The sequence below is a fragment of the Sander vitreus genome, chromosome 4, assembly GCF_031162955.1.
Source record: "Sander vitreus isolate 19-12246 chromosome 4, sanVit1, whole genome shotgun sequence".
NCBI lineage: Eukaryota > Metazoa > Chordata > Actinopteri > Perciformes > Percidae > Sander > Sander vitreus.
In genome coordinates, this window is record NC_135858.1 from 4366993 (window position 1) to 4511171 (window position 144179).

General features: G+C 41.3%; 2 protein-coding genes across 5 annotated transcripts; one reads left to right on the top strand and one right to left on the bottom strand.

Moving 5' to 3' along the window:
* Positions 1–5921: 5921 nt before the first annotated feature.
* Positions 5922–65052, top strand: LOC144516467 (semaphorin-3F-like). Of its 4 annotated transcripts, none has more exons than XM_078247785.1 (19): positions 5922–6323; positions 8252–8414; positions 41704–41864; positions 42227–42289; positions 42729–42848; positions 44199–44288; positions 46018–46111; positions 48847–48966; positions 49216–49355; positions 50524–50638; positions 56448–56517; positions 56657–56801; positions 57048–57270; positions 58372–58460; positions 58614–58655; positions 59636–59793; positions 60165–60232; positions 60521–60654; positions 62246–65052. In XM_078247785.1, the coding sequence occupies exons 2-19, from the start codon at positions 8297–8299 to the stop codon at positions 62726–62728; spliced, it is 2433 nt and encodes an 810-aa protein (XP_078103911.1). In that variant the 5' UTR covers positions 5922–6323; positions 8252–8296; the 3' UTR covers positions 62729–65052. The 4 variants fall into 4 exon arrangements, with proteins under 4 accessions (XP_078103911.1, XP_078103910.1, XP_078103913.1 ...); XM_078247784.1 differs by having other exon boundaries at positions 59636–59792; positions 60149–60232; XM_078247787.1 differs by lacking the exon at positions 44199–44288.
* A 9724-nt stretch (positions 65053–74776) lies between these two features.
* Positions 74777–89844, bottom strand: camkvb (CaM kinase-like vesicle-associated b). Its single transcript, XM_078247367.1, has 10 exons — positions 89741–89844; positions 89487–89618; positions 81031–81105; positions 80027–80165; positions 78079–78199; positions 77882–77957; positions 77520–77656; positions 77281–77359; positions 75262–75349; positions 74777–75154 (listed from the first exon to the last, which is right to left on the bottom strand). The coding sequence occupies exons 1-10, from the start codon at positions 89833–89835 to the stop codon at positions 74777–74779; spliced, it is 1320 nt and encodes a 439-aa protein (XP_078103493.1). The 5' UTR covers positions 89836–89844.
* Positions 89845–144179: the final 54335 nt, after the last annotated feature.

Genomic DNA, 144179 nt, shown 5'->3' on the forward strand with positions numbered 1-144179 from the left:
ATACGTGTGTGTTTGTGCGTGAGAGAGAGAGTGTGTTAGCTGTAGACATAATACTTTCAGGAATCAGAATTATGTTGAGATGTCTGGCAATGAGGTAGTCGTAGCCAGTGTGAAACAAAGAGCACGTTGTGTTTTGAATTTACTTGAGTCTTGAAACAGCACCTCAGGTTGTGATCGGAAAAGCATTAGCCTACTTAGTAATGCTGCAAAATGTGATTGGCTTTTTTTCAGCGACAAGGATTACAATTCTAAATTCAGTTATTACATTACTCATCCCAGTAGCAATCCTTTACTTCGACAGTTTGGGGCTTGATTTGTTTGCTGTCTTACCAGAGGTTTGATGGACGGTTGATAGAACAGACTGCTGCCAGACATGTTAGCTTGGTGCAGAGGTTAAAGGTGTGGAAATACTTAGCCAAAAAAGGAACTAAAAGTTTGCCGCTGGAAATTCCGCCGTACTTTCCTCTTTCTTTCTGTTGGAATTTTAAACTCCGGTGGATTTGTGAGGACTATGGTTAACTGCTCCTCAGATCTCTGCAGGGTAAATCCAGACAGCTAGCTAGACTATCTGTCCAATCGGAGCGCGACTTAAAGCAACTTTTGAACATACACATGTTCCATCAAAACAAATTCCTTCCCGAGGCTATTTTGCAGAGGCACCGTGGCTTAGCTCCCCAATGACGATTGTGATTGGTTTAAAGAAATGCCAATAAACCAGAGCATGTGTTTTTCTCCCATCCCGGAATGCTGTATGGACTAGCCAGACCCTCCTCCGCAGCGCTGTGGAGGAAGGTCTGGCAAAGCGCGACTATTTATACGGTGACCAGACGCCCCAGTTTGTCCGAGATTGTCCCGGTTTCAAGCAGGGTGTCCCGAGTCCCGACAAATATCTGTAAAACACTCAAATGTCCCGGTTTCACCACAATTAAAATAATAATAATAATAATAATACATGTGGAGATAGGTCTGGCAATGCGAAACTACAAGTAATGTAGCTAATTACTTTTCAATGACTAATATGTAATGAGTAATTGAATAAAAAAAATTCAACACTGGTTGATATTTTCAGGTTTAACAGAAGTACGTAGGAAGGCTGATCAGAAAGTTGTAAAGAAGACAAAACAGAGCAACAGCAACAGAAGAATCTCGTCACCACATTTTCACCTCAACAGCCTGAGATTGAATCTGAAACCTACATGGTTCAACACAATACGAAAACACAAAGCAGCCTCTACAGAGTGTCACATCTCTCCACACATATTGAAACTGGGATTGTGATACGAATGATCTTTTGAGCCGTGTAAGAATCACAAATGCTGATATAACACCTGGTATCTGTTAATGCCCTGCAGGCAGAGTCCCACAGAAAGCACTGTTCACACCTCAGCTGGAATGCAGGCTCTGCTGCAGAACATGAAAACAACTTCATACACCACTTAGATCGATGTCAACAGCAGCTTGGAATCATGCACTGGCAAGATTCCTTTATCACAAATATTACAGTTAAGGCCCACTTAGGAGCAAGAAGTCCTTCTGGGTAATGTACACAACTCACCCTTGATTCCCATCAAGCAGAAAAGATCGACTAGAAGCAATAAGGGCTGACAGCTGATTTGTTTTTTTCTTTCAGAAAACTCCAGATGAGCTTGGAGAAGCTGAAGGCCCCGCTTCTCACAAAATCTGCCGTGTCCTTACTGAATAGATAAGTTGTCCTGAAGAGGAGGACGTCTCATCAAACTGATCCTTTTCTATTTTAGCTCTGCCAAGTCACTTTAAAAAAGAACCTTTATGTTGGGCCAGACTGCAGAAAAAAAAAAGCGACAGTGCCAGCGTCATGGCTTCATATGGAAGAACATTTGAGCTTGACAGCTTCTTTTGACCTCACTGAGCCAAAAGCTGAACACCTTACAAACTTTCTCTCTAATCCCAGACGAGTTTCATGGTGAATCGAGTACATGCAATTTAAAGCTCCAGATTGAATGAGGGACAGATAATGCAGGTGTGAAAGGACACTGAATGGAATATGATTAAAAATGGGAAAATGTTTAAATTTCTCAATGAGCTTTAGAAAATCTTTACAGGTGGTAACTCGGTGGCTTTGAAGCGTCCAATCAGTGTTTAAATAGACGAGCAAATTAAGCATTTTAATCGACTTTTCCGTGTACCATCAAATGAATTACATAACCAAGATAAGACTTTTAATTTCTGATAAGTTGGACCCGGCAATCATTACATTGTCTGTGCTCTAAGTGGCTAAAATGGACCTGGGAGGTCAAATATTCAACGGAATAAAATGAATGTAACGCAAACTTGTATAATGAAACTTTTACCCTGGGAATGGTAAAGTTAATCAAAGTTATTGTATCTTTATAAACTTTTAAAAGTATAACTCCGGTAAGTAAAGATGAACATGTGAGCATGTAAAAAGGATTTATTTTTAGGCCACTCACTTGTTGATTGAGAGAAAAAGAACACTGAAGGCATCCTATAAGCCAAATCCTTTCCCTCCACACCTCATGTGTGGGTGGCAGATGGTAGCTCGCTGGTTGTCACAGCGATAGAAGATAGAAATACAGGCGACTGATTCAAAGCAAGCAAACACCCCCTTTGTGAAAGACACTCTGCCATACTAGTATACTACCTATACATTCACACAGGAGCTGATGTTTTTTTTTTCTGTTATCACTTTGAATCAAAGCACAAGTTGTTAATGTCCTGATAATTGATGGATACACATAACAACAGCAGTGGCATACAAACTACATTACTTCATGCTTCTTTTTAATAGCCTATATGTTTTCCTGCTAACTGTTGGTGATACTGCTACTAAATATTTCTGTCATCATCTCTCCGCCATACGAGCTGTATTTCTTTAGCCAGACTAGCCATCAACAGATCCAAAATGCTGGATTTATAAAATAATAATGTGTTTCTTCCTCCTCTAAACAGTTTACAACTGGTGTTGTTGAAGTTGAAGTTGAAATGTCTTTAATGTCCCCAAGGGGCAATTTGATTCACAACAGGTAGCCAACTCATACACATTTGCACAAAAACACACAAAAAAAATGAGATATAGATAAGAGCATAAATACACATATACACTATACTTAAATAAATGAAAAAATATGTGCTGTGACATGGACAGGGATGGCAGATGACCTGTAGTTTGTTGAGAAACCCAACAGCTGATGGTACAAATGATCTCAGGTATCTATTAGACCTGGCATGTTTTCGGGAAGGTATACCTCCTTCCTGAACATTTTTGTTTGTTATGTGACATATGGATTGTGGTAACGTGTTCATGTTCTTCTCATTGCTTCTGTAGCTTGTAGCATAACACATTCAGCCATTGAAGCTGCAATAATCTATATTTTCTATATCACAATTGATCAAATGATTATGTGTTATGTGAAAGGTGTGGCTTGGAGTGGGGAGTTTACTCCCCGGAGTCCTTATGTTTTTTTTTCGCCCAGCATATTTCCTTGGATTAGGATGGCACCAAGATCTTGGTTGCAGATGTCGCCGTGGTCCTGCTGCACTCCCTGTTACACCCTGCTATGCTCTGCAGTGTCCTGCTGTGTCCTGCTGCATCCTACTGCGTCCTGCCACGTCCTGCTATGCTCTGTGGTGCCCTGCTGCGTCCTGCCACGTCCTGCTATGCTCTGCTGTGCCACGCTACATCCTGTAACGGCCTTCAGTGCCCTGCTATGCCATGAACTACTACAACTACCATTTGTAGTCACTGTTCCATTATCTTTATTATGACTATTATTCATATTATTCATTCATAGCCACTGTTCATCATACCCCCAACCGGCACCGTCAGACACCGCCTACCAAGAGCCTGGGTCTGGCCGAGGTTTCTTCCTAAAAGAGAGTTTTTCCTCGCCACTGTCACACTAAATGCTTGCCCTTGGGGGAATTACTAGAATTGTTGGGGCTTTGTAAACTATAGTGTGGTCTAGACCTACTCTATCTGTAAAGTGTCTCGAGATAACTCCTGTTATGATTTGATACTATAAATAAAATTGAATTGAATTGGAGTGACAAACCCAGAGATAATTATCACCCAACTGCAGTTCCCCTCAGGTCCACCGAGTGTTTCAGCATCTTTCAGCTCATTGTCTTGACTTTCCGACCGACAGACATCAGTGTTTTCAGACTTCACAGACACCTACTGTAGGAGTCCAATCAGTGAAAATAATCATCATAAAAGTAGTCCAATTATTTTATTTCCATTTAGGAAAGGGATTTTGTAAAGTACACTTCTGTTATGTTCTGTTTTATTAGCATAAATTAGGTGAACCCAAATCACGGTTACAATAATTTTTGGATAACATTAGATAACATTATGGCCAGAAAGACTTACAATGAATGTGTTTACAGCTTATTTCCGTGGCCCTAAAATGAGGTTTAAATGTCTGCTACTTCATCACCTCCATAAACCAGTAATATACTTGGATCTGATCAGGGGATTTTATATAGATTTTGAAGATTTTAAAATGTGCTCATATGGGTAACATTTTGTCAGATTTGACATATTTTAGTTTTTAATTACCACTCTAATAATAATCTGATTCCTTTACATATCAGTTATAAATTAAGACATTAATAAGAACAACTTTTGGGATGTCATGATATGAAAACTCCCTTATTTCACTTATTTTAGAAAAAGGGCTGCAGAAAGTCTTGATGATTTGAGTAGGCCTGTAACCATTTTATTTATTTTTTACATAATCACGGTTTCTTTGTTTAACCGCAATTAATTGCTAACATTAGCTAAGGTCCTAAGGTATGACTGTTGATGGAAATTGTTGATTTTTGTTTATATATGCCAAATTGTAATTATATAAGTGATTATTGGTCAGACTGTTGAGCTAAAGCTATGCTTACGTATGACGCTACACACGTTCATAGCAACAAAAATGAAAAGGGGGATACAAAATGTTTTATGACAATAAAGAGGCGTTGTTTACTTTATAGGCCGTGTACCTATCTTATTATATTATCTGGGTCACATAACAGCGATACATAACCAAAAGATGTATTCTGGAATTCATTCAAAACTTTAATATGTTTTAAAAAGTTATAAATAAATACATGTTTTTAAAATTTGACTGAAAGAGACTATTATATTGTTAATCAAAATTATTTCTGAGACAAGTAATTGTTCAGCAAAGCAAAGCAAAGCTCTAGATTTGAGTCCTTTATTAATTTGCTCTTACATTTCTGCAAGTTCTGTGTAAAAAAACATGGGCATATCACATTTATAATTGAATTATTACCAATTAAAAAGGAGAAACCAATGAGGTTTTTCACAACCTGGCAACCTAAAAATGTTTTCCTTTAAAATAGTCTTAAAACTGATATATGCAGCACACTGATTATAAACTATTGATTAGTTACACCCTTAAAGGTAGCCTTAGTAGAAAGTGGTAGGCTACCACGATTTTCCAACGTTTTGCACTTTGTGTAATAATAAAGATCATTTCGTACATAAAATCATCATGATACTATTAATACTTCAGTATTGGTGGCCGGGCTAGTCAGTGGGTAGAGCTGGCGCACATACACTCAGAAGTTGATCGACGCAGAGGTCCAGGGTTCGAATCCGACCTGTGACGATTTCCTGCACGTCTTCCCCCTCTCTCTCTCCCCTTTCTCACCTTGCTGTCCTGTCAAATAAAGGCGGAAAAAGCCCCCCCCAACCCCAAAAAAAACAAACAAAACAAACTTCAGTATTGAATGTGGATGAGTAGTATCCATTTCCCCCCCTCTCTTCCGTGACAGCATACAGTGGTATACGACGGTAGTAAATCACGTCTCCTGATGGGCGGCTCGGCTCAGAGCTGCCCGCCCTGTGGGTGTGTTTAAGACAAATAGGCCTGTGCATCCACCTGCTAGCGCCCTGCCTCCCTCCAGTCAGCAGCGCCCAACTTTCCTGAGGAGCACACGCTGCGTGCCTGGACCTCTCTACACCACAGGGACTTTGTTACCTACTGCTTTTTCCCACGAGATGTCGATTGTGCTCGTGCGACAATATCTCCTCGCCTCGCGGTCTCGCAGAAGATTGAACTAAAATAAAAAATAAAACATTTTCTCCCTTTTTTTTTTAAACTGCCTTTTTCTTATTGTGCACTGACAACTCCGGGGCCAATAACCACGCAGGTACAGACTGCCCTCCTGAGCAGGGACTGTACCGGGATTTTCTATTATTATTGATTTCAACTTGGAAACGAAAGTGACCATTCTGTTGGAATTGGTTTGTTCAATGACTTGCAAGGTTGGACCTGAAGTTCCATTCGGAAAGCTGTAACAATAAGGTAAGCCTTCTTGTGCTGTTGCTTTTATGCTTATTATTTTGTAATTAACCTGCTTTATTATTAATGGTTAAAAAAAAAAAAAAGCTTACCTGTCTGCAGCTGCGCGCTTTTTTTTATTTATTTGCAGCATGCCTCTAATGACCTAATCATAATTCTAATTTCCGACAAATCACAGCCTTAATTCTTACATGAATTATTACTAATATTTATTTATTTTACCATGCGCTCTAATACCACACCAGACTGTTTACAGTTCTGTCTGCCATGTGTAGCCAAGGCTACCTTTTTGCATACATTTTGTATTCTTCATTGCTGAAGAATTTAGTGATGGCAATCAGTTAATAAAGTTTGATATAGTTTCCATTGTCATATTTTCGGAAAGAGGCTTTTTATTTTTATATATTATTATTGTTGGGAAATGTGACACATCAGCAGGGTTTTTGTCGTTTTTTTCATTTTCCTCTGAATAAACCAGCAGGATTCATGAAAAGGGTTATGTTGCCACTGACAACTTGTTATTAGCTGTTGTCTTTGACTACATGTAGGAGTTTAAAGGTTGCATTACATTTGTCCAACGTGCCAGTTAATAACTTGCAGACACAAACAATGAAAAAGCTGAGAGCATCAGTGGATGTGATATCTTCTGTAGTGTGATGATAACGTTTCCATAAAAGGTCATTTTGCAAACTTCAGCTCATGTCTGTATTTTGTGACACAAAATGACTGAAGTAGAGCAGATATATTTATCTTTACAGCATAGTGTGAGTGGACTGTGTCTCTCAGTCTCCACAGTGTCATTTGGGAGCCTTGTTTGATTTCATCTGCATGTGTGAGGGACTCGGCCTCTGTCTCAGAATAAACAGCTGGATGGTTAACAAATTGTCAGTAAATAGCAGAGGTTTAAACAGCTGTGTTATGTCAATAAATCCACTTCAGCCAGTCAGTCTGAGGTCTCTTTGGCTCTGCTGACGTCTCCAAAGGTGTGTTTGGGATGGAGACCTGCTCCGAAGTGTTCCGTGTTTGTAGTCCAAACAATGGAGGGGAGAAGAGTTTTGTGTCCAACCACTGAGGTCAGGTTGTTTTGGGAATAGAGTGTGTTGCAAAAAGTTTCATCCGTCCATTTAAAAATACAGACAAGTGGCAACATGGTAGAGATGATTAAATGATCTATTGATGGAGAATGTCCAAGGGCAAGAGGTGGCCTGTTAGACAAGTCTCTGAAGATTTGTGACAGATGTGTGGATCATTGTGGTTGCTCCCAGGTGTCTATCATTCATTAACTGGAGACTTTATTGATGACCACCACTGCATTGTTTGGAAGACTTGCTTAACTGTTCCAGTTAGCGTTTGAGCCCGTCATCATTTGTAACCCCTTTAGCAAGAAGTTAATATTTTATTTTAGATTGCCCCAATCGCAACTTTTTTTTCGTCTCTTTCTCTAGTAAGCGTGGGGACGTGGTATAACCCGCTATTAGGTGAAGCTATAATTACAGAGCAGCACACACACACGTATGGTGTCATGAGTCATGGTGTCAGGAATGTGTTTTGGGTGCGTGGAAACGAGCAGAAGAAGAAGAAGAGCTTCTCTCGCTCGAGTCAGCGTGATCTTCCCATTTGTCACCAAGGCACACACTCCGAAAAACAAACATAATTCTTCCCAAATGGAAGTGTGTACACATCTCAAAAAGCTTGGCGCATCTCCATCAGGACTAATCAGTTTTGTGAAGCTCCCAGAGATCTGGGCGTAATCTCCACGCCTCAGCGCTGCATCGCCCAAGACTCGCAGGGACGGGGCCCTTGGGAGCCGTTGATTTGACATGTCACATAAATGAATAAATGAAAACAGACTTATTGTGGCAGATATTTTTTTGCAGCGCAGAGTTGAGAACGCATTTTCTCGTCTCACGTGTTTGTTTTTGTCCCTGCAGAGATTTGTTTAAAACACTCTTTGTGCTGCTGGAGGTTGGTCGACCATGCAGCTGGACGGTCTGTGGACGGTCCACGCCCTCCTGGCACTGTCCAGCTTCGCTCTCGGGAACCCAGTGAGCAATGAGCCATTGGCTGCACCCCGCGTCTTCATCTCCTTCAAAGGTAAGAACCTGAACCTCATGCTTCACTCTTTTATTCCCACCTGCCTCTCATTCCTGGTTTGCAACTGGTGTTCTGACTCTTCTAATTCTGTGCCGGTTTATTAAACTCTGCCATGTGTTTACTCATTGTATGACTGATGACTTGACAGTTGTGTAATTGAAGGGATTGTGGCTTTGATAAGTGCTCTGGCTTTTTGCAGAGGAAGAACTTACAGCATCACCAGACTCTCATGTTACACCGCAGAGCAAACCGCAAAGAAATCATGCAATTCTTATGGGCTGCCCCATCCTCAGACCTCCAGGCAATGTAATAACCACCAGATGCTTCTACTAGCTTATATTGTACAAACAATTAAAAACGCAAACAAAGGCGGAGCATATGCACATATTGAAGATATAGTGTGTGTGTGTGTGTGTGTGTGTGTGTGTGTGTGTGTGTGTGTGTCTTGTTCGTACTCCTTTGGAAACAATATACATGATTATTGTTTTAGTTAATCAAATGCAGCGTCTTTATCTTCAATCATCTTCATTATGGAATCCCTAAATTGGAGCCACAAAAGAGAGACGGGATAATAAGGAGCATGTAATAACTCCATGGCCATTATGTGATTATTCCTTGGTGAGGCAGTACTTTAGAGGTCTGTGTTTGTGCGTTCCAGCGGCCGTACAGATTAGGTGAGATGGGTTGCCGGGTTTTTGAGGGGTGCAGAGCGAGAGAGGGTATTATCAAGAGCAAATTGCCAGGATCAGCCAAGCAGAGCGACGTCCCCGAGGCCTGTCCTGCTCGGAGATCAAGCCTTTGATTAGCATCCAGAGAAAAGCTGAGGGAGCGAGCAGCAGTGCCCCTGTTTGCTTTGCTTTCCATTTCCCAGCGCTCCCTAGTACAAGTTGACTTAATTAAGTGAACTGGCACAGTTCATTGTTGAAGGCGTTTTCCTGCTTTAATCAAGTAGGATTTACCACATCAGTGAACACACATCCAGAGCTCAGCAGATGCTGTTTTCTTTCATTTTCCAAATATCATTTTAGTCAGTTCTTTACACAAACGCTGGGTTGTTTTAGAGAACTAAATTGTTTTTTATGCTATAGGATATTCTGTGAGCAGTCTCATTGGCTGCTTTTGTGTAGGTGCATCTTTGGATGGCTGAACTCAATAGAAATATATTTGAAAGCAGCAGACTACAGGCACTGTTCTTTGGCTGACAAGCAAAGTGGAAAGAGCTCGGCTCTCCTGCTTACCTGTGTGTGTTTGCCTCTCCAGTCAATATGAATTTCACAGTCTACTGCCGCTGCCTCTCTCAAAGGAATGCACCCCCCCTCTCCGTTCAATATTATGACTCTCTCTCCCTTAATTGCTTTTTGAGAGGCCCATGTAGTCCTTACCTTGGCAAGCAGGCTGCGCTTCCCCTGATGCATCGTGTTGTGTTAAGTTTTGCTTGAGCTGTTTGGGATTGCAGTTTGCCTCTGAGCAGCAACTTTAATGGAACACAGTTTGACGACAAATGTGGACAAAATGCAGTTTTTTTTGATGAGACTGAGGAAAAGAATGTGCTAATTATCAGTCCCCTGTTTATTATTATTGATCATTATGGCAGCGTGTCACACTGTGAAGTAAAACTTAAATTGCAGCTATAAAGCTGAATGTTTCTCTCAGCATTGAACTACACACAGGTTCCAAACTGATTAACTCGGTAGCTGAGGAGCGAGGTTCAGAACCATGACCTCCATCTGGGAGGCCCTCACTTCCCTATTAAAGCAGGTAGAGTAAATCATGGGACCTAATTGCTATGTTTTGGCTTCAAGTAGTGCGCACAGCTTTTATGACAGGGAAAACACCGTCTGTGGTATTTCTCAAACTATTCAGAAGATATAAGGTGAAGAAAATGCATCTACTTATACACATTTCAATAAGATTAGAGTTTGTAGAGTCTGAGGGATAAACCTTGGAAGTAGACTTTGTTCAGGCTTATCACATTTTCTGTGCTAGTAAGCTGAGTTAGCAAAAAGAAAGATGTCTGCCTCAGTTCAAACAGCAAATGAATGTAATCAACGTCAGATGAGAACTGAATGTTTTGTAGAATGAGGGAGTGAGCAAAGAAAGTCCTCCATAGATAATCAGTAGACATTAGTTGACACAAGACCGTTGTCGCCAGAAACCCCCAAGAGAGGAATCATATCCAATAGTCGACCAGGAACTGCTGAGCCTCTGCTAGTTTGAGGTAAGACTCACCCAAAGTGACTCATTGCATGACATGTAAGAATACTGTCATTTAGATTAGTGTGTTTAATGTAGGGCTGCAACTATTGATTATTTTCATTACTGATTAATCTATCAATTATTCCTTTTGATTAATTGATTAACTGTTTTTGCCTATGAGAAGTCAGAAAACAGTGAGATAGGTCTGTTATTACATCCCACATAAGTCCAAAACCCCAAATCATCATCACATGTATGACAAACATTTGAGAAGCTAGAGCCAGCTTATGTTTGGCAATTTTGCCTGTAAAATTACTAAAGTGGTTAATCGATCATCAAAATACTTTTCTGTCGTTGACTAATTGACTAATAGACTAGTCGTTTTTTTTTTTTACAAAGAGGCAGCATTTTGTTATGAAACCACTCATTTTGTCAGTGAAATAAACACAATCTGATGCATTTGAAACTTTAATCAGTTCTGTACTTTCTCGAGAGCCATGTAGGTGTTTAAAGTAGTGACCTTGATTTTTCTTTGTGTACAGGAGTGGAGGTGTATGGTAAAGCCGCTCAAATTGCCGCCAAATCAGCCCATTTTTAAAGCTGTCCATCACTGAAGTGGAATTTACATGTGAAAGGATTGGGTGAGAGCATTGCCTCTCCCTGAGACTCCTAAGTCATGCAAGTGCCTTTGTAGCGTACATCCATTAAGACGTCGACTGATTTATATGTGCAGTTTCTTTTATTCTTGCTTTTGTATTCCACTGTGAGGTACAGGAAACACCACAATTTTTAATGGACGAAACACTTTCGAGGGAGGTTTTGCAAAGAGTGGAACATTAGTGCTCTTGGCCCCGATGCCTTCTATGACATATTGGAGTTCATGCAGAAGAGAAGATCCAAATCTAAATCTCACTTATGGCTCTGCTATTTCTGGCCGTACTGTATACCACACTCACTCTTTCTCATCTGGACTGCCACAACTTTCACTCCCAAAATATCATTTTACTACAGTCCATACAAAGTCAAAGTAAATCCATGCTTCATATGCAATTGTTTACATGGAAGGGGTAACTGGCAACTAAAAGCCTTTAGTGACATTCTAGAGATCTTTAAACAAGGGCTTTTCTCAGTCTGCTCAGATAAACAGACAGCAGGTAAACATTGGTTCAGAATAAACAGAGGCACAGGGCCAAGAATCCCTACGATAGTACATTTTCACTTTGAAAAGCCATGCCATGACATAATCTACAGCTGAGGGAGGAGCCATGACTTGCGCCACAAAGACCATGTGAGAATTTCAGTAACATCTCACCTTTTCTCAACGGCTGCTTTGACAACTGCAGCAATGGAATTATGGTATGTCAGCACAAAGGAAAAGTTATTTAAATACCATAACATCATAACGATTACACCATGCTCCCCCCTCCTCCTACTGAGTACATACAAGGCCAAATCCACACAGACAACACCTAAATGGGGGCCAACTTTGCCACAATACACAAGCTCACCGCTGCCAGGGCAGGTGGCAGTAAAAGGAAGCAGCTCTGGTTCGTCATTATTCCAGATATTTATCATCTGCACGCCCTCCTGTGAAGGGCTAACAGCAGGCTCCTATTTTTACTCCTCAGCAAAGTCTTTAGTCTATATCGGGTGTGTGTGTGTGTGTCTGTGGGTGTGTGTGTGTGTGTGTGTGTGTGTGTGTGTGTGTGTGGGTGGCTTGGGTGGGTGGTGTGGCTAAGTTCATTTGTGTGTGTGGGTGGCAGCATAGAGGGTAAGAAACTCCCCTTTGGGGTTAAATGCCAAGCATTCCCATTTTGGCCCTGGTTATGCAGTAGTTATGTTTTTTGTCATGTAATGGCCATGAATAACAGATGAGGATTAAATCTGACAATGTGAGCTAAAAAGCAGTTTAGGAGTGTATTCATACAGTGAGGTAGCTGTTTTGTCAGTCAACAGTTTGCTATCAGTACATCTCTGGGTTTGCCCAATTACTGCCGTCCTGTCACTTATACTAGTAAATGTTTAAACTGTTATTACTGTTGTTCACACAATACAGTCCAGTGGTCACCTTCTTCTTTGCGCTCCAGAGGTACACATTAGTGGTCAGAATTATTTTACGCTGTGTATCAGTACTGACCTGATTGTCAAAAAGCTGGAAAAGAGTGTTTGAATGAACAACTATAATGTGGTTTCTATGGGAAATTTGCATCCAGGCCCCTTTTTACTGCTTTATAAAATAAATGCAATGCCACTTGTATATTTGCTCAAGGTGATCATCACTAGTAACTTCCTGTTTAGCCGCAGTCTAATTTGCAGGATACCTCAAGCATATTGGCACACGTTTGCCCTAACTGTAATATCGCAGTATTGTCGAACCACAGGCAGAAGCCATCAAAACCACTACCCCAGTAGTCTGGCACCACTGCTGTGATCTCTATTTACCGTTTGTGAGGTCTTATTTCATATATCCCCACAGCAGCAAAGTAATGACTGACAAAGCATTGACAACCACTATTACCTTGGCCATATCCCAGACCTCAGCTTCTCTCCACAGCAGCTAAGCTAGGTTATATTTAGTGTAAAACTCTCTTCTCCCTCAGCAGGCCAACAGCAGTCATTTGTAGCACCGTGGTTAACCATTGAACACAGTCGGCAGGGTGGTGACGGTGGTTTAAGTGCAAACGCAGCTTGGTCCGGCAAAACTTACACTCTGCTGTGATCCAGCTGTCGAGAGTGTCACTTTATTGTTAGGTACTGGTTGGCTTGAAGCCATCCTTAACTGTGTAAAATATTTGAAATGTGATTGAGTGGGTGCAAAGAAGAAGTGCGTGTTGAAGCAAAAGGAGACTGTAGTGTGGGGTCTAGTCTGAGCCCAGTGTTCAAGAAGCAGTGGTAATCCTTCACTGTGGTGCACATAACTTAATAATTGCCATCCCTATTGCCTAATGTGTGAGCTCTCTAACCTTTGGAGTGGAATTTGTGTTACATTTACATGTGGAACAATAAAAATAAAATGAATGGCACAGATGCCTTTACTTGTTTAGTAGTTCAGGGATTAAATCCTAAATTCATGTCTGAAATGAATGTGTTTTTCCTTGACAAAGCTAAAGTCTGAGCATATAGCTGTATATCTCGAACTTTCATGGTTCATCATCATTGCTTTTCAATCAAAATCATGCAACAATCGGGAAAAAATGAAATGTGATTGCTGACCAGCTGCAGTAGTCGTCCAAACTCGGGGCATGGATGATCATCTAGTCAGAGGTAATCATTAAACGACTATGTCCAATAGTCTCAGGTTGACAGGACAGGAATGAGGGATCGATTATCTATCTGCCTGTGAGCTCCTGTTACATAAACTATGTCTCCTATTTGGTGGATGACTGATAGGACCAAGATTGCATTTTCTTTCCGGACCAATTGGTACATTGTTTGCATTGGAATGCAATGAAGATGATAGTGACAGCTGAGGGAAAAAAAACATCAGTGCACTTTGGTGATTGGTCACATTTAATGCGTGATATCAGTGACATTCTATAAATGTATTTGTATTTCAATGTGAGCTTCAAACAGTTTTGACACAAATTCTGCAGTTGGCATGTTTTACACAAGATAGTTTAAAGTAATGACACACAATGTTGTGTGTGCAATGCATGATTGCATTTCAATATGGCACAAATTTGTCTCCATAAAGCTCTGCAGTTAACCTAAACTATTAAATCTGTCAGTCCTATAGAAGGCAGCACTGCTGCTTTTCTCACCCCTCTCCATGTCAGGTGTATGTGTGGGACAGACGTGTTATATTCCACAAAAAAGATGAGTATGTTAGCACCTTTCAGCACATTGAACCTGAATCCACCAGTAATTCCGTGTACGTCTCTGATGGTGCTAGCTTCCCTCTGCAAATAAAATTGCGGTCACAGTTTCATCTCATAGCTGTGTCAGCCAACCATTAGCGCTGTCTGCGCCTCCCACCCAGCGCTGATGGAATATCTGTTTTATTCTCTCCTTCCCATGGTTGTTAAATGCACACAACCCTTTCTTTATGACGGCCGATGAATCGAGTCATTGTACTTGAGTGTTATAGAATATAGCCACTTGGCACCTTGCTCTACTTGATTCTTATGCCATATGGTCGCAAGGTTGTAAAGTGTATCGCAGGCAGTTTGGGTGGTCCTAATGTTTGATAAAAGAGGAAACAGTATTAGTGCTTGTCTCTTGATTCCCCAAAATCTGGCCAATGGGTGCTGGATATATTGTATGTGTGCAGGTGCAGAAGTGTAAGCAGGTAACAAGGCTCTTATACATCTCCAGGGGATTATTGTGGGCATGGGACTCTGAAGGTGACAGAGTGCCGACTAAATATAGTCTAACTCATCTTTGAACGCTCGGTTTCCTGCTGCAGTTCTGTCTGTCTTCCCTCTCCTACTCATTTCTCTTCCTCTGACATGGGAACGGCAGTAAATGCACAGGGCCCAGGGTGTTTGGGATTCCTAGCATGAAAGCACTACTCTCTTTTAGCATCTGCAGAAAGAGGGATATGTTGCGTTGTGAGCATTTTGGTCAGTGTGGCTCTTTGGTCAGGGTTTCACCTGTGGAACAGACTCCTGAGTCAGGTTACTGGCTCTGTCAGTGCCTCGCCTCCAGTGAAACCAAGGTCGTCTTTCGAAAAGACTGAAGACCCAGTGTTGTCTGTCCGTCTTGTCTTTCACGGGCATGTTGTTGCATCTGTTGCTGCCCCCCTTCAAAAAAAAAAGAAAAACTCTCCACACCAGACGAGAAAATACCAACCAAATTGTCCAGATACTGTGAATCACTTTCTCCCCACTAGTGCAGCATCTCCTTCCATATGTTTTTTTTTATGTAACTACAATTGTACTTTTTTCCATCTTTACTATAATTGGCCAAAACTACAGAATTAGAACATGTATGTCTTTTATGTCTATGCAGAATGTAGGCAAACATGTTGGAGCTGTAAATGATTCCACATGGCCAAACGAAGGAATAGGAAAAGTTATTCCCTGTAATCACAAAAAAACTGCCAGGGCAAGGTTTTGCTCTCACTATGGTAGCTGGAGACCATGCCAGTCACATCATGGGAGCCCTATCGGGTGTGATTAAACTTTATGAATCTTTTCAGTGATGTGGAGAAAACTGTCATTCACCGTCTTTTGTTATTATACTAACCCATTGTACAGGAAACTGTTAACTGCGACTTGGTATCTAGTACACCTGCCAAGCTTCAAGGTTGGTCCTTTTTCTAGGTGGCATAATTAAGACTTCCTGTGGGATTTTGTTTCTTTTCTCACCTGTGAAAACAGGGCATTAGTGGAGACTGGATAAACAGGTTGAGGACTCAGACTGGCTTTGTCTGCTGGGGCTGAACACTGTATATTCTTAGCGCTAGTGTTTCTCTTGTGGCAGATTAAGGTGTCAGGTAGAATAATGGTCCAGGCGGATTAGATGCGTTCGTGGATCCAGCTCAAACCTGCGCCCCGGGTTTACACTTTAGAATGTGATCTACTGTGTTTATTTCCTAAAAGTGTTACTTAAGAAAAACATAGTGAAGAATATGAAAGGGAAAAAGGAATTCAGTGGCCACATAGGTAAACGACTCTCAATTGAGCCCCTATACTCGGAAGTGCTGGACACAGGGGTGACTTGACTGCCATTGTCCACTATTTAGCTACTCACAGAGAAATGATGTTGTCTTAGATCAGCAGACAAGGAAATGCACTTAATATTTAGTAGAAAATGCAGATGGTATTCAAGTTTTAGTCATTTCTGTTCCTGTCAGGACTTCAGCAGGTCCTTCATAGCCACCCTGTCCAAGTACTCCCTTCAGCCCCTGTACAACTCATCCAGAACAAGGCAAACTGCCTGGTCCTCCACCCCTGCAGATTCTCCCAGTATCACCTCCCTCCCTCCACTCGCTCCACTGGCTGAACGTACTTTGCTCGTATCATATTCAAAGCCCGGCGCTGGCATACCAGCCTTTGAAGGGATCTGCACCCCCGTACTTCCAGGCCTGTGGCTCCAGCCCTAGACAACACACCGCCCACTCCCTGCTCTGTGTTAAGGTACAAGAAGGTGCATGGTTCGCTCTTTGCTACAAAAAGCCAAGTCATCACTTGTTCACTCTTGTTTCTTCCTTCCGGCTCCCGAATGGTTAGCACTCTGGTCTGAACAGCAAAGTCACTCCCTTTCTGCAGTTGTAGGCTTAGAAGTCATCCCCTCAAGAAGTACTTCATATCACCCTTGTTTATCTGAATCATATCTGTGCTAGTTGCTCTGAAAATACTTAGTGTTACTCTGTTCTTAGGTCTGATTTTATTCATTCATTATCACGCATCACAATTTTTTCTTACACAGCGTGTGTGTGTGTGGGGGGGAGGGGGACTACAGAGGTCAAGGCCACTACCCCCCCCTCTGATCTACAACCTCAACATCATTTCTCACCATCTGTCAGTGGGGGATTGAGTTTCAGATGTGTTTCGCTGCATCAGAGGCAGGCCCACTAATGTGACCTCTCTTCTTTGAGGTCTACAGTAAATACACCGTGACTGAGTTAGTGAACTGTAGCTTAACCTCAGACTAAGGCAGCAAATAATATTGTGTTAATTTACAGGTCACACACAAATGATAGTGATGGCAATGCATTTAGCAAGTCCAGCTAAATGTGGTCCAGGACAATCAGTTTGTCCTGCACTTTGAAATATTGCATATACATGGACTTTACATTAGCCCCTGCAAACCTGAAGTAGTCACAATGGGTTTGTTTCCAGTTTCCAACAATTGAACGTTTTCTTCACTTGAAATAAGAAGTCTTATTATTCAGTCATCTTGGTGGAATGGGATGATTTGGTGTTCATAATTATACATGTAATATTTACAATATGATACTATGTAACATGTAAACTCCAGCTGAAGGGTTTAAAAAGAAAGACGCATATGTTTGGATCAGCTGCAGTATTAAAAGATTTTTTAGGGAACCAAATCAATAAAATAGCTAATAAGTTATGTTATTTCTCTGGCACTTAATCTTTATTTTATGGTAATGTTAACAAAGGTTGTAAAAATACTGATTACCAAAGTTATGTAAGCATGCCAATCATGGTGATGCAATTTGATAATGTGTATTAAGTAAGAATTAAAACAGCAGAGTATGTTAAAAAAAAAAAAAAAAAAAAGGATGCAAGAATAGAAGCCATGCATCTCCAACATGTTCTGCATGTATGATGTGTCAGTATTATACAAATCAGTAGTTAACCTGTGCCGTTTGAGGCATTGATTAGGTTGGGTTATGTATCAGATCAAAAGGTGAAACGGAGACTTATCGGAGCCAGGCTTGGCTACAAGTCTATAGTTCAGATCATTTAAATCTATAAAATGCAGACCCAGTGCATCATTTTGACCTTTTCTACTCAGTATATCAGACCAACAATGGTTTGTTAAACACAGCAACTGGATGCTATACTGATCATTATCTTAGCGTTCACTGAAACATCAACAGCATTTCACTCAATCCTCCAATCCTTTCAGCATGTTTGTCCCTTTTTCTCACCTTCTCATCTGGTCAATGATGAGGTCATATACTATTCCACTTTTGTAAGGGGAAATAAGGCTGTTTGGAAGACACACTGAAGAGTTTAGCCCATAAGAGCACTCAGGCATATAACAATGGATGCACTTTGATGCCTTTGTAGTGGCGTGGTTTTGAAATGCTGATTTGGAGATTTCCCTATTGCTGCCTCCTGCCTGTTGGTGAAGTAGGTGTTAATTGCAATGTGTGGGGATGGACTCTCATTTACATGCATTCAGGCCAGGCCGGGGCCAGCGGTGAACCCCCCCAAAGGCGTTTTTTGTCAACGACCCATCCTTTCAGGCCCCCTCCTGCGGCGGTGCCTCCTCTTGATTGGTGGAGTGAAAAAGAGGAACCCTGGCTTGCAATTCCCCTTGTTGTTGTTGTTGTTTGGCGTCGCCCACACACTCTTCCCCCTGTGAAGGTCCTATAGCTGCAGGGGTGGTTGTGTAGGTTTGCCTCTTGTTCACAGAAGTCCGTTCACATTCCGGGAGACCTAGGCGTGGGCGTCAAACTGGCATCAGGCCTTTTTTGTCAATGAATGCGGCGCACAGCATCCCGCTGGCCTTTCTCTGTGCTGCCTATAGATTTCTCAGTCCAGGTCCAAGGAGTACCACTGTGGAGCTGCAAAGGGAGAACAACGGTTTAGAATGGAGGTGAAAAATGAGGTCCTCGGATGGAGGGAAAATGAAAGTCAAGAGGAGCAGAGGGGATTATTTACATCTTCCTCTCCAGCCTGGCATGCTGCCAAACCAGTAGTGGGTGATGTGTTGCAATATGAAAGCACAAGGATTACGAGTATTAGGGGTAATGTTTGTGAAACTATTTGGTAATGCCCCAATGTTGCTCACTTTGTTCAGTCACTCACCCCCCGTCTGTGATTCTCTGATCTCCCTGCTTGTCTACGTGGGATGTACATGCTCTTGAGCTCTGCAAATTCTCTCATTGTTTTGTAAATCTTAAGATGAGAACGGGTGGTGTTACTATGTGCGCTAAGTCCCTGTTTGACTTATTAACTCAGTTGCTTGTTTTGCTTAGGCCTTCAATAGAGGGTTAATGAACACTGTATTGCCACTTTACTGTGTGGATCTTAGTGGAGGTATTTAATTTCCCCCCAGGGACGTCCCGTGGCGTTTCCCAGAGTTTCGGAGCAGCCTACTTTGCATTTCCTTTCTGTGAGAAGACAAACGGGCCAAGAGTCCAAGATGAACTGCTCTGAGAGAGGGAGGGTGAGAGAGAGAAAATGGGACAGACAGAGGAAGAGAAGCAGGCAGAGCGCAGGCTAGGATTTCACTCCTACTTCTTTCCCTCCAAGCTCTGAATCAGTCCAAAGTCTCTCTCATGGGCTGCAGTGTGGATCGGGTTTTACCTCCTCTCCCACCTTCCCAGTTTTGACATGCTTATGTTTTATCATCCCTTTTGGAAATAGAAGACAGGCAGCTGAGGAATGGAGTTGCAGAAAGTGTAGAAGAAGTTTTTTTTTAACAGGGTAAAAAGTCCTGTCAGTAATTGTACACTGTTGGACGCGTCCATATTCTGTCAATTAACTGGAGTTCAGCTCCACCGGTGTGTAATCAGGCAGCCATCCATACATTTGTCACCATTGTGGTTGTATTCCTGCCGCCTTCAATCCTCTTCACGTCAGGTAATGACTGATATCATCAACCACCTTTGCAGTGTTTCCCTTTTTCTGCTCATAACTTTGTCAGATGGAGCTCAGTATGCAGCTCAACTGTGACGAGTGTTTACTATTTTTAAAGCCTGTAATTAAGCCAGTTAAACTTCCCTTTTCCCGTCATAGTGCACAACCAGACTGGGGTTCCAGGGGGTCCCATTGCCCACCTTTGTCACATGTTGGACCCAGTGGTGAACGATGGCTTTTTAATGGAGGTCTCCCTGCAGAAAAAAGGCAATAGCTAGTGAAACCAACCTGAGGGAATATTTAAAATACTGGCAAAAGAGCAGTAATAAATGAGCAGCTCTTCCTGTTTTCTTAAACGTGGAAGCAGCATTGAGTAAAGGTAATTGATCGTAACTAATTAGCGGTGGAGAGATAAATGATGGTTAGGTGAGATGCAGCCCTTTTAATGACACGCTGTGGGGATGGAATGCACTGTGGAGTTGACTCTTCTGTGAGTCTGTTGAGGCTGCGTGCCCACGGTAAAGCTCAGTCATGTGTTTGTGTTTGTGAGTTAATCTCCAAGGCACCTTAGGCCTTGTTGGCTGCACTGGAGCATGTGGAAATAAATCAAGTGAATTTTCCGACATGACTTTTGAGCTGTTTTTGAGCAACGATTAGTTTCCGAAATAAAGTATCGCATTCGAAATAAGAATTACTGCTGGAGTGTCTGTTTTGCTTGTAGGGACACGGCAGGTGCTTACAGTTTCAAATTCGGACACTTGTTGCATGTGACAGTGTATAATCTTGCTGCCGGTCGTCAGCTTTGACACAGGAACAATATGCTACTCTGGTGCAAGTTGTCCTATACCTCTCCATGGCCTCTCACCAGCAAGACGTTTTATTTCAACTTTATGATGACTCCATTTATCATGATATGCATGGTTGGAAGGAAAAACAGGAGTGTCTTCTTGCTGGAGCAAAAGCACAAGAAAGCTCACTGAAATTAAATCAGCAAGGGAGCATAAACCGGGTTTTTTTATGAGTTTTACCTTGTCAAAACACGGCAGGAAGAAAACCTCTTCAAGATCCAAGTTGTGTCAAGTTCTAAAATAACTCGCAGACACCAGAATCGCTGATAGATGCAGCGATGATGACTCTTCTCGCAGCTGTGGCCCACCTCTGCCTGTTCATTTTTCCTAGATTAACACATCCTCAGTTCTCTCTCTTAGCAACATGCTTCCGCTGCTTGGCAATGGTTGTCTCTTGAGATGTCAAGAAAATTCACTTTCATGCATTAACCAGAAGGGGAAGCTCTGAAAAGAGCTGTCATTACCCAGGACAATCACTGACACACCTGATAGTTTACCTGTCAAAGGGTTTCCTCTCCTTTTTAATTCTCCTTTTAATTTAATGTGATTGCTGCTTTCATGTGATATTCAGTGTGTGTTGATAAGCCTGCGGACATTATCGTTCTTTGTCAGTGGTTTGTGTGTCTCACGTAAGGTGAAACATCTCCTACATAGCAATCCCATCTGATTAAATGCTATTTCCACAGGAGATGACAGATACAACACCATGCCAGTATACCATTAGGTCTTTAGTCTCTCTAATGTGGCACACAATTCATTTAATCAGACATTAGGATTGGCAAGAGATGAATGTTATGAAGGGTAGTGCTACTGTTAAATGCTCCATTTCAGTGGAACTTGAAGCTGCAGCCTCGGTTCAGACTTCATCCTTCAAATGCTTGTTAGGACATAAAAAGGCCTTGAGGTTGATTGTGATAAATATCATCTGAAAAACGAGTCCTTGCCGGCAATGCATCATTGTTAACCTCACTGGGCTCTGGAGTGAGCAGATATTTATGACTTCTCTCTCCTTCATGTCAGAAAAACTACTTTGAAAAACTGCTATCAAAGCTTTATGTATTATCTTATGATGTAGAGTAATAATGGGCACAGCATGTAGAAATATATTTTGAATTCATTGTCTACATAATAATATAAAAAAAGAGAGATCTTTGCTTTTTACGGTGCAGAGCAGCTCAACCACATTATATTGCTGCCAAACCATCCATTCATCCAACCACTTTACTGCTGACCACAGGCCAAACTATAATGCAGAATTTATAATGTGTTTGTCATGCTGTACCTGTCAGACATTTACCAACATCAGTGTGGTTAGAGAGTTAATTGAGTTAGTTGGCAGTTGAGAGTTAGGAACTTACTTCTGAATAGCAACCTTTTTAGCATCTGTCAGATTCACATCTCAAAGTCTGTTTGCATATATTTTGTCCAGAAGTTGGAGGTTTTATAAAAATAAAACTGAGCGTTATCTTAACTGTCATTTTTTTTCAGCAAGTCTCAAGACTGTGCTAAATATATTTTCATACAGAAATGAACGAAAAAGCTGCTCGGAAGTAGACAAAATGATGATCTAAAAAAAGGAAAATCTAATAATCTGTTGTGTGTTTTGGGGGGGGGAAAAAGGTTGTCACTTATCTAACACATACATAATTGGTAGTAAACGGGCTAAAATATACAAGAGCACTGGCATGACCAAGTGGTGATACACACCAATTATTCTCCCACTGTTCCCAGTGGTGATTATAAAGCAGATAATCAGACATTATTGCCAAATATTTTCTCTGCAGTGAACTCTCTCTGGCTGAGATACAAGCCATATTTCTCTGAGGAATAGTCAATGTTCTCGAGATAAACTTGCCCGGGGAAGCAGATTACGCTCTCCTCACACAGAGGTTCCAGAAGAACTCTGTTTTGACTTGTCTCACTTAATTGCTGTGTCAATTAAAATGTTTTTCAGAAACATCATGTGGGCAGGGCAGGGGCCAGGAGGATCGCGAGAGGCTCTGTCTTGTTCACAGCTGTGGATTGCCTGCAGTGTTGATGCAGAGAGAGAGAGAGAGAGAGAGAGTGAGAGAAAGTGAGGTTGGGCTGCTGGGGTGCGCAGCCAAACACAAGCTTTAGGTGTGTTTTCCTGTCCAAATCAGATTAACATATTCTGACATAGCAGTAACTGAGAGGCACCTTTATCAAGATGTAAATGACAGTGAGATAAAGCTTAGCTGAAAGTGCTGTTGATTTTCGGGAGTGTAGATCTACTGTTAAGAGATGATGGACTTTTTTTGGAAAATGTCGGAGATGGAGACATTTTTAGCAAATTGATAATGAAATGAAATGATGAAGTCACTTAAACACTGTCACCTCTACAATCTTACTTTAAGCATGCTTTATTCAAAATGATGGGAAATTATGTGAAAGCTATGCATCAATGGGGCCAATGATAACATGCCATATTAACTGCTTACACATTGGAGCTGAGTTTTGTTCTGTTTGGCAAAGTGTAAAACATCTATCAGTGTTGTCTTTTGGGACAAGAAGGACTCGACCCACGATGGGTTTCATACCAAATTGAGGGTTAATTGCCGAGTGCTGCAGGGCCAGAAAACCCAGTGTGAGAACGAGGCAGTTCCCTTCACAGTGAGGTTTGCTGGATCTTTGGTACTTAATAGAGCCTACAGCTGGATCTAGATGTGTTTGTAAGGTAGCTGTAGCCATCACCATTCTCTTTCACAATGCATGAAACAGCATAATATGCTCATATCGTCGCTGTCGGGTGAAAACCTTGTATGTGCAAAACTGTTGTTTTTCAGTAAATGATAAAAAAGGCTAATTTGAAAACATTTTATTGAGCTATTTATCTCAGACGAAGTCAGACGAAATCACTGTTTAAATATTTGTAAAACCTACAGACAGACATAAAGGGTGACCAATAGCATTGATTTATGAAAAAAAATTAAAACATCGAAATATGGAGATACGAGGTTTCTGTCCAACAGCGATGATATTCGTTAATGAAACAAGGCCCACCATCACTTGTATCAAAAAGTGAATGAAAGAATGCAAAAACAGTTTGAGGAATATAATTAAAGCATGATACAGTAGAGGTGCAGGGTCGTCCACCAGAAAAGTTGAACCCGGCTCACCTTTGCCGCAACACATTGCACCATCATCCAGCTACACACTGCGTTGGCATGTTAAATACGTATAAGAACACATTCCTGGAATATTCTACCATTAACCTCATGATAGCTAAGAAGCAGGATAATATCAACGCCACAGTGGTGGATAACTTCCCACAGAGATTCTTCTAGTAATATAAACCACTGTGTCGGTAAAGCAGGCGGTACTTTTAAAACGGTACCAGTGCCTTAACGGTGCCTGAACTGATACTTTTTAAGAAAGTAAAAAAAAAAGAAGGGTACTAAACAGTTGGTGACATTAAAGAATGGCTTGTTTATTGCTAAGGCCATATCGTCAAATTTAAATGTTTAATAATAATGTAATCACTATAACAATAACTTATTTCACTAGCAAATAGCTGTTGAATGACAAAAACAACCACCAGATGGGAAAAAGGCATTTAACAACAACTTTGACTTTGAAAATTTGAAAACTTTGAAATATATATATATTTATTTATTTAACCAGACTCATTGAGATTAAAAATCTCTTTTCCAAGAGTGTCCTGGCCAAGACAGGCAGCAGTACAACCACACACACACACACACACACACACACACACACACACACACACACAAAATACACAAAAACTTAAAAAACATATTTATTCTTCTCCAAACCTGTAGTAACACGCCCTCACCAACACAGACCCTTGTGTTTTTTTTAACACCATGCTATTATTGGTCTAAACACCCACTAAGGTCTTAGCTCCAAAGACGAGCCCTCAAGGTCCGTCCAAAGCACAACTTTGCCTCAAACTGGAGACTAAACTAGAGATAACTGCAATTATCTCAGTTACACTTTTCTCTCACTGAAAAAAACTTTTTCTGGGATGCCTCCCTCCCTGCTTGTTTCTTGTCTTTACCATCTAGGAATTCACCCTGAACAAAAGCTGTATTTTAGCCACTTTGCAATCTATACTTCCGACCTCTCCCGTAGCTCATTACTTGCTGCCAGAACTGCTCAAGAGGAGGGCTGCAGGGTCACAGAGTAGGATATCCTGCCTGTCAGTCAATGTCAGGGCTGTCAGGTGTACCTCGCTGTTGCAGATTTAAACCCAAGTGGGGGGGGGGGGAAAGAACTAGTCATTAAAATCTCGCAGGGAGGCCGAGTTTTGATTTTTGCCAAAGCTCAGTATATTTCCACAGCTGTCAAGCTGTCTTTATGTCTGCTGCCATGTGTGGATGTCACCGCAGGCACGACTGAGTCGAGAGAGACAGCTTTCCTCTGAGTTAACGAGGAAGAGGGATGAGGATGGGGGGGACAAAGATGAGGAGTTGTGGATGAGATGTGATCTGTTTTCTTTATGCAGACCCAGTGCTGCCCCTGGGTCATATGGGATTAATATTGTGACCAGTGGATGGCTATAGATAAATTTGATTAAATTAAGGTTTTTTTGCACACACGGAACATGCACCACAGGATTTAAAGTGTTTTTTCAGTGCAGTGACCCTAAAGGAATATGGTATTGAAAATGGAAGAATTAAGTAAATGGACAGTTATTTGGGTGGCATTTAACAGCCTGAGTGAAACACACCCATCATATAGTCTACAGTGTAGTTATGGTTCTGTGACTAAAATATGTTCTACCTGTAATCTCAGTCACACGGGCCAATATGGAACGCAGACAGGGACATGTAGTACAGGGAACCCTTTTGAGGTTCTTTTTAAGACTTTTCATCTACTATTCTCCTCCCGTCTACCCTCTCCTCCCCTCCCACTTACTGTGTTCTGCTGTCATGCCAGCCTCAAAGGTTATAAATGACTATGGATTTGGGAGCCTTTCATGGGTTTTTGTAGAGGAGTCCCTTTGTAAATTTCAAATGTTTGGGGTCAAAGCAAGGCTATACACCCAGAAGAATTATGGATGTGTGAAGTGTGAATTTGTTATTGGAATGATAAAAGGAAGTCTTAGAGGAATAGTATATCATACCACTCCAAAAAAACAACAGAATGGTTGTTAGAGGGAGTGTGTATCCGTCAAATGTGGAAGGCAAGTGTTCAAAAAAGATTCATACAGGTTTTTTTTCCACCTGGTTGTAGTGCAACACTACTGGAAAGCGGGAGCGCTGACCTCTAAGTGCACTCAGTCTCTCGGAGAGATTGCAACCTGTGACAGACCATGATGCCGCCCCATTAGCTGAGATAAGGCAGGCAGGGATTGAGAAGCTCAGATCAATGAGTCATTATGGGGAGTGCAGAGCTGTGGCCACAAACGCTGCCAGAGCAGGATGCTTATAGTTGTGGCTTAGCGGCAACGCAGCCAAGCAATTCCTTTAGCCGCTTCCCACCAGCCTGTAGTGAGGCCATCCTGGAAGAAAAACCCAGCAGGATTTTCTCCGGATTAACGGTTGATTCCATGTCGAATGTGCTATCCAGGAATGATGAGACAGGGCATCAACCTTTTCAACTGACACATTTCAGATTGCCAGAGCAGCCATTATGTTTTTCACCTTGACATGGTTTACTTTAATTCTCATTTATGGATTCTGCTTTTCTGTGGAATGCAGTACATGTAAGGCTTGGCTCTTTTCTTTGTGCCGTTCTTTCCTGTGAAAAAATGATTTAGCTTATTGAAAAGAAAACTGAATGACAAAAGAGACTTAAAAACTGTTTCTTTTAGCTGCATTTCCAGCATTATTATGGTATCTTAACCTATAAAAACAATGGCCAAACTACAGAAATAATAAATGGTTGTAATAAATGCGTGATCCTTTACTATGTATACAGTTCCTTTATCAAGCTCTTCCTCTGGTGCAATCTGTGGTAGTGACAAGCTTTTCATAACAGGTAGGGCACTGCTGACCTCTCATAATGGCTCTGACAATTTGTTTAGTGCTCATAATGAATAGAAAATGTAGGATGCACTCTTAACAGAGACGCACCCAAGAGAGTGGACAATGGCCACTTGTTGGCGGTCATCATGTGTGACCAACATTATCCTTACACGCTGGTCTGTTGTATCCCTGCATTGGCTGGCGACAGCAAGATAGATGCAGGAAACACATCAAGTGTGTGTCTTTATTTTAAAAATGTGTTTGGTGCAATTGAATGGGTTGTGTACTGAGACCCTTCCCTTATCCCATCCTCATGCATAGGCTGCCCATTTAAAATCTTCCCTGAGGCTTAGTGCTCCCTTAATAGCCACTCCTCTGTGTTACTATCTGACTACATTTTGGCTGATATTGATCAAACTTGAAAGAGGAGCCCTTAAGTGAATGTGTAAAAAGTCCTGGTAATCAATGATTGACAGTTGATGTTTCGCTCATCAAGGTCACTTTGCCAATTTCAGCCCGTAGAAGAGCTGCAGGGCAATCAAGTGACAAGTGAGAACGAGGGTTTGTTTTGTCTCTTCAGATTTTGCTGTACCAGAGGGAGGTCAAACTGAGAGAATGACTTTCAATCACAGTAGTACTTCAGCTCCAAGAGCAGGACAGAGCACAGCTGAAAGGAGAAACAGGGAAAATCGATCTTCGTGCCACTAGCATATTTGCACCCGGCTAGATATAACGCTGCTAGGATAATGCTTTTTCAGTCCGCCATTACAGCTACAGTTTATTGAACTGATAACCACTGTGCTGTTTTTGTGCATTTAAGAATGAGTAAATCACATTTTGGAGTGTGTTATTCTTAGCCATTTGATTCCTGTAATATATACACATTGTTGAAAAGAAGATGTATAGCTCTGTAGTTAGAGCTCAGTGAAGGCAACCTGTGGAGTGGCATTTCACCCCAAAAAGTTAGTACACATTTCTGTTTAATCTGGTTGCACCTCAAGTCAATTAAATACATTTTGACAAGCACATTTCCTCTTAATGTGTTTAAAGATCCCACCTACTGTATTCAGATTAGTTTTGTTTGACTGAGAATGTGAGAAAACAGGAGAAGCCTCCCCTGATTTAGAAAGCATATTGCCTGTGTTGAAGCAATGAAGTGTTTATGGTGGAGTTTAAAGAGGCTGTACTGAGGGGGTTTAAAGGAAGAGAACGAGGATGCTTTGGCTGTGTGTCTTTTTTTTTTCTCTCTGAGGGCTGAGGTTTTGGTCAACATTGCCAAAGCAAACACCTCCGTATTCCACCACAGACGAACCAATACGAGCCTTTCACACGCTTCTTGCCTTCTGTACCTTCCATCAGGATTTACCTCATTTCTGCTTAGTTTGCTTGCTGATTTTGCATGTGTAGATGATCTGGACACTTTCAACTTGTATCCATTACTTCACTGTTGCATCTCATGCTTACATTGCATCTCCAGCTGCCGCCTGTCCAAACAATCACGAGTCACACTTGTTGTGTGCGAGGTGCTTAGCTTACCCGTGTGCATGCTATGCATATTATCTGTACGTGTGTGTGAGAGAGACCGAGGGATGAGGTCCACACACACATCTCTCTCTCACCCACTCTGTCTGCTTCTCTCTCTATCCATCTCCCGCAGTTATCGGGCTGATTGTATCACCGTTAGCTGCAGGGAGATTACCAGTGACAAACTGGGAAAGCTAAATCGGCTTGGTAAACTCACTGACCCTGCAAATACCCCCCCCCCCACACACACACACACACTTGCCCCAGTATCTCCTTAACGCAACCTTACATGGACATAGAGACTGGACAAAAAATCCGGCTGATGTAATGCACTTATATCGTGCAAATTACTTTGTTGAATAGAGGAAATGAAAAGGACTTTTTCAAAAACTATTGTCACAAATTATGGTTAGGGTTGTGAACAACAGGCAGGTAATAATAAAGGTAAATGTTCCTTAACTCTGGATTATACTTTTAACTTTTTTATATCAACCATAATAGAAGCACGAAAAAGACCCAGAAACATAAATTGGTCAAGTGATGATAACCTCTACCAGCAGATTGATTCCTCACGTCTTAAGGGAGCCTATTATCTCGTTCTGACTCTGAAAGAGGATAAGCGTGCAGAGCCTTGGAAGGCCCTTTAAAACGACCGTGGTTTACGAACAGCAGGCTTACAGCAGAGAGATGGAATCAGTGACTTTTGCTCTTCACTCTGTTGTAACCTCTGAAAGGGTCTCGGCTGCAGAACCGTGCTGGTTCAGAAGCGGTGAGGGAAGGATTATGTCTCAACAGAGCTAGTTTGCACGATGTGTCGGAAATCAAATGTGTTTATAGCTGTTCCAAACGGCCACACTGGAGGCTGGAGTCATAGACGGAGGGAGACAGTCTGTCCTGGAAGTAGTGTTGTGTTAGAGATGCAGACCATGTAGGGCTTCTCCTGGCTGACAGACCCAGCGAGGCAGCGACAGCCGAAACACAAAGCTGTTTATTAAAGGCTAATCGCCTTAATTTCAGATGAGCGCCCTTTGAACAGAGAAAGTAATTGATGAGACAAAATGCAATGACGCTGCTGACATACGCGTGGAAAAATGGGATTTGTCTTCTAATCCCACTTCCTGTCTCCAAAGCCTGGGAATCAGGGGCACATCGGAACTCAACTGATCGCCTGCCTCTGTTCAAAGAAGGGATGAACAAGAGGGATGTCCCGTGAGCTTCCTGCTTCCGTCAACATCATCTGCCTCTTGTAGAGTATGAATGATGCCAGACCAGAGAAACTCTATATGGCAAATAAAAAGGTAAAGAATTCCATGGACAGACACACAACTTCTCCTTTACCCCCCAAGGAACAGGAAGAAAAGTGCTGAGGTAGCACCACATGCACTTACACAGGACTGAAGGAGTGGTGGGAGCCTGGTGGGAGGAAGAGACCTGGAGCAGAGCCACAATGGCTGCTGTCACAATCTGTCCGGCCTTCCTGTCATTCTCAGGAAGGGGCTAGAACAACTGGCCTCCCACACTGTGACCCCACACTGCTCCAACAAATAAGGCATTCATTACTACAGGGCATGATAGTGGGCCACTGGTGTCAAATACATTAGGTTGCTATATCCTGTGTCTTTTCAATTGTAGATCTCCCACTGGCCTGTCAGGATGCACCTGAGAGATAAAGAAATGTATTGTCGCATTGAGACAGTTTTCAGCGCTGCCTGCCATAGTTTTCTCACTGGTGGATTCAAGCTGCCAAGAAAGATTTTTTTTAAATCCACTGTTTTTACGAGAATATGTTGCTCCATTGTTACGAATCAAACCTTATTTGTAAGGAAACTATTTGGACAGCAGAGGATGCAGATATAACTTTATAGGAGCACAGCGTGGAAATAAGGTCGACGTTGAGTTAATAACAAAAAAGAAAATTTAAAACCTCCGCTGGAAGTCAGCCTGTGGCAACTTAAGCCTGGCTTTTTGATGTCTTTTGATACAATTTGTTGTGTCTGGCAGTTGACATTAACATAATATATTCTCTGTCATACCAGGTATATCACAAAGATGAAACAGTGTCATTCATGATGAAAAGTATATATTATTCCATGGAAAGCCCTGAGCAGACTCCTCCAAAAAAGACAGATTCAGCTATTAAAACAAATCACTTTGTTGCTGAAATTTGACAAGAGCTTTCATAAGTTTGGATACAACTAAACTTAGAGGCTGAATTTGTGTTATTAAGAGCTGTGAGAAGTGGATTTATTCAACTCTAATAGGCTACTCTCCTTAAACAATCTTCCAGTCTTTCTCCTATGTCTAGTCTAGTTCTGTGTTTGGTACAGCATAGCAGGGTTTCAGTATTTGAATTTTCTTCCCACATTCCCATAGAGTTTAAGATCTGTCCATTTTCACGAGCTTTAACATTTTACAGAGAAAAGGATACTGAGAGAGAGAGAGAGAGAGAGATCCATCTTCATTACAACAAGGCTGTTCTGGACTCATAGCTGAGTGTTCCTTCCAGCTGCGCACTTCCTCTGGAACCAGACAGCAGAACCAGAGGCGGTGTGTCTCTGCCCCTGAGTGTGTCCACTATGTTGGGATTATAGTCTGACATGATACTGAGAAATGCAAGGTTACAATAAGGAAGGCTAAAAGTAACAGAGCTCTTTCAGTCAGGGCTTTATGTTTTGTCTTTGTGGCTGCTCCCTCATCGTTCTTCTGCTAATTTTGCAGTGCTATTCTTTTGTTCTTCTGATACAAACACTTGAGTGCATGCTTGCCTGCTGCCTCCTCTGGCTTCTGCACCAAATCAGCATTAAAATGGATTTACCATGCTTAATGTACTCAGGAAACCAGAAGGTATGCGCATACTGTAACTGTGGCTGGACAGATACCATATACCAGTGATTCATTGGTTCACGGGGTGTAGTAATTCACATGTGGATCTCCACTGAGCTGGAACTCAGGGCTGGGAAGTGTTAGAGTGATGGCAGAGAGGTTGCAACCCTGAGCCCAGTGAGTCATGCTCAACATACACTTTCTCTTTCCTTTACCCCTGTTGAACACAGGCTCATTGCGATTCTGGACAGGCCATCCAGTATTGCCACTTTACCTAAGGCAATCCCTGTTTCTTGATTCAACCCAGGCTGAGAAGAGATAACACTGACCCTGAGCTAATCCCAGATTAAACCAGAATATACAGCGCTGCCGCTGCTGCCCAGCGACCTCTGACCTTTTCATGTCTCCTGGCCGAGGCTGCAGAATCCATGCTGACCATGCGCTTGCAAAAAGCAGGTTTTGTCAAAGCTCAGGTTAGGGCATTTGTGCCATTTAAAATCAGATTGCTTAAAATGGAGGCAGCCACCAGTAACTTTTCAGTAGAGTCCCCTGTGACTGAAAAATTGAATACACAACAACAGTCTGTAATTAGAGGGTGAAGAAGGATTGACATGTGGGATGGGATGGGAACTAAGGCAAGATGTGTCACTGCTGAGCTGGAGACTGTTAATAAAACACGTCAGTTAAAACAGAGCCTTGTTTGTGCAGATGTGTGCGATTAGATCTAGACTCTCATGGGAGGATCTCCTTCCCTACTAGTTCTCCACATTTCGCATCCTCCTCAGCTGGATCTCCACCTTTATTCATTTTTGCTAGATTGAGGGAGAAAGGTGTTCATTTGTTTGGAGAGAGCACTCAGGTCCAACTGTGAATATTATTAGCTTTATAAGATTTAAAAGAAGAGATAGCAATGGCATGTGTGACTTACGTTTTGGTCATTTGATTCTTCATCGCCTCTTGTGCAACCTATTCTGTACCATCACAACGGTCTGCTGTTACAAGAGTTTACATGAAAATTGAGACAAATGTATACCTCCTCCCCACACCCACACCCGCCCCTGCCCCTCTCTGCCTGTCCATCAGCACGCTGGGCTTTGCAGGCAGAAGGAGAGGGGCTTAGATGATGGGAGCCAGAGGCCCTGTGATAAGGCCATTTCTCCGCATGAGAGCTCATCAGAGCTGACAGTGAATACAAATTGGTGCCATTAGCGAATGGGGGTGGGTTGTACAGAGGAGGGGCGGGGCACTACAGTAGCTCCTAATTATAGAGTTGGTGAGCCCCCCAGGGCGGCAGGGGAGTGGCAGGGTGCGGGGGTGCGGGGGGTAACGAGGTGGCGACAGTGGTAAACAGTAAAGTGTCACATCGCACAGAGCATCATGGTGCAACTTCTGGATAATGTGAGGTCAGAAGTGATGGTTAATGATGTGTGATATGGGAGCGCTTTTAGTGCCATTTAGTATCCATTATGACGGATCACATTCAACATGTGTTGAGACAAGACAGGGTCACACCTTATCCCTAGCGAGGGGGCTCACAGCAACAGAATACAAACAACATGCCATGCATAGCGAAGTAGCTCCACTTTATTGTGATTTATAACAGCTGGCGAATCCCAGCAGGGAGTCAAATCACTGATCGTGTATTATCATAATCCTGTTTTTGGCATTCATTTCACACTGTATGTGGGCTTTGAAAAGCACCTCCCCCAACACCTTACCGACATTTCAAATGGGGCTTTGTCTAAAAATGTTGATAACTTTCCCAAACTGAAATTTTGACATACACACCCACTTAATGCAGCAATTGACCACGTGTGCGAAGGTGATACAGTGTGCAGGATGGTGCTGTCACTGACAAAGGTATATATTTTCCATTCAGAATATACAGTACAATAAAATAATTTAACATTCCTTAAAGAGCAAATTAACACCCCATTTCAGCTTGAACACCACCTACCCACTATTCACAATAAAAAAATTAAAAAAACAGTCTGAACCCTGACACCCCTCAAGGGCCTAGAGCAGTTGTTCCCAAAGTGGGGTCAGGGGTTTCAAGGGGTCCCCAGCAAAAAGAGGAATCATTTATTTTCTCTATAATTCCATCCATATGTAACACTGACAATTACATGACTATTTGGTCATGGGTTTCATACACTTTCTGTAATAAAACATCTAAAAGCAAGAATCCTATTAGATGGGGGACCCTGGGCCACAGTCTTCAAATGGGCGGGAGCGGGGGGTTTGTGGTCTAATTTGTGTCAGTTTAGTGGTCCTTAAAGTGAAAAGGTTTGGGATTAAAGGACAAAAGGTTTTCTGTGGAAAGGATACATAACACTATAAAAAAGTTAAGATAGATATAGATAGTGTGATGCATTTTTTTAGTCTAAGAAGTGGATTTAGTGTTATAGTGCGTAGTTTCTGTCACCCCCATGAGGAATTCTAAGTAATGACAACAACACTGTCGGCGCATCCACATGATACAAGCCTTTGGTGATCGCGCACGCGCCCCCACCCCTCCCCCACGCAGTTGCTAGTAGCCAAGGAGGACACAGAGGATTAACAGATATGATGGACTCTTCAGAAGAGGTAATTATCTTCACTCAAGCTTCTGCGCGGGAAAGTCACCGTACAACACAATCTTCTGAACACAGCCATACTGAGAAATCCAGAGAGAGTTGTGTGGAGCTGATAGTCTTAATTAGCTTTATAGCAACTCATTTGGCAATGGCTTGAATGTAACGGACGTTCATTAATATCAAAAAGTTACACACTAAAGCTTTAAATTTCTCTTTAAACTGAGAAAGTACTATGATGATCACAGTGTTTTCAGTTTTGCAATAACTGAGTGGACTGTTGTAATACCATTCATGTTGTCATGTTGTCATGTCTTGCTAATTTCACAAAGTTTAAAGAAAGATGATAGTGAGTAGAGGTGCTTGTGTTGATGCTTTGCACTGTATGGGGCAGGTGTTTGCACAGGTATGCTGTTTTGTCTGTGTTTTCTCTCCTAGCAGCAAGCTGCAGAGCCTGTCTCTCCACCAAGATGCAGACAAACACACACACACACACACACACACACACACACACACACAGAATTCAGCGAAGCTTGACCACTCTGCTGAGAGCACATCACAAAACATTACCATTCCTTGTCCCTGGCTCTTTTGCATTACCAGTGGGTCAGATCATATCTCCAGATCCTGTGCCTTTGCATTTTTGTTATCTGCTGAATGACGTGTCCTATCTGATGTGACACAGTGGCCGAGCCTTTGACCGCTTTTATTATCCTCCGTCCCACAGAGTATCTAAGTCGAGGCGAGCAGCTGCTGTGTTCACATGCTGTTATCGTTCCTTTTCATTTAGCAGCACAGCTAACCTCATACCCACTCTCCAGTAATCACACAGGCATTCTTGAACAACTGTGTCACTTCTCTACTGGCATTGAAGCGTGCAGCTTATACAAACCCAAATAACTCATGTAAATGTTTGACACAAAGACAAGTTGTGTTGAAAGGAGCTGTTGAAGAAGAGTGAAGAAGGCAATGTGGGCCCGGAGAGTCGCTGATTAGAAGTGACTCTGCTAACTAGATCATCAGTGCAGGTGCCAGTTCAGCAGCCACACACTTGTCCATATGCAGAAGAGGGTCCTTTAATCTCCATCTTCATGTTTGTGAGCTCAGTGATTGCCCCTATATTAGGCACTTTCTTATCTTGCAGATACAGGAAATCACTGTGAGAAAGTTTTGCTAGATTAAGATAAGAGAGAGAACCACAGCCGCTCTCATATACAGGCGTCTGGATATAAGCCAACTCCACTCTTACTGTGTGATCTCAGTAATAACCTCAGACTTTTATGAAAAAACAAACTGAACTCGTTTGGCTCGTGAACGTTTTGTCACATTTTGTAAAACGTACACAGAAAACTTTTATGTGCTTTTTACAGTTGTGCAGGACATTTTGTATGAAGGTGCAAATTCATTTCGACCCAACAGTAAAATACCACACAAAGTAAATAGTCAAACATTCAAGTTATCATTATTCATTTGCTTTAACTTAGTAGTCGATTCCCCAACTTATTCAAATCAGACTAACGCATCACTCACAGATTATTCTCTGACTAAGAGCGATTGGCATGTTTGCTGTAGCTAAGTAACAGAAATCTGATGAAGTGACATTGGAAGGAAAGTAGTAGGATGATGACAGATTGACACAGTCCTCCCTGATCACAGCAGATAGCAGCCACCAATGCGCCCAATCTTACCCTTTTTCTCAAATTCACATGATCAGCCTTAACTGTGCTCAAGAGAACAAATGCATCATTATACAGGTACATGGGCAGCAGACACTTTTTAAATATTTCACTCTCTAAGACTCATACAAATTAATGAGAAAGTCTGAAACTTCCATAAGGTAATGCATGCCATTTCCAGCAAGTCTCTTAAACCTGTGGCACTGTCACCTGTGGCGTCTTAACTCATTACTGCTCCTTGTTAAAAGTTGACCCGACTGCCAACTAGGCAACATTGCAATTTTCCAATAAAAGCATTGCGTCTTTTGTGCAGAGCTCCATAATTGCTATTGAAATGAAGTGTGCCTTCTGAAGAGTAATACAACTTATTACTGTTACTCTGGAGTTTTCCTCCTCTGCATTGACAGCATTCAAATGTTTTGGCCAGGATTCCTGACAAGTGCTGCCTTTGATGTGAGAGAGCATGCCACCTCTCCCGCCCCCTCTTAAACACCCTAATTATCACTCCTGTCACTTCGGTGCATGTGAACGAACACACCTCTTTCTGACAGGTTGGAAACTGCCTCAGGACACTGCTCAGGTAGCACAGCTTGTTTATGATGCGCCAGGGGCTAACGGGGTATTTATGTCGCTTTGTTACACAACTTCAGAAGACAGAAGCAAAACCTATTCAACACAAGATTTTTCAGTTTAGTGTTATTTCAGTATCATAGCTCATGTGTTCCAGTTTTAGTGGTTCACTGTGATCTTTGGACAGAAGGACTCCTGGTGCAGTGGCTGCAGTTTCTAATTATCGACCACACGTTCCTCAAGGGAAAACCACAGATCCGTGAATCAAGCAGGTGATTGCTACACACTTCGCTCAACATTGCTCATCGCTCCCTTCCTGTTCTGTGTCAAAGCAACAGACCGCAAACTTTGTCTCTTCCCATTACCATCCCCCATCTTTACAGGGAGTAGCACAGGTTTCAAGCAGCAACATGCTCTGCACTGTCATTGGCAGTGGCCTGCAATTTTAATTTACCCAATTTGAAACCAGAGAAATATGCAGTGGGGTGGAACACCCATATCAGTGTCATGTAGTGAGTGTACGCTGCGCTGTCAAGTGCCAGGATGTGTATTTACTCCCTCTGAATTCTCTCTCTTTCTCTCTTCTGTTTTGTTAAAACACAAAGTCTGGAGTTTTCCATGATCCAATCACTTCCCCGACGCTTCTTGTGAATTTGCCAGGAAAGTTATGAGCGGGGTAGGCTGTGTACTGTTAAGTCACGCTAGATGCAGTAATTGTTTCTTAATGAGAGGAAGTTCTGATGTTACCGGTGGAGTAGGATGCATTAACAGCTGAATATGATACATACAATCCAGTCTTCTCTTTCCCTTGTGTGACAGCATGGTGGGAAATCATGTCATTTAAGAAGGCATTAGCCAGTGGGCTTTCTTATTTCTGGAGATGTGATCTTGAGAGTGCACCGCATGCCAGTGAACCTTTCCTGTCCAAACATATTTCCAAAGTAAACTCGGGCCGTTGGCTATTAATTTAAGATAGAGAGATATGCTATAACATGCAGGCCTGCAGCCCCGAAGATCACCGTCAGCAGCCAAGTATTCTCTCAGGAGGAGGAGGGCTGGCTCAGTCCGACAGTGAGGCATGTCTCTTCTCTATGTTTCTATACCTCATTTAACCAGGCAAGCTGACAAAAATACAAGTGTTATTTATAATTGTCTAAAGAAGGGGCTGCAATTGGATGGTGCGGCACATCCAGTACTTCCCAGTACAAGCACTGTGTTGTACCACTGGCCGCTGACCAGCTCCATTGCTGCAGGGGAGGGTTTCTAAAAAACACGCTCGCACAAGTCTACAAACATGCATGCAGGGAGACAGTGTTGCATTTACCAATGTATTTACAGTGAATGAAGAACTCACAGTAACCTGTTTTCAATTTTAGAAAATAAATCTAATGAATGCAATAAAAAATACATTGGCCAATAAATGAAATAAACCATCCGTGTTCTTTTTGCTATTTGGCTCATGTTTTAGTGTTGGCCCAGCTTCAGTGCTACTAGAAAGACTTCCCTGCTCAACAATATTTTAGCGGTTGAGGTGGCCCACGTAGTGATGGTGTGTGTGAGACGTTTTGGGCATGATGTGTGTAAGGATACAAAGCTTTTTAAAAGGTTTAAGTGCGTAAAAAGTCTCATGAGTATTCAGTGGATGCATCTGTACATGCCAAAGGCCTTGAAAAGACCCCAAACCATTAGAATTAAAGTTGCTGCAGAGAATACATGTTTCCAACATTGGACAATGAGTTAGTTGTGGGCCAGTGAATTTGACTTTGACATTGAATATGCTGGGATCTCCCATGATGCTGCAAGGGATAAGCGGGTGAAAATAATGGACAGATACAGCCTATCATTAATGGCCAAAACTCAATAACCATCACTTTTTTTTCTTGCTTATCAATAGTACAAATGCACTTGGTGCAATAGACCTATACCCCCATGTTGTTGCTTTTGCCTAAATTCCACTTCAATCTTCTAACCAGCAGCAGATTTGATTTAGGTATTTTATTTTCTACAGGAAAGGTCAAGCTGCTTATTCGGGGTGGCAAACAAACAAAAATGAGTGGCGTCAAATGTTTTTCCAGCAGTGATTGTTGTATCAAGCACATTAGAAGAGCTATGCACCTACCTTACCAGAAGCACCGTGGTAGTGTCTTGATCTGTCCCTCAACGTGTATGACCTGTAGCTCTGTAGAGTTGGCTCTGATGCTGACATTAAAGTAGAATGTGGTCAGGACTCATCTTACTCAGCTCCCTGTTCTAAAACACCGGCAAAAACCTTTCTCATTGCCAGAGAAGAGTGTTGAGTTGTGGGAACCGGCAGTGGGCTGTGTTACCCAGCAGCACCTTGAGATGCTGGGAGAGAGGAGAGGATTGTCTGTGTTCAGCAGACTGAAGAGAGTCACCCAGATTGCCTCTCACATGTGGAATGAGAGCTCGCTCCTGTGTAACCACTTAACTTTCTGTGTACTACTATACCTTTGTCTATAAAAGATTGAAAATGAGAAAAAAATGAGAGCGGTCTCATAAATGACTTCTTAGTTGCGTGCAAGATCATGCATACTAATGTGAAAAAAGGTAAAGGGAGAGACATTGAGTGCTGGGATCAGATTCCCTCACCGGCTTACTTTCACCTCTAATAGAGCCATTGCCATTTCCCAGGGGGAAGTGGTGCGTTCCCGAAACAAAGCCTTCGCTGTGTGTGCGCAGACCCCCCAGAGTGAACCTAAACCATACAAGCAGTAATGGGCTACTTTAAGAGTTTATCTGGCTCTAATAGACACACTTGTACACTGCTTCCAGGCTCTAAATCTCAAGGATAAGTCTGTGTGTACGGCCAATGCTGTCATGCCCTAATGTGGCTGACAAAGAGCATAGTAGTTCAGCCACTCTAAGCCTTTCCTGTTCAAAATTGTAATCTCATACTTAGAGTATGTAGTTGTGTGTTGCAGGAGGAACAGTGGGTTTTATTTCATTTTTAAAAACAAATTATTTAACCTTTATTTAATCAGGCAAGTCATTATGAACAAATTCTTATTTACAATGAGGCTTGGCCTGGCAAAAGGCAAAGCCTGTTGAGGGAGGGGGCTAGGGGCTAAAAGAGAAATGTCAAAAGTTAAAAAGTCAGCAGCACACATCCAAACATTTCCAACACGTCCACTACTTATATATATACATATACTGTACATGTACAATCATAACAAGCATTACATGTGACAACAAACATTACATAAATGACATACAGTCTAGCACACAAGCATCGAGCAATACAACTATAGAATAAGTGTAGCATACACAAGCAGTAAGACAAACAAAATCCAAATTGGAAACCAAATACAAGCACCACCAGGCAGGCCCTTAGATAAAAAAACCCAAGGCACAAGTAAGAGAGGCAGGCCCAAGGATTGAGTGTGCTGTCCAGTGTATCTGTGACTGGTTGAATAGATCAGGGATCTTTTTGCAAATGTAGGGTTAGCACCTAGCAGCACAGTATCTCTGCATGCCTTTCCAAGCTGGTTGTGACTGGCTGTTTGCCTGGCACCAGTTTCAGTCCAGAGACCTGCTGGTCTTGTTTTCACAGGCGGCCTGACCCTCAGGGCAGTGTAGCAGCCGAGCTCAGTCCACTGCCATAATCCGTCTTCGATCAACATTTCATAGGAACACAATGCCATGTGCCCCTGCCTGAGGCGAAGGTTGACTTTGGGACTGAGCTGAGAAAGGCTAACCGAATAGGGAAGGATGTCTAATAGCTAGAATGACTTCACACTTTTTGTACCCAGATTCCAGACTCCTTACTTCTTTCTTTGTTTTTTAAACTCATGGTGAAAGGTTTCAACAGCTTCATTCTTATGGCATCAGAAGACCCAATGGCATTTAGCCTTTAGCATGAGCTCCATATGTAAAACCTGTGCAGCTTTACTCAGCTCTGATTCATTCTCTCATAATGAAACACCACAGTTTTCTGCAGGGTTTCATTTCAACAACACCATAATCTGATAGGCATATAACTCTGTGATGTAATCTCCATTACAATTAGATACAGAGGATATGCTGTGAGGAAAGATATTTAATTACGGTGTTGAGTTTTTGCTGTGATGCAAAATGTGGACATGCTGTGAAGTACATTCAGACCCGACTATCTCTGTGTTATTGTATGATTATGAGATTAGATTACATAGGTTTGTTTCTTAATGTGCGGCTCTCTATAGGGTGTGTTGTTGCTATGCACTGTCCACATTCCCTCTTCGGCTGACAGATGGTCCCATCCAGCTACTCTCTGACAACAAACACACACTGAGAAGTTGTTGACAACCTGCTTCAGGAAGGGCTTCGACTGGCCCTCGAAATGTGTGTGTGTGTGTGTGTGTGTGTGTGTGTGTGTGTGTACTATGTGTACTTATCCTATGTTTCACTCTATCCGCACACACACATAAACACAGCAAGAGTGTATGGGGAGTCATCATTCAACTTAAGTCTCCAACACAAATAATCACAGGGACCGACCACATGTTGCATCTCCTCTGCTGTGGGCTCTGACAGCTGTCAATCACTCTGCTGATCTGTAAACATTCCTTTGGTGGGCACAGTTATTAAATCAAACTGTACAAATATAGCAAATCTAATGCTATTAATCTTTGCTTATTGACGTAACGCGGTGTTAAATTTAGATCTGGCAGGAAAGACTGGTACTATCAGATTCCATTGGGAGTCTGTTTGAAAAGGTCTCTCTATGGTGTTTATTTTAAGGCCCAATGGTGGACATGTTGATGGCTTTGCATGCTTTGGTGTCCAGACCTTGCAGGAATGTTTCTCAGTCACTTCAAACATACTGAACATGACTGTGCATACAGAGCTTGCAAAAATAAGTGGTTATTCATCAACTGCCCGAAACATTTTCATTGTTGACAATGAAACTTGAAATGATTCTTATTTTTACAAGTCTTGGGTGTTGCTTTTAAGATCTGACACCCCACGTTGACTACATTTCACACTTCCTTCTTTTTACTATACACTGGCACAGCTCTGTTCTGATATATCATGTGTAAACAGTGAAACAAAGCTAACTGTATTTGACAGTTTATCCTCTGGTTTCCCTTCACCGCATTTTTGGCTGCTAAATCGAGACAAAATAACTAACCTCAAAGTGTGGTTCCCTGTTTCAGCTTTCTGTGGTCTGTTGGTTGTAGAATAAAGCTAAACAGTGAAATGGGACTTTCCTGCTGTTTGAGTAAAACCTCTGTGTTTGTCCAACAATATGTGAGGGCCACCCTCTAATGCCTCTCCCCTACAGATTGTGGAGGAGTGTGTTTGTCTATGGTGTGGCATGGGGCCTTTGCTGTCTTAGCAGTGGCCTCTGTGCACTGCCTGTACGTGGTTGCTGAACCAAGAAGAACATATCAAACAAACACTCCCAACACAGAGCTATAGGAAGATTGGGTTACTCTCAACATGAGAGGACTAGTCGACTGCATTGTATTACCAAAGGCACCCACCCCTCTGCACTTTAGAGAGTGGTGTCCAACAAGGGATGGATCAGTTTAAACTCATTATATCCACCTTACCATAATTTATAATTTGTAGTAAACATCATATTTATCTGTCAAACTACCATGTCTGTCTTTTTTGACTTCCGACTGGTAGTCACAGACAGCCATTGATGACTTTCTAGAGCCTCTGATCCACTCAGGCGGTATTAAGCCATCAACACAGTGTGACAGACACTCAGTAGCACTTGTCTCTAATGTGCGGTGTTAAGTTACACAGTTAACAGTGTTGGTGGAAAACCATGAGATAACTCCACACGGGTATGCAGGAGTGGCATGAAGAATGTGTCAGTTGTGCATGCATGTGTGTGTGAAAATGTGCATGTGCACCACAGCTGTCATTAATGGGTATGTTTCTGTCTCCATACAGAGCTAAGATCCACCGGTACTGCTCATCACTTTGCCTACCTCCTCAACACGTCCGACTACCGGATCCTGCGTATGGATGAGGACCATGACCGCATGTACGTTGGCAGCAAGGACCACATCCTGTCCCTGGACCTCCATGACATCAACAAGGACCCACATATTGTAAGACCATTCCCATGTTCTGCCTCCCCCAAACTCTGGCCTCTCAAATTGGCTGTTACACTGTGATGAAGCAAGCGCCTTTACCTCAGAGCTACAACAGCTGCCCCCAGGGCAAAATGTTCTGTTCTATTGCCCCAGCAGCAGGCATTTTGGTTAGCTCACATCTAGTTTTTGCTGGAGTGCACTTTTTCTGGTGTCGGGTCATTAAAACACTGTAATTGGGTTATAACAATCCCAACAGGACTAATATTAGCCTGGGTGGATATCCCTTTTGCAGTTTTAGCCCAAAAATCTCATAAAAGCCAGTGATGTATAGCGGGTTGGACTGTAACTATAAAATGTCTTCTGTTCCCCCATCGCAGATCCACTGGCCGGTGTCCGAACGAAGAAGGATGGAGTGCCTTGTGAGTGGGAAGGACGCCAATGTAAGTACGCCTGTTGACAGCAATCTTAAGCTCAGCAGGGTCGTGATAGGCTAAAAAAAATGTTGTTTTTCAAATGCATGGTCTGAGAAGCATAAAGCTCTCATCATTGTGCACAATGGTTTTAATGTGAAGAACCTGTAAAAATCACCTGTGAGGTTCGTAATTGGCCCAGTAAAGACACTGGTTCCCTTCTGTCTCGCCAAAGAGACGGGATAAGCCCAGTCTGCCATCCTCCTCTCTGCCAGGCCAGGGTGGGCAGCACTGACAGATAGTTTGATATATTGTCCAAATATATAGAGAGTACAGTATTACTGGTTTATTTCGAGACACCCAGACTTGAGTAAATCTGCAGGAGATGCACCAGTAAAATATGGCTATGAATGGCTATTCATTTAGATGTTTATTGCAGTTTAATTGACTCTGGTCTTTGTGTCTCCAGGAGGAATGTGCAAACTTCATCCGTCTGGTCGAGCCATGGAACCGGACTCAGCTGTACGTCTGTGGAACAGGAGCTTACAATCCAGTCTGTACCTTTGTCAACCGCGGACGCAAACCTCAGGTTAGAATTAAAGTCTTGAGGAATGCACAAGCCTGGACGGTCATCTCTCGGTACATCAACTCAGCAAACATAAACAGCTTTCTCCATCTGCATCATGTATGGCATAGCTTGACCTCTCCTTTTTTTTTCTTTTCTCTTACCCAAGTTCTTACTCTCCATCCACCTTACGCTAGGTTCCCTTTACGCTTTTCCTCCATCATTAAGCCTGCTCGAGGTACCATGTCTCCACGTCTGGCAAAGCAGCCAGCACAGCTTCACCAGCACACAGCTGTCATCCCCAGTGAGCTGTTAAAGCTACTCTGTTTAGTCTCAGCCTTTAATGGGACCTCTTGAATTTCCTAAACCAGGCCAGGCATCGCTACCTCGCGTTACTCCCCTTTAACACCTTACTCTTCCTTAAATATCACGCTTGGTCCCTAATGATGACCAGGGGACTTTTTAAAAGGGTATAAATAAAAAGTAAATTTCCCATTAGGTTCTCCCTTGAGATATACAGTACGGTGCAGAGAAGTTGCAACGGCAAGTGCGGCTTGTATATGTCCCTTGTTGCATACGGTTCCTACATGACCCTTTACTAATGAAGGGTTTCCATCCATCCACTCACCTATCCAGCCACCCCTTCATGCATCTAGGCCACCCGCCAGCCTCTACCATGTGAGACGTTGGGTAATTGGAAGTGGGAGCTCCCATTATGGGGTGCCAGTGGAATGTTCCAGTTCTAGTTCATTAATGAGAGGGCTGTTTTTTCTCCGTCACATTGAACAGACAGGTCTGAGTCGTCGTCCTGTGTCCACCTTTCTTAGCTGGGCTGGCCAGTCACCTGTGATTGAAAAAACATGAAATGATACTCTCTACACAGATGCATGCACACACATATCCTGACACACATAAGGAAACTTTTTTGTCATTATTAATTCAACATTCAGATAGATTGTTGTCATTTAAGTGCACCACTGCAGGGTATAGTTGTAAGTTCCCCAGTGCTTAAAGAAGGAGCCTTGTAGCTTTTGTAAACGGTAACAGCTAAATGTTTGGCTTTGGCAGCAGCTTTGAGGGGAATGTACTGTATGTAGCATACTGTGAGAGCCTTTATTGACTCAACCACAGGATAGGCAACCATCTGGTCAAATAAAGCTACACACATTCCCTGCACAATCTTGCACACATACAGTATATCTTTTCCTCATGCACTTGCATTTTAGTAATTTCAGTAGTATTGGTTTGGGGAGTTTCTCACTATGTCTTGAAGTCAGCACAGATTCAAGAGATGCAAGCGGAGGTCAGGGCGGTCCTTGATCGTTCCACATCAGTGGCGTAACATCCAGACTGTGTTGCTGTCTCCTGTTTTAGACGTCCATGTATCTGCAGATGGCCCAGGCCAGAGGAAGGGCTAGCCGCGCAGCTGAACCCAGCGCGGTGCACGAGACACTTGGACTAAAGGTGCGATGTGGGCCTTGTCTGCACCGCAGCCCTGCACACTGCCTGGGCTTGTGGTCACCAGCAGCATGCTCCCTCTCTTTGTGTCTGAGCACATTTTGTCATCACCATCTTTAACCTGGCCATCACTTGTTTATCTCCGTTACATTTGGCATGTATCTTTTCCAGTCCGTGCACAATCTTAAAGTTTTGTGTAATGTGGAATTGCATTTAATGTCATCTCATTTTGTTTGTCCCGTGTTTCCCTCATACTTTCTTTGTGAAAGCCTAATTGTCTGAGCACCCTTTTGTATCCGTCATTGTCCATTTGTGCTTTGCATTTGTGCTAAATGTCATATTTTGCATGAGAGCTGGGTTATCAAGTGGAAATGGCTTCTCAAGCTGCTAAAAAATTCTGTTGACTTTTATTCGGCTCAAATTTAATTAAAAAGGCTTTCACTGCTGTTCAATGCATGGCATATTCATTTTTATTTAGCATATATTTAGCAGCGCCCATGAACAACAGATAACCGAATCATTCATCCTGCTTATCTGAGATAAGATGTCCCACCCATCAGTCCTTCACCGCACCAAGCCCTCCACCTTCTGTAGGAATGTGGTGCAGTCTTTCCCACAAAGGCAGCAGGACTAGTCAGCATCTGACCCACTCCCACAGCAGGCTCTGTTAGCCCAGAGCAAACACCAGCCATCTGTAGCCAACTAGCTGCGCAGCAAAGGAAATAAAAGAGCCACATACTTGAACATGTCTCTACTGTTTGAGCTCTCTAAGCACTTTGAAACACACAGAGAGACTCTTACAGGACATAAAGGCTTTAGGTGAAGTGGGACGCTTTGAAAATGTTGCAAGTTTTTTCTAGTCAGATTTAATTAGAAATATGTTGCAACTTTTTGTGAAGGGTCATATTTTACAGCAAGGTTGTAAAAACATGTTCAGGGCACAGGTTCCCTCTGGTACACATAAATGTTTGTGACCTTTTTTTACACGTCAACATCTGGCATGGCTGGGAGTGAGCTGCCATCACCTCCTTATTCGCACAAGTGGTGATTTTAATCAAAGATGAGTAGGGAATTGCACAAGGGTGCGTGCATGATCCAATGATGTAAGTTTGGCACGGTGCCATATTCTCTCCCCTGCTTTGGTGCTGATGGACAATGACAGAGATGTCTCCATCTCTGTACCCGTTGGGAGTGAAAAATGGGGATTGGACATGCTCTGGTCTGTGAAGCGGGGCTACAGGACATGTCATTGCATGCCACTGATTCATTTTACCCCACTCTCATACGCAAATTCCTGCCAATCACCTCTCAGTGCATGTGTGCAGGGATGCCAAGGGCAGTGAGCATCAGTCATCCAGCCTCCATCCTGGGTTTTTTTTTTTTCACTGTGCTGGATTACAGGTGTCAGCAGTAGGCCTGTACAGCCATAGGCACCAGGAGAGAGATATTTGGCATGCAGTTTATTATGCTGAGAGAAGCAGCCCACGACACATTGTTTTTCACAGTAGAGTGGCATAGAGATGGATTAGAAATTCCTTGCTTTCCCAGCATGTATTTTTCTGTATGAACGAGCGCTCATTATTCTAATACTTCATCTCCCATAAGGCCGTATAGGTCCCACAGGAGTCAGAGGAAGCACATTCCCTGCCTCATTTTCCCTGCACAGGGGGAATCACAGTGACAAGATGAAGAGTACTGAATTTATTGCCGTCTCCATATGATTTTTCCATTTCAGGAAGAAATCTTCCATTTGGAGCCAGGCAAAGTGGAATCTGGGAAGGGAAAGTGCTCCTACGACCCGAATCTCAACAGCGTGTCAGCTTTGATCAGTGAGTATAATCTTGGTTTGGTCACATGAGGGCGTGGGCATGGGTACAGTCAGGCCCAGCAGTCTCATCCCATTTGGATTGTTCATCTTTTATCTCCTGTTTCTTTACATGGCCTTCTTTCTGCTCACAATTTATATTTTTAGCAAACTTTGTTAACAGAAGATATTTATTGTATGCCATTGTACAAGAGGTCAAGAAGGGTAGGCCAAGGTTCCTTTCCATTCTGTAACTATTTCCCACACTGAGCTGCTTAGTCCAATCGCCTAATCATTATATCCTAAGGAATATGTCCTTGTTAGGGTTGAGATGGGCACAATAATATGTGCCTATTAATATGTGAACCCCTCACTGGGGAATTAGTGGCTTCCAATCAAAATACTTGCTTTTCAGTGCTTTCATCACTATTTTAAGAATAAAATGATCTGTATTCCCAAATTTACTAGGGATTACTTTCCACGAAGCCTGAATTATTTGCACATGCTTTAATAGTTCATACAATCATATACTTACATACCATTATATTTGTAATGTAATGTAATTTAACTGAATAAATGAGTGGAGAAACATAATGAATGCAGACTCAGTAAATGGTTTGATGGGTATGAAAATAATGTGGAAGAATCATTCAATGAGAAAATATGTTTTTTAAGGATGATGTTCATTCCTTCCAGGTGGAGCATCAATGCCAATGAGCATCAAAGCTGTTCTGGAGGCTTATGATGGCCTAAAGACACTTATGTTAGGTTCATAACGTGGGTCTAATGTTGGAGAATATTCAGTGAACCAAAATATTGAAAATAACTGCAATAATCTACTTTACTTCCGTGAGGAAGTGTATTCCCACTTATATTCCCTATCTATCCATCCTGTTATATTACATTTACATGTATAACGGCTCAGTTTAGCTCATCATCTGTTGTAGCATTCATGAAGGCAGTGTCCTCTGTCCCTTCACACAGGGTCACTTAGTCAGATCCAGAACACACAGTTGCCACCAGTGAAAGGCAATCTTCTCTCTGTGGGGTGAGACAGCGGGTGTAAATCACTGGCACTGCTTTCCCACATTAGCACAGTGCCAGCTGACCAGTATGGAACCAGTACTGTCATCCGAGATGGATTTATCTCCCACTTCCACCAGTTAGCATCATTGAAGGAACACTGTAGTTAGTGCTGATAAGGATTAAGAACCCTGTACCACAACAATAGATTTAGCACTGACCGCTGACTGCTCAGCTCTCCACCACATTAGACAATCCATCGTCCGTGGACATTTTAATGATATTTCATCAATCTTCATACAGCGCTGATGAGGACCATGACATTGACTATAATGGTGGTAGGACAGTGTGTTTTGTTTCCTCTGCTCTACCTCCTGCTGTCTGCTTACTCCATCACTGAGAGCTTTGACAGTCACACCTGCTCTTCAGTGGGGCCCTAACAGCAGCTGGAGGACCAGCACCTTTCCTTCCTGTGGCTTAACAAGACTGTTGTATACATTTGTCAGTCTGCACACATGGATGTGCTCATATTTTATGTCTTTATGGAGTGCATGCGAAGGCTGTTTCAGGAAGTTTGAGCACTGTTTTTGGTAATGCTTTATTTTACCGCTAAATTCCTAGTGGTTTCGTCGGATGTTTCCTGGAAAGAACAATATAAGTTGATACTAATAACAAGAAAATATCGTAAACATCCATATATTTATTTTAGCTTTTAAGAGCCAGAAAATGTTACAGTGCTTTAATTGTTGGGAGGGGTTTACAACTGGTTGATTTCCACAGGACGTTCCTTGAAAGAAAACATCTTAATAACAAAAGTAAATAATTAAGATCCATTTTAACCCAAGCAGATTTATTATTGGAAACTTAATTGTCTTAATTGTCTTTCTTAATTGACTGTTCAAATAACATTTCAATCACAATTTTGTTCAAAATCCTGTACTATACCACTAGGTGTAACTAGATCTACCCTGCAATACATAGACAATGATGTCATGACATGGAAATGTTTTGCACATGTAGCTTTAGCATGTCTTCAGTCATTTAGCATTAGCTCTGTTACATACAGTATGTAGCCATCTTGCACATATTTAGGACTTTTTTACTGACTTCTCGTTTGAAATGAATTAAATGGAAACTGGAGATGGACTTTTCAACCAAATTCTGTGTTTTTTTGCATTAGCTCACACTAGCGCATAATTAAATCTACTGATGACATCACATGACATGTCATCATTTCAACTGACAGAATCCACGGTAGTCGGCTTTTGTTAAAGTCTGTGTGAAATCGATGAATAGTAGTGCCTGTAATGACTGTGAATATCTAGTGGTAAATTTGCCTCGTAACTAATGTGGACAGGACTTGGCAAATAATCAGTAAACAATGTTTGCATTTTAAACAAATTACACAGTCCTTTCCAGAAACATCCTACCAAATTACAATTGCATTATCCGTTCTTTTAATTTCGAGGATTGACCACTTGCATCTTGAGTGAGGGATAGTATGAACCTATCAACCTTACCACGTTGTGTCTAAATGAGATAAATGTGTAGATCATTACTTTGTTACGCTGAGCTTCTGTATTGTGGAATAAAGAGTCCTGAGATGTTTGGTTTTTAATATACATTTTGAAATAAAACCCTTGGTGACTAAACTGAACTGTTTTCTCTCTCTCTCTCTCTCTCTCTCTCTCTCTCTCTCTCTCTCTCTCTCTCTCTCTCTCTCTCTCTTTCTCTCAGATGGTGAACTGTATGCTGGGGTCTATGTTGACTTTATGGGAACAGACTCTGCCATTTTCCGTACTTTGGGGACAAAGACTGCCATGCGAACAGATCAGTACAACTCCAGATGGTTAAATGGTAAATGTCCTATTTAGCCTATAAATGATACACCCGCTTTCACCCAGTGTGTGAAGCCTTCCTGACTGCCTTTTCAATATACAAACAGGGTTTCAAATGTATAGCTGAAATGAAAAGTGGTGTGTGCATATATGTTTAGAATCCCTCAACAAGTGATAAACAGGAAATGCTGACAGTTTATAAAAGGTTTCAGCCAGATGTTTTCCCAAATTTATCCTCCGCCTGACTCACCACCTCTTCTCCCCATAGACCCCACTTTCATCCACGTACAACTCATCCCCGACAGTGCAGAGAGAAATGACGACAAGCTGTATTTCTTCTTCCGGGAGAAGTCCTCTGAGATGGGCCATAGTCCTGTGACCCAGTCTCGCATAGGACGCATCTGCCTGGTGTGTACACAGTGAGACGCATGTTTGTTTTAGGGTATAAACATAATGAAAAGAAAACCTGCATCAATATGAAAAACAGGCTGGAGACTCCCGAGGCAAACTAGTTATTTGGCCAACGCTGACGTGCTGGAATCCACATGTGTTTTTAACCCTCCTGTCTACAATGCATCCCTCTGTCTGGGAGGTTGCCCTCTGACCTCTGACCCTGCGATCTTCTGACCTTGTCTCCCTGGTAGTCCTAAAACACTTGAGCTTTTTATTGTACATAGCAGCGAATTACTCACTGCCTTTCTCTTTTAGAGTCCTTCTCAGTTAAACTGGACTTCCTCCACAAAAGCCGATATAAAAAATGCAAATATAAAGTGAGCTGAGCAACAAAAACAAATAACAACAAATGGCTCTTGGAAAGCTCACGGTGGCATCGTATAGTATTTATATGGTGAGTGTGAGTGTATGCATTCCCTTATGGATTTGCGTGCATATGTGAGTGTTACAGCGGGTGTATGAGCATGGGTATGAGTGAGAAAATGTGTCGTACGTGTGTTCATTGCCTCAGCTGTTCACCGTTGTAATAATTTGAAGGGGTCAGGTGCTGACCCGGCACACAAACACTCATCACCATCACAGTGGGCTCTGCCACAGCCTCCGGAGACCCGGTCCTGTCATTCTTACCTCACCACACATCTGGATACTCTTACTGCCACTATCTGCACCCTGCACATCACCAAAAATACACTCAGCCGTATACTGGAATTACACTGGAATTTATGAAAACATTTCAACTCCCAAAATGGGATTCATCAGAAGTGCATGAAGAATGTGAAGCCTACGACCACCATTTCAAATGAAATATCAAAACATACAGTACAGTACATGCTTTCTCCAAATATGCTGATTATGGAGGAGGACTTTAAAGCACATACTGGTCTCAGTTTTTTTTTACTGGGATAGATTCTGGCCTTGCTCCACCACAGATGGAAGAGTCTAAATAGGAGGAGACAGTGTTTACCATCCCCCCCCTTCCTTTTAGTTTCCTGGCTTTGCAAACCAACATGTACTGTATAGTGTGTGTGGGTGGCTCCACCTGTTTTTTCATTGACAGAGGAGGATGTGAGTTTGAGCGAAATGATGGAGAAACTGTTCTGTGTCACCGCCCTCTCAAATACAGAATGATGACGGAGGCCACTGCTGTCTGGTTAACAAGTGGAGCACCTTCCTGAAGGCCAGGCTCATCTGCTCTGTGCCAGGGGCCGACGGCATGGAGACGCACTTTGATGAGCTCCGTGAGTACAAAGACCTTAACGCCTGCAAACTGAGATTATGCTGTGGTTCTCGTCCCTATTTTCAGTTGAAGTGGTGATCTGTAGGTCACTTAGTGTGGGTGGGGGTGTTGTATAGACTTTGTTGTCAATCAAACGGGCTGTCAGCCCTGTGATGTCTTTTCCTCCTGCTTCACTGCTCTTTCGCCAGATTGCATCCTACATATCTAGCCCTGCAACTAATTATTGTTATTATTGATTAATCTGCACATTATTTTCTCTGTTGATTGTGTGATCATTTTGTCTATTATTATATTAATGTCAAATTGCTTGCTTTATTGCTTGCACATTATTACATAAAATTCTCTTATTAAAACATTGTGTCAATCTGTAACATGGAATAGCGAAATTCATCTTAAAATATAAATTCAGCTTTTTGCCAGAAAGATAAGTCTTTTGTTACACCCTATTTTTTTTGCTGCCCTTTGCTGCGTGTCATCCCCCATCTCTCTCCCCCTTTCATGTCTATCCACTTTCAAAAAATTATCTTAAAAAAAAAGAAACCATACCCTTTCTTTGTGCAGTTAATCATTTTGACAGTAGGTATCAAATAGCAAGGGAAAAAGGCATAAATGACACGACTGGATTTATTTGAGACATATTCATTTTCAGGTTCCTGTCATGTATGATCAAATCTGAAATATTAGGTAGAGAATAGTCTACTGCAGGGTCTGTTTCTACTGCAGCACCTGCCAAGAGTGTGCTTGCGCAAACACACGCACACCAGAGCTCAGTCCCTGGCCCCTATGGCAGGCCACTCCATCCCATCACATGGCCCATGCAGCGTACTGGATGAGAATGACACACATAATCCCACCACTGTAGTTGTGTTCTGCTTTCAAGATGTCTTAAATAAAAGTGTGTGTGTGTGTGTGTGTGTGTGTGTGTGTGTGTGTGTGTGTGTGTGTGTGTGTGTGTGTGATGGTGAGCAGATCAGATCACCAAGCAGGAATGTCTGTGAGTGTGAGACTATAAGCCTCTCCAGGGGAAGCTCTTTCCCTTTCTGTCTCACTGGTTTAAAATAGAGCCAAATAGTGATAGGGGACTGATGCGTGAGGCAACTGTTGCTCTTGAACTAATCTCAAGAATGAAAAGTGCCATGCCTGTTGAATTTGATGATAGTTTTTTGTCTCTTTATCTTTCTGACACATTCCTTGCTTTTATCTCAACTTGCCTGCAGTTCTAAAAAGCACTTCTTTGTTTTTACAGATGACATATATTTTATCCTGCTTTGAACAATTGAAAAAGTGACACACACTTAAAATCTTTGTGGCCTTTTTGTGTGTGCAGCCACTTCACCTAAATGTAAGATGTGAGAGTGGTTCTGAGTGCACGTGAGCTCACTCTGTCTATACAAATGAGGGTTCTGTCTTTACTGGTCAGGTCAGTGATGACATGGCGTGCTGCGCAGAGTGGTTCTGTGAGAGAGTTGAATAGTCGTCAGTGTTTGGCGCTGGCGATGGTTTTATGGATATTGCTTGAATAAGGCTGTAAATGTGTAGTGGAGCAGGCTTGTGAATGACCATGACAGGGTACTGTAAACATGCCCAAAGAGAAGACTGCACATGTCAGTTTGCAGAGCAGTCGTCCCTGCCAAGGACTCCTAGAGGGGACAGTAAATTGGGTATGATTGAGTTTCATGCTAATAGCTTCACATTGATGGAGTGATTTTGTTTACAAAGGGAAATGGAGATTTTAGGATTTCTCAAGGGCAAATTGGTCTTGAGCTATTGCACATTGAAGGCACATTAAATGTAGGAAGGACTAGTTGGACATTTCGAGAATTAAAGTTATTTGCTTTCTTGCTGAGAGTTAGACAAGAAGATTGATACCACTCTCATGACTGTGTGTTCAGTATGAAGATACAGCCAGTAGACGGTTAGATTAGCTTAGCTTAGTTTACCATAAAGACTACTTCGTCTGGGTTTATGGTATATTCTTGGATTTTCTGCGCTCAAATATTTGGCGGTCCAATCAGTGAACAGAGGGAGTGGCTGAGAACGATGACGTTGAGGACGTGCACTAGAAAGATGGAAAGCCGTTCGGTCCGTTGTGGCAGCAACGCTTCCGAATATCCAGAAGTTAAAGCCCGAGCAAGAACAATCTTTGCTGAGTTGTGTTGCTGGCCATGATGTTGCTTGGCTCTGTGTGTGCAATAATTAATCCTATGCATTGTCTGGATAAACTATAATGAAACAGCCTAGGCCAAAGGTATTCACAATGTGGGCCGGGAGGTTGTGCAGTAAAAATAAAAGGAAAGAAAAAACTAAAAATATTACAAATTATTATGGGTATTGTTATAAAAGTATTATGGGTAGGCCTATTATAAAGTGGGTATCTTTCTAAAAATATAAAACTGTCAGAGTAGCCCTGCAGCCGATTCAACATGTAGCTATACCTAATAATAATAATAATAATAATAATAATAATAATAAAAGCTACCCAGTGTTTCCTCTATGTTGACTTCTGCTACCACAGTATCAGAAATAGGGCAGACGCACAACAGGGTTTCCGCTATGTACATGTAGTATGTAAAGTCATAATTACACGACTCTACAGAGCCGTGTGCTCTACAGAACTCAAACGAACTGTCATCCGCTCTCTCTCCCCTCAACTGGAACAGTGACAGGACGTCATCACTCACGAAGTCATAGCAACCAAATAAACAACAGAGCGAGTACTAATTGTCACTCAATCTTAGGCAAAGTCACAAACAGCGACGAAAGCCGCAACTTTAAATCCGCACTCTGGTGCGTGGCAGGGCGTTCTGAACTCTATGGGGCACTCACTTGATTCCTCTACCTGTTCCACTGTTTAAAAAATAGCAGCGCAAATTGGTGGGCGTTATCCTGGTAATTTATCTGCGTGAGAAATACAAGGTGTGGCGTGTCTCACGCCCAATGCGTGTCGGTGATTGGCTGGAGTGGTTTGTTGTATTTTGGTGCATAGCCTGTGCCTCTAGTGTTTGTTTGACGTTTACGACCCCTGTGTTGTCTCCCGAGACCGGGCTTTTTCACAGTGTGTTCAGGGGGCAGGCAGCTAGCGGATCAAGGAGAGATGCCTACGATTTGAGACAAAAATGAAATCGCGCTGAAACCATACAGGAACTCATAGTGCACCTTTAAGAGTCTACATACGGCATGTAGTAAGGAGGCACTGTAGATGCATCACACTGCACAGCTGAAGATTGTTTCAAGCCAGGACAAGTTCAAAAAGATCAGTTAGCCATGCTTCTCTGAGATTCTTAAACTTCCCCCTTTCTTTAAGAGTTTTAATAAAACAACTCTACAAGTCATTACTGAGAAATGTGTTGAAATATCCAGACCAGCTGTATTCCTGGTGTGGTAGTCTTATGTAGAAATGCATTATGGCAAAGCACGCCTGAGACCTGGGGAGTTTTTACAGTTGGTATATGTAGCACGTATTGGCTCTACCTGAATACTTGTGCAAATGACCCACAATGATTTAAGACACAGTCTTAAATTAATTTTTTATTCACTAACTTATAAGAGAACAAAAAAGGGGGTGCTGCATTTTAGATGTGGAACGCTTCAAAACAAGTCTATAATCAATAGCTAGAGCGATTATAAGGCAGAGAGCAAGATAAAAGAGACAAATTGAGAAAGGAGAGACACTTAGAGGCACAGACAGCAGATTTAGAAAAAGAAGAAAAAAAAACACAAAGGCTGATAAAGTAGAAAATGAAATCTTTTTAAAGGAAATGGAATGTATGGCAGCTGAGATTTTATTGCCATACAAACATAGGAAAAAGTGTTGGATCTTTTCCAAACAGAACATCCCCTGGAGCTAAGTCATCACTGCTCTGTCAGGATAGCTTTTATTGCAAATCACATCGTTTTTTCCATGTTTTCTGAAGGCTTGATCTGTTTTTAGCGACTGTATACCTTCCATGACAGTAGCTTTATCTTGGCGGTATACAATAAGAGGTCTCTTGTCTGCATATACGCACATTTACGTGTTCTGGCGTGCATATTGCTCATTTCTGCAGAACAACAGCTGTATGTCATGACAAGGATCATCTGTTGTGTGACACCCATGGTCGTGCTACGTCCATGCTACCCCATGACCGTTTCACTGCTCCGGATGTGGCTGCTGTGGAGGACGGCATGTTGGTGTATGTGTATGGGTGTGACTTTGGGGAATTTGGTAGCTACGGAGAAATAAGGACAATGTGTGCCTGCTATCTCTGAGCTTTATACTTTTCTCTAGGAATGAGCTAAAGGCTGTAGACAGTCCCCAGAGGAAGGCCAGACTGTACAGATTCACTAATGTGGACAGGAGCAGAACACAGCAGTTCAATTCAAAGACAATGCTTACTTCCTCCATATATCATTCTATCTGCATAGCAGCATGACAACTAATTTCTCATGCTGGTCTTTACAGAACTGCAAGTGCATACATCTGAATGGGTATACATTTTTTGGATGCATAGATCAGTTCTCCTTCTGTTTCCACACTTCACACAAGCTCTAATAGTCATATTTTTTAGCTTCATCCCTCTGTCTTTCGCATGTTGACTCTCTCACCAATCACATCTTTACTCCGTTATTTCCCTGCGCAACTAGGTTGGGAGCGCATTCTCCGTTTCATACCGAAGACCCTTGTCCTATTGTAGGCAGTCAATGTGCCTCCTGGGACTTGTATATAGGTCAGGTACCGAACAGGAGAGAGACTTATCACCCGTACATGTTTAGCTCCTCTATTTGTTGCTGTGGACATTTCCTTAGTATCAACGAAAGGATAATCAAAATGTCCAATGTCAGAGCTCTGAGGACAGAGTGTGTGAGCGATCAGGATTTAGAAACCTCCAGAATTGGCCTCGGAGTATATGATGTAGTTCTCTTTTGGGATAGAAGATATATTTCCTTCCCATCGAAGTGGAAGACATGAACTATGAACGCAGGAAGAAGAGTTTAAATTTTCTCACTCCTCAGGAGCAGTCTCAAGTGGTTCAGCAATCACGTTGTTCCAGTCTAGACTGTAGAGAACCAGACTGTTTGATACTCTGTGTCTGATTCCTGGATTGGAATGCTTTGTTGAGGTTAGATGATAAAACCTCTCAAGACTGAGTTGTGATGTGGTATCTTGTCAATGAAACCTTCACATTTCCTGAATGCATTGTTCAGTTTCCTGTTGCACAAAGTCGATTGCTGTGGTTTTATACTTACTGTTTCCGTCTGCAGCATATGAGAATGGCAGGAGGGCTGTCTGGATAGAAGAGACTCACTTTATTTATTTTTTTACTCTTTTCCTATTAAGTTGTTAGTTTCTATTCACTTTTTGCCATCAACAGTATCAACATTTTAATATGTCCAATACTTTGATTTGGGACCAAATACCTCCTAAATTAATGTGATTCCCATCAGTCTCTGCTGTATGTTGTGGTTTGTGCTAATTAGCAAATGTTAGCACGCTAACACACTAAATTAAGATGTTTAACATGGTAAACATTACACCTTCCAAGAAGCATATTAGCATTGCCATTATGGGCGGGTTAACATGCTGACATTAGCATTTAGCAGGATTTAGCAACAGAGCAGGCAGTAGACTCTTAGTCTTGTTATGAACTATTGTGGCCAAGCTGAAGGCAATAAGTCACATTTACACATTGGCATTTAATAAGCAGCACACAAATTCTCACATGAACTCCTGACCTTTACTCTTTTGATGCAATTATGGATTTCAGGGACCCAGTATATAAGTTTTATATAATTTGTTTGCACTGACGTGATTTCTCTCTATTCTGTTACAGGAGATGTTTACATACAACCAACACAGGACACAAAAAATCCTGTGATATATGGCGTCTTCTCTGTCTCTGGGTAAGTATACTAAAATGCATACTGTATATGCACAACACCTGTAATAAACTCTGTTTGAATATAGATTTCCCAAGTTGATTTTTTTCATGGTCAAGATACATTTTCCTGACCTTTTTCTTCCTTTACTGTCTTTTCACAGCTCTGTCTTCAAAGGCTCAGCAGTTTGTGTCTACTCCATGGCTGACATCCGCATGGTCTTCAATGGACCCTTTGCCCACAAAGAGGGTCCCAATTACCAGTGGGTGGCCTACACTGGGAAGATCCCCTACCCTCGACCCGGCACGGTGAGTTTTAAATCCACAATGATCCCACACATGAATCCAACAGCAAGCAGGCATAACAGCAGCTTCTCACTGACTCAGACCTCAAATAGAAACCATCTGAACAAGATGCAGGCATCAGTATTACTACAAACTCAGAATAATACTGTAAGACAGGCTCTCAAATATGCTTTTTAAGTGATTATGTCAATTATTTTTCATGGCTTACGACCTAAGCTCAGAATGTTAACGCTTCTAATTCTCTTACAGTGCCCTGGAGGTACGTTCACCCCCAACATGAAGTCCACTAAGGACTATCCAGATGAAGTGATTAACTTCATGAGGAATCACCCTGCCATGTACAATGCCGTGTACCCGATACACAAGCGCCCCCTGGTGGTTCGAACCAATGTGGACTACGAGTTTACCACCATCACTGTGGACCAGGTGACAGCTGCAGATGGCAACTATGAAGTGCTCTTTCTAGGAACTGGTGAGTGTTTTGTAATACATTTGATATTGTATGATAGTAATGAGGAAAGGAGCCAAATCTCTGCTTATAATAATCGTCACAGCTTTGTAAGGGTTCTTTTTTTACGTGCCAGTCTGAACCCATGAACCCTTTGATCAGAGTCAGAATGTTGAATGACAGTGTCAGTGAGAAGCTGAAAAATGGAGAAAAAAAATCCCCCCATGGAAATAAATCCCATGTAAGTGGAGGGCTTGTCTCCCCTGCAATCATTCATCATTAAGAGAAAAGCATTCTTGCCTTTTGTGCTTGAGTGGAAATTTAACCAATCAAAGGGTTTGTACCTCGCTCTATTCACATGAAGTAAACAACAGGAGATTTGTACCTGGAGGGCAGGGGTGGATCAACAGCGGGAGGGAGAGAAAAGAAACAGGGGGCTAAGAAGAAGAGAAGGAGGACATCCATCACCTTAATCTTGCCCACTGGTGTAAGAGAGATTATCTGTCTGTCTGCATGCCTTGAACCTTTAATAAGGCCCCAGTATGACAGCAGCAGCCACCACACAGGATGCAGCCCTCACATATTGCATATGACGCCTCTTCTTTGTTCATCTGTGCATTACGGGGAGGAGACTAATGGGTTTGTGTGCGATGGCGGGCCACTGTGGAGGAATGTGTGTCCTTTCAGCTGCTGTCAGAGGCAGCCATTCAGTCTACATTGAGGCTGAATGCAGAAGTCATAATACATCTCAGGTATCCTGCTCACAGGAATGTCTAACTCTTTACAGAAATCAAACATGCCAGGGAAGGCCAGGGGATGTTTTATGGTATCCAGGTGATTAGTTCAAGGCAAGAAGGGAGCTGAGGATTATAAAATAAGTTTGTCATGGTGGCGGCAGTGAGAAGTGCACTAAGTGGAACAGAGCTTCATGTCATTGAGTAAAGGTTAAAGCGAGGATAGCCACGTAACAGAGGTGAAGAGTACAGTGGAGCCTGTTGATATGAGGATTATCCCTTGTTGGAGGCTGCTGAGAGAATGAAATGGAAATCCAAGGGGCTGTTGACAGGCAGAGGGGTGTGAGATTGCAGGTATGTATCTGACAGGTGTGTGTGTTGTCCTCCACAGACAAGGGAACAGTTCAGAAAGTCATCGTTCTGCCCAGAGATGACCTGCAGACTGAGGAGCTGGTCCTTGAGGAGGTAGAGGTTTTCAAGGTGAGCTTTTATTTCCCCCTTTTCTCTCTTCTTCTACTTTTTTACTTTTTCTTACCTTCTTTGCACTTCCATCTATGTTCTCACACCCACAACTTGCACATTTTGTCATACGTTCCTTGTCCTTAATCACACTGTATTCTTTTCTCTATCAAGGTCCCTACTCCAATTACAACCATGAAGATCTCATCCAAAAGAGTAAGCATGTCTGTGCAAGTGATTTTCTTAACCTTTGCTAACATAAAGAGAAAAGAAACCATCTTCCAAAGACAGGGAATCAGATTTATGCATTTTGGAAAGGTCACATACCACATAGATAAGGATGTGCTTAACTATTGCTTCCCTTTATAATTGATACAAAAGCTGTAAGTCTGAGGGAGAAAATGAAGAGAGAAATGTGGGAAAGACACTTAGGATTTTGCATTGTCTTTCAGTGTGATTAAAATACTTGGCCTCTTCTACATGCTATGACATCATTTCACAGAAAGAGAGTTTGTGTTACACACAGCCTGCCAGATAAATTTCAAACAGCTGATTATAAAAATATGACGGCAACCTGATAGATATGAGCTCAATATTCTCCCAGATGCTGTTACAGCACAGTGCAGGATAAGAGTTTACACTTAACTCTTATTACATTCATCTGGGTTTGTGAAGTGTTTATATGGAAGCAAATAATAGTCAAAAAGATTTGACTCACATAAGCCATTGAAAAATATATTTTTATTAGGGTTCACAAACTCAGATAGAACTTTCAAGTACCCAGGCTTGATTGCTCATCCCTGGTATCCCAGATGTCTAGGACTAAAACTCATATATTAAAGAATATTAGTGTCTGAATTTGATCAAGCCAGTTTGAGCAACCAGATTTTGACTTGACTTGCATTTTGAGATCCCAATTGAGCTTCTTGAATTGTAGCGATTTGTTTATTAATTTAGTTTTTTAATACTGGGCACTTGAATTTGTTAACCCTTATATATACAATATGTATACTGAAAATTGACTATTGAAAGTTTCAACTATGGCCATTAATTGCCTCCATTTGGCTCTGCTCAGTGCATCTGTCCTAAATAAAACTCAGGATGTTTTCTCTTTCCCTTATTTCAATTTCAATATTGATGTGTACTGTAGCGTTGTGTATAACACCATGTTCCGTCCTCTCTCTCTCTCTCAACAGCAACAGCTGTACGTGTCATCTGTGTTAGGGCTGACCCAGCTGGCTCTTCACCGGTGTGATGTGTACGGCGAGGCCTGTGCTGACTGCTGTCTGGCCAGAGACCCTTACTGTGCCTGGGATGGCAAGTCCTGCTCCCGCTACTCCGCCTCGCAGAAGAGGTGAGCACCCAAAGCAGTTTTAGCATGAGCTACACTAACATTATAACTAACTGACTGACTCAATTGGTGTGTTAAATGACGATGTTCAAATTAGACTGCCTGGATGGCTGATTGGCTGTATTAATGTGTTTTGTAAACTGTGGTTCACGCTCAAATAATAAATAATATACTTGTCATATTAAAAGTCTATCCAGTAAATGATGTAAATTCACATACCTCTAATAACGTAATGGGATGGTGGTTTGTGGTTGGAGCCATTTAAATTTGATACTTTAATGGCTTTATGTATTGTGGAATGGCTTTGAATGGCTTGCGGTTGCTTTATGTTTTTTTTCTCTCCTTATTCGGCAACACTGGTCTGACCCCTTTAGACGTAGCCGGAGGCAGGACGTCAAGTACGGCAACCCCATCCGCCAATGCCGAGGCTTTAACTCTAATGGTAAGAAGTCTGTTCTTCAACCTCCTGAGTTTTCTTTCTGTTGCTTCTACAGTATTGGTTCATTAATGAACTCAGAAGGTTGAATTGAATGACACATCCCATTATTGCTGCTCCTAACAGTTCACGGTTTCATTGTTATGTGACTGTATTCTGGCAGCTTTATGGTAATCTGTGAAATCCGTATTGTTTTAAAGACTTTTATTTGGGAAGAATTTGGTTGTAAAGGAGTTTATGGTAATGAGTGTTTTGGTTGCCATGGAAATCCCCCTCTCTCTTTCTGCCCTGCAGCCAATAAGAACACTCTGGAGATGGTGCAGTATGGGGTGGAGGGAAGTAGTACCTTCCTGGAGTGTCAGGCACGCTCTCCACATGCTGTCATCAAATGGCATCTGCAGAGAGATAACAGTGACCGCAGGAAAGAGGTGAGCCGCCACATTATGTATTTCTCAACAATTCTGGTTATATAAGCATATTGTATTAGTGGGCATTTTACTCACATTCATATTTATCTAATATAACACACAATATAAACCTCCCGAAAGTAAGGAATTGGCTTGAACTTTACTGACATGGGTTAGCGGCAGGTGAGCATTTCACCAGATGAACATGAAAAATTTATTTTGGACATATCCATATGTGGTAGGGGCCAGTATTTATTTCTCAGTTATTACTCTGTTGTCATGGAGAGAAGGAGAATTATATACAGTATGGCACATTTGAAAAATGACTCCAGTGTAATTCTTTTCCGATTCTCTGTTAACACCATTAAGTGATTCAGGCTCTGATTGAATGATGCCTGATTTCTCACACAGACCCCTGACTGTCCTCAGACCCAAGGGAAGGACACATAAAGGGGAGCTGTGAAAAAGCCCTCTGCTATGAAATATATAACCCTGAGGCAGTAGTTAATGTTTTATTGTAAAGCAATGTAGTGTTGCTGCCTCTCTTTTATTGACTATTCTGTTGGATGGTCTCTATTCCCACAGGCAGAGCCGACTTTGCTTCTGTCTCGCACTTCTGATTCTGAGCTAAAAAGCTGTCATCACCTAATCAGATTCCTGGGTTTGGACGTACAGATAGAGATGGATTAATAGAGTTATACGTAGAGTAATTGTTTGATAAGATTTGAATTGAATTTTTTTATGGTGATTAATTCACCGTACAGGCCAAGGCAGTATGGAAGAAACAGATGTAACAGATCAAACTTTCTGTAGGAATATCTGTTGCACTTCTCCCCTCACTGACCTGTCACTTGAGAGACACAAGTTGCTATAACAAAGTCTCACTACCCAGAGTCATAACTCAGTCAAATTTGAACCCAGAGACATCATACACACACCACTAACAGTGCATTCCATTTGTACTCTGAAGTCGGATTCTCTGAGGTCAAAGTCGGAAACACGCCCCCTGACCTCCGATTTCCGATCTCGGAACTCGGACAACCACCGACTACCCCAAGCTCAAAATCCAACATGGATGTCGCGTGCATTAACCGTTGTGAAAGCTGTAGTAACATGCGGATATCAACACTTCTGTCTTATTTGTGTCTCACTAAATCAGTTGTACACACAGTCCTATCCAACTTCTATCTGTGGACATGTTGTTATGCTGTTTGTATGTACACAAAACAGCGTAATGCACTGTTATCAACTAGTATTGTTAACAATGGTTAACCTGGCTAGAGCTAGTGAAAAGAATGAAAAGTTCTGAGGTAAATGGAACGCACGATAACTTACTCTTCACAGTGGTGTAAAGATCTCAGATGTTCGTAAATTTAATTTAGAAATCAGAGAAAAAGACACTCTGTATAACTTCTGATCTTGGCTCAAAGTCATCAGATTCAGACTCTTTTAACAACTTTCTGTGTAAGCCGCACTTTCACTATAAATCCATACACATACAAATACAGAAATGCTCATCAATTAAAGAGATACATATAGTAGCTTTGCATTATACCCATAATGCACAGGATGTCACATAATAGGTATTTTAATGAGCTGTTTTTCTCTGCAGATGCGTTCTGATGGTCGGATTTTGAAGACAGAGCAAGGTCTACTCCTGCGGTCTCTGCAGCCCTCTGACTCTGGCATGTACCAATGTACGGCCACGGAGAAGAACTTCAAACACATGCTGGTCAAGCTGCAGTTGGTGGTGCTGTCGAGCCGGGCCGTCAACAATGTGCTGGTGGAGGGCGGAGGAGGGCTGGTGCCGTCTTCTCTTCACTCCAGCAGCACCCAGTGGACCCCCAGCTCAGGCCAGTACAAGGACCTGCTGACCATCCTGAGCCAGCCAGAGATGAGCCTGATCAATCAGTACTGCCAGGACTACTGGCAGTTCGGAGACCCGCTGCTGGGTGCCCTCAAGGCCAAAGACCTGAAGGAGCTCAAGGAGCAGAAGAAGCCCCGCAACCGCCGGCATCATGGGGAGGGGCAAGGGGAGGGGGAGGAGAAATATGAGCAGGAGGAGCAGGAGGAGCAGCAGGAGGCAGAGACATGAGGAGCCCAGTTTTGTGTCTGAAACACCCTCAACCACCCTTTCTCCCACCCTGTGAAAACTGGGAGAGACTCATTGAGAGTAGCAACGTGAAAAAATCCACAAACCGAGAAAAAAAAAAAACTGAGAAAAAAGAAGCTTACAAACAAAACCCCACATACATCCTTTCAAACAGTAAGATATATGATACACAGTATTTATTGTAGGTTGTATATAGTATCATTCTGTGGATTTCTTTGTACTTATAAAAAAAAACATGCTCTTTGTGTATAGGTACCTTTGGGGCAAATATTATTGTTATTAATGATGTTGTTAATTTTATTGTTGCAGTTACTGTCATTACAAAACTTATCTGTCAGCATCATATGACCTCGGCGACTGTTTGGAATGTGTTATCAGGCATGTAAGCTGTTAGGAAACGGGGAAACGAGTTGTTGATAAGGGGTGATGGTATCTCTGTTTTTTCATGCTTGCTTTGACGCGATGCCAGGACTCTTTTATTTCTGGACACTCCAGGAACTCCTGTGGTGCAACCCCCCCATAGCTGCATGCGGACAGAGACTTAATATTGCCAGGGGACCATCGACACATGGTCCAAATGATTGTGGGGAAACAAGCCTTTCTTCATGGAAACCCCACTCGTACAGATGAATATTTTCACTGGTGTAATTGGGCCTTTTAATAGGAAACTGGTGCTTGCCACCTTTCTATTTCCTTCCTGATTGGAGGATTGATTGTAAAAAACGATGCAGCTTCTTTGCTACTTCTCAGCCCAGATACTAATTCTGATTATTTAAATCTCAATTGTACTCTACTTTGAGTAACCTGCAGCTTCTTCTGGCCATGACGTTTAAATACATAGATGGCATACACATAAATAAAAAATAGCAAGCATCAAATCAGTTTTGAATAAACCTATAAGGAAATATAGTGGCTGGGTTATTTTCAAATGCAGACCTCCTTTGAACTGAGATTGAGGTGCAATAAAGGGTCAAGGTTTTGCACGAAGGGCATTATTCTTTTACTTTCAGGGGATATTGGCTGGGGCCAAATGCAACAAGCACACGGGCAAGATATAGTTGACTTCTGTAAAAAAAAAAAAATTCAATTCAAGATGAAAGAGGTGCCCAGATCAGGCAGCAGTTGTTAGTCCTGAGCACTCGAGACATCTTTTGTTCTTCCTTTGACATTCATGTGTGGAAAAAAAATGATTGCCCATATACACAACAGAGCATTGTAACAATGTTGTGACACTAACCAAAATATTGGGAAGCTGGCTTTCATTATGTGCATGAACCTGTATTTGTACTGTAATTCTGATAAGATGTGTGGTCGTTTTATTTTTTTTAATTTTTTTCATCTCTAGGGGTGTACAGTATGGTCTCTGAGGGACACTCTCATTACAGGGAAATAGGGAAAACAAATGCCCTTTTTTCAAATATACCCTGTTTAAAGCATGATGCATCTTTTCTTTGACATTTATTTAGACTTTGGCAGAGTATTAAGTGAAATGATCTCACATACTGTATGTGTTTGGATAGCACATAAATAGGGAAAGTATCACAAAATGGCGTATCCATTATGCAGACAAAGGCAGTTTGGATTAAGATGAGAGGGTTGTTATTAAAATGTGAGTGATAGTTGTATTGATTCAAATTTTTGCTCTATTAAAAACAGTACAGCCGTTCTTCAGCAAGTGAAAATAATGACGTATAAAATATAAGATATTTGACAGGGAAGAAAAATATATCTGGAACAAGGTGCAAATTAATTTTCATAACATTCTGACATGTCAAGGCTTTTAATACACCTTGTCTACCTTGTATTGAGACCGTCTTGAATGCCTCTGGGAAGATGCATCCATAATTCATACAGAGGTATCTGTATCTGCTCCTCAATTTGGGATGTATGTCTGCATTCCCAGAATCAATTACAGCTCCAGATTGTCTCCTCCAAATGAGACCAGTGGTTATACAGCAAAAAGGTTATACAGCAAAAAATGCAAAGAAAGGTTGTACAATTTGTTGGTATTTTTAAAAATGTGTCTGTAGTTTTTGAGTGTTTTTGTTTGTTTTGTATTTTTGCATCATCAGACTTTATGGAAAAAAAGAAAAAAACTAAATGCACAAAGGTGATGTTCTTGTAATGACTTGTGTAAATTACTCTATCTTCCCTTTCCATTGTTGTTGCTGACTAATAAATTAAAGCTCTATATTTTATAAGAATGGAATGCTCCCCCCCTTCATTGTGATTGGCTTGATACTGGATGTTTTCCATGTTCTGCCCAGAACCCTCTGGATCCTTGGAATAAAGTTGTACCTGTTAAAGAGATATGTATGCACATTTGTATAAAATATACACATTGCATTTGTGTTTGTAATTAAACTATTGGAAGGTAAAACACCTCCAACAAAAGGACACAAGAGGAGATTGTCCTCTTGTGTCTTTTTTCTATCATAATCTTTTTCTATCAGTGTCTTTACCTCTGGTGTCTGATAGGTATTGATTATTCAAGTTCCTAATTCCCATCAGTTATATGTTCAGACAAAGCAAAACTAACCTAGGGGTTAATAACAGATGTGTACCCACTCGATCGCTCTCTGGGACATGTTTTCATGCTAATCGAATGTGTTTGTAGCTTGAAACAAGCTAGCACGGACCGCTGATTAGCTTACAATAATAGTATTTGGGGCACAGGGAAAGTAAAAACAAATCACATATTATACCACTAAAAAGGTTCAAAATATCACCACACTTCAACGGTAGCATAATGAATGTCCCTAAATGTTAACCGAAGCATTGAGAACATTGTAAGTGTACAGACAGTTTATTAAAAAAATAGGTTAGAAAGACATTAGTTCCCAAGACGGCGGCTGCCTGTATACGAGAACGCGACTGTCTTTATAATCTATCTTTTTAATAAACTGTCTGTACACTTACAATGTTCTCAATGCTTCGGTTAACATTTAGGGACATTCATTATGCTACTGTTGAAGTGTGGTGATATTTTGAACCTTTTTAGTGGTATAATAAGCGATTTGTTTTTACTTTCCCTGTGCCCCGAATACTAGCATTGTAAGCTAATCAGCGGTCCGCGCTAGCTTGTTTCAAGCTACAAACACCTTCGATTAGCATGAAAACATGTCCCAGAGAGCGATTGAGTGGGTACACATCTGTTATTAACCCCTAGATTTGTTTTGCGCCGGAATTGTCCTTTAACTCAGATTATAAGTGTTCAATAGTGCTAGATAATCAGAATATGCCTGTGGGAGATTGATTGGGTTGTAAATCAATACTCATTTCTGAACAAGTTGACCAGAGACATTCAGCCTTTGGAAAATTACTATAAACACATCATTTTGCATTTTCAACTAAATAGTATTTTTTTTAAATAGTAAAAATATATAGTTCAACAAGCCACTGACAAGAGTTATGTACTTTATGATGTATTCTGTCTTTCTTAGACATAATTACCTACGTGTACATACTATTTTGAAAATCTGATTTATTTTTGTCCTTTTTTTACGGAGGACATCTTGACACGTTACAGTACGACATGCACAGGTGTAAATAATTTCATCATGGCTGAATTCCATTTAGCCGCTTCGGTGGCTCACTATCACACTATTGTGGTTTAACTAGGACACATGAATAGAACAGAGCCGTCGTTAATGTTATTAGGTGTTAACCTGTGCTTGTCCTATGAAAAGTCAAAAGTTCTTTTGTGAGGCGTCTGTATCATAGTCCTTTTTCAGAGGTTTCAAATGCATACCTCTCATGCATACCCCAGCTCTGCCAGCCAATGGGAAGAGAGTAGGGTCCCCAGGCATCAGGTGTGTCATTACCTTAGCGGCCTGGTGTTCCTAAGACCTTTTAGGAAAACAGATTTGGAAACTTTAAAGTTTTTCTGCTCAAGAATTTAAGTAGCATTAATGTAATGATGTCAGGTAGTAAACAGCTAAATCGTCGTCCTTGTTGTGTGTCAGGTGTTAAGGAAATACTCTGCTAAAGCACCTAAACAAATACTACCTAGTTGACATTAAAATTTGATGTACTTTTACTTGAGTAAAATGTCTTTACTAATTAATTAATAACGTTACTTTTTCTGGAGTACTCTTCCCCTTGGAAATGACACTGCCCCTTTAAAGTCCTCCCCCACACACATTTTAAATTATGTAAAAATACTCTACTTCCCCCTCATTGAGAAATTCTGAATCTGGCCTTGCGCACCACCGCTTCTTGCGTTAGGTTAACCGATGAAAGAGCAGTGCACATCAAGATGGTTAGAAACATCGGAGAGATTCAGCAATACATGTTCAGCTTCAGACAGGATGGCGGCTCAGTGATAATTTTGGCGTCCTGTCTGAACCGGCGTCAGTTAGACCCAGACCCAGTCTGTTGTGCACCAAAATTGGCTACTAGCAGACATATCAGAATGGTAAGTGTAGTTATTGCCTACCATTGTTATCCTCTGTTCATCTATTGACCAATATTCCATGAATCTCCATGTTTCCGACTATCACGATCTATCCACTATCAAAAATACATGGAGGCAAGTCTGACTCACAGCACCCAAGGGGAACAGGCTGTTTTCAGGTCAGAGTAGTGTGCTTCATTCAAGCTCATCAGGGTTTCTGCACCTCATTAAAAGCCTAATGGTAGAATTGGCCTTTAATCAGCCCAAGATTCACTCACATTCTCCCATAACAATACAGATCAGGAGCGAGGAGGAGAGGAGGAGAAGGTAAAACGCCTCCAGGGAAGAGCACAGGATGGGAATACATGGAGTATTAGAATGTTAGAAGATAACCTCATGTCAGCGCTGTATCCAGCACTAAAGGGTTTAATGCTGTGTTCACACAAAAATGTGATGCATGTAGATCCTTGTTTGGGGACCTGAATATGCTCTTCGTGTAATGTGTAGGTTATCCCACAAAGAAAATTGCTCAATTTAGCCCCAATGACATAATGTAAAAATTGAAGATGAGAACATGTCTGGAGACACCGTTTTACCCTAGCAGGGGTTTGTTTCAGGACAAAGCAGAAAAAAAGGTCAGATGGTTTGGAAAACCATCACAAGGCATTCCAAGCATCAGATGACATCTGGGTTTGAGAGAATTCTGTTGTCCCCTTTTTCATTCTCCCTCATAGACGGAGCACTGTTCACTTTGCTTATCTGATCCCTACTAAGGAGCAGCATAGCAGGCGAGGAGAGTCAGGGTGGGAGTTTGATGGTCCTGAATAGAAGGCACCAATATTCAGGGTCAGCCTCCCCCTGTAGTGGCTCGTAAAATGATATCTGCATCACTTCAAATCTAGCCATCTCTGCCTCTAAATTAGAAACTGGCTCAAAACCAAGAGGCTGATCCACATTTTGGAAATTCAAAACTACCCACAACAAAGGATGACCCAGTCGAATCTGATCAGACATTTCTATGCACCATTCTTACAACACAACAGAGATGTATTTCTGTGGAGCGTTATCTCCACAGTGGCATATCATGTGACATAACGCCAAGCAATTGCATAACTACCATCATTCAATTGACTTTTTTCAGATGTGGATTCCGGGTCTGTCTTATCGTTGAGTCCAATCTGGTGCTCGGTGGCTCAGAGGCAGTTGTGGCATTCTGTGGTTATTTATTTCATCTCTCCCACAGTGAGAGCTGTCGGACACTTACTGCATTGTTGCAAACGTTGGAGAGTGAGAGGCAGAAGTTTGGCATGCCATGAAACTGGTTCACAGGCATCCTTCTGAAGACCGACAGACGTGGCCACTGTTAAATACTAAACTCAGTCCATTGATGACATAATAAGCTGACATTAATTTGAGGCCTCAATCTGGGATTTGTCACAAACTGGGTTACAGAGTTTAGCTCTTAAAGTGACTGGCTGTTTTATTTGTTGCATCACCCCATATTCTGGCCTTGACGAACTCCAAGTTCTCATATTGTCAGACTTTCTCATGCAATAACCATGTGCAGATGAGACTCTCTGGAAAGTGTGGAATTGCCATTATCGACCACCGGTGCCTTCTAAAATAAATTTGAGAAAAAAGGGAGCAACACTGCTCTCTGTTGCCTCTATGTAATCACAACAGCAGTCCTGCTTACAGCTGCATTACATGTTGTCAACCAGCAGATGGCAGGATTTTCATTTACAAATGTGCAGAATACAGTTTTTCTCAATTGCTAAAACCCTAAAACCCATTGGCTGAACAAAGTTCTCAGTTGCCTGAACTCATTTAGCTAATTGTGCAGTCTGTTGTCAATACCTTAAACCATTTCACTTTGTAAAACACAACTTACAGATCTCACTTAGACTTTCAGCAAAACTCTAAACACATTCTCATTCTCTAAACACATTCTGCACTCTAATGCACATGTCATCCATACTGGTAAACACAAGTGGCAACAATCAAATACAAATAGAGAACACATGTCATTGATTGAACACAACCACTCAAAATTGATTTCACTTGTTTCAAATGATGTGACACAACCAATATAAGTCAGTTCAGAGAGCAAACAGGTTGTTGAAGGTGGGAAGGAGAAAGTCTGAGAATGGATAGAAGAAACGATGTGAGAGGACGAGGACAAGTGTGTATATATCAACAAAGAACAATAATTACAGTATCACAGAGACAAAGGACAAGTTTGTGAGATGCAGGGTACAGTACTGTAAAAATAGGGGTACAAGGAGGAGGAAGAACAAAAAAAAAATTGCAAAGAGCAAAGCACAGTAGTAATTTCTGATCAGTTTTGAGCTACTATGATAGAACGTGTTTTCGTTCATCTAAAGACAATGACGGAAAAATATGAAATTTGTTTTGAGATTAAAAATGTACTTCTCCCTGAGAACTATATGTTTTGAACAATGTGTTTTCTACTTGTTGGTGTATTGTTTACTGACTGCTTGATAGTGTATATCATTTTGATCACTTTGTTTATGATTTGAGAGCAGTGTTTGATTGATGCGAAAGTTTCATTTTGCGAGAGGAGTCAGAGGTTTTGTAAATAGTGCTTGAAGATGAGGTTTTGTGTTTAATGTTCTCAGAAAATGGAGCAAGGTTTCAGAAATTGTGTTTTAGCAATTGAGAAAAACTGTAAACAGGCCCATACAGTAACTATGAAATTGTGACAGTTTGTACCATGATGTTATATTGCTTGCAACATTTCTTGCAGAATAATATTTGGAAATAGTCAATGCTGGAAGAAGTACTTAGATAATTTACTTACAAATATAATGTATAATTATTGTATAATACATATAATGTATTTAAAAGTACCCCTGTGACTAATTAGATTAGTAATTAATTATATTAATACTGATGCAGAAATATGGTTGATACTGATACTGGTTGAGGTGGAGCTAGTTTTAACCAGGCCTACTTAGTTTAGTCCAGTGGTTCCCAACCTAAGGGTAGGGTCCCCTCCAAAGGGTGACAAGAAAAAATGTGGGGGTCATGGGATGATTTGGGACTTTTCTCTAATCTTAAATTTTTTTTGTTTGTTTAATAATAATTTTACCCAATTGGGCCTCAAACAGTTATAGAGGGCAAATGTCTCATTGGTAGAACTGCTAATTTAGCTATTTTGTACTGAAAGGTGCCATAAGCCAAAAAGGTTTAAACTGACTTCAACAGTGCCTTGTGTTTAATGTCACATGTTTTTATATCTTTAATATCTTAATCTGAAAGGTGAACAGTACGCAGTGGTGGAAGAAGTATTGAGTAGAGCTGCAACGATTAATCGATTAGTTTTCAACTCTTGAATTAATCGCCAACTATTTTGATAATCGATTAGTCGGTTTGAGTAATTTTCTAAGACAAGAGTAAGATTCTTTGATGTCATCTTGTTAAATGTGAATATGTTCTAGTTTCTTCTCTTCTCTGTGACAGTAAACTGAATATCTTTGAGTTGTGGACAAAGCAAGACATTTGAGGACGTCATCTTGGACTTTTGGGAAACACTGAGCCACATTTTTCACCATTTTCTGACATTTTAGAGACCAAACAACAAATCGATTAATCGAGAAAAAAAATCAACAGATTAATCGACTATGAAAATAATTGTTAGTTGCAGCCCTAGTATTCAGACCCTTTACTTAAGTAAAAGTACTAATACCACACTGTAAAAAATACTCTGTTACAAGTAAAAGTCCTGCGTTGAAAATGTTACTTAAGTAAAAGTATGTAAGTATCATCAGAAAAAAATGTTGATCCCATTGTTTTGGGAAAGGTTCCATTAAAACAGTTCACTATTAATACACGTTAAATGTAAAATCTGTTTCCCAGCATCCTAATGCATATTATGTCTTCTACACTGTCTTCTGCCATTGATCCTCTAAAACCTCATTTAACCAATCTGTCTTATAATACAAAACTTAATAACTGTAGGTTGATGAAAAGCTATGGATGCTTTTGGATTTTTTGACGTTTCAAAATTGAAAGCTCTGTTCTACACAGACGCTAACATTGACATTGATTACAGTTAATTACTGAAATAACTGTTACATTATAGACGTGTTTTCTGCAGAACCTCCGTGGCATTGAGAGGCTGGGACAGTAAAATGTAAGGGGAGTTGTTGTGATTGATTGCTTTTAACCTCTATATGCCAATAAATCAATGCTACACATCACATCCCATTCATCACTATCATAATTCTTTGCTTGAAATATTGCCATTAGTTTGCATCTGATGTCAGATAGAGTTACATAAAAAACATCAATAGAAGTGAATGGAAACACTACCAATGAGTTGTGTAAGTAGAATCATCCTTGCTTGCTGTCACTCAAGTACTATATATCGATTGCAACTACATTACTCCTACCACAATGTGCGGTAAGTATCTTAGCTACTAACTTAGTTAGTATACACGTTTGGTTTTGCCGGGAGGATGTGATATTTTGTAAAACATTTGTTTCCTCCCGGCAAGGACAGACTCTGATCAGTAGCCTTTCATCTGTAGATTGCTGGTTGAGAGAAACAGGAAACCGACACTTCTCCCATCCTACCATTCTTAATGAAGTCATCCAATGACACTGAGTATCCTCCTGAGCCCAGATGAGTGTATGGATGGCTGCATACCATTGTACAATGGGCATGGAAAAGAGAAAATCTCCCAAGAGGAAGCCTATTGAAACCCCAGAGGGCTTAGAGAGCGAGTTCTGTGCATCATTATTCCAACAAGATGCAATTCAAGTATCTCGGAAAGTGTCACCAAATGGCCCTGCTGGGATTTTTCGAACACGAGTTCACACCCCACCAGGATGGCTTGTGCTAATTGAGAGCGCGTAAAACAGATGCGCTCCTCCGGGTTAGGGGGAAAGCAGAGTGTGATGACGCAGGCTGTTTCCCACATTTTCTCTAAATAATCCTACAGATATACAGTGCTATGCAATCTCTGTCCACTGACTGTCTACTACGAAAAGAAATGATGAGGATTACAGATGAATAAACAGGTGAATTATAATTTTTTTATTACCATCAAAGTCATCAACTCAATCAAGGAGTACAGTACAGAGCTCACAAACGCAAGACAGGACCTACAGGTGACCACTGGTCCTGGCAAACATCACATCTACAAATACACCTGTAAGTGCATGGTAAAATGAACAGACATGGAATACTAAATAAAGTAAGAAATGTATTGGGAGGAAAAAAGCTTGCTTTAAACTGTGTAACAGTGTTCAAAGAGTATTTATTTGCCATCTAAACAAAGAACGGACTACATGAAATAATCTATTCACATAAAAATCACTGATATTCTTCTGTTTAAGCCTCTCGTTAAAATCTAAATATTTATCTTAAACAATGTAAGAAATGATATAATGGTATAATCTTAATGATTGGTGTGTCTACCAATCTACCTTAGCACAAATTAAAAGGAGATACAGTATATGTATAAATAAAAAGACTGCAAAAACAAAGTCAAAGTTGAGATTCTAAGATTATAAAGGTGATACATTTTCTCCAAAGCCCCCTTTTTTAAAATCTGAAATGTATATTTTCTGATAAATTCACAGGTGTTCACACTTGACAACAGATTGGGTCAAGTCAGACAAAGTGGCTGTGAACAAGCCATAACATATTATACTCTAATTATATCATCTAACAATCGTATTGACAATGTGGCTGCTGTTTTAATGAAAACCCATAGTTCCGTTTGGTTAGGACATGGAAATCATGTGAGGACTGACAGGCCAGAAGAGCAAATATGGTCTTATTGAGACCCCCCCCCCACACACACACACACACACACACACACACACACACACACACACACACACACACACACACACACACACACACACACACAGCTGGCAAGGACTATAGACTTCTACTTACAGGTACATCGACTGTATCGAAAGGACACCAGGAATCACAGTTTCTGCAGCCATTCAAATATTGCTCAATTTCCTCTAGAGTGATTACAGAGAACTTTTTCTGTAGCTCATTATTAATGCTCGAGGGGACCAGTGACAAGAAAGGAAAGATTGTTATTACTGTTTATCAAGTATAAGGAGAAACATCTATGGAATCAACACATGACTGAAAGAGTCAAAAACCAACAACAAAAAGAAATATGGCAATAACAAAATCCAAATAAATAGACAATAAGTTCAGAAATGTCAAACATATTCTTCATATAATATATATATATAAATATATATACCAACTCAACAAAGCTGAGTTGGTGAAGGTGACCCTAGTTACCACAAAGTCAAAACGATTCATCTCTTCCCTAAAACGCCGCATGTGGTCAGTTAATGCACATTTTGTTTTACAGTTACAACCAAACACTAAGACATATGTGGCATTTTGAGTCAATAACCTAAGACGAAGGACATGATTAAATCAAAGCAGATACAAGAAGACCAAGAAAAAAAAACACTTATTGTCACATGATGAATAAATATGTCATGGAGTTTCTAAAAATGAAAAGCTACAAATTAATTTGGATGCATAGAACTGCTATGTAATGAAGACTGTTTTTTTTTTTTTTTTTTTTTTTTTTTTCATATTACTTACATTGACAGCAGGGGTGCTAAATGAACAGTGGTAATAGACAGCATAATGTATAGTGCTTTTTAAAAAAACAGACTCAGCATGGCTTGTGGCAAGAGACGAGGGTGCTGTTTACTGCAATAAGATGAAGTTTGGCAGTAGCACATCTTTATCCACCAAGTGGCTGTAAATGTAAAACGAACAGCAAAAAGTGAGAATGCATGCTGTTTTGGCTACTTCTACAAAGGTCTCTATATACAGAATCTTTACACTTACAGCTATGAGGTTCTTTCCTGAGCAGGAAGTAAGCAAAGGAACATAGTGTTTGTGTGTGTGCTTATGTGTGAAGCTGCCTACTTAAAAATACAGTACTGGGCATAATAACTCCCAGTCACCAATCTCAGCATTGTTTAACGTACAATAACTGGTTAGTGTAGACAAGAACAAATAAGAAAGATAAGCATATTTTCCCTGTGAAAGGAATATGTGATCTTCGTCATGTGTGAGGACCAGCACTTACTGAGTATCACGGTACAAGGTCAACATTTCAGAAGCAAAACTTTCCATTGATTCTAAGAACAAATACTGTAACTGCAAGACTGGCAGAGGGAAGTTTCCCAAGTTGGCTCATTAAAAAGGAATCAAAGCCGTTTTCAGCACAATTATGTCTTCCTATATTCTCTTATCGCTAAGAGAAGAATAAGAAAGAAGACTTTAGCTGCAAGCCACAGCTCGACAGCAAATCTGTTTTTTTTTGCCCCTTAAACTCAAATGTGCGGAGATAGACTTGGTTTATATAACCTGACATAAAACACCGGAGGGTCAAGGAAAAAAGACACAATAAATGTAGAAAGAAAGCCAATGCAGCAGAGCACTCGGGAAAGGTAGCACATAGCCTCCATGAGATGATACTAATGCTGCAAGTGAGAGAGAAGCAGAGTCAGTGTCACCATGCTAGCAGGTAATGTACAGTGTGCAGGAGTTGGTGGGGACAGCAGAGGTCACGCAGGAAGGGGTGTGTGTGTGTGTGTGTGGGGGGGGTCTAACCCTGCTCATCCCCTGCCTCAGTGGCTGCGTGGAGAGCAGCCGAAGCTTCTCCATTGCAACGCGATGTGGGCTCGGCCTCCTGCGGCGCTGGGCTCGGTTCTTGTGGCGCCTCGGCTGAGGCTGCCTCCTCGGCTGTAGCCTCTGGCGCCGGTTGACTTATCTCCGCTCCAGCAGGTAGCTCTGTGACGGCAGCGGGCGCTCCCTCAGGTGTTGTGTCAGATGAGGGTGCAGAGGGATCGGTGGCAGCCTGGGGAGCGGCAGCGTCTGCTGGGGCACCGGCTGCAGGGGCACCGGCTGCAGGGCTGGTTGCCCTCGAGTCACTCTGCTCGGGGGCTCGCAGTCTCTTCATGATGGTGGTGACCCGCACAGCTTTCTGTAGAAGGAGGGGAGAACAAACTCAAATAGGTGCTGTAACCTGAAAACTTGCTCAGAGAACATCAATGAGAAGACCTTCCTGGAAGAGCGAGCAGAAGGGCTTACCTTCCATTTAGCTCTGGCAAAGTTCTTCTCTATTTGTGCACACACATTTTCCTTGATGTTCTTATCTGAAGCTGCACCGCCAGAGATCCTGTTGTAGAAAATGGGAAAAGCACAGTTTCACAACGGCGCTTCATGCTTCCCTTATCTTTGCATGCCACAGGCTGCAGCACACATTACTCAATCTGTTGTTCATTTTGTTGACTGGCAAACTTTAGCAGGAACTTTTTTACCATTAAGGATTATTTTTTAAGCTTGGTTGGACCTTTTTCTCCTAGTGTTTGTCCCTGTGACAACTGATTTGTGCTCAAAATGTGTAGTGCCTCTGTCAGACACATCTAAGCAGGGCCAACAGTCGAACTGACGAAAGGATTAATACATGCCTTTGTAATACAATAATACTCATAATAATAATAATGATATAATTAAGATTTAAAAAACAAAAGTTAAATGTCTTGCAGTTGCAAGTTGAACAACGACCAAAAAACAAACAAGAGATAATGAGGTGTGATGTTAATCTTAGTGTAACCACAATAATGCACTCTGGAGTATCCTAGTATAGAAAATCATTTTTCCAAAGGAAAATTTCCTTTGGAAAAATAATTTTCTATACTAGGATACTCCAGAGTGCATTATTGTGGTTACACTAAGATTAACATCAGCCTGCTAACATAGTCACAATAACAAGGTTAACATGCTGATGTTTAGCATGTATAATGTTTACCATGTTTCTCCATTAAAACAGCTAAAATGAATAGTTGTATAATAGCATTATATTAAATGACAATGTGAAAACACTGACAATGTGAAAGGGGTTAACGGTGAACCTCAAGAGAAATATCAGCTGAATCTTCAGATTCCTTTGGCTTTACGGAGCACCAAACTGCAGACACAGTTAGTAACTAGCTAACTTGAACATAGCGGAGCATTTAGCAGCTAAAGAGCAAGATATTTCCATCAAGAGTTGGTAGAAACCAAAAACAGAGCAAAAAGAGAGTCACCAGGGGGCCATAAACATGACTCTAATGAACGATAATGTTGCTCCTAGCTGCTGGATGTGTAAATACGCAACTGTTTGCTAAGAACTTCGCCATAGCAACTTACAAAGGTGATGGTATGTCAATGTTTCCACTGCCCCCCAAGTGGCTAGAAAAACCCGTTATTCCAGGTTTAAGTGTGTTAGTATTCTAAGATGTGAAATTCAATTCAATTTATAGTATCAAATCATAACAAGAGTTATCTCGAGACACTTTACAGATAGAGTAGGTCTAGACCACACTGTAATTTACAAAGCCCCAACTATTACAGTGATTGCCTCAAGAGCAAGCATAGTGCGACAGTGACGAGGAAAAACTCCCTTTTAGGAAGAAACCTCGGCCAGACCCAGGCTCTTGGTGGCGGTGCCTGACGGCGCCAGTTGGTGATGAAAGTAAGCACTAAACACTGATTGTATTTTATGGTTGTTGTTTGTTTGTTTTTTCTTTGGCCATAAATCAAAGTATCGGACAAAGTGAAATGTTGACCTGATGATGGCACTAGGTAAAAAGTCAAAAAGATATCATTTTCAATAAATCATTTCAGTTATTGCAAATGACCCTGTGGGGAACATGGATTTCTGTACCAAATATAATGGAAATCCATCCAATATTCATCAGGACATTTCAATAGTAATCAGAACATGTCAACCTGCTGGTCAGTAGAATACAATGTCTGGGAAATGATGAATCTCTGTGTAGTTCAGACATTCAGTAGATCAGACATTGCTATCTCTAGAGCCACACTGCTTATGTGACAAGCAGCTTTGGTTTATTTTGAGTAAAGCATCAATATTAATAAATTAATGAATGCTGAGCACTTATTAAGGACAGTGATTAGCCTTTTAAAGTAAACTATGAAGTTTCTCAATGTGATTTTAAGGGACACATTAAACAAGAAAGAAAGTCTGCTCTTGTAGCTCTTCTGAGCACACTGCTCACACTGGTTTAAATGGTCTGCACAATATATATACGCTCTGCTGCCTACCATTCATGGTTTATAGCTTCCTGTGCTGTCAGTCTCTGGTCTTGATCCACCTCCATCAACAGAGCAACCAGACTCTTAGCTGTCAGAGAGAAAACACAGAAAAAAAGGGGGGGTTGTTCTCCTGATGACATGTGTTTGGCCACTCTATGGGTTAGAAAGGAGAAACTGTTTTGAATTTGAAATGTTAACCCAGCAAGCTGTCATTGTGTTCCTTCACAGTGTTAGAAAGTAGAAAGTACCTGAATCTGAGATTTCATCCCAGTACGGAGAGTCAAACTCATAATCGCCTGCCAGGATCTTTCGGAACAGGTTCTTGTCATGATTTTCAAAATCATCGTCGTCAGTTTCATCGTAGAAAGGAGGGTTGCCTGACAGCCTGAGGTAGCAAAGAAAACAAATAGCATCTGGAGTAAAAAAAAACTCTACATACCATATTTAAACGAGGCCTGATGTATAATACCACGTAATGCATCATCTTTACCAATATCAAGTCTGCGGCCACCCAGAGACTTTAAATAAGGTTTAGAGCTTTAGAAAAAGAATCCCTGTCTTATGTTGAGAATAATAATCTGCTCTCTTTATCTTAAATGTCACAACTTACAGTATGTACATGATGACACCTGTTGCCCAGCAGTCCACGGGCCTGCCATAACGCTGTCTGCCAACCACCTCTGGAGCTGCACAAGAGAAGAGAAACATCAGCAAAATCTCTGTGAGTTCGAAAGCCACAAAAGGCTGCCACATTGCATACTCTACAATGTCTTATTAGTTACTTGGTAAACTTATATGTATACTCACCCAGGTACTCTGGTGTCCCACAGGGGTCTTTGATTAGTCCGTTCTCCAGCTTGGCAAGATGGAAGTCACTGATGACTATTTTAGAGTGCTTCAGGCGATTGTAGTAAACCAAGTTCTCCAACTACAAAGGAATTGCATATTACAATGACAACACTTAAACGTAATATTCATTATTAATTTCTTTCATTTTCATAGTTAAGCATCTAGTGAACATTTAAGAGGTCGAATATCAGTTGAGAGATTTTCAAACATCTGAAAACATCTAAAAGATAAATTATCCTGTGCACTTTGTGTCATTTCATTTTGGGATTTTTTTAATGATTGGACTAAAGCTAAATGCCTCAACCAAGTTTGACACATTTCCACTTTGCATTGATTTCATTTAAGCTGACAGTCCCATACAAGGAGATTTAAAAGGTATCAATGTGGAGAAGCTAATCCAGCTTTTGCTATGAATAGTAATGACGCAACCACCTTCTCTTCTATTTCTCATTTGTCGTCTTGAATTTGTATACGACAAACTAAAGCATCAGTGACTGTCGTTGATCTCCAAATCAAAATGACTGTCTGTCTGTAACACTGTTAAGAACACTCTTTCCATGAAGCCATTTTTTTAGCTTTGACAAAATGATCTCTCGTGTGTTTCCACACTCTCCATTAAAATGCTTCTTCTTTTCCCAGCGTGGTGTCACTCTCTAAACGCATATTTAGTTTCTGTCGCCCCCATGAGGAATTCTAAGTAATGACAACAATTCTGTCAGTGCATCCACATGACACAAACCTTCCGTGTTCGCGCTTCACCGCCACCCTTCCTCCACACAGTTGCTAGTAGCCAAGGAGGACACGAAGGATTAAAAAAACATGGACTCTTCAGAAGAGGTGATTATCTTCACTTGAGTTTCTGCGCGCGAAAGTCGCCGGATGACACCAATTTCTAAACACAGCCATGCTGAGAAATACAGAGAGAGTTGTGTGGAGCTGATAGTCTTATTTAGCTTTGTATCAACTCATTTGGCAATGACTTGAACGTAACAGATATTCATTATTATAAATAAGTTCCGCACTAAAGCTTTAAGGGCTGTATTTACATGAACCCTGTGGCATGGCGCAGAACACAGTCAGTGCACCCTGCCCAGTGCGTCAGACAGAATATATATATATACATATATATATATATACCATTAATATCTGTATATGATTTCATGGAAATCCATCTAATAATTGAAAACATTAAAATGAGTTCAGCTAGATCATGGCTAAAAATAACATTAACGTAGCGCTTCTGTCCGAACTTTACTGAATAGTGCTGTGTGATCCATGGCGGACATCATCTGCTAGTTCATGATCTTAAATTATCAAACCTGCAGTCCATAATTTCTTGCATTATAATCAGATGAAGCACATTGTTTAATGAAAATGTAAAACACATGAAATTAAAAAAGCTGTTGGTACAGGTCACACGCTGACGATCATGGCGTGACACCAGCATTGCTCTGCTGATCTAGACTGTCAGCCCCATGTACTGGCAGGTCACTTGGTTGAATTAAAGTGAAATGAATTTGATGGGGCAGATGCTTGTGGATACTACTGTCTGTTTTTTTTATTTTTCAAAAGTTGGGATTTATTGTTAGAGCAGCTTATAACAGCACTGAACATCACAGAGTGGTTTAGATTGTTTGCAGACATCTAGCTACTACATAGACTAAATTACTGGACTCATTTTCTTTTTTTAAATGCCAGATTTGCAGCTTTATTTCAATAACATTTGATCACTATATTTTCAACATATAAATGATTCTACAGAAATATCTGGACAATGTTTTTTGGTAAAAGTGAAATAATTTACATGGATTACAGTTGTATTGCTTGGGTTAACAGTGTGATGCCTCCACAGTATCAGCGTCTTGTTTACTTCGGCCTACAAGTCCTGCACTACATAGCGTGTTACCTTGAGGTTTCTGTGAACGATGTGCAGGGAGTGGAGGTAGGCGACAGCCTCCAGCACCTGGCGCACCACGTTGCTGGTGTCTCGCTCTGAGTAGTAGCCTTGGTCCAGGATCCAGTCAAATACCTCTCTGCCTGTTGCACTGTGGGAAAAGGAAGGCCTGTAATGCATTACATGGTTTTTTTTTGGCTTTTCAGCCTTTAATTTTTGACAGGACAGCTAGATGAGAAAGGGGGAAGACATGCAAGAAACCCTCACAGGTCAGATTTGAACCCTGGACCTCTGCATTGAGGCATAAACCTCTGAGTATATGTGCACCTGCTCTACCACTGACCCAACCCAGCCACATGCGCTACATGTTTGTTGTTGAAAGTAATGAATGTGATTTTCTCTCAGCATTGGCTGATTTGCACTGTGTAACTGCAATGTTATCATTTAAAATCTGACTGGTAACCTTTCTGTCATTCCCCATTCTTCCCATGTGTCCATCTAATCTTTATTGTCAGCTATTTATAGAAACTAAATATATAGAAATATAGAAACCTCCTACATTGTGTATTTATAGTGAACTGTTAATTACATTTTTCCAAGTATAACCGTTGTTGACAAAATTACACAACACCCACCTATTAAAGGCAAATGGTTTCCCCATAGATGTTTCTTTTGTGTTTGATCATTTTCTTTCTAACCAGAATTCCTAAACTCGCAAATCTAATGTCCCCGAAGGACAAGATGAGTATCGCGCATTTAGAATATCCATGGAAATGCATCAAAATCCCCAAAAACACATGCTGATGAGAATGGAGCAGCTAGCAAGCATTCATATCTGAATACCAAATGAGTGGAGTTCAGCGCTGTTCTCATATCTACGTAGAGGGCCTCAGGCTACAACAGCTCATTCCCCACGAGTGTATAATCAACACATACAGTACAGTGCAGCAGGCCCAAGCTACCACAAAGACATGCAGAGAGCTTTTTTCCCCTGCTCATCAGACATCTACACTCACAGTTCAAGGAAGAGGAAGTACTCTTTTTTGGTCTCGAAGACGTCCACCAGTTGGAGAATGTTGTGATGCTTCACCCTGAGGAGATGCGTCACAAAGCACAAAACACAGAGAGGAACACAAAGAGAGAGAGTGATGTCAGGAATCACATAGGAGATGATGTCTGCATCAGTCATTCAGTTGGAGGAATAATGTAAAGACCTGCTTTAATGCTCATAAATAACACACTATAGTCGTCAATGAGACAGAGGGAGCATTATCAGTTAACTTTACTTCACATCACTGACTTATACTGTATGTGTGTGTGTGTGTGTGTGTGTGTGTGTGTGTGTGTGTGTGTGTGTGTGTGTAATCTAGTGCACATGGGCATAAAAGCAACCATGCAGCAGCATGGTGCTGAGCAGCTGACTGTGCCTTTGACAACCACAGCACCAGCTCAGAAACGTAACAGTGAAACAAGGGAAGAATATTTAAGGCTACAGAGTTTTGTTCCTGTCTGTCAACCCCCAGGAAGTTGGCAAATTACTGCTGTTGCCTTTAAGATACCATTTCTTAAATTTCACTGAATGTGGAAGAGGGTCCAAAAGGACTAATAGTGCGTTTCATTTACCTCGGAACTCGGAAGCCGAAGCTGGGAATGACGTCACATCCGAGTTGAATGCGTTCCATTTACAAGTCGGATTTTCATTGTTTTAATTTCAGCTCTAGCCAGGTTAGCCATTGTTAGCAATGCCAGTTTATAACAACGCATTACGCTGTTTTTCTGCATACGAACAGCATAACAATATTGTCCACTGATAGAATATGGACAGCGCTGCGTGTACGACACAAATAACACAGAAGTGCTTATAACTGTACGTTACTACAGCTTTCACAACTGTTGATGCACTGAGCAGCCATGTTGGATTTTTAGCTCGGGGTACTCGGTGGTTGCCCGAGCTCCAGAGGGCACGTTTCCGACTTTGACCTCGGAAAATCCTAGTTCTGAGTACAAATGGAACGCACTATAAAGCTGTGCAGGATATGGCTTCCTCAATGTAGAAGACTCAATAGGTCAGTTAGTGAATGGAAAATTCAGGTTTGGGTCATTTATGCATCAGTTAAATTTTGCGTCACCACTGACAGCTGCAGTGTTAAATATTACATAACTGTAATTTACATGTCAGTTACTTTACATGAGAAGCAAGGAAAACCTTCACAAAATGGGGTTTCCAGCAAAAAAAGTGCACGTCCTTTCAACAAAATTCATACACTAAAATAAAAAGGCAGAAAGTGAATGGTGTCTAGCAGATAGCAAATGGGGAGAGACTTTGGACATGCAGTAGTTTGGCTTACCACAACTGCATGTGGACAATGATCAGTCTTGTATAAAGTATCTTACCAGAAAATGACCTTTTAGAATATTACTTGAGTTAAAATCTTAAAGTATCTGATATTTACTGTACTTAAGTATCAAAAGTAATTTTCTGATATTAAATGTACTTATTATTAGAAGTAAAAGTAAATAAAAACTTTGATTCAAAACTTCCTCATAGTAAAGCATAATAGTCAGGGTTTCAACATCCTTCTTGAACATCAAATTCAAACAACAGAATTATTATATTTTTTTTAAGAATCTTTCACTCCAACGTGCAAAAACATTTCTTGCTAGTAACGAGTAACGAAGATGCTTAGGGGAAATGTAGAGGAGTAAAAATAAGAGTTTCCAGAAATATAAATAACGTAGTAAAGTACAGATACGTGAAAATTCTACTTAAGTACAGTAACACAGTATTTGTACTTTGTTACTGTTACATGACAACACCGACAATGATATGGTATTTCTCTAAACCCAATCAGGGGTTATTATCTGCAACCACCTGTTGTAATGACATAAAGTGTGACTGCACTGCAGCCATTTGCCAACACTTCTGTCAAACACTCTTTTTTTCTTTCCTTCCATAGGATTGGTCTGTTAATTTCGGTATTGCCAATATAAAAACATTTTTGCACACAATTACAGATCCCCTACAGACATATTTAAATATATAAAAATACTCAACAAATAAATAATTTGCCTAAAGAACTCTTCAAATTACATGTACTCCTTCTCAGTCATTAACAAATCTAGAATCTATGAATATACATGCATATATAGGGCAGTAGTGTCCTAGGGGGTTAATGAAGTGAGCTTGTGACTGGGAGATTGCTGTTTCAATCCCTAGACTGGCAGGATAAAATCTGGGTGGGAAAGTGAAAAGAGCAGTGCTTGTCCCTGAGAACGATTACATGTAATGTGAAGATTTTTTTTAATGAGGTAATTTAATTTTTTTGTGGAAAAAACATGAAGCAAATAATTTATTTGTTGAGTACTTTTATGTATTTAAATATGTCCCAGCGCTTGTCCCTCCCTCATTACCACCACTGAGGTGCCCTTGAGCAAGGCCCTTAACCCCAACTGCTCCAGTGGAGCTGCTCAGTGGCCGGCAGATCAGACTGTGGTTGTACTGGGCAGCTTCCAGGTATGAATGTGGAACTGTGTGAATGTGACAGGTCGTCGTTGCAAATGAGAAATTGTTCTCAATCGACTTACCTGGATACATAAAGGTAAAAAAACATTCTGATTTAAATAGAGCTCAGAGAAATGTTTCCCCCTCAGCAGATGAATATGAAAACAGCCTTGTTGTCATGAATCCCGCTGTCTGAGTCTGTTTTCTGCCTGAGTTGCCTGTATTCTGTCCTGGACTCTGTTTTCCTGAGTTTCCTGAACGCACCGTGTTTGGTTGCCTGGCGACAAAGCAAGGCGGGAGATCTCTCAACTACCCACACCTGCATCTCATCAGCTACCTGCACACCTAGTCCTGATCGTCACCTCGCCACTTCTTAAGCTCTGACCTGACATCCATTCCCTGCCGGATTGTTAGCCATGCACAGTATGTTGTGCCTGCGTATCAGCCTCAGTTTACTAATAGTTAGTTCTGTTATTTTTGCTCGTTGTGCACTTACCTTCGTTTCCTCTCTCTGCAGTTACTCTCCCGGGATATTCACTCTGCCTGGTCATCTGTTGCTTCAGAAACAACATTGGATCTGCTCATTCCCTCCCACCTACTCACCTCCACTGCCTGCTCCGTCACCTGGATTCTCCTGCTTCCACATTTAAGTCTCTTAATAAATACTCAACTCACCTTGTCCTGGTCTGCTTCTGGGTTCCGCTCTAGTGAAACTTGACAGAGCGATCCGGCCAAAGATGAACCCAGCGGACCTGGACTCACCATGTCATTTCCCAACAAGGGAATATGTTGGGACAACACAGCACGGCGCTAAAGGAGATGGCGTCTTCAGTTCGGAACCTTTCTGCCAGTCTGATGAGTATCCAGGCTCAGCTCAGTTTGTCGGCTGATAATCCACCACCTGTTTTCACCCCCCTCATCCAAACTTCCGACACCAGATAAGTACGAGGGGGATTTGGCAAGATGTCGTCCATTTCTCATGCAGTGTGGATTAGTTTTTGACCTGCAGCCCAACTCTTACGCCACAGACAAGGCCAGGATAGCCTTTGTAATTGAACTGCTGTGTGGAAGAGCTCTGGATTGGGCTTCAGCCTTATGGCAATGACAGGACACCTGTATGGCGTCTTACCAGGAGTTCACGGCAGAGATGGGGAAGCTGTTTGACCATCCAGTCCGAGGTAAGGACGCAGCTAATCATCTGTTCATTCTCTTCGCCAAGGAGCTTGCAGAGTTTGTACTTGAATTCAGAACATTGGCTGTGGAGAGTGGGTGGAATGAGGCATCACTAAAAGCGGCTTTTTATCAGGGGTTGTCGGAGCAACTTAAAGATGAACTGATTTCTTATCCTGAGCCTAGTGACCTGGACCTGGACCTGGAGCGTTATCTATTCGGGTGGATAACGGATTCCGAGAGGAGGGAGAAGCGATGGGGTTCTTCCAACTTATCATCTACTCTGTTACCATCCAAGTCGGGGAATAGAACAGAACGAGCTGATCATTCTTCACCACACAAGATTAAAGGAGCGTTTCTGCCTTCTGATCCTGAACCCATGCAAGTGGGGCGGCACGGGTTAACCAAGGAGGAGCGCCAACGTAGACGTGAGACCAACAACTGCCTCTACTGTGGTAACCCGGGGCATTACATCTCCAACTGAACCTGTTAAAATGCCACTGTCAGGTAATCATTCAGAGCTCATGTCCTTCTTCATTCTGCCATCTCCCTGTGCCCCCCTGGTTCTTGGTTACCCTTGGCTGAGGGAACACAATCCCACGTTCGATTGGGTGACTGGCAAGGTAACTAGTTGAAGTATTGAATGTCATGCTTACTGCCTTAAAACTTACTGTTCTCATTATGTTCCCAGTCAGGTCATTGATTCTGCTTCCCCAGACTTGTCCCTAGTTCCTGAAACCTATCACGACTTGGGTGAAGTGTTCAGCAAGCAGAGGGCTCTGTCACTTCCTCCCCACCGACCATATGACTGTGCTATAAATCTGATCCCTGGAGCTGCCTATCCCAAGGAACATTTATACAGCATCTCTCGACCTGAACGCGAAGCCTCCATGGCTTCGCGACCTACATAACTGAGTCTCTAGCTGCCGGTCTAATTCGTCCCTCATCACCCCTGGGAGCTGGATTCTTTTTTTGAGTAAAAAAGGATGGCTTTCTTAGACCTTGTATTGATTATCGGGGTTTGAATGATATCACTGTCAAGAACAAGTATCCCCTGCCCTTGAACTCTTGCTTTCGACTACTTGTAGGTTACTGTGTTCACTAAGCTTGATTTACACAATGCGTATCATCTGGTCCGTATCAGAGAGGGGGACGAGTGGTTGACGGGGTTCAATACACCTATGGGACATTTCGAATACCAAGTGATGCCGTTTGGACTGACCAATGCTCCAGCAGTGTTCCAGAATATGGTGACTGACGTTCTGACAGAGATGATCGTGTTTTTTTTTTTTTTTTTTTTGTTTTACCTGGATGATTCTCATTTTCTCCAAGGAGCTTTCCAGCCACATCCAGCATGTCAAGCAGGTCCTGCAGCGATTATTGGAGAACCGCCTGTTTGTGAAAGCAGAAGTGGGACTTTCACGCCCACACCACATCCTTCCTCGGATACATCATCTCCAAGGGAGAGATTAAGATGGACCAAGAGAAGGTTAGGGCGGTTCTTGATTGGACACCAGCCCGGTACGATATTGCAGCTCCAGAGGTTCCTGGGGTTTGCGAATTTCTATCGTAGATTGATCCGTGATTACAGCCGTGTGGCCGCTCCATTAACTGTCTTGACTTCTAGCACCAGAACCTTCTGTTGGAATCCTGAGGCAGACCGAGCATTCCTGGAATTGAAGTGCCGATTCACCAATGCCCCTGTTCTCTCAACCTGACACTTCCTGTCAGTTTGTCGTGGAAGTGGACGCATCTGATGTGGGGGTTGGTGCCATCTTGTCCCAGCGAAGCTCCACTGACGGTAAACTCCATCCCTGTGCCTTCTACTCTCCCCTGCGGAGAGAAATTACATGTGGGAAACGGGAGCTTCTCGCTATTAAACTCGCCTTTTGGAGGAGTGGCGCCACTGGTTGGAGGGGGGGCGGAGCAACCGTTGTCTGGACTGACCACAAGAATCTTGCTTGCGTGCAATCTGCTAGATGTCTCAACTCCCGTCAGGCCAGGTTGGCTTTGTTTTTTGGACGTTTACATTTTTCTGACTTTCCGACCTGTTCAAAGAACGGCAAGGCGGCCGCCTTGTCCCGGATGTTCCCCAAGACGGAGGAGAGTGGGGGCCAAGACTGAGACAATTCTTCCCTGGGACATCGTCGTTGGAGCAGTTACTTGGAGGATTGAGGAGGAGGTTATGGTAGCCCTTCGGACGCAGCCCGGTCCCGGTAACGGTCCACCCGGTCGGTTGTTTGTGCCAGAGTTTGTCTGTTCTGCTGTTCACTAGTGGCTCGGACTATGGCGTTACTACGCAGACGATTTTGGTGGCCTGCCATGGGAGAAGATACCCAGAGGTTTGTTGCTGCCTGTCCAGTTTGTGCGCAGAATAAGAGTACCAATCGGCCCAGCTCTGGACTTCACCCCCTACCTGTTCCCCGGCGACCATGGTCGCATCTGGCCTTGGACTTTGTCACTGGGTTGCCCTCTTCTGATGGGAACACTGTCATTCTGACTATTGTGGACAGATTCAGCAAGTTCGCCCACTTTGTGCCCATCTCCAAACTTCCCTCTGCCACTGAGACGTCTGAAATCCTTGTTAGGGAAATGTTCAGGGTCCACAGTCTGCCCAGTGACATTTTCCAACCGTGGTCCTCAGTTTACCTCAGCTGTCTGGCAATCCTTCTGTTTGGCCATTGGAGCTACAGTCAGGCTCATGTCTGGATTTCACCCCCAATCTAATGGTCAGGCTGAGAGAGCCAACCAGAAGATGGAGCCCACGCTTCGTTGCCTTGTCTCCTCCAATCCCACCTCTTGGGCCTCTCAGTTGCCATGGGTCGAGTATGCCCATAATACACTCCCCACATCTGCCACTGGGATGTCTCCCTTCCAGTGCCTTTACGGCTACCAACCTCCCTTGTTCCCTTCTCAGAAAAAGGATCTCTCGGTTCCCTCTGTCCAAGCCCACATTCACCGTTGCCACCGGACCTGGCATCGGGCCAGAAGGACCCTCCTTAGAGTTTCTGACCGGTATCCGCTCCAGGCTAATCGTCGCCGTATCCCAGCTCCCGCTTATGCTGTCGGAGATGAGGTCTGGCTGGCTACACGGGATCTTCCTCTGTGGACAGTCAAAACTGGCACCTAAGTTCATTGGTCCGTTTATGGTGGAGAAGGTCATTTATCCTGCTGTGGTTCGACTCAAATTGCCCAAGACGCTCAGTCATCCCGCCTTTCATGTCTCCTGCGTCAAGCCTGTTCTCTGTTGCCTCCTCCTCCTCGGATGATCGGAGGTGGTCCTGTCTACATGGTGCGCCGCATCATGGATTCCAGACGGCGGGGTCGGGTTTCCAGTATCTCGTGGACTGGGAGGGTTATGGTCCTGAGGAGTTGGATTCCTCGGCGTCAAATCCTTGATGACCTCCTTTGTGACTTCTACTGCCTCCATCCTGGCACTCTGGGTAGTCTGCCCAGTGGCGTTCGTCGGAGGGGGGTACTGTCATGAATCCCGCTGTCTGAGTCTGTTTTCTGCCTGAGTTGCCTGTATTCTGTCCTGGAGTCTGTTTTCCTGAGTTTGGTTGCCTGGTGACAAAGCAAGGTGGGAGATCTCAACTACCCACACCTGCATCTCATCAGCTACCTGCACACCTGGTCCTGATCATCACCTCTCCACTTCTTAAGCTCTGACCTGACATCCATTCCCTGCCGGATCGTTAGCCATGAACAGTATGTTGTGCCTGCGTATCAGCCTCAGTTTACTAATAGTTTTGCTGTTCTGTTATTTTTGCTCATTAACTTACCTTCGTTTCCTCTGTCTGCAGTTACTCTCCTGGGATATTCACTCCACCTCTACCTGGTCATCTGTTGCTTCAGAAACATTGGATCTGCTCATTCCCTCCCACCTACTCACCTCCACTGCCTGCTCCGTCACCTGGATTCTCCTGCTTCCACATTTAAGTCTCTTAATAAATACTCACCTTTTATTCAACTCACCTTGTCCTGGTCTGCTTCTGGGTTCCGCGCTAGTGAAACGTGACACTTGTGTCAAACTCTGCACAACATCCAAGAACAATAAGCAAAACTGATTTTTGACTGGAGGGGGACTTTAAATCAATGGTATTAACAGTATAAAACTCTTGACTGAGAAGGAACCAAATTGCTGGTACAATGACTGCAGGAGTACAGCAAGAAATAACAAACATATGTAGGAAGATTAATAATTGAATAAACACCTTTTCTTATGTAATGCCTATATACAAACATTTTATATTCAAGACTGCATTTACTGTTTGCCAGCAATTATTCCCAGCCTTTGACAATGTCATATTTGAATTTCCACTCAAACCCTCCCCCACTGATTAGACCAGGAGCAGGGCACATCCCTGTTATTGAGGTGTCTGAAGTGTAATTTTCAGAGGAACATGAATTCATATTTAGAGGCTTAAGGAAATCACACATTCATATTCATCTTTCTCCACTGCTTCGCCTGCTGTCAGTGAGAAATAGTTTGATAAGGCCCAGGTTATGCTAATGTAGGTTTTACCTGGAAGTCAGATCATCAGAGAGAAGTTGAGAGAAATTAGGTTTTTAGAAACAGTGGCTGTGATCACTCAGCAAAATAAGGTTCACTTGACTTTTCTTATTAAAGTAAGCATCAAAAGTTGTTTTTCTTTTCAAAAATTGTTTTGTCTGTGAAATTAGTATTTAAGAAGATGAAATAGAGAAACAAAAAAGCAAGGGAATTGACAGTCTCATCACTAATGCACTATTTAACACATCATTTTAGACACCAGAAAACAATCACAATGAATAACTTACATCTTTAAGATGACAATCTCATTTTTCGCGGCCTTGCGGACTTTCCTTCCATCCTTTTTCAGGAACTTTTTGCATGTATACATTTTCATTGTAGTTTTGTCCTTGGCCCTGAATATCTCACAGAACTCCTCCCTGAAAAGAATAATTTTTATGGCATGTAAGGTTCATTTACAGGGATATAAACACAGACATGATGGTTTCTCAAGAAGCGATGATGCATCTTTCAAAAGTCAAGAAGCTGTTGAGATACTCACGATTTAACAATCTGACCCAGGTCATATTTATCTGTCACGTCCGAAGGATTGCTATAATCCTTCTTTTCCCCGATTGTTAAACAGCCAAATGGCATGGCCACTCCTGACCTGTGGTGAGAGAAACACAAAGAGAGACAGAAGAGGGAGAGAATGAAATGAATAATAACACATTCATCAATCTATCAGGGTATTATGTCCTGGCGTCCCACCTAGTTGATGATTTCTCTTCAATTTGGCGTCACACTGTGCCATTATATTACACTGGATGATGACTTAGCGAAAAATGGGGCCCTTCCTCAGACAAAAATGCCTCCAGTAATGCTGAGAAAGCATTTCAAAAGTGAGAGCTAAAGATCCACCAGGGGCAGTATCAATGCAGTGGATTGTTTCACTTTCTGTACTTCGCAGCGCTGTGGAGATAGGTCTGGCAATGCAAGACTACACTTACTGTAACATAGCTTTTGTAACATAGCCATTTCTTTCCTGCATTGATAAAGGACTGCAGTCTGTATGCTGATATCTAACTTATATAAGTAATAAAACATCAAGGGGAATGTTTTTTGCAGTAAAGCAGAAGTCTGGACTGAATGTGCCAGTGTTTCTTTGTGGGGTGAAAGTTGCAGGTTAATATGGTCGGAGAGCCCAGCGAGGTAACCACAGCAACAAGTGAAGCATTTCCAATAAAGAATGGGAGCCAGCAATTACAGGCACATCAACCCAGGACTTAAAGTACTTTACTAGTTCTGCATCAACACGTGAACACCTAATTGTGTTGCAACTTCTGTGTGCCGCATGGAGTGAAATTTGAAACCAGCCTTCGCAACTTTACTGCACATTCTTTTTACTGAGAATTTATAGTCATCTTAGGTGGAGTTGGGGTGTGTGTGTGTGTGTGTGTGTGTGTGTGTGCGCGCACAATGGAAGTGTGCATGTGTCTGGCTAAAACCTAATATCTTGTCTATAGCTCAATAGAAACATCCACATGCTTTATGTTTTTGAGAGTTGGAACATCTGATAACAATATATCAGCCAATATCTTTTTTCAAATGAATTTTGATTTTTAAAAATCCCTTAAATTAACCCCTTTATTTTGTATGACCAAGACATGTACTTAGCAAAACACGTGAACAGTAATACAGTTGAAAAGTGCTCTCCAAACAACTGTGGCGGGCGGCTATGTAGGCAGGCTCAATAGCTACGCATTAGATTTTGGATGTGGGGCGGTGTTAGGGAGTAGAGTTGTTACATGTAGTATTGCATTTCATGGTGGCTGTTGCATAGCTATTTTCAAAATCATTTTCAACACAGCACTACAGCCTTACTGACTAGTTTTGAACTGGTGTGAATATTCTGTATGCAAAGCTGCTTGAAAGTAAAGCAGGGCAGTGCTGAAAAATGATTGTGCTGCAAGATTTCTTAAGATAAATAAAGGATAGTTTTTTTTTTTTTCTGAGCCATACAAGATCAATCTGCGGTCTAGGTGATGTAAATGAGAGCAGCCAACATAGAAATATAGAGTTATGTGTAAGAAGGTCAATCCGTTCACTGTAGCTCCACGAACAGACTTGTAATCTGATGTAAATGAGGTTCTGCACTGAGCTGTTAAAATAACAATGAAATGCTGCGCTATTGACTTTAGACCAGGTTTTTGTTGGTCAATGGCGCGATCACTTCCCACTGCCTCAAGATAGCAATACGCCAAGAATGCACGGGCGTGCATGGGCGCAAAGATGGGCGCAGGTGCATTTGCTATTTAAACGACGTGTGCGCTGGACGGTCTTAAAATAGCAAAGACACTTGCGTCAGGCTTTGCGCCGCGCTGCACCAGGGCCCATAATGTTTATTGTCCCCCCATGTGTTAGATGAAATTTACGCCCATGTGTAAATGTATCTCTGTGCTTTGGCTCAGTAAAGTTATGCTGCAAAAAAGAAAGAAAAATTCTGCAGGGCCAGTGGCTTAAATGGAAGTAATTCTGAGTGAGTTTGACAGAAGAAAGGCATTACGTAGCATGTAGGGAAAATCTATATTACGCTAGAAAACATTTATATTCAGCAAGTAGCTAGCTATAACAGTGCACAAGAGAGTTGTTGCATTGTGGAGAGGTAAAATAGATTAGAAAAAAAGAGAGTGAAAGAGCGATGCTGATGATGAGGAAATCTAATACATCTAATGAAGACATCCATCTGATAAACAAAGCCTTTGTGGTTTTGGAAAAGCTTTCTGAGCCCACTCAGTGGAGCCCTTTATTTTACAGGTTCATGATGAAACTGTAAAATAAAAGGCAGACTATGGGGACATGAACATTCACAGAGATCCAAAGCCAGATTAGTTCATCAAAGATCAAAAGAGACAAAGTATCTCTGACAGCCACTGCCATTTTAAAAAGTGTAACTTCCTCTAATGGATGAAGAATTTGTGAAGCATTTCAAGTGGAAAGAGCAGGTGGCGGTATCATATAACAGAGGCTGCATAATGGACCTATTTGGACTGACCACCATCAGCAACATTCAAGCATTATCACCCCATTTTCTGACTGTTATCTGCCCTTTGAGAGCACCAATCGATGGCGTGTGATGCTTTATGGCCCAGTGTGTGACCTGGGTCTGCCAGCTTGGTATCACCACAGATTTATTTTTGCAGATGCAGTGAAGATTTACAGGATGGAAGATGGATAGTGATAAAGATTTTTGGCTTATTAGGCAAGCTCAGCACCTCCTCCAGCCAGGCGAGCAGTCGAGCAAATTCGGTTTTTGTTGTGTCTGTTGAAATCGATGAGGAACTCTTGTAGCGCTTGTGTCTGGGCGAAGCTTAGGATCAGGCTAAATGCTGCACTTATGTGCACTGTGTCAAGACTTTGAAACACAGCAGTACATGGGGATTTCTTTACCTGCTGCTGTGGTATGATGTTGGGCTACGCCTTGGGGAAATGGCTTGTATCTGTTTGGTATGGTAAGCCTTTACGTATGTGAGTGAGCAGTCGTTTCATTAATCCCACCTTGAAATTCCTCAGAGATGGAGAAGTGGTTCCTTGTTTTTTAAAATCTATAATTTACTGTTTGACTCTGTCTCTGTCCGTTTTTCACCCCTTCCCCCATGCTCCCCCTCTGGCTCGGCAGCTACTAAATGAGGATGCACAGTGAAGATCAGACCCAATGCATCACACTTGTGTTGACTGCAGGCCATTACAGATTTACTGAAGTAAACCTAAGCAGTGCTGAGCCTCAGTTATGTACAAACTATATGTTTTCTATTGACAACAACAGAAGATACACACTGCTGGATATTAGATTTTTTTAAAGTGGCTTTTTTGTTCTAAAAAGCCGTTTTAAAATGTCAGTGACGTCATACACATATACGGCCAGAGATACTGCTTTAGGGCAAGCTCTGAGACGCTTCCTTTGTTCTCTCGAGGCATCGACAACACAGCTGACAGGTTAGGCTCTCCCTGTTAATACAACACAGCTGACAGGTTAGGCTCTCCCTGTTAATACAACACAGCTGACAGGTTAGGCTCTCCCTGTTAATACAACACAGCTGACAGGTTAGGCTCTCCCTGTTAATACAACACAGCTGACAGGTTAGGCTCTCCCTGTTAATACAACACAGCTGACAGGTTAGGCTCTCCCTGTTAATACAACACAGCTGACAGGTTAGGCTCTCCCTGTTAATACAACACAGCTGACAGGTTAGGCTCTCCCTGTTAATACACGTGCTAGAAAGAGGTTTGCTAATGTTTTAAAGACCACGCCGAAATATTCACTCTGACATTCTGGTTCTGCTTTGGATGCCGTCAAGCGGGATCTCCAATCGTAATCAGTCCTTCACTGACCAATCAGCATTCATTAGCAGAATGCTAGCATGTTATGAGTAACAACAACTCAACCTGTAAGAAATCAAAAGGACATAAAGTACTCGCACTCATAGTAACTTTCAACCTATAATCCATGTTGAACTTGCAAAAACTACAATCAAATCTGAGATTTCTCAACGACAATCAGGCGAAAGAGACAAATTTAGCCGTGTAGCTCCATAGAGTCCCATTCATTTTGCGCTCGCCTGCCAAATTTGGTACAATGGGGCTGAATAGGGAGTGAAAAGGTTTTCCGTAGATGGGCTTTGGTCCTGTTCTGTGTTGATTCCCCTGAGAACACTTTACGCTGTGTTTTGAAAAACTAGTAATTTTGTTTTGACAAGCCTCATCTCAGCCATCTAAAATATTCTCTCTCTCTCTCTCTCTCTCTCTCTCTCTCGCTCTCTCTCTCGCTCTCTCTCTCTCTCTCTCGCTCTCTCTCTCGCTCTCTCTCTCGCGCTCTCTCTCTCTCTCGCTCTCTCTCTCTCGCTCAGTTTTTCCCTCTGTTCCAGGGATTCTGGAGATTGGTTGAAGCCTCAGACCCACAAGGACAGACTCACCAGCTATTAGGGAATAAACATCCTTGACATTCATGTTCTTTCATCCCTGCTGATCCCCTGCAATTGCCCGAGAGACTGCGATAGTACTTTGTCTTCAGCTGAAAGGAGGAGATAAGGTCAACACAGATGGGCATGGCGACAGTTCTGTCTAGGTCTTAAGAGAGATCAGTTGCTTCATGCTATCTTGGCGCAAGGAAACTATGATTATTAAAGTCGAAGCAAACATAAAGACTAGAGGAAAACAAGAAAACTTTATTATTATTATTATATATTATTATTATATTAAAAGTTATTGTTGGCCTTCTGCACATCAGATCTGTCTTGACTTAAAAGCCTTAACTAACTAAGGCAATGGGGAAAGGAAACTAGGGTCAATTAATAGAGCTTTAAAATAATACACGGGCAGTTACACTTTAAATTTCAGTAAGCTTTCTAATGCACCAGAATATCCAATGTAAAATGTTTAACCAGGCTCTGCAATCTGATTTTGATTCCGACTGTGATTGGAGAACTGACACTTTGTTCAGACAGCTTCCACCTGTGCTTTTGAGATTTTCTAAGATTCATTTTAATTTCTAGTTACATGGAGGACTGCCAATGACATTTCCTGGTCAGATTGTGCTGCAATGTCAGAGATGTGATTTGAATAGCACTTTAGACGCAAATGTGGACATGAATGTTGTAAATCTCATCTGACATGACTTGATTTTATTTCACATATCAGATTTGCAAAAGTAGAGAGTTAAACTGCAGGTATGAACATGGCATTTTAAAGGCAGGTATTAACCTTAGTTGTGTTAACACACAAGACATCAAGGTGGGAAGTGTGTGTGAGTGTAGGGAAGCCACAGTCCAAAGTCCTTTTTAAATAACATGGAGGCAGCCCAGCAGTGATGCTCATACAAATAAAACCAACCATCTTTTATATATATATATATATATATATATATATATATATATATATATATATATATATATATATATATAATGTAATTTTGCACTTATAGCTCTTATGCTCCAAGGCTACAAAAACAGGCACATTTATGAATGTGCTGATGATTGTTATTGCTTTCTATACAGTAACAGTAAAATCCCATTAACGTCAAAGCTGTCCAACTCTGAGTGAACTTTTTTAGATGAAGGGATGATCCAAGGGCCAAGAGAATCCATTAGTGCTGAGATTTACTCTATAAATGGCATATTCAAGATAGAATATTGATGTTATGCAATTCATGTAAATCTGCCGGTACATGACCCTGGCAGTCCCAACACTGCACTGCAATACCCTGAATATTTCTATATAATTAGAAGAGATGGGCACCCAACAAGACCAAATCAAAGTACTTTATACGTATATTATTTTACAGTATACAATATTTACTGCATTAATTCAGTGGCGATTCAATGTATTCATGGAAACACTTCTCTGGGGAAGAAGAAACGTCACCACACTGCCTCATTATTACAACTTCCAAGAATTATGTCTTTTTACATTTGACTTTAATGGAAATTGGCTTCTTGGAAATGTTGACGTAAAGGTTTGCGTCCACTGTCTTAGGGGATTTTACCACACTAATTAAAGTTGCATTGCAGCATATTATGCTTGCTGTTTTAACCTTTGGAAATAAATGAAGAGATGGAAAGTCAATCAGCAGCATTCAGCATATGAACGGTGGCAAAGATTTTTAAAAGAGGGCGCATACACAATTGAATTAATTATTCATGGCTGACAGTCTCCTTTTCCACAGTGTGTCTCACTGGGTCTGTGGTTCGTGTCTTTCTTGTGCGCAGGAATCGATGTGTCCCGGGGCGCTTGCTTAACAGTGTGCTCGGACCAGAAGCATGCCTGTCTGGCAGTGCTGTAATAAATACCAGCCTTCTCTCCACGGCCCTCCTCTAATCCCAGTTCAGTGCGCTGCACTGCTTGTCGGTGTCTGCTTCAGTCTCACACACACAGTGACGCGCTCAAGAATCCATTACATCTCTCATTTGTTTGCCAGACAAGGGTTTGTATCTGACATGTATTGCTGCTTTCTTCACTGAATGAAAAAACACTGCAGTGACTTCTTCAGCAGCACACAGTTAGCTTGAGAAAACTCTCACTCTTTTCTACTTTGCTTTCTTCCCTTCTGTCTTCATGTGCCAATACTCTATCACACTTAGAGCCCCTCTATGGCGAATCACTTGCAGCAACAACACAACAGGCTTAACCTTGCTCTTTACAAGAAACACAAGGAAAATTACAGCCCCCTTTTACAACAGCTTCTAAAGAGGAGGTGAGACTGCAGGATCGTGTCACACATACTGTACTGTCAGTTCCACTAGTTGATATATCGCTCGCCATCCCAGGACTGGCAGACTGGCAGACTGGCCTTTCTACACCTGCTGCCCACCATACCATTATTTGTATGCTCCAGAGCAGGTACACAAAAAGCACAGCCTTAACTAGGAAGGACAGTACACAGGATTTTATCAACTATTCTCAAGTGATTATAAGCCAGCTAAGAGCTGCTCAGAGCCTGTGAGAGCCTGTCTCAGAACAGGATGGCAACAGGCAGTGGCTGCTTTTTGTCTCTTATGGCTCAGTGTAATTGGCAAAAATGACAGAATCAGCTGACTAGAAGTGACTTTAAAATTTGGAACACAATTGCTCACTATGTACCTAATGACTGTATCTTTCTTTAGTGTCTTCTTTAATCCTGTCAGCACCAAAATCCATCATCTTACATGTTTGTTCCACACAGGAAATGGCTGTATAATACAGATAAAAGACCTACAGAGCAGTATGCCAGCAGAAGAACTGTAAGAACTGTTTGCTCCATTTTGTTTATTTAACCTGCAAGTCATGAAGACATTGTGACTATGAGATGCTTTGGTTTTGTAACATCAATTATTAAACAGATTCAAGCTAGAGGATAAGCTGACACTGCTTGCTTGAATGGTAATAGTGGGCTTGACTTGTCTTGCCAGGGGGAGAGATTTCCTTTCCTGCACTTAAAATATATGCTAGGGCTGGGCGATAGGGAGAAAATCAGAGATCATGATATTCTTGACCAAATACCTCGATATCGATATTGCGGCGATATTCTAGGGTTTACAATTTAATAAAATATCTTCACACTTAGATTTTAGATAAATAATCATCTGTAATGTGGATATAATGTCTAAGTGAGTAAAAGCAAATAATAGAACAGCTAGAACAGTCTGGTAAGTTCAGAAAAGTACAACACTGTACTGTAATGCAGCCTTTAAAACCAGGAAAAGACACTACTTATGTCATATTACGATATTACGATATCCAAAAAATAAGACAAAATCTAGTCTCATATCACGATATCGATATAATATCGATATATTGCCCAGCCCTAATGTATGCTACATGTTGCATATGATTTAAATTGTTTTGTTGATGTTTATGCTCATTTACACGTTTTAAAAATAAGTAAGTCTACATAAATCAATAAATGAATGAACAAAGCAGGACGTGAAAAGCCCATTAATGCCCATGTTTAATGAGAAAACAACTAAATTGTTCAGATAAATGTGCAGCAATTTGCTTGTTATTACCAACGTAACGGGTTGGCTACATTTCACACGTAATGTACGCGGAGCAGACGTTCCAACACTACACTAACTACTATTAATGAAACCGGCCACACCGGACACGAGAGCATAGTGGTGCGTATGCTCCGCGGAGAGCCATGTGCAGCACTTTTACACAGAAATGGATCATAAAGTGTCTATATTTCTTTTAAATTAAACTACCGATATACAGGAAATTACTTGATGACTATCAGTGAACGTATTGGCAGTTTGGTTTTGAGAGTTTCTGTTTTTATTTATTGTTTCCCTCCCCTGCGTCCTCTGATGACAGCTGACATTAGATTGACGTTTTCACAGCGCTGTGCCAGCTCCAAAAAACTGAAGAAGCAACAATCCTAAAGGAAAAGCTCAGCGTCTCGCTGCGACTCACACAATCCTACGCCGTGTGTGCGCTGTAGGTGTAGCCAGTTAAAAGATACACTCAGCGGCACATACGCTCCGCGAACGGTCAGCATACGTTACGCATTCAATGTAGCCAAAGTGCTAGGCAAGTTATTTAAAAACTGTAATAAATTAGCATACATTACACAATGAAAAAGTAATTACATTAGCCTACTTTATTAATTTCTGCAGCAATTTTACGTGTCACATTAGTGCTCATCACTTATTTAATCAAAGGTTCCTTCAAACAACCCCAAATCAGCCACACCCACACGTGTCATATTTTGTATTGAAATTAAAAAAAACACATAGGGGTTTATCAAGAAGTCAGTTTGGAGTTAATTACTGATCATACAGCAGCTACGTTAGCTTAGCTGCTGCAGCTGCACATAGCTCCTGACCTCAGCTGCTCATTTACACCCTATAACTTAAAAAAAAAAAAACTGGGTAATTCCTAAATGTACACATTACCGTGGCTAATGTTAGCAAGCCAGCTGAACACACAGCATGTGAATAAGACAACTTTGAAATTAACAGAAGTCACATTTGTACTCTGTTAGTAGAAGACAGAAGAACTGCCTCGCCTCACCTCAAGCCCCTGCGCCAAGCTAGCACGTCCCGCACCAGTCTATCAACTGAACACAGGAGAGTGAACGTTACAACGGTGAATATATTTAGTTTCTTTGTCGTCCCAGGCTAAATATTCTCTGTATAAATTGAAATGTATTCATGGTATATTTCTGCACGTAGAAGTGCACATTCATGTATGCACGTGCATGTGTAGGCTAGTAACCTCCCACCCCTGAAAAATAGGGCTCCCCCCAAAGCCATGGTGTAATTTGAAGCAATGCACTGGTTAACTACTAAAATATTAAGTTGACCCAACTATAAAATAACCATACATATCATGGTGGTCCATGAGTAAATGAGCTTTGTGTAATAATGGAGGATGCCTAAAAAAGGTTTTAGATGTAGCTATACTCAGTAATGCTATACTTAAAAAATAAAACTCTTATAATGTACGTATTACAACTGAGGTTAGTGCCAGAAGGATCAGAATCCAAAATCCACTAGTTTTAGCTTGAGGAGAGTTAGCACAGTAATGGCTGGTTAGCTTTTTGAGTTTACAGGCTAATTTATCGGTTTATAGGCTAATTTAACAATGTACCCAATTGCAGCCAATAGTAGGAATCATAACTTGCCTCTACAATCTAATGCAAGTAATTATGTTTACAACAAGACACTGGCACTTATGTTGATGGCAACAGTTCCAGTAAATTGAGCAAATAGCTAAGACGCAATTAAGTAATCAGTTACTCAGCAGAAGCAGAAAAATAAATCCCTGTGACAGTTGAACCCTGCTGAGATGGCAAATTGTACATTGAGAATTGCACACCACCCACGGCTGCATGGCCACTGTTGACCTCCAATATGACTGCCTGAGGGTGTTTTAGTGTAAAATGGAAAGCCTATATACAGTATACATACACAGTGTACTCTTCAGGTAAGATGGCTCATAAGTGCATTACCTATGGAGGGAGTGTGTGAAAACAAATGTTGGCTTGTTTTGATAAAACAGCTACAGACAATCCATCCTAAGGGGGAATATTGTGTGTGAGTGCATGGAAATGAGTGCATGCCTGAATGCACAAATGCACGTGTGCATTACAGTGTGAATCCATATACTGCACTGTACTAAGAAAATATGTGTACTTTCCTATTTGCATGGATACTATTTCTATTTTTAGCCCAAGAAATGTCTCTGCTGTCGAAACTCCTGTACCTTTGTGTCATTTTTAGTCCAACGGAGAGTGTTGTGTTAGTGCTGGATCACAACTTTAGTCAAGTCAAGACAAGTTCCTTTATATAGCACAATTCATACACATCAATTCAAAGTGCTTTACACGTGAGTAGACAAAAGATCACATTAAAATAAAAGGTTAAAAAGGAAAAGTGCATTTGATCAGCTAAAAGAACAAAAGGCATAGAACAGTTGGGGTTTAAGTCTAGATTTGAAGCTGCATAGTTGGAGCACCTTAAATACAAGCAGGAAGTTGGTTCCAGAGCTGAGCAGCATAGCAGCTGAAAGCTGCCTCCCCATGTTACAGTACTGGTACTGGATAGTAATGGTTGGTATTACCAACAGCATTTTCTCCAGTGATCTGAGAGGTCTAGCATGCGTGCGTATTGCTGAGACAGATATTTTGGTCCAGCCCCATTAATGATTTATTAACAAGTCAATTCTGTGGCTTCATCAACTTTACCCCTGAAAAAAGATGCAAACTCGTTGCACTTATCAACAGAGAAAAGTTCACTTGGTATCTGTAAAGGGGCGTTGGTTCTTCTCGACGTTTGCAAAATCACACAGATATTGTTTATATTTCTACTGATAATGTTAGAGAAAACAGACTGCCTTGTACAAAAAAGCCAAAGTATTGGTGAAAAAAAAATATGTTTCACATATTTTTCAACCTAAAATAATAGGTTTCAAGGTTTCAACTTGAATACATGGTAAAAAGAAATTGCTCCACAGAAATTCCCACAATTACTGCTAATACTTTAATGGCGTTGTTAACGCTAAATTATGAACTACGCTTCTTAAAGTGTTTGGCAATATATATGAGTACATAATCATGGTTTTCATGTAGAATTCATACTATTTCTAATAAAAGGTAATGTTACAGTGGGGCAAAAAAGTATTTAGTCAGCCACCAATTGTGCAAGTTCTCTCACTTAAAAAGATGAGAGAGGCCTGTCATCATAGGTACACTTCAACTATGAGAGACAAAATGAGAAGAAAAAGAAATCCAGAAAATCACATTGTAGGATTTTTAATGAATTTATTTGCAAATTATGGTGGAAAATAAGTATTTGGTCAATAACAAAAGTTCATCTCAATTCTTTGTTATATACCCTTTGTTGGCAATGACAGAGGTCAAACGTTTTCTGTAAGTCTTTCACACACTGTTGCTGGTATTTTGGCCCATTCCTCCATGCAGATCTCCTCTAGAGCAGTGATGTTTTGGGGCTGTCGCTGGGCAACATGGACTTTCAACTCCCTCCAAAGATTTTCTATGGGGTTGAGATCTGGAGACTGGCTAGGCCACTCCAGGACCTTGAAATGCTTCTTACAAAGCCACTCCTTCATTGCCCGGGCGGTGTGTTTTGGATCATTGTCATGCTGAAAGACCCAGCCACGTTTCATCTTCAATGCCCTTGCTGATGGAAGGAGGTTTTCACTCAAAATCTCACGATACATGGCCCCATTCATTCTTTCCTTTACACGGATCAGTCGTCCTGGTCCCTTTGCAGAAAAACAGCCCCAAAGCATGATGTTTCTACCTCCATGCTTCACAGTAGGTATGGTGTTCTTTGGATGCAACTCAGCATTCTTTCCCCTTGGTTTCATCTGACCATATGACATTCTCCCAATCCTCTTCTGGATCATCCAAATGCTCTCTAGCAAAGTCCAGACGGGCCTGGACATGTACTGGCTTAAGCAGGGGGACACGTCTGGCACTGCAGGATTTGAGTCCCTGGTGGCGTAGTGTGTTACTGATGGTAGCCTTTGTTACTTTGGTCCCAGCTTTCTGCAGGTCATTCACTAGGTCCCCTAGGTGGTTCTGGGATTTTTGCTCACCGTTCTTGTGATCATTTTGACCCCACGGGGTGAGATCTTGCGTGGAGCCCCGGATCGAGGGAGATTATTAGTGGTCTTGTATGTCTTCCATTTTCTTATAATTGTTCCCACAGTTGATTTCTTCACACCAAGCTACTTACCTATTGCAGATTCAGTCTTCCCAGCCTGGTGCAGGTCTACAATTTTGTTTATGGTGTCCTTTGACAGCTCTTTGGTCTTGGCCATAGTGGAGTTTGGAGTGTGACTGTTTGAGGTTGTGGACAGGTGTCTTTTATACTGATAACAAGTTCAAACAGGTGCCATTAATACAGGTAATGAGTGGAGGACAGAGGAGCCTCTTAAAGAAGAAGTTACAGGTCGGTGAGAGCCAGAAATCTTGCTTGTTTGTAGGTGACCAAATACTTATTTTCCCGAGGAATTTGCAAATAAATTCATTAAAAATCCTACAATGTGATTTTCTGGATTTTTTTTCCTCATTTTGTCTCTCATAGTTGAAGTGTACCTATGATGAAAATTACAGGCCTCTCTCATCTTTTTAAGTGGGAGAAGTTGCACAATTGGTGGCTGACTAAATACTTTTTTGCCCCACTGTATGTGTTCCCTTAAGCTTTACTTCTACTATTTTACTACTTTACTTTACTATTCCCATTGTATTCATTCTGTTTACTCTGTATTAGGGCTGTAAATGTGATGTTAAGTGTCAAATGAATGCTGTAGCGATAGTTTTGAATCTAAAATTGTATTTATTTTCATACACAAATTATTATTGATATATATATATATATATATATATATATACTTTTCATAAATAAAAAGCAAGCTGTCTTAGTGGGTCCAACACAGGTTGAAAAAACATTGATTAGACACATGGCATAAGTGTGTCTGCTATGAGGAGGTTGTCACTACCCGGTCTGTAACATCCTATCCCCTGACAAATGGGCTATTCTGAACCATTCAAGAATAATGCCTAACCTCAACCATCTTTTTTTCTACAAACAAAATGTATTCCATTAGAAACAATTAAAGAGGCTATCATCATATGCCAGGTAAATAAATAAATAAATATACAAGTTAATTCAAATAGTGGCTGTAATGGTGCATTTTCTATATTTAAAGATGTCGTTGTAGTGTTTGAAAACATTAAGGTTAACAGCTATAATTTATCTCATGACTGGTAATTAAGAACCAATTTTTGCATTAGTCACATGATTAACTAAGTTTCACTTTAAATCTTTAGCTCAGCTTCTTCTCTGCCGCGCAGAAGCCATTGCACTGCCAGCCTTTTCAGCTTTCAGTTCCTCCATGCTGCTTCAGTGGACAGAAACTTTAATTGCCCCGCATAAAATCGCTATTACATGAAATATTATCATCTAAAGGGATAAATAAAGCAGCCTAGGGTTTAATGTCGAGCTCACACTAATTAAAAGTCCCCTTAGAGTGCTGACTGTGAAACTGATATTGCAAAAGCGAGCAGTAAATTAAATTAATGAAACTGACAGGAGGAGACAGTAAATTGATAACATTTGAAAGCAAACAATACTATACCACGGTGAATGCCTACCCATTGTGGGAAGAACTATTTCCTGTGATAAACTTGATAGTCCAGTCATTTTAACCCAAAATGGCGGTCAACCCTGAACAAATTGCAACAGAAGCAAACTCAACTGATTTTGTATCCTCAATATGTCCTGAGTAAGGGAAAAAAGCCCAGAACAATCCCATTAGGGGAAAGTTTCGAAAAAGACCCAAATTTAGCCTACTGTTATATGTCAACAAGATTCAACAAGACATTTTCACCTGGCTATACCCAATGTTTAGATCTGTTGTGGTATTTATGCAAATTAGCACATACATAATTAGATTATGCACCGTTTTCCCATGTCAACAAACAATTTAAAAAAACTTGTAATACATTTTTTGTTTGTCTTGATGTAAATAATCAACTCAGTCATTTCATGGTGATATCTAAAGGTTAAAATGTTTACCCTATTCACGTGAGAAAAAGAATGAATAGGCATATGAATAGGCTATACTTGGGTCTTTCCCCTAATGGGATTCTTCTGGGCTTTTTTTTCCCTTACTCAGTACATATTGAGGATACAAAATCAGTTGAGTTTGCTTCTGTTGCAATTTGTTCTACCTTTTTTCATAAAATGACTGGACTATGAGGGAAATGGTGTTGCACTGTAGCTTAATCACAGCAGAAGGCAATCTTTGCCTGTGGAGAGGCTGGTGGGCCACCATGGGACCTTATTTTGTGTGTGTGTATCTCTGTGTGTGTGTGTGTGTGTGTGTGTGTGTGTCTCTCTCTGTGTGTGTGTGTGTGTGTGTGTGTGTGTGTGTGTCTCTCTGTGTGTGTGTGCAAAAGATTTAGCAAGCAAGCAAGGTAACGTATATTGTGCGAGACAAGAGTCAAGAGAGAATGACATCACTGAGCAGTTTCTCACAAAACTAACTACGACAAACTCTAACGTTAGCGACTAACGTTAGCTTCAATGTAGTGAAGCTTCATTTAATGTAGAATAACTGAGGGGGCGCACATTGTGTTTGTTAACTAGAGTGTTCATGTGTTTTTTGGGGTGACAAGACGATATATGGCAGAGTTAGTCTTAGGATATAAAAAGAAAACTAAAACTGTGCCACCTTTATGGAAACATTTGGATTTTAAGCCAACAAAAGTGGTGAGCTGGAAAAGACAAGGCAAAGTGTAAACTCGTTCTATTAAACACTATAATTTTGGTCTCACTCATCAGTCTGAGTTAAGTGCGACACCTAGTAGTAGAATTTGGTAAACAGACTTTGTTGAGATATTTCAGTTTGGACTAAAGTGGTGGATTGATCTACTGGCTGACAGAGAGACCGGCCGACATTGGCAACTATAAATATGCAACAAGGTCTCATTACAGAGAAAAGACTGTACAAGGCTGACATAATCTTTCTAGCAAAGAGACCAAGGTCTTTTCTGCAGGCAAAAAAATAGATCACGTTTTCCCTTAACTCTAAAACAACAACTTCGTCCCAGCACCATCCTCGTTGTGCTCTCACACAGTCTGTTGTGTTTTCCCTCCTCCGTGTAAAGTAAATAGATTGTGTCTAATGCTCTCATTAGTTTTCTGCTGTATCTCTGTGTACCATTGTATGCTGGCTCCATCTTTTATTCTCTCTTCTCATTCAGTTTGAACAGTTCTATTCTCCACCGGGGAGAGGAGGCTTCTTATATCATCATTTCACTGAACAGAAAATTAGGAAGTTCAGAGCATGAAAATGCCTTTGACAGAGGGGAGGGGGGCTGCAGCTGCAGCTGCATCCGTTGGCTGATGTTTAAAACAAGGCAAATCTAGAGGGTTTTGTCTGAAGTCCAGCACAACTGAAACTGAATGTGCTAAGATGAATACTTTGCTCAAAGGCAATGCATGTGTGATGAAGATGTGGGTATCTGCATGGTTTAGATTCATTCTATGTGATGTCTTTTTGCTAATGAAATAGCCTCAATCTACAGGGAGTGGGGCAGTGCAAAAGCTGCACTTTTTAGCAAAATATTTCAAAGGATCAAATTATTATGCTGAAACTTATATAAAATATGCATAAGAAAAAGCAAGCTTACAATAAGATATAATTGTGCCAATTCCAAATTCAAATCAGGTTAATAATATCAGGTATGAAGGGAATGTTTTATTACAGATCTGCTGTTCACGGTCCTATGACTAACTGCCATAACTCTAGCTCGGGTGGAGTAGATTTTGAAATTCAGCTAAACCAGTGAGTCAGCAAAAACAGGAATACTGCAGCATAGAAGGTTTAACATTGTTGTGCAAAGGCAGGGCAAACTTATGTGTGTATGAAATCGACCTGGCTCACTCCACCTCTTTTTAAAAAAATGTTTAGCTAGAAACCAATTAAATCAGCACAATGCCGTTTAACCAGTTTAACATTGTGTTAGCTCTCCATCCCAGTCCAATCATGAATGCTATCTGCATGTTCATTTAAATTCTCTTTTATTCTGAGAGAGCAAATACAACTCAACAGCAAGAAGAGGCTTCATTGACAGGGCACCATGCCGCTGCTTGTTAGAAGTGTGTTATGAGGTTCTTGGAGGATATAGAAACGGATGGGTTGGACTGCTGCAGAGCTGTTGTTGTCTTAGGGCTTGGTGTGAAATCAAAGAGAAGTTTCTCTCTAATGTTTGCTGCTTTGGAGAGAAGCCTAGAAAATGGAACAATGATTTTGTATCAGTGCTTGTTATTTAATGTGATGCTTGTCTCAACTACGTACGTTAAGGACAGTCAGAGCATGTCATCCTATTTTAAATGTTTCCACTAACTTACCACTTCCAATGAAACATCTGTGAACTGTATGGATATTTTGTAACTGTCTGAGCTGTCCATGTGCATTGTGTATGTATGCACATGTGTAGTTCAGCCATAGACTGTATATACAGATGGACAACGCGTCTCCACTCCCTTCCATAAGCCAAAACATCTCAGATACAGGCGCTGCCATCTTGTAATTTTGGAGCCAGAATCTGTGCAGTAGTGATCGGGTGGTGGAGGCGCGAGTCAATCACAGCTGTCAATTATGACATTTAACCCCATTTTAATAGCATCAAATAATTAATAAAAACCAAACTTACCAGAGAAATGAACACTTATAAAACAGTGTGAGAAACACTGTAAATGGAAGTGGAACGTCGTCAATATAGACTACACTTCCGCTAACACTGAGGGGGCGGGGTTTATGACCTATACTGCAGCCAGCCACCAGGGGCCAATCGAGATGTTTTGGCTTCACTTATGCATCAACCTCTGATTCCAGCCTACTGTATAGAGATTGTATTGCATTATTGCTGATGAGGTAGTCTCACATTGCCAGACCTATCTTCACAGTGCTGCGGAGTAACGTCTGGCTCTTCCACATATACATTCCTGAATAGGAGAAAAAAAACGGCTCTGGTTTGTTTGCATTTCTTTAAACCAATCACAATCGTCTTGGGCGGCACTAAGCTCAGGACGCAGAGACGGTGGCTCTGCAAAATGTTCTCGGGAAGGAACTTGTTTTGGTGGAACATTTGCACCCCGCAAAATAAAATGCCACATATGTTATTCAATGAAGTTAACTGTTTACACAATACAGTAACATGAGCTATATAAATTAGCTGGAAACATGTTTAAATGTAATTTGCTCTTACCAGTGTATTGCCATATATTCTGTAAAAAGCAAACCCATCGCCAATCGGTCCCAACACGTCCCAGTTAGACAGACATTTCCATAAACACATTCTTTGTAAATCTTTCCAATGATTCCCCAATAGAACCAAGCAGAGGCCTGTACTACGAAGTAAGTTCAACATGCCCTGGAATTATATCAGTTACCCGGCTTCACCTAAGCTAACAACCGCAGTCCCGAATAAGCTGTGTCATGACGGTGGTTAACAACTAGTTCAATCAACCCACGGTTTCCCAATCCAGCGCCTTCACATAAAAGTGGCAGTGTTTGAACAGTACAACCAATCGCAAACATCTTCCAGAGCCACATATTTTACATAAGAAGAGCAAACTATAATTATACATAAATATTAAGAACACAGACACGGTTTTACAGGCAAAACGCAATACAGTCGCTGCTTCCTAAAACAGGAAGGAAAGCTGGCAAAACAATAGCCGATGCTGTAAATGAGTAAATCACAACGCGTACCTCTTATGGCGCCATTTTGATGCTACCTAGCTCTCACCCGCCGTTAGCATTCCATTGACTGCCATTCATTTTTATGTCACTTTGACAGCGAATAACTTTACACCTGAAGCGTTTAAAGACTCTATTTGTCCGTTGTTTATTTCTAAAGAAACGTGACAATGTATAAAAGGCTCCATTACCTTGTACCTCACGTTATGGCTCCGTAGCAGACGTTTTTATAAAAATAGGCTAACGATTGTGTCATAACCACGCGACTTACTGTCGCATAGTAGAGGAATTACCATACAGTACAGGAGAAGCTTGCAGGCAGTTTTGACTTACATTAGCTGTTTAAGTTTACTTACTAATGTTAACTAGCATTTTAGTTAGCAATAATTAGCCTGTGCCTATGTTATCTCCTTACATATACCTACGCTCTCTGTCTCTGCAAGATTCGGAATGATTGAGATTTCTCTTGGCACAGCTACCAGAAGACTTACAACTTTCTGCTCACGTCACATCTACGTCTTCAAGCTCAGTTGGAGGCTGCGCAGTAACGCTCAGCCATCACCGGAAAAGTGCTTCTAATATACTTCACTGGTCTCCGTCCAGAGCAACGGGATCTGTTGTCCATGGTACTCACAACGCTTATCAATATCACTTCCCCATCAGTCAGGCACAAGATCTGACATAATTACACTTGTGCTTTCCATAAACTGCTGTTGCTTTAGCCTATTATTTCAGTTGCAACCCTGGCAGTGGTAAGCCATCGTGAGAGAAAATAATAAAAAATAAATATATATATATATATATATATATATATATATATATATATATAAAATATAAAAACATAATTCAAACCGATGTGCGCATTGAAGCCGACAAATTGTCTATACGTAATTCAATCCGCTTCAAATCTATATCTTTCATAACAATACCCATCAAGGAATGTTAACAGGGTTGTCGGTCTCTAAAGCGCACTGAGCTCCACCGGATCTTCTAAGAACAGTGATGCCGTTATCAATCATCAATCGAGTATTGATTGGTCAGCAGGCGGTGCTTTTACACCGGTTGATCTCTAAACTCCAACATAACCTGCTCCCGAGCATAAGTCAGCATAAGTTACCACTGCAGTTTAACCCAATAACAAGTGATCCACCGTCGTGATACACACAACCCTGGGTTGAACCCGAAGTTACCTCGTTAACGCCAAATCCTGCTTCGTAGTACAGGCCTCTGGTCTGCCTGCAAGTTTCTTGTTGTATCCCAAATAACCAGAGTTAGAAAAAGGCATCACACAGGTAGCGGAGGGAGGTTGGCAAGCATGGCTGCTTCTTAAAGGTTGCAGAGTTCAAATCTTTTTAGAAAAATCTCTCCATTGTTTTGGTAGAAATGCTTCACAACCCCCACATTTCAACGTAGGCTACCAAGTCATTTATTTTTTATGGTTGTATTGGCCGGACTGGATTGACACTATAACATGTTGGAGTAAAAAATAATTCTACTACTACATAATATATGAAAGACCACTGTTGTCAAGAAGAATGAAAGCAGAAATTGCTCATTATTAGTCAATGATATTTGAAAGTAGATTTGATTAATTAGTAAATCAGTGGGCGTGCTTAAACAACAATGGTCTGTGTGCGAGTGTGTATAGCTTGCTCTGCATTGTTAACAGTGTGTAACAAAACAAAAACGTAACTGCAATGAGGTTAGCAAAGTCAGAAAAAATTATTTAAAAAAGAAATGGCCAAAGGTCTGAAAACTAAACAAAAACAAATGTACAACCAAACTAGCCTTGATCTTGCTAAACCTTTAGTGCGTTAATGTGTGCTGGAAGAAATAAAATTATGTTTCCTGGAAAATATAACACATACAGCATTGCTCAGTCATGAAGGTGAATTTATTTGAAGTATTTTTAAAACGTATAACGTTTTATGTCTCTTCGTCTAAGGATTTCTATTAAAGTAGTTCTACTGTTGAAAAGGAAGTACTGTGTGTCCTGCAGGCTGATCAGTATGCATGTGTTGCCTACAGGATTTGTAATAACTGTCTAAAGTACTGTACCTTGATCTGACAGCCGCACTCTCCCCTGGCAGTGAGGCTGAGCAAAGGAAAGCATCACATTTTCAAATAAGTTACTCTGTATTTGTGTGTGTGTGTGTGTGTGTGTGTGTGTGTGTGTGTGTGTGTGTGTGTGTGTGTGTGTGTGTGTGTGTGCGCTGTGGGGGTGGAGTTGCTATCGTAAATGTACAGTATATTTCCAGGGTGGAGCTTGTGAAAATAATCATCTTTGCTACTCAAGTACAAAATACTGGGCATGACATAACTGGATGAATAAAACACAAAGTTTCACCTCAACAGTCATCACAAAATATGACTTGAGTAGCCATGTGCAAATGAGCCATCGGTAAATTGCTGCAAAGTCATTAATTAGATCAGATACAACTTGACAAGAAAGCTGCAGGCAAATGCCCAGTATGTTTGCAGAGGTCTTTAAAACATTGTCATACCTGATTTAGGACATGTACAGTGAGAGCAGGTTAATTCTCTGGTTGTGTCATATTTGAGAATAATAACTCCCTTCATGTTTGTGCATTATTTACAAAGCTTTGGCTGCAAAAGGACAGCTCCCGTGGCTGGTATGACTAAAATTAGGATAGTATGATGCTTTTTTTTCTTCTTTTTGTTAAGAAAATATAGAGGTTACTGAGCTCTAGTTTCCACCTACAGTAGCTTAATATGTAAGCTAAGTCAGTTCTGTAATATTCTCCACAGCCTCTTCATATATACAAGCTATTCTCACTGGGGGAGAAAAGCCAGCAGGATGAGGGATGCGTAATCTCTCTTGACAGAATGTTCATGAAAATTAGGTTTGTGTCACTGCTGTGTTCTTTTGGATACTTGGCAAGAGAAGCCAGCGTGCACTGAATTTATAGCTGCTTTACAAATGACAGTATAGAGTGGAGCTGCTGTATTTCTCGCTGCGTGCAGGTAAACAGATGTTGGAGACACTGCTAAGTAGCTTGTAGAAAATCAAAGTCATAAGTTTTAAATGAGGGTAAAATGCAAGACCACAGCCCAGTCTCCATGGTTATACAGAGGTCACATGGGTGAAGCAGCAGAAGAGGGGCGCCTCTATCTACTGTATAAGAGGTGGCATATGAAGAACTTTGCCTGCAGGGAGGACACGCTCTCGCTCCACACAACGGGTGATTACATGTGTCGCAGCCCATTGTAAGCACAGACCCAGTGAGGGGGGGTGAGCTGTTCTGCATATGGCCTTGATGGTCCTGGTGAAATCACAGCACTGCCTTCCCACCAGTCTCGATCCCCATGCTGGCTACATTTCCTGTTGTAAACACGCAAACACCAACCTGCCCAAAAAAAAACAAAAAAACTTCCAAACCTTTACCGGTCTTGTGTTGCACTCCAACAACTCTACTTACTGTACTGTATGTAGCCAAGAATGGTATCTCATAAATCCATGCAGTAAATTTCCTTTTTCATACTTCATACGTCATCCCATTACACCTAAAATAGTCTCGCTTTACCAGACCTTCCTCCACAGCGCTGCGGAGGAGGGTCTGGCTAGTCCACACAGTATTCCGGGATGGGAGAAAAAAGTGCTCTGGTTTATTGCCATTTCTTTAAACCAATCACAATCGTCATGGCGCTGCACGGAGCCACAGTGCAGCTGCAAAATAGCCTCGGGAAGGAACTTGTTTTGGTGGAACATGTGTACGTTCAAGTACAAGTTGTTTTAGTCGTGCAACATAAAACTCAGACAGGTAGTCTAGCTAGCTGTCTGGATTTACCCTGCAGAGATCTGAGGAGCAGTTAATTAGTCCTTAGTTAGTCCTCACAAATCCGCCGGAGTTTAAAATTCCAACACAAAGGAAGTGTTAGGTATGGAAATCCGGCCGAAAAAAAGGACATACGGCGGAATTTCCGGCAGCAACGGGGCAATCCCGGAAGTGGAAGTTCGAGCATATAGACTACACCGAAAAAAAACCTAAACTTCCTTTCAGGAATTTTATTTTTGGCCAATAAAACCAGGGAAAATAGAAGAAAGAGAAAAAAAAGCCAACTACTTTATATCCACTCAGCAAAAAATCCAGGCAGGACGTGTGAATCATGCACACTCCTTCACCAGATTATCATCTGATCCCAGAAAACACCAGTGATGTTTACTTCATCAAGCAGAGCTGTCAACACCCCATTTATTTCTGTAGTTTCTTGCCTCCATATAGAAAAAAAGTCTGTTGTGCTGAATGGCTTAAAATGTAGAAGTATTTCCTCTAAATATGAATACCACAACATTATTTTTTATAAATTTAATTTATTATTATTTTTTTTTAAATATAAATTATTTCACAACATATTAACATGCACATATTTTTGTATGTGGCTGTATTATACACTGTACATTTTATATATGGTAGGTAAATGTAGATCATATATAGAAAACACATAGGTCCATGTAGTAGCTATCCTGAAGCTTTCGGTCATGTCCCTTCAGATATCCATTAATATATGGAGCTTGTCCTGTTGTCAATTTTTTTTTCAGGGAAAAATTAGCAAGCAATGATGGTACAGATGTCGTCCTACAAGTTTTTTCCAGACTGAAATATCTCCAGCACAATTGAACAGTACAAAAATGTATGGTCCTCAGAGGATGAAAATCTGTTTATGCCCGTCTAGACTACAAAGCAACCCCCGAGTTCTCAAACCAAAATGGGCGCAGCAGTGTTTGCAAATGTCTCCGTTTTAGGGACTGTGCAACGCCAGGGTAATGTGAATTCATCAACGTGACATCATGATTTTGTGTAAACATACACGCCACTTTCCTAAAGCCAAGAGGCGTGTTTTCTGTACGCATTTTCAGCTGTCCGCGAGTATGTTTACGTTGTATACAGCTGACTGCAGTCTGCAACGTCTTTCTAAAGCCACGTGGCGTGTGGGGGTTGAGTTGAAAAGAAAAAACGGTTTGGATTAGGAAAAGAAGAACAGGGTTGGGTTTAGGAAAAGAAGAAACGTGGAAAGGAAACATCACACGAGGGACACAAAGGAAACGCTACACGCGAGACCTGTGTTTTACCCATCTCCCACCCCAACCAACCTCCTCATGCAGATTTTCTGCCTTTCATACGGCGTCAATTCACACGCAATCACAAGGTAATGTAAGTCGATGGAGGCCAAACGGCGTTGATAAATACGCAAAATAGCGAGTATGCATCTTTATAACACGCAAATAGTGGCATATGAATTGGCGTGTCATACATACGCCACTTCATGAGATCAGTCTGGAATTCATGGCGTAAACGTAGCAAAAGATATTTGTTTTTACACCAAACGTATTAGCAGATGTAGCCTGAAATTTCCTCTGGTGCCACCATTAGGTTGATATCTTTGGTTTGAGTGAAGTGCCTCGAAAACCATGATATGGATTGCGAATACATTTTGTACAGACATGGTTCCAAGATGATGAATATTAATGCCGACATAAGCCCTGTGGTAAAAAATAAAAAAAATGCGGCCCTCTCATTCATTTGTCCGTCTGCTGTTTTATGTCATATGTGACATGTTGCTCTGTTCTACTTTTATCTTCATGACGAAAATGTTCCTGGCAGAAATAACATGCAACTGTGCAGGCACAATAAAGCCAGTCTGAATTGAATGAGTCATTTAAAACTATGTCCACAGCACAAATGTGTGCTGGAAAAATTGGAGTAGTAACACTGAAAGGGGGTTGGTCCTCTGGTTCATGCTTAGTAATGTGGCTGGAAGACTGGGCTCAATGCTCTACAAAAACCTACTATCCACCACAAAGCTGGACCCGCGCTTTTTTTCGTCCCACATGAATGAAAAAAGCCGTCTCTGAGGCCTTTCTGCAGTCAATAGTAGCAGTCTGTACCTAAATATACTTTCCTCTGTTTTCTTGCTTTGTCTAGGCAGTGATACAGTTAATCTACTCTTGGTGCGTTGGTGTGCTTCATGAGGAGAGAGCAATAGAGAGTGAGGGAGAGAAAGAGAAATAATCTAACATACACTGCTGAGAGAACAAGCATGGAGGAGTGGCGAGGAGCCAGGTGACTCAGAACATGTGACGGGGTCAGTGCGGTGGGAGGTGGTAGATGAATGACTGAGGTGTGAATCCTCGTCGCTAATGGAGGCATCCACCTCCACCAGGCTCTTTTTTCCAGAAATCTGTGATTAGCTCATCTCCAAACCTGTGTTTAGTTACATGCCTTCAGCCTTTAAGCCCGCTGTTTAAATATTACTCTGTGAATTTGTACTTATATAAAATATAACCACAAACTATATATCTTTGTATATATATCTATATCTACCAAGGTGAAACAGGTTTATTTGCTTGGCTGCTTTATGTAAAATCTGAACTGCTTCCTCTTCACACTTCACCGGCTAATCTGACCATTCTCTGCGCCTGTTGTTAGTTGCCTTGGTTACAAAGTCTTTCAGTGTGGCATCAATGTACAGTACCATTCCTGCTCAATGCAGAGAAAAGCATATTTTGCTTTGCAGGAGGGTGTATGTTGTAGACTGCATATTTAGATTTGTTTTTTCTCTCGTTCGTCTTTTGGAGGTCCAAGAGGTTTGTTTATGTCTTCCAACAGCAAGTAGAGATAAAACATCCATGTACATTACTGTATGGATCAGTGTTGTTATTGTCTCTCTTGCAAGAGGCGTAGGAACAGTTGTTTTGAATGATTTTTATTGAATGAGCTCATTAATGTCTACCACCTGTTCCCTCAGCCCAGTTTCCCTCCTCCTCATCTGTTAGAAAAAGATTTTGCAAAGTGGATCTCATTCAATGTGGAATTGCTGCATCTCATTAAAGCACATGTTAGTAACATTAATGAATCTCCTTCAGGGGAGAAACATTTGTTTCTGGTTCTCGCAATATCTTCCCCTAATATATTCCCCCTGTCACAACACACACAAGGGCAGACATAGTGAGAAGGTGCACAGGGCTTAAGCACAGTCCACTCTACTGTACACTGTTAGGCCCTGTTTACACGAATACGCTCACGGGTGAAAACGACAAAATATTTTATCCGATGTGCCTTTCATTTAGACGGCGATGGCATTTTTGGGGCTTAAAAACGCAAAAAAGTGAAACCACCTTCCACAGTGGGAATCTTAAAAATGCTCCACCGTCACGTTCCCGTCTGAAGGGTAAAAACGCACTGTGCGAGTGCGTGTGTGTGTGTGTGTCTGTGTGTGTCTGTGTGTGCATTGTTTGGAGCAATAACTCCACCTCCTCGTCTGTCCAGACAAAACTGTCAGCTTTTGTCGTTTGCTTCACGCTACTAGGGAGAGGAGAGGGAGAGAGGAGGAGGAGGAGAGGGAGACAAGTAGAAGGAAGGTTTGCAGGCGCGCAGACTTGGTGGATCGCATTTCACACACTTTTGCGTCACCATATGCACACAGATTTCCCCCCCATCGTCTAAACGCGGAATAAAAAGTGAGAACGCAATGCCACTTTTGTGTTTTCTCTAAATGATCGTTAAACATAGCCTTAATCTTGGGATCTTTCCAGGCTACCAGAGGACTCAGGTGTTGGATAGACTGAGGCAATGAAAGGTTACAACCTCCTGTCAAAAATCTTTCAGGGAAATATCTGACACCCATAAGGATGGCGTTCCACTCTCCTTTAAGTGGATATAATTGATATTTTTATGAAAAAATGTATGAAATGAATGCAGCTCCCCTCTGCTTTACAGAGATTTATAGCTAATGTCAGCTCATTGTTTACAACTTCACTGTTTTGGTTCACTCATCGCTTTCATAGAGCCAATTTCAGTCGCAACAAGCAGCTGTTCTCAGTTAAAAAGCTCTATTAACCCACTACCTGCTCAGCACCAAACAACAGACAGACACATTTAGACACTAGCTGAGGGACATAGTGGAGCATTGAGCAGACATTTCCCAGAGGCTGGTAAAGATAAAAAAACTGAGCTAAAAGAGAGTAAATATTGGAATTTATCAGGCGGACAGAAACGCGACTCCAAATGAATGATACAGTTGCTCCCTAATTGCTTTATGTCTAAACAAGTAACAGTATGCTAATACATTTCACCATATCAACTTAAAATGTGATGAAATGTCAATGTTGTGTTCACAACTTGTTTCTGCCGCCCTCTCTGTTGAAACAGAAACAAAAAAACGTGGCCAAAAACAGTCTGATAATGATGCTTTAATGCCCTGTTTTACTGAGCCAATACAGATACTGGCAGGTGCCCATAAACATTATTTGTTGTGCACTTTAAGCAGTAATTAAACAGTTAAATCATTTGTTTTTCTTTGCAAATCACAAATTTGTAATATACTGTGAGTGATCAAGCCTGCTGGGCAAATATGATTCATTTGTGTTCTTTAGAAACAGAAATTACTCTGTTTTGCTCCCTCTGGTGACGCAGACCTTTTAAGATTTCTGATTTAATTGCATTCTGTCTTTACAGAAGTTGCCTGCTCTATTACCAACCCCCTTCTCCCAATCATCCTCCTCCTCCTGTTTTGCCAGAAGCCAAAACTGCACTGTTGTAACTTTTTTAAGAATTGCAAACTGACAAAGCCTGTCATCACACTTGAAACCCAGCTCAAAAACCCAACAAAACACAGATCATGAAGCCTGTTCAAACTCCAACCTGCTTCCCTGTCAAGTTGTGCATAAACAGTGCTGATGCCAGAGCGCCATTAAGTCGTGATTCAAGGGTCAACTCAAGGCACATCTGTGTCACCACGGTGACAAACTACCAGAGCATAAGGAAGCAGCATTTATTGTAGCCATGCAACTGCCGGTTGTCTTCAAGGTCTGTCATGCAACTTTAATGAAAAAAGATTTCCCCTGTCCTTCACCTGTGCAGCATTAAGTGAGGGCCAGTTCAACATGTAGCAGAGACCATATTAAACAGGGTCGAGAATTCAATAACAGGACTGACACATGAAACAGGACAAACAGAATCTGTGAGCTTTCATTTCTATTTTTCTCTCAGAAAATAATCTAATGTTCTGCATTACATCTACAGTAGCTACTTGGATTTTTTTTTTTTACACTGCTTTTGGTAACAATACTGGAAATTTCAAGACATTTCATCAGTTCCTTGATGCATAGAGCAGAACCATGCCGGAGAGTCGATGCATAAAATGTCACCTGAGACACTCAAATATCACGGAAAATGCCATCTTATTTCTTCAGGACGCAGTCAGCAAACAACACAAATCAATAATAATGCCTTCTGTCCATCAACAGCCTTGACTGTGTCAACCCCTGTTACCTGTTGAGAATGAGAAAATGACAGAGCAGGCAGCTGGGGTGACAAACTAAGTGGTGGTGACAGCAATGCAACATATTTTATGTTTATCTATTTAAGCAGGGACATTGCACATTAATTAACATGAGCACTTGAGTCCATCATGTAAATGTGCCAGATTTAGCTATACAGGCAGTTCCTGGCAGGTTGACGACATTAAAAGAAAACGAATAAACACAGACATAAGCACAGATTATAATACTACTGTAATATTTCTATACACCAGTAAAATATCTGCACATGATCATGTGTTTTCAGTTTAAGAAATCATATTTAGTTAAAATTTTACATAGGAGGCCCAAAACTTGTAATGTACGTATAGTGGAAAGGAAAGTATGTGCCAGATCAGGACCACGGTAACGTCACTGCATGCCTTTGCATAAGCGACTCGCTCGTAGATGAAAATGTCTACAGTGGCAGCATGAATCAATGTTGAGGTGAAATATTAATCCACTTCCATTTAAAATTCTCCTTCACATTTTCTATTTGTGGATGCTAGGCAGGGTGGCTCTTTGAAGCTGCATGGCGTCAAGTAACCCTTTCACTACAGATGAGGTTTGAGGCCAGGAAACGTTCTTTTTTTTTTAGTGGACAATTATTAATCATAATTGATGACATTGATCTTTTTTTAATTGACACTAAATGTTCCCTTCTTAGATACTAGCACTGCCACGTCATTAAAACTGCTGTTGTACGCTCCCTCTGATATCCAACCAATAATGACTGATGATAGGGGGGAACCATTTTTGGGTTTGTATTATTTTACACATCAAAGTCTGTTTACAGGTGTAAACTACTACTGTACATATGTGAAACGTTGTACAAAGCCTTTTGTGGCTGCAGAGGGCACTACAAAATCTAATAAATTACCCCAAGTGATGTCACTTGAGTCAGCGTCAGTCAGGACTGAAGACTACAAGTCTGAAAAGGACACAAATCTGGGGATGTGGAGTTAGAAAGAATTGAGCTTACCAGACTTCTGTAGCCTGTTCCTCATCTCTGCTTGAGGATAGTGGCTCGCGGCAACATTAGCTGCTACTAGCATAACACAGCTTAATCTCCGACCGAAACCATCAGCGGTCATGTTGCGTTGTGGGTATTGTAGGCACCAGGTTTTGACAAGGAAAAAGAATGCATGGAATTTAAAAAGATTATATCTCTGGTTTTGTGGCATCAATTTTGATTCCTTTTCTAACTGAAGCTTTACATCATGAGTCTGCCCAAGATATAGGAGTGCATTTGATAGACCTGAATTGTTTCTAAATCTGTTTGCGCAGTTGACTGCTCTTTTGTAAATAGGATTTGCCACTTTTTTTCTACATGCCTGTGTTGCCACTCAGGGGGGAGTGGGAGGGCCTGTGGCTACTTCTGTGGTTCGATGACATCACATGCATTTCCTCAACTGGCAGATCAGGAGCTGTGCCTAGGCCCCCACCTCCTTTTGGCCATCCACCAATTGGAAAATATTAATACTATTCATAATAAACTGATGTGGGTTGTGTGAACAGATAAATGGCTTATGTTGAAGCAGTGACATTTACTGACACATAATGATTAATAAGAAACGGGCAGAGAACAAGTCACTATGTGCATGATTGAGCTCTTATGACAAGGATGTTGCCAATCAGCCAGTAATGTATGTATACAGTACAATGTATGTTTAGCGTGCTCACTTTTAATGCATCCATCATCTCTGTTACAAATGGGAGCGTCTTCTCTTTAATGTTGAGACTAGCAGCTTAATGTCAGATGCTGCATGGCACAACTGCTACAGGTATCACTGCAGGATTTATTCACTTTAGTATATCCCCCCTCATTTTACTCTCACTTACTTCTCACAGCACGCTATTGATCCACTGTAAATGAAGGGAGCGCGCGCACGGCTACAAAAAGTAACCCATGTGTTGCTGCAGTTAGTCTCTGACTTCATTGCGCCACTTATTTTTGCTTGGCTGCTTCAGTCATGTGAGGACAGCGTTGGCCTGGGTTTGATGGGTGGACAGCAGCAGCAGTAAAACTGGAGAAGCATCATGTGGAGCCCATTAACAAAAACATCCCACACTGAATCAGAGATAATGGTGGTAGCTTTAACATGTAGTAATGAATGTCTACATGATTTATTTTGTTAGTTTACAGGATGTGGTTTGCTCTGCAAAAAAATGATTTTTAAGGCATCATATTCATATTTGCATGACATCACAATTATGAAACAGAATCTGCAGGCTGTTTGGAAATGAGCAAGCATGTATCACGTTATTTAATTTCCTCTATGCTGCAATCTAGCTCAATGTTGTTGAGTGTAGAAAAGACATAAAATATGCAGTCTATATGGCAAAAATCTGTATTTATGAGAGTAATGTTGTATTGACTATCCAATACAACAGTCAGCCTCTGCAGTGGCTGAGTATATCCACACGCTTTTGATTCTCCTCTTCAAAGTGAGAGACTACACTCACAGTCCACACACTACAGTTCTCATAAAAAGAGCCAGTCCTATCTTATTACTTTAGATCTAACCCTTCCACACTTGAGTGAATGTTGTCTCTGACTTAAGTCATTACACTCCCTTCTCTTGTATATTACAGGTCCCTCAATCATACTCATGGCCTGCTATACTTATTTTCTCACAACTCTGGCACCAATATAATGAAATACTACATAGGGAGCGTCTCTGGCACTCCAATAATCACTCCAATAATGCCAGCAGTGCCTCCTCCCAGTGACACTTCCTGTGCTTTAGTGTCAAAATGTATAATTCACTCTCTATAGAGAAAATGATCCTGCCCACTCAGGTTGACACATAAAGGAGGCAAACAAATGCATCACTGCATCCACATCTCCACATGATATCTGCTCTGCAGTATACCAATTACAGTTTTTATTTCTAGTACAAGTACTCTGCATAGTACTCCCTTTGACTATATCAGAGCACACATGGTGAAGTTGGCATTTGGCTATTGCACAGGAGCATAAGTGGCTGAGGACTCTCAAAGGTCCCATAACAATTGTAATGAGCACAAATAAAGCCACATGCAAAGAAGAGAAAACATACGTGTAATAGCTACATAGAGACAACGGGTACCCACACAGTACAATATGTACTGCACTGTGTAAGGAGAACCACTGGACTAGCAAAGGCAGAAAGTAATAAAAACATTGTATATTGGAATGTATTGGTGCAGTACTTCTAGAGAAAGCGTAGCTCTGAATGAACAGGCTTTTCAGAAATTGATAGCACAGCTATTTATTCAGGAGAACCTACTCCACTGTCCGAGTTATTTATTTCCATTCATTTAAAACATCACTGTCACCCTTTTTATTTCACCAGTATTAGCACATTTGTACATCTGCAGTCACATTTCCAAAGCACTCCTCACAGCTCCCCACATTTCTCTATCGTGCCAGCTCACACAGAATCAATTGCGAGGCTATGTGGTAATCTGCTGCACTTTCCTGTAGCTGCTGCTGCAGCTGCCACAGGGCCACCTGGGGTCCACGAAGGTCTGGACCTCTTCAGGGACTGAACAAATCATTACATACAGCTCAAAAGAGACCCAGTGCGCATCCCTAATCTTAAAGTGCCTTAAGGATGTGACCTACATTAATGGCATCAACCTATGGTAGAAATGCTCCCATGGTGTGTTTTTTTCCCCCCTGTGTAAATCCGAGTGTGTGGCTCAGCTGGCTTACTAGGCTGCCAAAGGTACAATCCTGAATTTATATCTAAATAGCTGGTTAATAATAATGAATGTCAAGAGGAAGATTGAGACTTGATTATTTTAAGTCTTATTAAATCCTGGAACTAAATGCCAGTGTCTGCTCTCTAATGTTCTTCTGAGGCAGCGATCATGGAAGAGTTCAGAGAGATTAGTGTCAGTGTCTCACAGGCTGTTACAGTAAAACCTTATCTATTCACAGCATGCTGATGGTAGCAGGAGTTATTCCTTATGAACTGGAGCCTTTACAGAATGCAAAACGTTGATTATGGCACATTTCCTAAAAGCGAATTCATTTTAATGTCTACAAAGGTCAACGTGTGTTTTGCATAACAAAATAACATTTTTGCAAGTGGTGTCTGACGACCATTTACATCAAAAATCTCAATGCTTTTATCACATTACACATTTGAGGCGGAGTGAGAAGGGTATTCGATTTCCGTAAAAAGTAATTTTTCTTTGAATTCATATTTAGAGGTCTTGTATCATCAGCCACTGTTGAGCAAGGATAACATACCAGAGGTTGCTTTGTTTTAAGCCATCTTTTAACCCCGGCCGCTTCTCACAAGAGATGAAAACCTCCATAGGTGATGTCAGAGAACATTACTGACCTTTGACATTATAGTTTCTGCATGGTTTTTCACATTAAAAGTTTGTCATGTAGGGAGGGTCAACATAAGTCACTTAAAATGATCCTCATATGTTTCAATGTTGCCCAGTGTTGTGGCATCAGGACCCCCACAGAGTTGCAGCATCAGCACTTAGATGTGTGCCTGTGGTGCCAGTAAAGACTTAGTGCTGTATAAAATCCCTGGAATATTAGAACTAAATAAGTCTTATTGCTGTAAGAATTCAGGATGATGAGGCGGTCAATCTTAATTCATACCCAATGCTGCATCTATAAAGTTTACCAAGCCTACCATTTACAAGAAACAATTAGTCAATTATAGTCTCACTTTCAAGAAATTAGTTTTGGAAACATTTTGTTGCAACATAGTGCGAATCTGCAATGCAACTAGCCTATAGGCTATCTAAAAACAGATTTTTCTTTACCCAAATGGTGTAAAAATCCATGTTTGTTTAAGGCATTAGATCTAATGTTGGGTTAATTGACGCCAGCGCGGTTTTTCATCAATTCATTGTTCTTTATTCCGTAAACTATTACGTAACAAACTTAAACGGTTCGGGTTAATGTTATAAATAGACTTCGATGCATCAATAACGGAGAAAAAAATATTTGAAGTCATCGCATTTTGTGTTTTATTTTTCTCCACACCATTGTGCTTTGAGTTCAATCCGAAATCTGATCGGCTATTTAGAAAACATCTCAACTTACCTTGACACCAAATTCCGCCTCTAAACGTAGGATCCAGTGGCTGTCAAAGTCGAGTTCGTCCTCCTAATATACTAAACGTTCCTGTGAAGTTTAAAGAAATAAAAGTACTTCTACATCAAATTCGTGCGCTCCTGCAGCCTGTAGTACTGTGCCATCTGTTGTGCCTGCGCGCATCGAGCTCTGCGCGGTGAGGAGGAGAGGCGAGGGAGGGAGGGAGGGAGTTTAGTGTCCGAGCGCACAGCGGATAGGGCAGCGCGCACAGGACGAGACAATCTGAGTGAGTTCAAATCCCAGCCTACTGAACATGCACTGTATTTTACAGTTTACGGATTCCGCGTGCGATGTGCAGCCTGGGGCAATAGGGTATAAAACCCGCACTTAGTGAGGGATGCACCTGCACCTGCACGCACTTTCACTTAACCCACCATTTAACCTGTGCAGTAAAATACAGTTTAAAGATGAATTTCAATTCACACTATAGTATTTAGCAGTAAATAACAGAATAATATAAAATAAACAATACTGTATTACACAAAGGTTTGCACATACTGGACATACTAGTTTCATATTTATCCTGCCTGCAAATATAATAGGCTATAAACTTACTTCACCAGCCTGCGTCAATGACGGTCTGAGATATCAAAGCAGCCTTTGAGTTTAACCAAGAGCAACTCAACACAGGGCATGGAAAAAAGTTGCTATAGTGCCCTATTTTTCTCTCACAATATGCATTTATATCACTAATTCATAACAAAAATGAAGGTAGTGCATTAACAGGTTCCATATGAGAGGCATATGAGGTAGCCTGGCATGTATTTAAAGTGGAGAGGTAAAGTACAGGAGAATTAGTTGATAATATTCAGACCAGCGCCAGACTACTGCCAAAAAACAGCTGGCCAATCAGATGCTGCTGCTCTGTAGGCTGGACTTGAATAATTCATTTACATATTTGGCAAATTTAATAATCTTTGTAGGCTTGCTGTTTATGAGCTTTAGATAAATGCAGAAATGTGTTTGTTTTCAGGTTTGAAAAATGTGATTAAAAAAGTGAACAGAAGCATCTGTTTTTCAGAAAATGTGTCTGAATGTTACCCTGGATAATACTGTACATAGAGCAAGTTGACAACTGTTTTTTTCTGTGCTGGCGTAGCGGAAGAAATCTCAGTGATGGATATCTCAAAACCTGGGCAAATGAAACCAAAATCAGCATGGCTCAATTCCAAGCAGTAAAGGACGTGTGAGAATATATGTTTTTTTCTGTAATTTGGGTAAATCAACCCTTTAACTGCCAAATCAATCATTTGCAGCTGGCCTGTGATTGTTCTTGGAGATGAATACATGTTTTAACATTCTGAGATGTAACCAAATCCTCAAGGGAACACACATTGTAAATGAAGCAGAAGGGAAAACATACATAAAACTAGGAACTGAAAACAGTGGATGCTCATGGGTTAAGACACTATGAGCTACTCAGAGAGCAGATGGTTTTCCCTCAATGTGACAAATACTGTACGATGCCCCACATATGTTCAGAACGATCAAATCAAAGGTCAAAAGAATTCAGTTGCTACTAGAGAAACTGGACTAGCGCGATAAGGTTTTCGATAGAATGCATTAAAGGTTACTAATTCTTTTTTTTCTTTTTTTATTGTGTCCCTACCAAGCATAAATTAGCGCAAAAGTAAAAGCCTCTGTTCCATCACCTCCTGCGAACATAAGAGGATCCCTCCTCCAAACACTGCTGCCTCCTCTCCCACATGTGTTGAAATCTGCTGAGGCAGGTGAAGATGGAGCTTCCCACCCTTTACGAGTATTTTTGACGGGGCACAGACAGAATGTTGACCCCTTTGTCGCTGGGTGCCATCTGCAACCACTGAGAGAAGCCAAGCTGCCATTCTGGCCATTTACAGCTCCTGCCAACTGTTATCATGCTTCTTCAGATTTATTCACAATGTGCTCGCCAGGCTTGGTCACTCTCATGATAGTCTATATCCATGACCTTCCACTTCCGGGATTGTTCAGGTGCCGCTGGAAATTCTGCTGAATGTCTTTCTTTTTGGCCGGGGGTCCGTTACCTTCCTCTTTCTTTGTTTTGGCATTTTAAACTCCTAGACTATGGTTAACTGCTCCTCAGATCTCTGCAGGGTAAATCCAGACAGCTAGCTAGACTATCTGTCCAATCCGAGTTTTCTGTTGCACGACTAAAACAACATTTGAACGTACACACGTTCCACCAAAACAAGTTCCTTCCCGAGGCTATTTTGCAGCGGCACCATTGCTCCGTGCGGAGCTTAGCGCAGCCCAAGACGATTGTGATTGGTTTAAAGAAATGCCAATAAACCAGAGCACGTTTTTCTCCCATCCCAGAATGCTGTGTGGACTAGCCAGACCCTCCTCCGCAGCGCTGTGAAGGAAGGTCTGGCAATGTGAGACTACTCTCATGATAAAGTGGTGGAGCATCGTACAGCGGGGTCGCTCATTTCAAAGGGGCAGTGAATTATGTTCAGGAGGCTTATAATCCAACTCACCCTTTTCAGAGAACCAAGTAATGGGGAATGGTGCAGGTCTTTGCTTTTTTTCACCTGAGGGGCTTATTGAAAGTTATTTCAAATAATAAGCATTTGTTGAACTATTTCTTTAAATACTGATGATTAAGTCTTTACATGGGAACAGTTTTTGTCAAAAGTTGCTGCGTCTGTCCATGCTGTCATCTATTTTAAGAGATCATAACTTTGCTTTGTTTGCATACATCAGATGATCATTCAGGAAGCAAAAGAAGTATATTTTTGATGACGAGACAATAGGCGTGCTTTTGTATTTGGTATTTTGTATTTTGTACATATTTTGATGTGCATTTTCAATTATTTTATATATTATTTTTTAATATAATAATAATAATTTTCAATGCATTAGAAAACCTGAATGTAAACGGGAAGAATTTGATGAAAATTCCCTAATCGCGCAAACAAGTTTTCACGCTGCCTTTGTTGAGAAAGAGTTGATGCGCCACTTGAGATATTGAAACGCCTTTACCGAACAGGTTCTGACAGAGCAAACATTTATGACTATGAAAGAAATGTATTGACATGAAAGAACAATTACAACTTGCACAACTGAACCAAATTCCTGAGGATCTCTCTCCATTTTTCATTTTGCATTGTTGGAAGGAGCTTGACTCCCAAGATTTTCAGTGACAGCGACTGCTTCTGTAATTGTAGTACATCTGACAATAAGGAGCTTGAAACTTGAAACTCAGTAGACGAGTTAGATAGCCAAATCAACTTGTTTTGTTTCCGGTTTGCAACCTCTGCTTCTACCTCTTCTGTTTACTAAGGGATTAAAGCCATGCGTAGCCTATAGTGCCGACTTCTGACGAAACTATGCTGTAGCCTTTATTTTGCTCAAAGCCATTTGATGGAAATGCGCCTAATTTGCATTTCTTTTTTGCGACATTTCAAAGGTTTGCTTAAAATTTGCTTGACAATGAATGGAAACACAGTGCATGTCTTCATGATAATGCACTGCCAGTAAAGGAAAACCACATCCACATCTCTACTGCCCGTCCACAAGACAAGCTAAATTATACAGCATACTGGCAGCTGTGACCCAGGAGTTAGAGCGGGCGTCCACCACAAGGTCGCTGGTTCAATCCCTGGCCCCTGCAGTCTACATGCTGAAGAGTCCTTGGGCAATATACTGAACCCTAAATTGCTTGTGAGTGTGCATGTAAATGATTAGGCACCTTGCGTAGAAGCCTCTGTCAGGTGTGTATGAATGGGAGTGAACGCTGTCTTGTGTTGTAAAGAGCTTTGAGTGATCCCTTAGACTAGGAAACAAGAATTGTAACAAGAATTGTGAAACAAGACAAGATTAGCCATGCCTGGTACTTTGAGTTGAAAAGTGTTCCCAGAGTGATATCTGATGTGTTCAGCACTTACAGTCAGTCACTTTGTCTCCTGTCACGACCATATCATTGATGTAATGAAGCAAGCAGTAGTTATTGCACAACGTCGACTCAGCTGTCATCTCTCAACATTGGGACAGAAGAGAATTATTTCACTCATCACTTCTTCCTCCATGGTTGATTGTGGATGGAGTGCACTCTCTGTGGTACATAGTCTGAGACATGGCCATACAGTAGCAGATAGAGTTACTTATCAACTCTGATTGCGAGCAAGTTCCAGAATTATGATAAGTTTTTCCTGTCAGGGTTGGCTGCAATGTGTGTTTTACCTCCTCTCAGTCCAGCCGCAGCTACTTTTTGTCTTTATTCACAAGAGATTCAGGTTTGATTAATGCACACATTCTGCCATCTTCACATCACATGGTTTATATGTGCTGTTTTTTTTTTTTAACTTGAAAAGTATCTTTGTTGTTTTTCTGTCTCCAACCACCTTCCCAATGCTTATCTTTTATAGCGTTCCCAGTACTTTTGGTGACAGACAGACTGTGCTGTTTCACTGCAAACGCCTGATATCACAACGACATCCATGGCCTTGTAGCATCACAGCACTCAAGCTGGAGTTGCTATAGCAACGGGTGATCAGATGGGTTATTTTACTGTGTTTGTGAACATATTGAGGAGATGATGGGGAAAAGATGATTTTATAATCAGTCACCAGCTAGATTGCATTTGGTACTCACCAGCGGTGGTGGAATGTAACTTTAAGTGCAATTACACACGTGCTGTACAATTCTGGAGTACTGAGGTGACATTACAACTACAAATGTACAACTACATTTGGAGAAATATGTTGTACGTTTGGCTTTAGTTTCAAGTTACTTTGCAGATTTAGATTATCTATACAAAATATATATCAATATATTATATATTATTATAGCTTAAGCTACCCAGCAGTTTATGAAGTAATTAAAATTAGCCCCTCCTTCACCAGCTACAACATTAAAGTGATTATATATTTATTTATTTGACAGGGACAATGCACAGCTCCTTAGCAGTACCAGAGTTAGCTATAAGGTAATTTTCATCTGTAGTCCCTGGGCAGGAGACAGAGCATAACATCTGTCAGATTAACACATTAATGCATCATTAATCATAGTCCAGTAATATATATATATATATATATATATATATATATATATATATGAAATGGAACATTCTGCATAATCAGCACTTACTGTCTGTACTGATACATTTGTGCTTAGTTGAGTACGATTTTGAAAGCAGGACTTTTACTTGTTTAAAGAGTGTATTTCTACACTGTAGTATTGCTACTTTAAGTAAACGATCTGACTACTTCTCCTACCACTGCTCATAAATGAACAATGTCAGCCTGTTATTTTTCCTTGTTACTAAAAGGTGCCAGAAAGACTGACGTAATCATAATAATTTGCCCCTCCTCTTTTGGTGACCATCCATGAACGGATGGTCCCTCTGGCAGAAACCTGCTGCACTACAGCATCTCCTGAAACAAGCTTTTCAAGAGGAGCCCTTCTGAGATTTCATATCACCCCTACAGAGGGAGTGCTGCTGACACTTTAGTAAAGGTCAGGGCTGGAGGCACCAGCAGCAATACAAGGATTCAATTGCAATATGTAGTAAATGTATTTAAGTACTTTTGACCACTGATACATGCAGAATGTGTTTTTAAAATGGTTTATTTAAGCAAGTTACTAGTAGCACTAGTATATTTAGGTGTGTGTGTGTGTGTGTGTGTGTGTGTGTGTGTGTGTGTGTGTGTGTGTGTTTGTCTCCCTTTTTTTTCTCACATACGCATTATCGCAGCCTCTTACCTTTCAGTTTTCACATGTTTTAAGGCTTCAGACTCACCAATAGCTGTTTTGTCTTCCATCTCTCTCTCTCTCTCTCTCTCTCTCTCTCTCTCTCTCTCTCTCTCTCTCTCTCTCTCTCTCTCTCTCTCTCTGTCAGCATACAGAATCCTGTATCATTATTCCTAGAGGTAAGACCGTATGAATGTATATGATTCCATTCCATGGCATGGACATTGTTATTGCCAGTCACATCTATCCAGAGAAGGATAAATGTTTCCCCATTACTGCACTCACAGGCCTCTTTAAAGCCTGCAGATCCATCCACTTCCCTCTTAGCAGGATTTTTTTTTAGCATTCTGCCTCATAGCCAATGGTGGAATTAAAATTAAAATTAGAAAAACCGAGAGGCTGCCAATATTATATGTTATAAAATACATCAAAAAGGTCAGTAGCAAAGGAATAATATGATATATGCAGGTATAACTGGCTGACCTCATGACATATATTTTATTTTACCCGCTGTTTAATTTACATTAAATACAATGTAAGACAGGTAGACTGGTAGTGTCCCGAGGAGTTCAATTCAGCCAACGTTATGCAAATGAGGAGCTTTCGGCTCGACGCCTCTCAAAAGCTGACGAAAATCTTTTAGACTGACCTTTGTCAATCTGAAATAAAGACAGATTTAGCAACTGCATAGCCTATTTCTTGCTTAAAATGTTTTCAGAAACATGTTTGGGTGAACTATTTTCGTAAAAGAGCTCGTATTCCGAACGAGCTGCCATTATGGTCGGTTTTGAAATCCGAGCAGCCAGCCCCATGTGACGCGTTCGTCCACTCAGCTGCAGCCATCGCGGTTGTAGGAGGGTGGTGACTGTTTTCTTTGCTTGTCAGTGATAAGTGAAGAGAAGCTGGTGGCAAACCCACTAGCGTGCAATGCTGGGAAGCGGGGCAATACCATCAGGGAAAATAACGCTTATTTGGACACCTACCTTCACAGATGACTGAGTTTCTCACCCTATCTCCAAGGGAGACAGCAGCCACCCTCCTGAGGAAACCTGCTTGTACCCTGGATCCCGTTCTTTAGGTCATGACCCAGCCTTTATGACCATAGGTGAGGGTAGGAACGAATATTGACTGGTAGATCGAGAGCTTTGCCTTCTGGCTCAGCTCTCTTTTCATCACAACGGTGCGATAGAGTGAACGCAATACCGCCCCCACTGCGCAGATTCTCCAGACAATCTCCCGCTCCATTGTCCCCTCACTCACGAACAAGACCCCAAGGTACTTGAACTCCTTCACTTGGGGTAAGGACTCATTCCCTACCTGGAATAGGCATATGTCATATTTTTTAATTCTTCAAATGAATTAGATATGCTAAATCATAAATGTTTCTGAACACTGAAAAAATCCCAGAGTGTCCCAGTATATCTAATATTTCCTTGGCAGCAAAGAGATTCTTACTTAGGATGAATGATGAATGTGTACAAATGTAATATAATATTGTGACAAAAGATAGTTTTGTTATGCAAAAAACAAAAAGATGATCAAATAGACTAGTACTAACCATTCCTCTCTTATAAAGCTGATTACCTTCCAGCAGGTGAATGTGTTTTGTATCGAACATTTAAGTGCCGGAGCTCAGAGGATTTTTCAATGCGGGCATTTGGCCAAGTAAAGGAGCTGTTCCACGTTCAAATGTTTTCATGTCTGTTTATTTATGGCAGGTACAGTACTGGCCAAGATTCTCTGTGCTATTTCTGGCTCTCCTGAAATACACAGTAAGCTAAATTTTTATCAAAGGCTTTGAGGGCTTAGTTTAGATTATATGAATGAATACCCATGGTCAATGTGATGATAAAGCTCCACAGATTTATTTCTGTACCTTCTGAAACACAGAGAAAGGCTATGAGGGAGGTGAAGATTATTCAGCCATGCTATTAATATCACAAATCAACTGTATTACTTAAGGCAATACTTCAACATTTTGGGAAATACCCTTATTGGCTTTCTTGCTGAGAGTTAAATGAAACACTTGATACCGCCCTTATGTCTGAAGGGTTAATATGAAGCTACAGCCAGGAGATAGTTATCTTAAACAAAGCAACTTTAACATAAAGACAGTAAACAGAGGGAAACAGCTAGCCTTCCTCTGTCCAGGTAACAAAATCTCACTAATTATCACAGTCTTGTCGTCTTGTTGAGTTTGGCAGGCAACCAGCGGAGAGACTCCAGGAAGTGACTTAGCACAGCCAAGACAAAGTTTGGCACATAACACCCCTTAAAAACCGAAATATGTATTTTTACGCTTGAAGTTTTGTACAGACTAAACAAGATATAACATGTTAATTAGTGAGCTTTAGAAGTGCGGGTAGGCAGATTTTGTTAGGCTAGCTGTTTCCAGTCTTTATGCTAAGCTAATCAGACTGTATATATTATATAGCTTAATATTTATCAAACAGACAAAAGAGCAGTATCTTTTTATCTAGCTCTCAGCAAGTAAGCGAATAAGTGCATTTTCAAAAATGTTGAACTATTCTTTTAATTTGCTCTATATCAAAACATAATGAAGAACACAATTACAGGTTATGCTTTTAAATAATATGTAGAGAGTATGACTTTTATGTTGTAAAGCACTAAACTAAGGCTGGAACTAAGAAAACATTAGCATGTTTTAACATAGACTATATATGAAGATGGACGACACATCTCCACTTCCTCCCACTCTACAAAAATGAAGCCAAAATAGTCAGTAGAGATACTGAGGTCCAGTTACGCAAGCTATGGCAGACTGGCTGGTTGGACATCAGTCTCATAGTTTGGCGATCACCTGTAAACAGAACTCAGGCTCCCTGCAGAGGCTGTTCAGACTCCATCAGTGATGTGGTTAGAAGTGACAACATGAAACAAACGTATAGTAAAAAACAGCCACCACATAAAGACTTACTTACTTACTCACTTACTGTGTGTGTGTGTGTGTGTGTGTGTGTGTGTGTGTGTGTGTGTGAGAGAGAGAGAGAGAGCATCTGAGGTTCGCTTCAGCTTGCATTAAACATGACAGGGATTACATTCCAGAGCAGTTTTCCTTTATTGTACCTGCCAGTGGCTCAAGAGGAAATTCATTAATGAAATTATTTTTTGGGGGGAATACTATTATGTTATCTAACAAAAAGACTGTTCAGATGCATTTATTAGTTTTTATAGTAAAACATGGATATGTAAATTGGAAAGTGAATACCAATGCAACAAGCAGGAGTTATTGCTTTTCATCACAATGTAGTTCAGAGCCTCTGAGTCGCTAGGAACCCCACATGTTCTGATGTTTGCTACCCATGGTAACTGCTCTGTGTCAATCATTACGCTAGCTACTGCCTCATTGTATTTTTGAGAGGAAAAGGAGGCCAGATGAGTCACGTCTAGATTTTGAACTCTCCCCTGCAATTCTGCTGCTACTGTGAAAGTCATCTGCAGTGATCTCCAGACTGACATCACATACCACACAATCGGAAGGATGCCAACATTGTTGTTATCCTGTTGTCTACAAGGAAATAAGGCTTAATAAAGGCTTAGACACAATCAACTCCACTATTCTCTGTTGAGGCAATGCAGAATGGCCATACTTTAGATCTCATACCTTAGTAAGATAATTGGAAAACAAGACCAATACTGATTACAGTAATGGGTACTAAAAGTCGTTTTACATGACTGTTCTAATGACCAAAGCTTCCAGTATCAGAGCTGATCATCGTGTATTCTCTCTACAGTGAACACGCTGGCTACAAATATAAGCCCTTATTGCTCCTCATCTGTTGTTTTGATCATGTAACCCCCAACCACCAATTTCTCATTCCTGTGTGGTCAGTTCAATGTTTTGAACCTATTCCAGTCCCCTTATCCTCTTTCTCCAGCACAAATTTGCAGATTTGTGATAGCACCCCGTGGTCTGGAACCATAAATGTGGTCCAACTTCTTTGCCCGATGACCCTGCGTTTTTATTTGCTGGACCTCTCTGCGTTTCCAACCCCGCTGTGCCGCCAAACTTACCTTATTTAAATGAATAAGGAGCCTGCTTTTTTTCACGCAGGAATAAAGTTGGTCTGAACGTGGCGTCAGTGACTCTCTTTTGTATTGTCTCAGGGCCCTGAGTGGATCAGGGTATGGTCTATAGCAGATATAAATAGATATATACATGAAGCTTATTGCTGGGATATGACTTCACACCCTCTCCAAGCCAAAAGGGGAGTTAGCAGTAAGAAAGTACCACTGTGCAGAGGAACTGGACATTTAAAACTGGAAGAAATCCAAAGTTTAAGAGATGACACATTTGATTTGATTAAGCGAAGCCTGCAAGCCAGTTTAGGCAGCCAACTTGAGCCCACCACTATACTTATATGGCATACTCCTCTTACTGCAACAATGATCATCAATCATCCAACTGATCATGGCAGTGTCCTTGAGTTGTCACTGCTCACCTGTAAGGGAGGGAAATTATTGTCACTCCCTGCTGTGCTGATCTTGATAATTCCTTGGGGGAGTGGCGAAATCAGAGCCTAGATACAAAATATCAACACTACATATTTTACATTCACATAATAATACATTCCACATATTGAATTACACCCAGGGCGAGACCCCCTTCTCGTTAAGAAAGTTTGCATGATGTGCAACGTTTATATAGGCTACTAATGCAATCATACAGTAAAGCATGCCTACGTCTTTTATTGTTGTAGTGTTTTGTCCACCACTCAGTTTTTGGCTCAGTTTTATCAAGGGACAAAGTGCTTTAAGGGGAGTTGTGCTTACCGCAGGACCCTCACTAACTCATCTCTGTCTCTCTCCTCCTGTCCTCCTCACTGTCACCATTGTGATAAAAGAAAGGTTTAGACTCGTCTTGCTCCGTCTCTGTGTACTTCAGAGTTCTCCTGTTCACGCCGGGCCCCGCCCCGTTACGGACTAGTCCATTTCATTGTGAAAGTAGGGGATGCAAGCAGGGCGCCTGCAGCTGCAGTGGGCGCCAATCTGCCAATTCCCCACCCAGTGAAATTGCTAGAAAACTGCTTCACAGAGCAGAAGATTTATTTAATTTTTTTCAAGTGCTCGTCGCGCCCCCCCCATGACTCATGATAAAATCCCGCCCCAGGCAGCTGCCCGGGTCGCCCGTGCCAAAAACCGCCACTGAGCTAGAGAAAGAACAGAGAGAGAGAGTGGTGCTGCCAACATTACATAAAACAAAGCGAGTTCCCTTTACACGGAGCACCCGGTCATACCGTATAAGCGTATAATTCACTTTGCTCCGACTCCATTTTTCTTGTTGTTATAAAAATGACAGGTCTGGCTTCACCGCTTCTCATTGGTCGGCTGTCAAAAAAGCGCTTGACGTAGGGTTTTTGTTTCAGAAAAGTTGAACTTTTTTCAACTTCAAAGAGACGCTCCGAGCTGCAAAAAAGAAGTCGGCGGTGGCGTTTAAGCGCTCAGGACTTTTTTTGAAAACATGGTTTACTCCATGGGATTATAATGTAAAACAGACGCTAGCAGCTTAAAAAAAGACGGCAAGTGTGAACATAGCCTAAGAAAGCATGGAACTGGGCCATGTAATGGCAGCATTATAATAAGTCTAATTTTCACACTGATGTGACTGGTCAGATCTAGATTTAACTTGGAGGGAACTTATTACTGACTGTAACAAGGTAGGTTGGGCATTAAATGTCATTTTAAGATCCTCAGTGTACAACCTACAACAAATCTGTTATCAAAACCTGGTACTTGCAGCTACTGTATGCAGAAAGTCTGTTATATGACAGTTTGGCTCATATCTGAGGTCGAGCCTGTGAATTTATAGTTAGGTGATCTGAGTTGTCCTACTGCGAACAACTTTTGAATCACAGCCGCCACACCAACAGAGGTGTTTAGACAGATACTTTCAATGACAACATTATTTGATAAGCTCTCTCAAAGCGAACAAAAGTGAGGAATACAAAGCCACCTACTCAATAAGTCGGACTGGTTAAAGCAACTCTATCACTGCTTTGTGCAATTTAGACGTCAGTTTTGCACAATGACAGAGGTTTTTTCAGGTGGAGGGCAATTTTGTATGTCTTTGTGATTCAAAATCCAATTGCATCCAGTGTACACAGCATTCATATCAAGGTGCTGCCACTGATGTGCTGGCAAAATAGATGAGGAGAACAGATCACATAGAAATGTGATAAATGATAGTCAGTTTAGCTTAATAGATGGAGAGAATAAAAGTAATTCCCTTTTAACTAAAGTATTTTTTTAACTAAAAAAAGTTATTATAAAAAATACTTTTTGGAATTACTTTCTTTTTACAAAAAATGACGTAACACACAAGTCTTGTGACATAGCTCATATGCCAAAACAAATTACATGTTTATATACCAGCATTAGAAATGATTCATAAGTGTCAACAATTACAGGAAATGCAATGATCATGGATGATGAGTGGATGACAGAACTTTACTGATGCAACCATGGCAACGTAGAGAATAGGATCCAGCATCTTGATAGGCTGTCACTGCTGCGACAAGGCAGCCTGGTTGCATAACGCTCTCAACCTTGACTTTGATTTGTTCCTCTTTATATCGTTGTACCTGCAGTGAATGTTCATGTACTGTGTTTGGACGAATACAAAATGATTGCATTTAATGGTGAGAGTGGTAAAAGTGATACAGGACAGCCTAAAGGAAAAAGGGTCAAAGATCAATTGCAGTTTCCACTTCCTAGAGGCATTAGTCTGCATATAAAATCTGCATTCTCTTCGTATGTTAATAATGTTATCCATTACGCATACAGTACACACAACACAGCAAGAAAACAGTGAAAACAAGTAGCACACAAATTACTATAACGGTCTGTTTGCGTCTGTTCGCGTGCATGCGTGCGTGTGTGTGTGTGTGTGTGTGTGTGTGTGTGTGTGTGTGTGTGTGTGTGTGTGCAGGGTGGCATAGCTGAAAAAACTTTGCAAACTATGCTTCCTGCAGACTTAGGCAGCAAAGAGAGTTTAGCTTCATTCAAAGCCATCTGGTGCTCCTTTAATAAAACGTGTTTGAAGTGTGTCTTATTTTTTTCAACTGGTCTCTCTGTTTACGAAATGCCGCGTGGCGTACAGAAGAGAGAACACAGCGCATGCAGCAGCGGCATGAAGAGAACAGGAAGACGAAAGGTGTGTGTGTGTGTGTGTGTGTGTGTGTGTGTGTGTGTGTGTGTGTGTGTGTGTGTGTGTGTGTGTGTGTGTGTGTTACAGCTGTTGGCAGTGGGCGGGTGTTGGGGGATGTGGGTGCAGAGAATGAGAGTATAAATGTCACTTTAAAATGCAGTGCCTTCTCTCTAATACATGACCGTCACTTCACCCGTTTACAATCTGGTTATAATTTGTCCCTTGATAGAGACACTGCATGGATTTCATAATAAAGCGTGTTATGAATCATAAAAGAGGACAGCCACATTTATATATTTTCAAGGAGTCTATTTAAAAGTTAGAGACTAATCGTGACAAATTATACATTTTCTTCTTTTTTCCTAGCAACATGAGCAAATGGTTCTTCCATGGATTTATAGAGTCCATACACAGCAAGCCATGGGAGATGCAGTTATTAAGAAGTGAGTCTTCCTGTGTATGTCGGAGTAGAGATGAGGGGGGGTTCATTGGTAAGAGGAAAACAGAGAGCAGAGGAGCTGACCTCAGAAGAGGACATTTTCTCTGCTCTTAATTACCAGCAATTCCAGGGAGAAAAGATGTTCATCTGCACTGCTAGCACTGTGTCTTCTTTTTTTCTTTCTCCACAACCCCCCTCCACTCTTGCTCTCACACAGTATCACTGGAAAAACACCCTCAGCCCTTTGTCACATCCTCATTTAATGAAGCTCCTGTGGATGGGAATTTTCACCAAGTTCCAGGATTACTCATGAATATTTCAATGGTATATGAGGTATGTGCCATGGTCCATAGCTTGTGGAGAAGACTGACTGGATCAACACGTTATCCCCATCATCTTCCAATGATGTTACAGCAGCTGGAGAAGCAATCCCCGCTCCACCAACCTGACTGGCTGTAGCTGTCAACCATCTCAGTGATGGGAGAACATTGGATGCATGCTGAAGAGAGTGATTGGTGATTTAACTCACAGTGAGAGGGGGTCAAAAATGATTCCTACATCGTCGACTTGCATTACCAAGAATTGCTGTATTACTACTTCTTATCTGTAGCATCCCACGGTGCCTAATGAGTCTCATTAGAAAGCAGTTACAGACGGTAAAACATAAATATGTGTGCACAGATTGTTTTGGATGCATTTCAGCTTACACAAGATATGCTGGGAAGCACTGACCTTGTCACGCAACACATATTTTATACCTCAGCAAACTCAATATGGCTCTAAGTGGAATCAGTGTGCGGGCAAATTGCACTGAAGATAATGTATCAAATAACAGGCTAAATCCAATTTCACAAACATATCCCCTTGAGGTAAGATTCAGATAGCTTGACTGCTGATCCCTACTTGCACACACACACACACACACACACACACACACACACACACACACACATTGAGAGAGAGCGAAAAGAGAGGCAGCAATCCCTAATTGTATTCCTATAGATAGAGAAATTCAATTTTTAAGGGAGCGCACATCTTTCATTTTGTCACAATCCATCTAACAATGGGTGCTTACAATCTATAAATTCACATCTTCCAATAGCAGCCAGGCAGTGCTCGAATTACGTGGGAGCCAGAGGGATCCGAGCTCCCATGGAGTGAGGACCGGCTCCCATGAAAGCAACAAAGTCAAAAATCTGAGGGGGTCTCTCATATCTGAAGGTGTCTGCCATATGTGGCATTGTAATTTAATCTTAAACAATGCTCATTATCCATCCCTGTGTGGTCTCTTACCATTAAAGACGTTAAATTAAAATATAAAATATAGGCTACTACGGGACGTAGACCTGAGCCTACCCTACGCTCATGAACGCAGCATGACTGCACTTCACCACCACACCACTAGGCTACGTGAGCGAACCGCATGCGATTGATTTGACAGCACTCGCAAGTCCAAAGAAGTCACCTTGCTTTTAGCTTAATGTGCTTTTGAGGTAAATACCACCAATACATCTTAAATAAATACATCTGTAGCTATCCTCTGCCATTCAGAGCTCTGGAAAAGTTCCCAGATATTTTGAAACACCTGTCAGCAATACAATGCAATCTCTGACGGCGGAATATTCAGTGAATAGGCTACTCGACAACATCTCAGTGCAAATTCCAAAATTGTTCGTCTATTTATTTCCACGGTTCAACACACGAGACGACTGAACAGCCAGGTGTTGTTATCACTACGTGTACATTATAAGACCAGAACATAGTTTTGCTGTGCAATGGCTTTATTCATTTCTGCCAGTTAGTGCATTTTCCCTGTGTATAAGTTAAAGACTACATGCATTATTGTGTTTGACACTGAGGCTATCTGAGACGGTGGTCTGGTTCAAATGAATTACGTTTTATTTCATTGTGAAATTGAGAATGACACTCAGACTAAATCGTTTAGTCTATTTCTTTGTATTGCGAACTTGAAATGAAATATGTACTATTACAATCAATAATATGTTGAAATTAATTAAAAGGAATCCATTTCTGTAAAAAAAAAAAAAAAGAAATCTCTCTCTCTGTTGTGTGCGTGTGTCAAGATAATAGCCTAGGCCTACCGTGCGCATATACTGCGCAAAAGCGCCACTTGCGCCTAGGCTATTTAATTGTATAGCCTTGTTAGGCTATGCGCGGGGTGTGCCAACATTTTTTTATGAGATAGAGAGACCCCCTTAAAGACAAAAAAGATAATTTGAGCACTGCAGCCAGGCATGCTGGGGTGAAGTGCCGTTATTCCATCAGTAAACCTTTATTGGCTTGTTAATCCCAAACACATTGAGTTTGGAGTGAGGCATGAAGAAAGGAGCTTACATCCCGCAGGTCTCCTTGGTCAAATGGACACACACAGATAACAATATACAATAATTTTCCCACTTACCTTTGCAGTTCACAATATACAGTCTTCTAGTCTCACCAAAAGCACACAGTTCATGTGAATGACAGATAATGCAAAATAATATAATGCAAAATTGACAGATTAAAACACCTGATATTTTACATGACAATGGGAAAAAGGAAATATACGTGCCCACAGGTCAGATTTATAGCTTTGCTATACCTAGTCTGGGGGATATACATTGTTGGCAAATAGAGCCTTTTCTCATTACACGTTTGCTTGTAATCCACAAGAGTGTTCGGTCAGTTATTGGTCCCTGATTCCAGGGTGGTGCCCCGTTTTGATTGTTTGTCAATTTGGTAAAGTTATTAATACCCATATTCATAACTTTATTAATATTGATAAAAACATCTTTGATAAATTGCCAATAATTGAATCTGTACCTAACAAGAGTAAAAGGAACTCTGTTTTAACCGCTGTGCATTCTCAGCGGTTGTTCCCTCCAGCAAAAGTCCAGTATGTTTACCTGACAGCAAACTGTACAAAATGGAAATACTATTAGAGGCAATTAAAGCCAATCATACCTAATTATGTTTATTTATTTTATTTTACCTTTATATTTTTTCAGGCAAGTCATTAAGAACAGGCTCTTATTTACAATGGCGGCCTGACAACAAATAATGTATGGCCTGGCAAATGTCAGGCCACAAATATACAAATACACACAACCGCTGAGAAGGCACAGTGGTTGTTCCCTCCAGCAGAAGTCCAGCATGTTTACCTGTCAGCAAACTGTACAGTACAACTCACAACTCCCTCCAGTCAAACACCTCAGTGAGGTAGTGTAGCTCTGTGTTTCTCCAGAATATAGAAACCCTTCAGGGCAGGTCTGGCAGCGGGCACGAATATGGAGTTAAACACCCACAAAGAAAGACGGATGACATGTTCAGCAACAGTATCTTCTATGGATTATGCTTTTGAACAGTGACACAGCAGCAAAATGATAATTTTAAGGGAAAGGTAGAATATCATCAAGATATCAACATCATTATATACTACACAAACTACATAGTCAGTGCCTACGTATCTTAAACTCACTGAACTGACTATGAAACTGAACAAAACGATTTGACTCAGCAAAGTGATCGTAGTTGTTATTTACACCTCTCTCAGCTGCCATTGTAATGTTGTATCATAGTGGACCAAAGATACTATATACTGTATATGGTATAACCAGATGCTATTGTTTATTGCTGGTTGGTCACACATATTGCAATCCTTCACATAAAATAGATTTTTTAATTATTCTTAAAAAAAAGAAAAAGTGAATTCTTGACATGACATGTGTCACTGTTCAAATTGTATTTTATATACTATATTAGTATATATAGTACTATATATAGTTTATATTTAAACTTTTTTTCTAGCCCTCCTTCCCATTTCCCTAAGTGGCTTTTCCACTTGTCAGGCCGCCATTGTAAATAAGAACCTGTTCTTAATGACTCGCCTGAAAAATATAAAGGTAAAATAAAATAAATAAACATAATTAGGTATGATTGGCTTTAATTGCCTCTAATAGTATTTCCATTTTGTACCTACGTGTACAATCACAAGGTCCTGCCTTCATGCTGAATGTAATTTTTGATGTCTTGTTCCCATTTAAACTGCCGGCTCACGCGTTGTTTCTGCATTTGCTAAGTGACGTTTGTGCCGGCCTTGTATCTCCTCTCAGTAGAAAAGATAAATCGCTGAGAGCAGACTGTACGCCGAAGGAGTGGAGGACACAATGGCATAGTTAGCAAAAGCCCTGAGGAGAGCAGTGTCAGTCACTAACTCCCCACAGAGACCTACTGGACCTCAAAAAGCTCCCCACTGGGAACATTAGAGAAACAGGCCTTGTGGCTAGATATGCATGCACACACTCGCGCGCGCACACACACGCACACACACACACACACACCTCTACTCATGGAAGAGGAAGAAAATGATTATTGTCATTGTTTGGCAAAAAGGGTTTGGTGAATATGTAACCATACATTCATGATTTTTATATTTATTTATATTTATTATTTATTATATTATTTGATATTTATCAAAAGGCTAAAAAAGGCTTTTTTCACTCCCCAGAGAATCAAAGGCTGTTTCTCCTTGCTGCTTGCTGTTCTGAGATAACCTCAGGATCTTCTAATGAACAAGTTAGACTGAACAAAACTATTCATAATGTATGTTGTGCATAATGTATGTTGTGCAAGAACAGCATTGTTATCACACTTTCTTCAGGGAAACATCATCTATTATCCAGTGTATCTCTTTGTATTGCTCTGCTCTTTTCTTCATCTATTTCTGCCACAAGCCACTCACGCAACACCAACATACAACTTCACCTCACATATCTTTCTAACTCCTGGGTCCCCAGTATAATCTATATTAAGACTCATAACAAATACAGATTTGTTACTGTTCTGCTGATATCATGACCTGGTTGACTTGTGTTTTGCTTTTACTTTTCATCTTCTGGCCACAACGCTGTTGATCCCTGAGGCTGTCCAGCTGCTCAATGGCTGGTGTTGGTGGTGGAGGAAAAAAGCTTTGCTACTCTCTTCAAACATAGTTTTGCCTACAGCTCAAGTCACATTGTGTATGTTTATTCTGTTGAATCACCATTTGTCTAGCATTGCTCATGACAGCACACTGGAAACATATTGGTGTAAACATTTATCAACAAATGAACACAAGCATTGGCAATGTTTCACTGTGTGGACCATCAGGAATGCAAGACCATAATAACTAAAGCTGCTTGAGCAGAGCCACACCTCAATGGCGCCTCTTCCGGCATCCCTAAAAATACCAACCCGGTCTCACGCCACTGGTCAGTTATTTAGATTTATTGATTTGTGTACAGGTCACGATTTTCTCGTTTATTTTGTGTAGATTTCACGAACTGCCATGACACTGGGAGACGCAACAACGGGGAAATGAAACGCCACAACGGGGAAATGAAACGCCACATGCCGGCGACAACAACGGGACGGACCGCCACACGCGGGACGCGATCCCCGGGCGCAGGGACACGATCCGCGGCCTCTGTGGCACGCAACAACAGGGACATGAAAAGCCATACGCCCGGCGACAACAACGGGACGGTTGTGGTTAGGAAAAGAAGAATGGGGAAAGGAACCGTCACACGCAGGAGACGCCGACAACAACGGGACTGTTGTTGTTAGGAAGAGAATAACGCGGAAAGGAACTACAAAACGCGGGACGTGATCCCCGGTCTCCGGTGTGAAAGTCCTGTGTTGTTTGACCCATCCACCCCCCCGACCAATCTCCCTGCGGAGATTTTTGCCTTATCAATACTACTCGCTACCGTAATCGTTCTGTGATCACGAAATATGCTTCCCATTGAAATACATTACTTTAAAATGCGTGCTCACCACACGGAAATAACAACATTAACGTGTTCAGTACATGAATCAATAGATTCAATAACGTGACCATTTCACGAACTGCCATGAGACGGGGCTGAAAAATACCTACCTACTGTTACTCTCTCCTCTAAATTACTCTCGCATTCTGCTTCTAAAATGGTCAAATGTATCTGGTTGATGGTGTATGATGGTTAATGCCAGAGCTCACGTGCAATTTTCCGTTTTTGTTTTACCACAGAGGCAAAAAGGAAAGAGTTAATAAAAAAAGATTAAGGTTATAGATGTTGTGTTTGTGTAATCATCACATTTTGATATGTGTTAATGGCATGATATTAAACATTCCCTTCAAAGCATGTTTTACTAGGGCATAAACATAATCGATTGAGTTGGAGATACACAGTGCAGACACACCAAACCATAAAGGAGCATCTTAACTCCTTTATCCCTTATCCAACTCTCTGAAATGATAAGCTTAAAAGCTTAATGCTGTTCAAATGTGAACCGCAAGCATTTATAATGAGGTAAACACAAATGGCTCCAAATCTGAAGTTGGAAAAAAAAGCCTCCTGCTTTTTTAATACCTAAGACTAATGGGCAAATTGTTTTCATGAGAAAGTGCCAGACTCGTGGGCAGAAGATAAGGATTTGAGCATTTGTTGCGCTGTTGTAGCAAAATTCCCGCAGAAAAAGAAAAAAAGGATCTGTTGGAAAAGAAATAGTAAAATATTTAACATAACATGAATATTGATGTGGCAGGTGGAGACTAAACCAGAGTAAAACAACAACAATGATTATATTTGAGTCCTACAGCACCACACTAACCTGAATCACTGCGTACACCACCCACTCTGTTTTGAACTTTGAATATGATGTATAATTTCAGTACGGCATATTTTTATGTCTCTTGCATGGCCACTCTTCCTGTCGCAAGTAATTTATCCAACATTGAATTCCAAACATGTGATACATAATATAAAGTTGTTGGCTTCAGTGCTGTCACTTTCAACCATGCAGGGGAAATACCAGCAACCTATTACAGTAAGATGAACAAACGCACAAATGGTAACCACAGGAGGTGCTGTTCTGTGTTGACCCTCTGAGGATGTTTGTGGTATGACCTGGGGACACAAATTCTGACAGACAAACTCCACCAGGAGCTTCTCTTTTCGACAAGGGGACCCCCTGCCACCCATGAGAGCTCTGATGTGCGTCAGTGGCTGAATGTTACCACGACCTCCTACATAGGAGCAAGACACCCAGACTGAAAGACACACAAAATGACTAGAATTTCGGCATTGTAGTCATTGTGCATCTTTTTTGTGTGTCAGTCTGTGTGAGCGTCTCTTTATAGTCATTTTGCATCTCTTTATAGACCCAATCACAATGTTTGTTTACAATAACTTCCGGGTAGAAAACCCCTGTGTCCCGTACATACAATGTAACGGCGCTGAGCAAAACGGGGACGAGGAACAACTGGATATACTCTCATCTCATTCATCTAAAATGCATGTTTGATGTTTTCACAAGTCAACACTTTCCCTAACATTAGGTTGGAGACCTAATTTATCTGTTGGGCCACAGACTCAAGAAAAGACACTACCCTACCAACACTACCCAAACTAGCAGTCAGTCCAACCGTCAGTGAGATGTCGCTGTTCGTAACGCTAGATTCAAAGATGCGAGCAAAGCAACACAGTACAGAAAGGAAGCACAGCAGAGACCTCAGATAGGTCAGACCACCGTGTTTACTGTAACTATATATCTTTAAACTTTACAGTTACGACTTACAATGACAAAAGAAATAAAAAAGTTAGCCGATTTCACATAACTCCACAATGCAAATCAACTGCAATTTGTCTTCCCAGAAGTGATGTTTGTGCTCCTCTTTAAAGTCATTTTGTGTCTTTTTTTATAGACTTTTTGTGTCTCTTTATAGACTTTTTGCTTCTCTTTTAGTCATTTTGCGTATTTTATAGTCATTTTGCATATCTTCTTAGTCATTTTGTGTCTTTTAATAGTCATTTTGTGTCTCTTTATAGTTGTTTTGCGTCTATTTAAAGTCTCATGCCCAGAGGCTGAGGGGGCCCAGGGGGTCAGGGGCCCCCCAGGTCAGCATGTACCTAGTTAGCCCGTTTAGGACATACCTACTGTAAGTGTTCAGCATATCCACCACCACTGAAAAAAACTATTAAAGTCCTGCAACAACTGAGTGGTTGATGTGGGTACTTACATGAAAAGAAAGGCAAGAAAAATCCACATCGTAGGGAGACTAGATACATTTTAATAGTGAGTGAAAACCAGGCTAAGATGTGAATTAAGCCTCCCAAGCTAGCCTGCTGCTCAATGCACCCCACACAGTGTCTGCATTACAAGCAGCTGGTAGGTGGTGATGTAGCTGACGTCTGCATGTGGGCAGATTGTAAGTTTTTTTCAAGGAGATGAGAGGCTCTCCATTGACTGGGAAGATGGACTGCTTTCATACAGCCAAAAGTCACAAGTGATGATCTGCTGTAAGAAAATGTTAGAACATGTTTTTTCTCTGCTTCCTTCCTTATAATCGACCCAGACTTTCCTTAAGACTTACCGGGCTGGTTGCCATAGTTTTGGAAGGCGGTAGAAATTATTGATAAAAGAACAAAACAAGTCTCCTGCGTTGAGCTCGACTGTGCACATGCACAGCAGAGTATGCTAATAACATCCTGCCTAAAAAAAGACAATAGACAGTGGATGCAAAAATTACATGGCTGCATGAATAATTACTAGAGTCGTTGTTTTGGATGCTGTCCATTCATTTCATTAATAGATTAGTGTATTTTTGGCTACATGGATGGTGCATTTGCTGAATTCTTAATACCATGCCTCCACTGAAATGTTCTGGCAACATTTTCAACTGTGTCCTTAATCCAAGATTCCAAATGGCATTATTCATCAATAACTCTTTTTATTTCAGGTTTATCTTTAAAACTGATAACCATGCATCATTGAGAACCAATTGTTCTGTGTGTGTGTGTGTGTGTGTGTGTGTGTGTGTGTGTGTGTGTGTGTGTGTGTGTGTGTGTGTGTGTGTGTGTGTGTGTGTGTGTGTGAAATAAAATAACAATAGAGTAATCTGCAACCCAATCCTCTTGACACAGATACATTGTTTGATAAGGCAGATTTGCAAAGCTGGGGGTGGCCAACATGAATA

Coding starts and splice junctions, on each gene's coding strand:
- camkvb (XM_078247367.1), bottom strand. CDS start 89,835: ATGCCATTTGGCTGTTTAACAATCGGGGAAAAGAAGGATTATAGCAAT. Junction 78,200..80,026: donor TCGTTCACAGAAACCTCAAG/GTAACACGCTAT, acceptor ATTCCTTTGTAG/TTGGAGAACTTGGTTTACTA. Junction 77,657..77,881: donor GGTGTCATCATGTACATACT/GTAAGTTGTGAC, acceptor TTGCTACCTCAG/GCTGTCAGGCAACCCTCCTT.
- LOC144516467 (XM_078247784.1), top strand. CDS start 8,297: ATGCAGCTGGACGGTCTGTGGACGGTCCACGCCCTCCTGGCACTGTCC. Junction 41,865..42,226: donor TCAACAAGGACCCACATATT/GTAAGACCATTC, acceptor CCCCCATCGCAG/ATCCACTGGCCGGTGTCCGA. Junction 56,518..56,656: donor GGCGTCTTCTCTGTCTCTGG/GTAAGTATACTA, acceptor GTCTTTTCACAG/CTCTGTCTTCAAAGGCTCAG.